The sequence below is a fragment of the Poecile atricapillus genome, chromosome 10, assembly GCF_030490865.1.
Source record: "Poecile atricapillus isolate bPoeAtr1 chromosome 10, bPoeAtr1.hap1, whole genome shotgun sequence".
NCBI classification, from domain to species: domain Eukaryota; kingdom Metazoa; phylum Chordata; class Aves; order Passeriformes; family Paridae; genus Poecile; species Poecile atricapillus.
This window is the reverse complement of record NC_081258.1, coordinates 9,750,111-9,894,289: the sequence shown is the minus strand read 5'-3', so window position 1 is coordinate 9,894,289 and position 144,179 is coordinate 9,750,111. Positions and strand designations below refer to the sequence as shown.

At 41.0% G+C, this 144,179-nt stretch overlaps 1 protein-coding gene across 1 annotated transcript; it reads right to left on the bottom strand.

Moving 5' to 3' along the window:
• Positions 1 to 30,756: 30,756 nt before the first annotated feature.
• Positions 30,757 to 142,356, bottom strand: NKD1 (NKD inhibitor of WNT signaling pathway 1). Its single transcript, XM_058846206.1, has 10 exons — positions 141,938 to 142,356; positions 141,765 to 141,797; positions 141,232 to 141,389; positions 73,266 to 73,323; positions 54,642 to 54,748; positions 52,000 to 52,095; positions 43,452 to 43,599; positions 42,354 to 42,438; positions 38,427 to 38,557; positions 30,757 to 37,689 (listed from the first exon to the last, which is right to left on the bottom strand). Exons 1-10 carry the CDS (start codon positions 141,960 to 141,962, stop codon positions 37,115 to 37,117), a joined length of 1,416 nt encoding a protein of 471 aa, XP_058702189.1. The 5' UTR covers positions 141,963 to 142,356; the 3' UTR covers positions 30,757 to 37,114.
• Between the last annotated feature and the right edge of the window lie 1,823 nt (positions 142,357 to 144,179).

The following is a 144,179-nucleotide window of genomic DNA, read 5'->3' as shown; positions in this document are numbered from 1 at the left end:
CAAGTATTTCAGCTTCAATTTCTTCAGTTTCTACAGCATTGTCATGAGTCACTATCACTGCAGTAGCAAGACCAAGGCACTTTTCTTTAGCCTTCCTTTTCAAACTGCATATTGACTTATACACAAGTACAGAAAAAGTGCTGCAGAAAGCACTTTCTGAAAGATGTGTTTTATCAGGGTTTCACTGCTGCTAGGCAGCTCACTGGAAGGCAACATCACAGCAATCATTGTGTCTGGCCTGTGTCATTGCTGAACTTGTGTCTGCTTCCCATGTTCTTCCAGGCATCTGCATTTAGATTATGTGTGCAATCCTGGCCATCTTGATGAAAGTAAAAATTCCTATTGACTTTAATTTGGCCTGGATTCCTCCCTGTTAATGTTTCCATCATAGAATCACAGAATGGTTTGGGTTAGAAGGGGCCTCAAAAGTTCCATCTAGTTCCAATCCTCATTGATAATCCTTTAATTTCACTCCAGGCTAAAAATGCATGGGACACAATAATTCTCTGTTAACTAAAATACACATCTCTGGAACAAGGCTCCTATAGCCTTCTGTTCCTATTTCTGTCTTTAATACATTGGTTAGTTGGTGCAGTATTTTAACCTTCAGTGCTTTCAGCTCAGATAACACAAGTTCCTCCAGTGGACAGCCTGTGGGACTACTCATGCCTAAGAGTTAAATGCAAGCTTAAGTGATGAAATGTCAGGCTAGCTTCTTCATTAGAGTGTATTTGATAGCCTTCTGTTGAATCAATCTAGAATGCCATTGCCATGAATAACTTCTGCTATGAATCGACATAAATCAATAAAAATAATGAGAGGAGCAACCTCTGTGAGATAATTTATCATTGAACTTCTACAAGTAAAAAATTTTTTTAAAAAACTTGAAAAGAAGAAGAGTGAATAGGTTTGAAGAGGCATTTGAAAAATAAACCAGCATGAAGGCAGGTACAAGGGGCAGGGAGGCAGCATCAACACAGGAAACCGCTCAGAGAGGGACCATGCCAGAAGACCCCCACCAGCTTTCAGTGCTCACATGCATGTCCAAGTCAAGATTACAAAAGGTGTCATGGAATTTTAGGAGATCAGTTCCTTTGTATACCAAAATCCATGGCCATAAAGATTCACATTTCTTTCACCAGCCTTTTGGAAGGTCTCTAAAGCACCTTGTTTGAGCCACCCAGCCAGAAAGCATTACCTGTGTCCACTACCACACTACATGGCAGAGTGACAGGTCATCAGTTACTGCCTCTCTGTAGGTATCATGAAGATCATTTTTAAAATCACAAAGTAAAGGTTAAAACAGTTATATGTAAGACATTATTCTTCTGCTCTGTGTTAGTCTATATAGATTATAAATTATTTCAAGGACACACCATTTATTTTTAATGGTCTGTCCAGAGTCTATAAAGCAAGAGCTCTGAGGCTTCTGCTCAAGTTAACCAAACAGATATACTGCAGCTGAATGTTGCAAGTATGATTTAAGCTGAAAATCTGAGCACACATACTAAAAAAGTAGAAATATTTCTTATTCTGCCTTTTCTTTTTGCCAGGTCAAAATATGAGTACATAGACTCTAAAAAGAGGACATTTTTTAAAGATTGCTCCTGTGCAGAGCTGAATTGTCCAAGTCATAATTAATACTGATTAATTTAAAACCCAGGCACAAATCAAAATGGGAAATTGCTATCCCCAAACATTGTCAGAACTGGGCTCTCCCAGGTGCTTGGATGATTCCTTCTCCCTCCCACAGCTCATGTTCACCAGGCACAGCCAGCACTGGGCATACCCATGTCCAAGCTAGGAGTTAGACACTTAGGACTGCTCTCCAAAAAACATCTTATCTGTTTTGAGGCTTTTAAATTCTTCTTTTGAAGTAAACATGCACTCTGAAATCAGGGAAAGAGACTGAACTACAGCAGGCACCCTAAGGGCTCCTCTGCACCTCTCTGACCATGGACTGTCAATAACCACGACACTGCAAAACAAGCAAAACCACTCGACACTCCTACAACATTGTTTGGTTTCCCTTTGTCGCTCTGACTACAGGAAAGAATGGAAATGATTTGATGGATCTTTCCCCACTATTCAGTATGGGTTTGGATGTGCAAAACACAATCTGGCCCTTATTTAAAAAAAAAAAAATAAAAAAAATAGGGAGATGTCTGTACAAAACAGTAGCAAGCTTGTTTGACTTAGTGCTGTCATGTCCACACAGTCCAGTACTTGTCCTATGACATTTTAGTTATTTAAAGCTTCAGTTTTTTGCTTATTTGTCTCAGCTTTCAATAAAAAGAAGAAAAAAAAAAAAGGAAAAAGGGAAAAGGTTCATTTAAATTCCTCCTCCTTGCTAGGCAGAACATAAACTCCAGAAAAAACTCATGGGGAGCCCAACAATACTCTTCTAGATCTCCTGATACAAAGCCTCATGACTTTTGTGGGCTACCCAGTTTTGATTCCTCAGGCTTACTGAAAATTTAAACTCAGAAATTTTCAATAACACATACAAGCTGTAAAGTGTTATGACTGATGACTCTGTGACATCTGTTCAAGCATCATGTGCAATATACTAATAGTGGTGCAAAATAAAACTAATATTAATGCACTTTATTTCACACAATAGGCAAGAAAGACAGACATTCAATTTTATAAGCAAGTTTTCAGGCTGGTTTTAACTTTGCATCTTAGCAGAAAACACTCATCCCATAATTGTATTTTTGTTTGCTAGGCTGCCAGGAAATGCCTTACAGACACTGTGATTAGCTCTACCTGTGTACACAGATTTTTATTCTCTTTTAAAGCTTAGTATCACCTGCAGCTAAAAAATTTGGATCCATGCATACAGATTTGCAGACATTCTCTTTATGTGTGTAATGTAGTGCTAGACTGTATCCAGAAATCAGGATAATCTGAATCACCAACAGTGTGATTACCTTGTTTACAATGGAGCTCACAGAAATAAAGACAATTTGTTAAACCTCCTGTTTCTGTATGTGAGTAGGCCAAGATATGTCAAGAAAAACACAGGGGGTTAAAACATTTGTGGATGTTTTGAAGGGTAGAGTAAGGACATATTTGTTCAGTAAGTTCTGAAATATTTCAAGACTGTCTCACATTGTACCCTCAGGATGGAAAAAAAAAATTGTTTAAAACTGAGAGTTATTTTTAGTGAAGAAAAACAGAATAGATATGTCTTTACTGCTCTTTTCCTACTGTTAGACTTGGAAAGACAATGAGGCAATAAATTCAGCATTAACCTCAAATGCACCTGTCTCTTGCAGCTGCAAAAGTCTTGTTAATGTCTGTGTAAGACTAATACAGAGGGTCAGATTATGACAGTCTGGTGAGCAATACCAGCAAGATTTTGCAGGACATTATGTGGAGTATTAATCAAAATGTTGTGTAAGAGAAAATATATTTCACTTTTTCAAAGGATTGAAGAAGGAGGAGTTTGTGAATAGTCCTTTAACCTCTCAGTGCCATTGTGCCAATCCAGCAAAGACTGAGTATGCATTGAATTTCATGTGCTGAAAATCCAAGGGCTGCACAGCCTTTTATTGCATCAGGAGCTCTGCCAATTTTCATGCCCTTTTCAAGAAAATAATCTCAGTTTGCAGTTCTAAACTTTCCCAGATCTGCTGATGATCAAAGATGATGATATTCAAACATTCCTTAACTTCATCTGCTTTAGTCACTTTACCTTTTCCTGAATGGAGAGGTCATAAACTGCTCTAGAATGTGCCTGTGTCATGTTGGCCATTACTGTGCAGTCCTCTGAGGAGTGTTCACTCATGGTTCTTGACAACTCCTGCTATTTTCACAGTCATGACTATTAGTGCCCCATTTCCTTTCATTTTCTAAATCCTACAGTAATTGGGGAAGAGTGCTGATCCAAGAGCAGGCACACAGAGAAGAATTTTGGACTCTGGGGCTCACTCTACAGCTAACACAGCAGCAAAGTACCTGCTTCAAAGAGCTGTCCCCATGATCACACATGCACGTGCTGTCAGTGCCAGGTTTTCCACCTTGTTCAAGAGTATACAAAATATATTCTATAATATACACCAAGTTAATAGAGAAATATTAGGAGGATTACTTAATTTCTGAGACTGCTGAGGACCTCAGAGAACAGGCACTAGTTGAGCCTAAAGTACTTGCAGGAATCTCTGTGGATTCCATTGCTAATAAAACATCAGACCAGACAGAGATAATCTTACTTTGCTTTCAGCATCCAGCCTTAAGAGGTGAATGGTGATAAAACTGTTCCAACTGAGCTTTTGTCTTGTAGAAAGGATATTTAACACCACACAGTGTATCAAGCCTCATATTAATAAATGATGCAATTCATTTCAATCAAAATTATTGCCACAAGCACCAAGAAGTGTAATTAATATTTTCTGGTGTGCCTTGCCTCATAATAGACTTTATTCAATGTGAAGGATCATTAGGAGTTGTATCATTCTGAACAGAATGCTGCATCACAAATTCCTTGTGTTAAGCTTTACTTTAAGGATTTTCCACCATAAGAAAATCAGGTGTAAAATACTTAGTGCTTTAAAATATGCTAAAATGAATGGTGGTATTTAACACAGTATGGCAAACACATCTAAAAAGGTTTTATGCTGCTGAGAGGCAGCTTTCTGAAACTGGTAAAAGAGCAGGTAGACACATTTCTTCACCTGCAACACCACTGCCACAGGCTGCCAAGTCATGTCCACCTCTGCAGGATGGAATTAAATTCTCTGTCATCACATCAATGCGCACACACAAATTCTCCAATCTCCTATGTATAACAATTTCCCCGGATATAGCGGTGGAAAAACACAGGTTTTTCTATGCAAGCTGTAACATTAATGTCTGAGGAAGTCAGTGCCAATTGAAATCAATGGAAATTGGATTTACTGTGGAGGATTTTTCCAGTGGGAAGGGTCGGAACTGCCGTGTGGGATTTTCTGGGTTCGGTGTGACACTAGGTGGCAGTAGGTGTTTTAGAAGCCTTTAGAAGCCTTTTAGACGTTTTCTTTCTTTTTTTTTTTTTTTAATTTTGATCCACAAATAGAACTGGAAAAGCACATATAATAAGATCAGTGCTGATTCCGCTGCCAGTTGACGAGGTTGGGAAATTCAGAGTCTCAGGACCAGGCAGCAGCACAGCACAGCTTGAGAGCCAAGAGCAAGGATGCATCACCCAAAAGTGAGGACCAGTCCCAAGACCGTGCTGTGCAAACTCTGGGAAGGGCCAGAGAAGCCCAAGGAGTCACAGTCTGTCGTGGGAAGGATTCTTCTAAGGCCTTCCCAGAGCTTGCCATTTCTTTCCCCTCTAGGGCCACTCACTACGTTGTCAAGAGCTTCTGGGCTTTTTTCTTAAATATGGCAAAAATACTGAAAAGTCACCTTTTTTTTTTTTTTCCTCTCCTCCTTTGGACATATGTTTGGACAAGAAGCATGTGCATTAATAAAAAATTAAATTATCCACTTTCTAAATTGCATGCAATCAGGTATTTCTTAACTAACTCTCAGAGAAGGAATATCTTATATTGCCGTCTCATAATTTATTTATCAAGCAATAAAACAATTTATCTTTTTGCAGTTCTGGCTCATCAAATTATTTAATTAAAGTGGATTCAAACAGAGCTATCTCCTGTAATAGTGTACAAAGAAATAATTTTCAGTTTCTGTACTTTCAGTATGCAAAACCAAGAATTAAATGCTGTTAGGTCATTTCAGGAGTGTTCTAAAAAATATAATAGATTTCAGTTTCTTCTGAGCCTGATACTTCCTGATCCCATAAAATTTTATATAGTCTTTTTTTTTTTCTCTATATCCATCTACATAAAATAAAGTGTTTATTTTAGGAAAGCTAAGATTTTCACCTGAGCATTTAGCTGAGGAACCAAAGCTTTAAAAATAAAATGCTGTGAGGCTTCTATATGACTTGCAAGAGTAGTAAATGCTGGATTTCAGGAACTATTGGAATGGTGCTGTTAGAGACCGTGTACATCAGCTCTTCAGTGGGACATGACATTGCTCTGTAGCTCTTTTGTAGCAAGAGAAGCAAGAAATGGCTGGGTCAGGGAGGGGGGGGGGTTAACAGCAACATTATCCATGCTCTAATCTGGTCAAAAAGTCCCTACTTGTAGGGAAAAAAAAATTGGTTTTAATAGGTCATCACTGGGAATTTGTTTTTTTCACCATACTCTGACACATACTGTCACCAGCTGAATTCCCCCTTGGGTTGTGTTGGGATGTTGATCATGGGCAAGAACTAGTTTAGTACTGGGGTTTTTCTTAAAGACTATTTGAACACTGCCTCTAAATAATGAAAGCAGTTCCAGTTATGGCACAAAATATCCTGGATAAAATGGGGCCAATCTCCCCACGAGATTTCACTTTTGAAACCCTGTCCTAAGAGAAATGGACAGTCAGGACAGCACTGAGGACCACAGAATCCCAGAAGAGAACAACAGCACTACGGGAGTTCTAGTAAATGTGGAATTTCTGATTAGAGTGCATACGGCATTTTCATTCTCTGATCCCAGTGTAATTTGCCATCAGACCAGATATTTGAACTCATCTATCCTAATCTGGTTCTTGCATTCTTCTCTTCTCAAAGAAAAAAGAAAACAGCACACTGATTTTTTTTTTGTCTTCAGACTGACAATGACACTGTGCAGACTAATAGTAATACAGTTATGAACTCCAGCTGTCTTTGGTAAGGAAAAGCCATTAACATTGGCTTTCCCTTTATCCTTTCCTTTTATATCTATTTGCTTGTTAGCTGAACTTTCTTTGTAAGTCTTGAAACCCACTGTAATAATTCATACTGATTGCAAAAGACATGCTAGAAGAAAAAGGCTGCAAAGCCACTTATTTGTAGTTATCTCAGTTGTTGATCTTAGCCAATAAACTGCTGACTGATCACTGCAAATGTTCCTGCTTATAGCAGATATGCAAGGGGCTGATGCTTCACTCGTTTTAGCGGCTGTGGTCGGCTGGCATGGCAGCTGCAGGCTGTGATGGGCCAGCTCTGTGCTGCTCTGGAAGCCACCACGCTGGGCTGGCCAGCACGGGCCACCAGTGTCCCCCAGCAGTGCTCTGAGACCTGCAGAGGGACACGGGCAGCCCATGGCCTGTCCATCCAGCCAGGGAATTCTAAAGGAGACAGGGCAAGGGAGGAAAGTCACAGGGCTGTGTATGCACAGAGTGGGCAGGAAATGCGTGTCTTTGGAACTATTCTGATTTCCAGTGGCAGCTCTCTACCATCTGCTGTAGTACCCTGGGCTTTCCCCCTCTCAGCTGTACTTTTATAATGCTCATGGTGATGTCCCCTCTCTGCCAGGATGACAAGGTTCCCCGTTCTTGTCCTCCAGGGGTTCAGCTGTCAGCCACAGCACAGAGCTCTTCCTGGCACTTCATGAGCAGCCCGTGGTGCATCACTGCTTCGGGATGTGCTCTGCATTCCTCTGGAGGATTCCAGCACACAACAATTTAAAAAGCTGAGAGGGTAGCACTCGGATGTTTAAAACTCCATCTGTGCTTCTCCCTCATCTCTAGACAGGCACTCCTAGCTACCCACAGGCACTTTTACCTCTGAAGCCCAAGTGGCAATTTTATCCTTCACATGCCTTCAGTTTTGAGCCAACTCTCCCAGTGTAAAATGAAGCCAGCCTGTGTGAAGGTTCCTCTCCACAGCCCTCACACACTGGGAAGGAGACAGCTAAACACAGCACGCAGTGGTGTGCACAGTTGCACAGATCAATACTGTCATTCCCCCTCTTTATTCCCTGCCTTTCCCCTTCCATCTGCTTTTTCTTGTCTTAAAAATGGCATCTTTGGGCAAATGAACTGGTTTCTGCTCTTACTTTGAAGTAGGTCTGGGGTTAGCAAGCCGCAGTTGGAGCTGCTGCACACTGCAGGAGCCCGGGTGATGGACAAGGGGGACACACCGAGCTCCTGCCTGCACAGGAGCCATGCAAGGCCTGTGTGGCACTGCAGCTTCAGTGCCCGAGATAAGGGTGCAAGTGATGCACATCCAGAGCAAAGGGATAAATTTCAGACACGTGGAGAATGCCTAATATAAATAAAATAATCTGTATAAATCAAATATTTAGCTTTTGAAATGCTAGCTGTTCCAGATGTAAAAATCTAAACAATTATCCCTGAGATAAGCATCACAAAGTATATTTATATTTCCCCCTAGGTTTTATTTTGTGTTCATTAATATATACAACATTTTCCTTTTTAAAAACACTTTATGAGCCACATGCTCTCTCTGTGTACTTTTATGGAATTGCTGTTGGAGTTGGATGAAACTGCATTTGCATTCAAGACAGAACTCAACTCACTGTAATCATGCCTAATTTGTTGGAGCACTGAGTATTTAAATCAGATTATTATAATGTTTACAGCTCCCACAACCCCCAAATTGCATGATAATTGTCAAGTCATGCAATTTATAGCTATGCAGGCTCTGCACTAAGACTGACAGGACCATTGTGTACATTATTAGTCAAACATTTATGAATCTGAAGAAATTATGAGAAATCCAAAAAAATGTGAGAAGCAGACATTACCACAGGCAAATGCAGTTTAAAGCAAAGCCCTTCCATTTCATTACTGAAAATGTGCAGTTTTTCTGCCCTTTTTGATCCTAGGGGCTTCAGCTGATACATTTAGAGGTTCAGGTGGTAAACAGCCCCCAAGGAAACCAACACTGGCCAAAGCTGAAGCTCTCTGCAAGCACTACTTCTACTATTAGGCATGTTTATTCCCTCAAGTTTATTCCTGATATCAGACAAATATTAAGACTGGAGTGAGAAGTATTTAGAAAGGAACAACGAAGTCCTTGGACAAAAGCGTGCATGAAGCTTGGGTTTCAGCTCTGCTCCCCCAGTAGAAGCAGCTCTGTGTGGAATTCAGCTGCTGAACTGCAGACGTGTAAGCAAATATATGACACTGGAAGAAACCCACCCTGCTCATTTGACAGCCCTTAGCACAGTGTGGTGATGCTTTGTACGTAAGTTTGTAGATGTCACTATAAAATCACTAAGAATAGTAGTTTCTCATTAAAAGGGGGGAGAGAAAGGAAATTACGAGACAATTATATTTTCTGTGCCCAAACTGTAATTTCCATCAGTACAAAATGCACACAGCTGCTAGAAACTCAGTGGTGGTGCCACTAAGGTTCTCTTGCAGAAAGCTGGGAGAAATGTGGTGCTGGTTTTCCATTTCTCAGACACAGATCCCCCTCCTCGGGGCAGTAGCTGCTGCTCACATCCTGAGAGGCACAGCCAGTGGCAACTCCTTCTTCTCCTCTTTTAACCCAGCAATGCCAAATTAGTGGGGAAGAAAAATGAAGGCAACTGCAGTGATCAAAGAGGAAATTTTGCAGAGGCATGTGTGGTTGGTTGCTAAGTGGAACACAATGTCAGTGGTTCTTTTAAAGCAGGAAGTCGATTCTCCTGTCACTTGTGGGAAGGCTGACGGAAATTTGCGCAGCCTTTGAGAGCGGTTGTTTTGGAACATCCTCGTGCCAGGGGGGATCTCAGGCCAGCTGCTGGCAGGGATGGAGCCGTGGCAGAAGGGGCTTCCTTGTGGCTTGTAAGGAAATGGATTACAACTGAGCCCCCGGCCAGGGGCAGGCTCTGCTCCCGCTCAGGGAGGGGGTGGCAGACGTGGGCAAAAGGGCTGAGGAACAGGTGGTCAGCAGCCACTGCCAAACCACCATCTTGACCTCATCAATAGCCAATAAAGAAATAGGACAGAAACAAGTTACAGATGGCAAATAACTAAATAAAAAGTCATAAAACCAAAAAAAAGGAGCTCTTTGGGGAGTAAACTAGCCCTCACATCACCAATTCTGACTTAGAAAAAGAGATTAAATTGTTTTCCTAATTTGCCTTACGTATTCAAGGCATGCTTCATATGCCCTAGCATTCTAAATAGTTTGAAGTATTTAGATGGTCAATGATTATCAACAAGGCAAATATTTATAAAGATGTAAAAATATTCTCATTCAAGAAAACACACTCAGGGATGTAAAAAAATAAATAAATCCTAAAGACCAGTTTCTAATAAAAGTTGATTGTAAAACAAAATGACTTTAGGAAAATGATACATTGAAAATCAGAGAGATTACTTCAAAAATCAAGAATGTAAGTAAGAAAATAACTCTATTTTAAATTTATTTATTTAGAATTGAAAAAACTCTACTTTGAACACAGCTGTCAAAGATTCAAAATTCAAATTAACCTGTGGAACAGAAGCAGCAGACAAGCATGGCCTTTGGAATGTGCTACCAGAAAAATGTGTAAGATAAATGGAACACAAGTCAAAACATCCAAGTCTCCTGTGAGTGATGATAGATAATAGTCAGGAACGTGGTGGATGGTGATAGCCAGAGAGCTTCAAAAGACACGGATAAAGCACTAGTTTAGTAAAGCAGGGACTATTTGTCCAGGCGTATAAGAAGTTGTTAGATTAACATCTTACCATGATGAGGAAAGAAAGATGGGAGCTTATGAAGGAGAAAGTGACAACAATGGAGTTATGATAGTATTGCCTTGCTAAAATTTATTTGTACAGAATAGAATTAAGCATTGCATGCTCGACTTTTCTAATACAGCAATCCACAAAAAAAGGGTGGAGGGCTGTAGGATTTTGTGCATCTACAATGCCCTGGGGTAGCTACATCAAAGAGCAAATGGAAGCAGTGTCCAACAGCATTCCCAGGTGCTAAAGCAGAAATACCAGCTCTGGGAAAGTGTTCATACGGGTAGGCTATTATCACTGAAATACACAAGACAGCAGCTCTTGAGAACTGCCTCATGCTTAGCAAAAGTGATGCTGGAGATCTGCCTGGCCTGTCAGCCTTACCAGGACATTCCTCCCTTGACAATCTCTGTACAATTACAGTTATTAAACCTTTTTTTTGCTAACAGCACTTTTATTGCTGTTTTGTGTTCATTTCTTTGGTTTGCCATCCAGCAGCAACGAAACAAGTTTGGAATCTACATGGGAGGACATGGTTAAATCTCAGTGGTACAGTGAGAACAAGCCTCCAGAGAAACCAGGAGCAATAAGCATGGCAGAGAGTGCACTGCTCTCCGGGCTGCACTCCTGCCTTACAGCCCAGCTGGGACCAGCACAGCCCCTGCCAAACTAGAACAAACCCTGTCCCCATCTCCACATGTTTCTGTGTTAGAGAAAACTGCCATCTCCCTCAAATCCCACAGCTGAGACTCTCTGTGCTCCCCCAGCCTGCTGTTGTAGGAGCAGGGGCTTCCAGAGGTGAGGAACCACACCAGGGTGGCCCTGTGAGCTACTGTGCTCCCCCAGCTCTGCCTGCAGCTCTCCCTTGGGATTTCCCTGATGAGATGACAAATCTACAGCCCAGTTTAGCCCTTGGGGTGGCCATTTCTGCATGGGCTGTGCCACAGCTGTCAGGGCAGCTTGTGAACATCACTGCTGGGCAGGGCTCAGCCCAGAGCAGCAGCCACACGCACAGGCTTTATGGTTTATAGAAGCCTAAAAACACACAAACCCTTTCCCTGCAGCATGTGATCCCTGGTTCCAAGATGTCTCTATGCAAAATGTTACCAGGCCCAAAAGTTCTCTGATTTTCTTTTAAAAACTGGTAACTACTTATTAAAGGTAATTATTAAACTTCAAGTTTCAGCAAATGCTTAAAATACTATGTGTTGTAGGAGCTCATATAAATTGCACCTGTAAGTGACATCTTTGCAATGCTCTTGTACATAGGAGGCTCAAAGCTATTTCTTGCCAGCAGCAGTGATCTGCAGACTTTAGATGTTGTTAAAAAGCTTACAATATCAGCAGGGCAACTGCTGCCTCCATTAGAAACATGATACTAAGATGCTGATTAATACCAGGAGGGGGCTTTAATCAGCCAAAGCCATATGCTATTTCACTTAAGATGAAAGTGCAAATGATAATCATTATTTCAGAAAGGATGTATTTAAAAGAAGAGCAGAACAGCAAGTGGCATCTTTTTATCATTAGAACTTCTTCATGCAGCCCCTTTTTTCTAAAGCTTTATAAGCTTTTATGAACATCTGGATCATTTCTTCATTATATAGGCTTCCAATATCATTATGTTTGATGTAGTGTTTTTAGTGGAGTTATGCTAAATGTCTAAATATACAATTAATTCCTATTAATTATAGTTTTCAAACTGGTGAAATTATCCATCATTAACTTAATCACTTGTATTTTATCTTAAAATTGTATTCACTCTTTTATAATCCCTACATCTAAAGCCATTTCTTCCCTGGGCTTTGTGTGATGTTTTGCATGCTGTTTGTCTAAAGGTTTGCCAGCCATTTTCAACTGCTTGTAGAACTGAGGCTGTCAGTGGCAGACCATTTTAAAATAGAACCTAATTCAGCTTAGTTGTTTTACCGAGAAGAGCTTCAGAGAGAAGGGAAAAAAGAGGTGAATTTGGATCTGTAAAGGGCAAGACTTCATTAGACCTGATGAATCTTTAGTTCTGTATTCCTTACACCAAGACGAGGGGGGTGAGGGAGGCTTAACAAGAGCAGAGTAAAGGAAGAGAGTTATTCACTGGTTTCCACTTCATGTGGCAGTAATTCAGCATGAAAAGAGCCAAATGATTTGGAAGTCTACATTGACTGTACTTGAAGAATTAGGAGCATCTTTAATGTCAAGTTTCAACACATCTAAAGAAAAAAACCCATCTCCAAAGCTTTTTTTGAACACTCTGGCCTCATTTTAGGCTTCTTCTGTGGCTTAAACTGGAACTTATATTATGACACATTAGTAGAATGCCTCCCCTAGTTTCGAAGCCTCAAGTTGAATGGATATTCCCTTTTCTTTCATAGGGCATTTGCAGAATGAAAAGAAGAAGAATCAAAGGATTAAAAACACCAGAACAGGCCTGCTTGGCTCTCACCAGTCTCCTTTCAGGCACTGAGAGGCAGAAGAAGTGCAGCAAACCAGAAGTGCTGTTAGCACAGATGAGACACTTGTCCAGTGTGGAAAAGCCCAGTTACTGTCATTGTCACTTATTTAGCTCCCAGCGCTCCTGCTTCCTGCAGAACACCTGCAGTGGGTGGTCAGGCTGTTTTCCACTCCAGTCTAGAGTTCCTAAGCCCCAAGTGTTCTGGGGCTCTGTCCATCCTCAGCCATGACCCTCCAGAGCACAGCCACGAGGAGTCCAGCACAGCACAGGGTCTGTGCAGCATGGCAGTCCCTCTGCCAGCCCAAACCCCCCTGACAGCACACTTCTGATTTGATCTCAGCCCCATAAATAGCTGCCCATCTTCTGGACTCTCATCAGGCCGTACCTCAGGTGCCTGGTTTGACACACCTCAGGGAATGAAGCTGCTGAAAAAGACAGTTCTTTTAGAGGTTCATCATCCAGAGCAGCTATTCTCTAATCCCAACACTCCTCTTCACTATTGGAGTTTTTTCTCTGCTGGACCTGAAGGAGCTTAAATGACACTCATGCATCTTTTACAAGGAATGTAGTATTATCCTGGTTTTGTACTAAGGGCTCACAGAATGCCTCCTCTGCTTGAATTTACATAAGAACTGTTAAATACATCAGGAACACAAAGACCTCTAATTCTCACAAATAAAGCTGTCTTCTTGTCTTTGCATTCACTGCCATTTTGTGGTAGCAAATACTTTCTTCAATTTCAAATCTTCAATTCAAATGTCTCCTATAATTTCAGAGAACTCTTGCCACAGCTCTGGATGCCCCATTCTTCTAGTCAGGTCATTTAGGATATTCTCTTCACTCATGATATGATGAGGTATCAAATGATCACTTGGGGCTAAAGGTTCCTTGGAGGAATACATTTCATTCACAATTCCAGCTGCCTTGGAGTCACAAAGCTGTGTGCTCTGCTTGTCTTCCAGGCTCCCATTTTAGGAGGATAACATACTCAAACTGCAATTCCCAGTACCTCAGATTACAAAGAAGCAGATTCTATATTGTTTCCCCTCTTCTATAACATGTTGGTAAATTCTTTCTTCTGTCAAAAAAAAGGAACCAACTTGACTGACACTGAAAATTTTTGTTCCAGGAGAGACACTGAGTAGGAGCTAAAGTTTGTTTTATTCCTTCTGTAGTGAGACAAAGTTGTTGCTGGTTTTGAAAACTTGTGGCAGCATATGAGACCCAGCAGCAAAGTTGTGCCGGCTGGGGATGGGATCCTTTGGTCTGCTTTAATCACTGTTCTATTTCCTTTCAGCTCCTGCCCCTCCCTTGGCTTTGCTCTCATTTTTACTCCCCTCCCCTAAATGGAAAATTTAAAATACTCAGGCATCCGACCCATGGTTCACCTCCAGGTGTGCCACAAGATGCCTGCTCATCATAGGGGCTGCTTTGGCTCCAGAGGGCAAAGCTTTTAGCTTTGATCACTCCAGATGTATTTTCTTCTCATAATAAACTGAAAATTACTATCATCCCTTTTGGGTCTCCAACAGCTCATTTGCCCTTTATTTCTTCAGTAAGGCATTCCATGAATATAGTGTTAAAAAAGCTACATGGGCTAATGCAGTTTTAAACCAAAATTCAGGAACAGTAAAAATGAATTGTCTCTCCACAAGTAAATTAGCTGCCAGGTGCTCTGAGATCAAGACAGCGGCATCCAGATCCTGCAGGAATTTAGGATTTACTTCTGGAGTTTCTGAGTTAGGCTAACAAGGATGGCCCAAAGTTGCCTCTTTGTAGTTTTGCACAATGTACATACCACTCCTTTCAAATCCCTCCTGACTAAACACAGAGAGAATACTCTCAGTTGTTTTGGGGTAGTGCAGACTTTCAGCCACTTTTCAAACTTATTCTGGAAAAGAGACCGTGACTGACCATGAAAATATAAGAAATACTGGACTAGGCCGGTGGTGCACCTAGACCAATATTCTCTTTCCATCAATGGAGAAGTGACTTCTAAGCTCAGCCCTTTATTTCCTGTATCTTAGCCAGTTGTCAGTAAAATAAACTGTCCACTAACATTTTTGCAACGCAGTTTCTTCAATAGCCTTTTGTGTGTAATGTTCAAAAAGGTCCTTTGAAAATCGAAACATTGATGTGCACATGTTTATTGACACCTCATTGAACTGTTACAGGTCAGGGGCAGAATTTCCTTTTCCAGAAACTCTTGCCCACTCTACCCTCACTGTTCTGTTTATCCCAGGATCCCCTCTAAAGCTCTTTGAATATTTCATTTAGTCACCATTTGAGTAACCTCAGATAGAAGCACTCAGGTGGAGTCTGAAATTTCTCGTGGTCTTCAGGCATAGTTCACTCCACGAATGTCTCAGCTACAGTGTGAATGGTCTCTGGGCATTAGCACAACCTGCAGCATCCCATGGGTTCAGTGCATTTGGTGGTGCAATGGGTGACAAAAAGCTTGTAGCTGCACCTAGATATATGATACAAATACAACATTTTGTACCTTCACTGCTGCAACAGTGATCAGCCCCTTCTGGAGACCTTCTTTTTAAATTCTTTTCCAATGGTAAGATTCTTTAGAATGACTACAGAGCCTTTAAGGTGCTTGGCTCCTAATGATCCCTTTGTTTACAGAAAGAGCTGGGGGTTGCAGCCTAAAGGATCTGCAGGATCCAGGGTGAATAAACAAACCAGTCAATTTAGACAACAGCAACAAGGAGTAATGACCAAGAGGCTCAGTTTGTATTAAGATGCCTTGAGCTGGAGTCCCAGCTCTGGCAGACTGCAGGACCTTTGAAAGTCTTCCTGTATCCACTGCAGTCTGCAATTACCTTGTCTGTCTAGATTGTGATCTCCTCGTGTCAGTGATTGACATGATACATTTGTACAGTGCCAGTAAAACAGGAGTCACAACACAGCCCAGGTTAGGACCCTGAGGTGCTGTTTCAGTAACAACATCCCTCTCCTCCTCTGGCATTGCAGTAATCCACAGCTACATCATAATATCCACCTGCTTTGGGCCATCTGCTATGCATAAATGTCCCTGTGTCTTTTTACATGTAAATATAACTCTTTGAAGACTCTTCTTATTGTTACCAGTCACTGCTTGTCAAGTGCTGTGGGAGTTTTCTGCCCTACAGGAGAGAGCTGGGTCCCTCCAGTCCAAGGAGAGCAGCAAATCAACAGGCAGTGGGTGAGCCAGGAGCTGGTTCCCCTTCAGAGAGTCCCCAGGAGGGGACTGCACTGGAGCTGCTGCAGGTTTCAGGGAGCTGGGAAAGGGGACAGGCTGTACTTTCTGTCAACAGCCATGCTTTTGTGCGTGGAGGGAAGTTGCAGGTTCAGGAAGCACAACATGTGGCACTGTGCTAAACGAGGAGGCAGATATAAATACAGAGGAGTGTGAAGCAGACTAGAAGAACAAGAGGAGGGACAGAACAAAACCGTGGCTGTTCTCTAGAGACAAAACAGATCAAAGCTCTTAAAGCTAAAAAATTCAAAAATTATATAAAGGGGATTAAAGGAATGGAAAGTTTCAAAATTGGGGGGGAGGCTTCAGTTGTCAGATACCTTCTAGTGTCAGAAAATGTAAGATCCCCACTTTTTTTGCTACTGCAATGATATCTGCCTTCCTGTGACAGCAACCCTGAACTGCAGAGCTCGAGTATGACAGAACTCAGATTCTGTAACAGATCTGCTCTACTAAGCAGGGATTATCTTTGCATAAGATTTGTATGAAGTGCCTCACACAACTGAAGCTGAATAGGGCTTTTAGACCCAACTACAGAACACACAATACAAAAAACATCATCATCATCATCATCACCCCCACTGTAGGCTGAAGCAGTGTGCACCCCCTTGAAGCATACTGCAGTCTGGGGGCAGCATACTTTGAACTAATTAATGGTTCCTCTACTTTTAAAAATTCAAATGCCAACATCACCCCCCCTTACTTTCCAGTCCTATTTCAACTCCCTTTGTCTGAAGAAATTGAACTGAGAGAGAATCATAACAAAATGAGGTGATTGAGCCTCCTAGAACAAATACAGTTCCTTCTGCACAAGTGCTGAGGGGTAAAACTTTCTTACTTCCAAAGTCTTTTGAGAGCCCTGAAATTCTTTTCTTCTGTGTTGCATTTTGAAGTTGCTCCCTATGAATATCATTGTCAGACAATAGTAACTCTCCACCTACTGACTGTCAGTAGTTTTCACAGAGATGACATTTAAAAGACTCAGAGCTTGAAAGCTAATCTCTCTTCTCAAAAGTTATATTTCCCAGCAAATATTTGGATATACACTAGATAAATAAAGTGAATGCGGGTGTTCCTCATAACTCTTCAACCAAAAAGATGAAGACTGTATAAGAATGGGGCTTAATTTGACAAAATAGTGTCAGTTTCAGACTGGAGTTCTATGTAACTGCAATTCTTTAGGAAAACAACAATAGTAATCTGAATTAAAATTTTCTCCTGCAAATGCAATACTAAGGTTGATGTTCTTGTCTGCTGAATCCAGAGTTTCTATGAATAGTGGATCAAATCCTTCAGCATAATAGCATGGCTGTCAGTGAAGAAAATATCCACAATGCCATGAGAGGCGTGATGGTTGCATTCAGAGCCTCAAATCGTTCTTAATTCAGTCTGGCTCCAGCTCAGTGTTTGTGTGAACAAGCAGAATTGAGTGTGCTCAGCAGCCCAGAGAGTTCTACTGGGCTGGGCTCAGTTTCACTCTGTGACACCTTCCCTGGCACCTGCTCCAGAGGCAGCCAAGGTGAACTGGAGGGTAAATGGAAACCCCTCACTGTACTAGGAACATGTCAGGAATATTTTTCCCATCTCTTTTCTTAGATATTGTTACTATTTTTTAGAACTATCCAATCCAATTGCACTTCAAATTAAGTCTAAGTTTTGAATGGCAGCAAGAGACCTCAGGCTTTCCTTTTAGACCTCAAGTTGGAAAGTCTCAGATGTTGCACACCATCTTGTGATCAGATAAATTATTTCAGCTGTTCCTCTTGCTGTGGGTCACCTCTTTGGCCTAATCAGTCAGATTAATGCAGAAACATTTTCTGTGGCAGTGCCCCTACACCTGAGAGCCTGAGATGTGATTACAGACCTTTGTGAGAGCTTGATGCAAGAATGAAGAACCCACCCTCTCTTCCACTGCTCCTATACAATGTTTGGTGTTCTGCTCCTGTAACCACTGCTGCACAAGGATCTTCTTTCAAGGATATTCTGTTCAAACTCTAAAAAGGTCCTGAAGCTTTGGCTCAGTGAGGCTCTCACTGTGTGCAATGACATTCAGTAGGAATTTTTCCAAGAGCTCTCCACAGGGTAGTGCAGTTGCACACCACCTGCAGGAAAGCTTTCCCATTCTTGAACTTTCCAAGGCATTTCTTTATTGGACATGAAATCCACAGGTTAAGGATAAAACTGAAAAAAATTCCAAGTTTAGAGGAATTATTTAGCAGTTGAGACTTAAAATTGGGCCAGATGTCCTTTGCTTATATTCATGATCTGTAGGTTTGCAGGTCCTATAGGCAGCTCATAGAACTCACAAACAGATCATCTCTTTTCATTTTTGTCCCACCTTAACTCAGAAAAAAACATATCTCAATGTTGATTTTGGACTTTCCCCGAGCCTCTTCCACACCTAATCCTCTTCAGTCAAAATAGTTTGAATCTGGCAAGGAGATCTGGAAGGAAGTAAACATCCCCTTTTATCCAGATTTTCTTTTTTTGTCTCTCCACATTATTTTGTTTAAGTAGAATAGGGAGGAGGAAAAATTCAAGAAATACAAGAGATTATTCTTTAGAGTGATAGATAGCTTTCCAGAGAAAAATGTAGGCATTCTCTTCTCACAAGATGTCCCTCATGTAAGAATGGAAACAGATAAGGTGTCAATGTTCCCATGCATTATACCCTCATTTCTCTTTTATAAGTTATTATCCCAAGGCTACAAATTTTCCAGGGAGTGTTAAGCAGCTCTGAATATGTGTTCTTAAACAGAAAAAGTCACTCAATGTTTATGACTGTCTCTCCCCCATATTCAAAGTGCAAGTACATACTGTTTTCTTGTGGTTACTCTCAACTGACAGAAGAAAAGCCTGATGAGAATATAAATGCCTTGAGACTGAAGCTATGCAGTTTTACCTCCTACTTCCCTGGGTTCCTGTGGATATCCATTCTTTAACTATCAAACTTGAAACATCTAGTCATTTCTATGTTCTGACAGGTATAGCTGATCTTAATGGGCTAGAAAGACTCAGTGTCATACCGGTCAATACACACAAAAGCAGCCTGGCTATGCCTGAACTCAGCTATACACATTCCTTATTCAGATACAGCCCACTGCAACAGGCATCACTGCAAGGTTTCTATGCCCTGTTCATCAACCTAAACTCTTTTGCTGTCTCAGTCCTGTTTGCAGCAGACAGATGGTAATATTAAGACATTGCTGTATTTCAGACTGGACCCCTGCAGAGCTGTCTCAGCACAGCAAAAGCCTGGCTGGCACAGAGCCCGGGCTCCCCTCGCAGCCCCCGTGGGTGCTCCCTTTTCCAGGGCAGCATGCCCAGTGCACTTGCTCTGTGAGTAAATCAAGCAAAGCACACGCAGTTCATCAAACCAACTTTTTACAGCTTCAGAAATAATGAAAAGGAAGCATAAATTTAATGCTAACAGCTGGAAGATAGAGTAGAAACACCCTCTTCTGCAGCTAAGTTTCTAGTAACATCACTGGATGTCGTGGTCCTGAAAATTATGGGGTTTGGGTCCAGAAAGTGCCTTCCCCTTCATCCGAGCTCTGCTCAGCCTCCCCAGGTGACTATCACTCTGTTAGAGTTTCTAGATCCTCAGAACAAACCCAGTTAAATAATTGACACTTTCCTTTGTTTGATTCAGCATACAGCTTTTGCCAGTGTTCAGACACTAGAGACCACAAAGCAGCCACTATAAATTTCCAAAATGCACTGTGCTGGTTTAGACTTTCCTCTCTGATGCTTTTCCCAGTATTAACTCTGTATCTTCTCAAAATTACACATTGTCAAATTAAGCACAGTTGGTGGCACATTTATTATTGTTAAGTAAAGCCAATGAAAGAACATTCATTTCTTATAGAACAACAAGGATTTTTACAGAATTCCGGTCTTGGTTCCACGCTTTTTTAAAAATCCACTTTTTCTTAATCTCTTAAACTTGGGCTAAGCAGAGTTTTGAGGTTTGCAGAGCTGTTCTCCAGCTGAGTGTTTCCTTTTAGATATGCACACCTCCTTGTTGGACATTCATTATCAAACCTTGTGTTTGCCTTTTATCTACAAGTCCTCTTCAGTGTTCAGCATAAACTACATGGACACCTTGCAGATTGACATTTCTTCATTCATGCTTTACCTTAAACAGCATGCGAAGACATCAAAGAAGAGGAGCCGACTTTGATGTTACAAAATGAAAAACGCCTCATGATTTGCCAAGACCAGGGGAACTTGTAGTTTGCTCTTTTTTTTCCCCTTAAAGAAATACTACTGCTTTCCCCATGAATATGTGAAAATCTTTGCCATTTCCACCAAACCTGTATAAATATTTTGTTCCCAGTAAAAAAACAAGCAAGATCTCATTGCAGCCTGTTAAAAACGGGCCCCAGGGCCTAAACTACAGTGCCTTGAACACACCCTTTATTTGAAGAGGTTATTTGTTTCTCACCTGTGACTTTGCACACTACGAGTGTCACGACCCCCAGCATCACCTCACTAATAATGATAATGATAGTGCACGCGCTGTGTTTTTCATTCACAGGTCACCGAGAGGGATTTAGAAAAACATGGCCATTCCTGTGCTGTAGATAAAGGAATTGCACAATGAGAGATGTTATTTGGTTTGGCCATGACAGCAAATAGCCAGCAATAAAACAGAGCTGTCCCAGTTCCTTGTGGATACTTGGCTCAGCAGCTCACTCCGATCATGAAATCAAAGGTGATTTCCTCAGCACCAAAACAGATACAAAAAGTGCCAATAACCCTGGGAGGAGGCCGGGCATGCCTTGTCAGAAGGTGCCACACAGCACTAGAGGAAAGAGCAGATTTGGTTCAGAACTCACATTCCTATTGTTTTGAGCACTGGGAAGGGAGGTTTGCTTTTCGTGTTTTCTTTCATTTGAAGTGAAGAGCTGCCCTGTCCTTATAAGGACAGAAGGAATGTGCATAATTAGTCCAAGGCTAGAGAACAGAGACATTCAAAATGAACATTTGTTATTGATTTCCCAGACTCCAGTGGAACTGAGAAGAATATCATGAGAGGAAAAGATATGTAATTAAATGTGATTTGCTCCAGCGCTGCCAAGCTAGGTCATTGCATATGTATCATTTGACTGCATTGCTTCAACATAAAGTGCACAGTCCCTCTCCCTGGCACAAAACCCTTTGATTAACCAGCCTCCCTTCACTGGTGGAAGGGGCCAGCCCTTTTGTTGTTTTGCTGCCGGCAGTGTTGCTTGTGCTATTTCTTTAAGACTCTTCATCAGATGTGGTTTGTCAGGAACATGCCCAGACTGTAAGTCAGAACAGAGCTCATTTGCTTTGATGTGCATTTGTAATGTGCCTGCTCCAAAAGGAGGGAAATGAAAACTTTGGTCACACTGTTAATCTGCAGGAACTACATTTTAAGCAACTAGATGTGAATGGACTATGCACAAACTGCAATGTTGGCTACTCCTTTCCAACAGAATTTTATCGATAACTGGTGCCAACACAAGAACATATGTCAAACACTTAACCACAACCAACTAGGAGGAATGTGTTTAGTCCAGACCTTTTGCTATAGAAAGACTTTTTATTTTCAGTTTAGAGCCTGAATTTTTCCAAAACAACACAAATAGCTGCTTTAGCCTCATTTACTGTTGTATTGTGCTCAAGACCAGCACAGATACGATCAGTTTGGCTATTTGGCTCTGGTGTTATAGGTTTTGTACTAGAGGCTTTTACCCTCTAGCAAGTGTTTTGCATACTAAAAAATCTGTAAGTGAAAGGGTTACACTTCCTTGAAGGTCCACTTGAATGGCTGTGAGAAGAGCGCCAAAATGGTAATCACATCCCTATGAGATCATATTGAAAGCAGCCATGCCTATTGCACAGAGTTTTCTGATGTTGCAGGGGTCTGTAAAACATTTAATCACTGGAGTTTCAATAAGTTGAGATTTGTTGTGAGTACTGTAGAGAGCACTCGTCTTAGATAAAATGCTGCCTGGTAATGCTCTTACAGCTACATGAGCCAGAATGCAATCGAATATCCATGGTGATTTAGCCTTGCACCGTCATCCCAGAGAAGGGGATGCAGGATTTTCACAGCTACATAGCAGTGGATTAATATAACTATTCATTACAATTCATGGGAGGCCTGATCCAGCTTCTGTCAGTGGAAGGAAAGATGCCATTTGATTTTACTGTGAGTTTGGATGGGGTTTTGTGTGTCTAATCCTGTAACTGCCCTCCACTAGCACAGAAGCTTCTCCAGGGCTCTCTATTACTCTGCTGCCCAGGTGGCACCTCTACAGCTGCAGGTCAGCTCTTATTACTCAGTGGAGCCCAGGTGATCCTGATTCTGCCAGGCAGCCAAGCATTGCCACAGAGAGGTTTAATAGCTAAATCTTGTCTACCTTGCTTTTATTTATTCAAGCTTGTGAAGCTCTGACTGACCTAAAATTTAAGTTTGGCATAAACCACGTCAATGCCTGTCTTGGAAAGAAATGAATAATGGAGTTTTAGAAGATGGCTCTGCAAGATGAGATGTGTGTGGATGAAAAACAAGTAGCTCCAGTCACAGTGTACCTTCTCCTCTGGCCCAAAGGGTGCAGGGAGCCAAGAGACAATCCTCGTTAGCCCATCTTCATTAAACTGACAGCAATCTCTATCCAGCTAAGCTTGCACTGAATAAACCTTTTATTAAGACTATATTTTGAGGAAGCCCTTCTCCACCAATGACACGGCTTGAAGCTCACTTTGAAAGATGCAGAGACCAAGCTAAAAGTGGACCCAGATTAAAGAGTGAATCACTCACACAGTGGGTCAATCCAAATGACCCCTTCTGGTTTCTTGCAAAGATCCAAACCCACTCTCAATGCAGCTTGAAATACTGCAGGAGAAATGGGAAATGTAGTTTATGCCTCTCAAGTGGTTAAAACAAAACAAACACCTGAGCCCATTTTATTGTAAAGGCTCTGTCTTTGCTGCCATTATTGAGCAGCAGAATGAGCAGGTTTGTAAGTACCAAGGGTGAAAGATGGTTCAGTACATGGTTATATTTTGTCCTTTGTGCCTATACAATCCAAATACACATTAGATGAAAAAATCTACCTGGGCTGCTGGAGCCAAACAAATGAAAAGGATGCTTCTGACCAAAGAGCACTGAGTTTTCAGAGACGGCTCCTGAAATATGCCAGGTTTGAGAATGGGAGCCTCAGAGCATCAGTCCTTTCCCCTTGGCTGACAGGCTCTTGCAAAAGAATAGAAGAGGTTTTCCAGCAGATATTTTGAATGTCAGGGGAAAAAAAACCCTCATGAATTAATGTGGATTTTGAGGAGAATGATACTGCCTAAAAATACCATTGTTAGTACAGGCTTTTTTTGACAGACTTGGCAGGTTTCTATAGCACCTTCTGACTATATGAAGTTGTGTGTGTGACTTAACCTTTTTATTTCTGCCTTTTGGAGTTTAGTCTCTGTCACTGTTGCCCTCTGCATTCAACTCCTCTGAACCCTCAGTGCTCCTGACACTCATTGTTATTCTGCTCTCTGCTTTCAACAATATTCCAGTGAGATTCCCTCCCTGTCAAGGCACTGACTCAGTCTACCTTAGAAAACCGTAAGGATCTGTTGATCTCTAAGACACAAGTGAGTATTTCTAGTTTCACCATCATTATTGATTGGTCAAAATGCCAGGATTAAAATGTTTAACAGAAAACAATGTGTTCTTAATGTTATTTATATCACTCCCAGCAAAAGAAATTTCACTTTTTAGTGTTTTTCTGTGTGAAAAGGTCGAACATTTTTAAGAGCTGTCTGTCAGCATCACATTCATTTCCCACCTGCTTTGCTGCTACTCCCCCAAGTCCCACACCATGGCCCCAACTTCAGGCTCCCTATCAGATGCTGTTGAAAAGAACTGTTTGGAGGCATAAGGATTAGCCAGGTGAAATCCTGTGTGATCCCTTTGTTTTGCAGGCCAAACACTGAAAAGCACACCATCTATAAGCCATACTTATGCCCCTTTCTTTGTGAGCCCAAAATAAGGTCTGGTCAAACCACCATAAATATTGTCATTAAGCATTAGCTCGTTCTTAAGGAAATAGTTGTCAGCATCAACTGGAAGAAGCCCTTTTTAGTTTTGTAAAAGCTGTGTAGCAGCAGACTAGAGATGGGAAGGTAAAGGAAGCAGATTCTCATGCAGGGTTGTGCCAGTTTAGATGCCCACATCCTGTCACAAACTACACCCTCGTCTCTAGCAGCAGCTGGCACTTCTCTACCACTTTTGATATGTTCAGACATCAGGAAAATTCCTCACCTGCCAGGGCCTTATTTCTGAGCATGGTTTCAGCCAGCCCCAGGACTTAGAGAGCTGCAGCCAACAGGGACTGCAGCTCCCCGAGGCCAGGCTGCAGCTTCTGCTGCTCCTGCGCTCCCTGCAGCACTGCCAGCACCCTCTGACTGCCCAGGATCTTGATTGAACACACTCAGGAGCTCCCCAAGAGAAAAAACAATGCCCTCCACCCTCTCTGAAATCCCACCCCATACCAGGAGACTAAACCAGCCACAAAAAACTAAAGTAGAGGCCTAAATACTCTGCAGTCAGTAAGAGTGAAATAATCACCAGCACCCAGCACAAAGGACTGAGAGCTTTGGAGAGGACAGGACCACCTGTTTTCTGCATGCCTCAAGGCAGTCAAGGCTGCTGAGAAACTTTGGGAAGAGACTTCTCAACACTCAGGAGTTCATCCCATCCCTTAAACACATGCAGCACTGGGCTGCTGTCAGAACTGTACTGCTATGCTGAAACACCTGCCAGTGTTGCCTGTTTTGGTAATATCTGGAAGAACAGATTTGGGATATTTATACTGCATCATGATCTCTGAAAATTTCATAAATAAACCCGTTCACTACCAGCATAATGAACCTCATGTAGCTGTAAACTCTGGTTGAGGAAGCTGGGCCATTCCTCCACGCAGACAAGGATTACACAGCAGTGACCCAAACACTTCTGTGAAATCTTCCAGAAAACAAGTGCTGTGTTGTATTTTTCACTTGGCACTACAGCTCTAGGACATAGTACCACTGTAATGTCTGATTCTCATTTATTAATGTCAAATATTAATTTATTAATGCCAGATTCTCTTATCCCAGTTGCTCTTCTGCAATTTTGGGAGAAAACCACTTCACCTGTCATTAAAGACCTATGAAATGCTACTGGACTTTGAATTATTACACACATCCATCTAAAAATATCATCTACACACTTGTCTCCTTACCTGAAAAGCTCAGAAGCATAGCTTAGACATCTGAACTCCATCAGCAGTAAGAAAACAAGGAAGAGGGGAAAAAGAAATCAATCTATTGTAAATGGCCAATACAGCAAACAAGAGCTGACACTTATTGCTAATTTAGGTACTAAAGTATCAAACAAAATTATTAAGGACTTATCTGGGTCTGCCAAAATACTTGATCAATTTAGGTTCTTACTGCAATAAAATAGCAATATCTTACTTGATTCGTCCACAGCACAGCAGCCTTAACAAAGTGTTTGTATGTTCCAGGGCCTGAGAGCTAATGGGACATCAGCCTCCTGTGCATGAAGATGTAGCTTTGTTCACCCACAGCTCCCTCATGGAGTCAGTTACTTGTGGTTTGAAGTTAAAAATGCTTGGGTTGAGCACTTAGATCTCAAAAACTGAAAAACAGGACTGTTAAAAGATTAAATCAGGAGCACCTTAGAAAAAAGGTCACAGTAAAGAAAGTGTGTTTATCTTGTCATAACTGGATTGCTGGTGATCAGGCATTCAGTAGCCAGTAATGATACACCCTTCTGAAAACTCAAGGTTTCAGCTGAGAGATCAAGTCTGGAATTATAATAGAGTTAAATTTAAATTCCAGAGTTCACTGGAGTAAAAGAAAGTCTGTCCTATGCTTTGAGTTGAAGCAGCTTAGCAAGGCACACTTAAAGCTGACTCTTATACTTAGAATAAAGAGCCTCTCTCCATACTGAGCATTTTCATCCTTCAGTCTCTAGCTGAGCATCATTACAAGCAAACAATTCAAACCTGTCACAGTCCCCCAAGCTTTACAATTTATAACCTGCTGCAAAGCCACACTTGAGCCAAGCCTTTCTTGGAACTTGCTAGAGCAGCTCACGGGATTACTGCCCCAAAGTGTGCCTTCTGCCTCCTGCTGGAGCATAGGAGATTTTGAAATATCACCAATTCATTTTCCACATGGAAGATGATTTTCAGATTAATTCTTCTTTTCATGTTTATCCTTAAGGTGGTTTTCCACTCAGAAGTCTGAGGAAAAAAAGAGGGGCAGAAGGGTGTGGGGGGTGTGGTGAATTCTGGCTCATATGCAGTCTACATCAAAAGTTACCAGGGCTACAAACCAGTTAGGAAGCAAGCTGACAGACCTACCCAAGGCTCTTCTGGGCCCCCTGAAGGAAAAAAGAAATGACTGAAAGACATCAGAGGAGGAAAAATAAAAAATTAAAGTCCATCCTGTTGTGCTAAGCTGGTCAGAGCATGCCCACTTCATCCTATTTAGGGTGAAAGTGTCTAATATCATATCTGGCTGGAAAAAAAAAAAAATAGAGCAAGAAACTGAATTCAAAAGTTCTGAGCATTTTTCACGCTTTTCCCCTGGCACTCGGTGCTGCTGAGGGCCCCCCTTGCAGACAGGGGCAGCCAGAGCCACTCCTGGGCTCGGGGATGGCAGCGAGGGATCCCTCGGCAGCCACTGCCAGCGACAAATCAAGCGGTTATTTTCATCAAAGTGATAGAAACAGAGCTGATCAAAACAAGCAGAAGGCACTGTTCTGTTTGGTCTGTACACTTTGTACGCTGCCACTTGGGAACTTAATTAGTCCACATGCTTCATGTTTCTATCTTGAGTCTGATGGCATACAGCTGTTCTTTCCAGCATCGCTGCCTACTGCCCTTCCCTGCTCTTGGGGTGTGCTTGGAAATAGAAAAGGTGGGGCTGCCTCCAGTTTAACCCTCAGCCAGCCCTTGCTGGTTGCCTAAAACAAAACATTTTGGCCCAGATTATGAGGTGAATTGTTTCATTACTTCATGGGAGTTTTCCCACATGGCCAGTGGTGGGGAGGATTCCCCCAGTCTCAGAGTGCTGATCCCATCACAGGGCTGCCCTTCAGAGGCAAAATGTTAAAAAAAAAAGAAAAAACCAACCTGTTTCAGGGCAATCTTACCTGCTAGGGTGAGGGGGGAGCATTCTTGAGTCACTGTCAGCATAAGGTGAGGGGACAGAGCTGGTTCTGCTTCCCACCTCAGCTGAGGTGGATGTGTGGCAGAAGAACAAGCTCTGGACATGAAGTTTGAAGTGAAACAGATTATTTCTAATTTTGATATTGAGACCTGGCATTTTCCCTATCACCTGCCATGGCAGACAGTGACCAATATTGTGCAAGGACTTAGCAATAAAAAAAAAAAAACAAACCAAAAACTCCAGGACCAAGGTTGTGGTGATCCATTCATACTAAAATGCAGGAAAAAAATATCTACTGAAGATGCCCAGCTGGGCAATGAAGCCAAAACTGGGGAAAGACTCAGGAGTGGGGAGTGAGCTCCCACTCCTGGTTGCCTCTGTGTTCAGCATCAGGTTGAGCCTCAGCACCCCTACTTACAGCACAGGAGGGAGAACAAAGCTGTCTTTATAGCCCGAGTCTGCCCAGGGAGGAAGGGAATGCCCCTGTGCACCACATGTAATAAATGAAGGTCTTCAAAATCCCTTGGCTGATGTCATTCCTTGCACAGGGTGTCACAGCCTTGGCCTTTCAGCTGAGACATTCATATCTCCCAGCTGGAATGCAGCTGGCATCCCCAAGCCTGGCTGTAACCTCCCAGCTCAGAGAGCAACTAATTTTTCTGAGCAGTTAAGAAGTTACACATCCATCTACTCCTGAGGTTTAACCATATCAGTATCCTCCACCTCCTGCCTCCCCCCATTAGTTTTTGTCTCTTGTAATCATTTTTTGCTCATATTTCAGAAATCCCTGCTTTGCTACCTAGACAGTGATGTTAACATCAGGTGCTGTACATCATGCCACACTCATGAGTTTTACATTCCTACTATATGCCAGACTTTGATATAATTACAGCTTGGCTACATATCTTAATTTATGTTACAATATTGCTGCAGTGATATCAGAGACAAATGTTTAATTCACAGAAACTCAGTTTCAAACTACAGTCCCTGAATGCAAACAGCAGACTTCAATATTTTTTCATCAATTTCTTAGTTCATAAAAATCAATTTTTGTAGAGTTTTTACACTGTACATAAAAGACTGTGGCATCAATTAGCCTTAATTCTTTTTTTTTTTCTTTTTTGGAAACCTCTTTGTAGGAAAATCTCATATTTCAGCAATTTGCATTATCCACACAATCTGCTTTGAAGTTCTAAGTTATGGTAAGAAAAGGATCCACTTATCTGCACATAAAAAATGTTCAAAGCTTATAAATTCCCTGAAACAGATGTACATTATCATTGGATTTGCCTTTCTCTCTTTGCTGTTGCATGGCTAATAGAGTTTCATGTGCCCCCTCACATCCTCCCCATTTAGCATCTTTTCTCTACAGAAGCATGCACCCTACTGTGCCAATCCACACTTCAAAGATTTCTGTCTATCTATTAGAAACAAAGCACAAAGTGAGAACATATGGCCCCTTTTAAATTTCCCACATTTAAGTCAATATCGTTTCTTTTCTCCTTTGGCAAAGAAACATAATAAGGTTTATCTTCTCCCTTCCTAAATCTGCTGGCTCTCTCAAACTGCTTGTGCCAATTCAGCAGTTACTTTGCAATATCAGACTTGGCAGCACATATGAAAACAAAATCTCTAATTTTTTAAATTGCTTTTATTTCTTCAGATCAAGAAGATGCATTTAAATGATGAAAAAGGACAAAATGTAACTGCACACTTTCAGATAAGTGGATTTTAAACCCATGAAAGGGCACAACAGAAAGTCAACAGCAAAAAAATTGTCTTGTGCAAGTTCTTTTCATGGTGACATCTTTCTAAGCTGACTAAAGGGATGGAAGAAGAGTATTCTGGAATCCGAGGCCTTACTGCACCTGCTTGTCACATGTGCCAGAGCCTCCCCAGAAACCCAGTGGGGCTGAGGGGGCGCTGAGACACCGAGACACTCACACCCCTCCTGAGGACAAGGAACTTGCCTCAATGACTTTGGCTCCTCAGTTTTCTCTGTTGGTGTCACAGATGCAGTGAACATACATACATACCTCTTGTGTGCCAGGAAGAAGAAATTTTGGACCATTCCTCTGGGGTGGCTCCATCCTGCACATCTTTGGGGAGCTGAGTAAGAGGCCATGCAGGATGCTCATGGTGAGAGCTGCTATTCAGTGGATTTCCTTTGCAGTTGTGGGCTACAGAAGCAATATCCAAAGGAACACAGGCTCCAAGTAAAACAAACTTCATTAACTATTGTTAGAAAGATCAGCAGACACATAATATCCTGTGAGTGCTGAACTCCTGATTCAATTATAGCAAAAGGGGTTGCAGAGATGATGTTTTTAGCAGAGAAAGGAATGAAAGTCTTGCCCTGCTCCTGAAAGCACAGTGTCTTGCACCTCTAATTCATAGTTACCAACAAAATTATTCCATATTTCAGGCTTGTAAGAGATCAAGATTGTAATCCTTAAATTAATTCATTTTAGCATCCATTTATTAGACCAGGAAAGTTCTAATAAAAACCTGTCCCTAACCAGTGCAAACTCTGAGTGTCCCAGGGCCCTGATTCCATGAGAGGATAAACTGAATACTTCTGTTGATCCAGTAAAAACGCACAATATTTCCAGTGAAACCTATGGAAGTCACATGCTCAGAGCCACTGAGGGCTGTGGCCCTAGCAGATGGCACACTCAAAGAGCAAGTTGTGATTATAGACATCAAAAGTAAAAAGTATTCCCTGAAAAGGCTGTAAAGAGACTGGAGGAATGTGAGGCCCACAGTGCTGCCTTATTGCTTCCCTTCATACTTTTGCACTTACTGGAAACTCCAAGTCTCTTTAATTGAGCTTTTCCTCCCCTCCACTCCTCGCAGTGTGAGAGGGTTAATTGCTTTGGACTGCAACATTTCTGTACTCCTGCTTCCTCCTGGAGCATCAGTGTGCAGAGATGATGTGTGCACACCATAGAGGAGCCCCCAGCACTTGGAGCAGGGATGAGAACAGCTCCAGACCTCCCAGCCCTGGGATGAGAACAGCTCCAGACCTCCCAGCCCTGGGTATCTGGGTATCTACAGAGCACGGTATCTATGGCTTTGAAAATCAGCACTGGCCAAGTGAGACCTTAATGCTAATTGCCACAGCATTTCACTGTTTATCTTAGCCCAACTAGCATTACCAGTCATGGTTGTTAACAACCTCAAGTGGCACTTTATTCATCTATCAACAGCCTTACCCTGTGAACAAGCAAGCAAAGAACTATAAACACCCACTCCAAAGTCACTGTGTAGGTTTAAGCTGAAGCCCACAAAAAAAAGGCTATTCACAGATCATCAGAGAGCAGACAAAACACAACCTCCAAACCAATGCTTTAATCTACAAAGTTTTATTTGTCTTTTAAAACTTGTAAACCATAAAAAGAGCTTATCAAATATCTGAAATTAGTACAAGAAAAAATGATGAATCATAGCAAACTGCATTTGTAAGGTCCAAATTCCATCACATGCATGGGGCTCTTCTGCTTCCATTTATGAAGCTGAAAACAAATTTGGCCCAGTTTGTTAGGTGTTTTATTAGAAAATTCACAAAGCCTCAGCATGCTATACTTTGTGAATAGAACAGAATGGGAAGGATTAAATGCAAGAATAAGCACTCAGCACCTGAAGGATCTGAACCCCGTATCTTCATCCACAAAATACAACACCAAAGCAGTACATACATCCCTTAGCTGGCAGTAAATAGAGGCAGCTTTGGACTTATGGACTAGGCACTCAAAGGAACACACACATCCCACCTCACAGACATGTCCCAAAAACCAGAAAGCACAACACCCATCACTACCAGTATGCCTGTTATTGTTAATGTTTGCCTATCCCCAAATTTATGAACATTAACATGATGTCTTCAACTTTCTTAAAAACACTTCTGGAACTTCAGACTCTCAGACCCCAGAACACCAGCCTGTTAAAGACAACCAACAGGCCCAGTCTGCCATTCCTTGTGGTATAAAGATTATCCTTTGTGTGAGTAGATTTCACAAAGATAGTGTTAAGAAAAATCAGGACAGATACTGAAACTTTGGGTAACAATTTGACCAACTTTTGTGTGTTTGTAATTGAAGAGAAAAAGAACTGATGGCACTATTCAAAATGTGTTCTAAGGAACATTCAAAACATCTGTAGAAACACATCTGCTTCCACAAACATTTCCCTCACCTTGGACAGGGACTCAGGAAAACAGGGATCCTTCCTTATTCTGCCATAGCTCCAGTGATTATCTGCAACTTTCCTGCCTCATGCCTCCCCCTGCACACTGGAGATTCACCTCTTAGAGAAACTCGTTCAAGTTTTCCCAGTCAAAAGCATTCTACAAACTACTGTTGCTGTTTTATGAGCAAAAACTGTACCATAAGAGATTCATAAAAGTAATATGAATAAAAACTTCTCCACAGAGCATTTTCCTGCCTCTGGTGTGTCTCCCCCAGCCCCTCTGTTGGACAGTTCTGTGCTATCCCTACACTTCTCAAATCTTTCCATCTTTCCCTTGCCAGTCTTTCTTCACAGCTCTAACTCTCTCAGTAATCTGCCTGAATAGTCCTGAAATCCTGCTAGTTTAAAACAAAGACATTAGAAGACTTCATCCGTGTGACTCCTACAATTTTAGTTAATTTAAGATTGAATTACCTAGAAATATGAAAGTAAAGCATCACTGAAAACCTCATCATTTAATAACTATAATCCAAGCTTCAAATAAGATGCATTTCAATGTATATTGATAAATTCAATATAGTTTTTCTCTATCTGTTCCTTTTAGACCATTTAAAGCACATTTTAAATGTGCACAGAATAACAAAAAAAAATAAAAATAAAGACCCTTCCAAATCAACTCAACATCTGTTCAAAAATGCAAACAAAATACATTATTACGTCATAAATAGAGGCTGGTTTTGCTGTTAAGTGCGTTAGGAAAGAAATCTTCTTCCAGAAGCTATATAGAAAACACATTAGGTTCAATTTTTAGTTCATGGATTTTCAAACATGTTTCTGCTGGTATATTAAAAAAAAAAAAAACCAAACAAAACCAAAACCAAAGAAGTCTGACAATTAATAGGATGCTGAATAAGACTTAGTTCCCAGCAAAGCCATGAATAAGTCATGTTTGAAAATGTATTTTCAGATCTTGATGAATTGCATCAAGGTAATTAAAGGTGCGACTTGATTAGCTGACATGTTTCCAAACATGAACATTCTTGCCTGTACTCCAGGCAAAAATTATGGTGGATGTTTTTGCAAATTTTCTAGCATGATGAATTTTTCTCAAGTATAATCTAGGCCCAAAGGGGCCCAACTTTCCTGTTAATTGGAATAGAAATGAAATCTGTCATTCAGTAATTGAGGTACGTGATGACACAGGGAGAACAGTATGCACTCATCAGAGCCGTGTGCTCATGGACCACAGAGCACACACAGCGCTCGTCCCTTTAGGAAAAACCACCTCTGTCAGAACCCATTCTGTTCCACACACTCACTTCTGCCAGAGGACACCCTCACACACACATAATATATACACACACATGTACACAACACACACACCTTTAAAGTACTTCCCCAGCTAAACACTGCTGTTCTATGCTCACGATGACTGGAGTAGAAAGACCGTAACAGAGGTCATACATTTGGTCATACACTTGGGGCTGGTCTGCCACTGTGCCAGGAGAATCTCATCATCCAAGGGCAGAACTGGGTCTCCATTCCTGACAATGACTAAGTGGCATGTGGCTGTTTCAAAGACATTTGGAAGCCCTCAGGTCCTCCAATGACAACAGTGTAAAGAGTATTTGCTGCTAATCTTAATTAATTTACCAGTTTGATCTCTTACAGCAAAACTTCCATTTACTATTAGCAAACCCATCAGCAGTAAAATGCAGAAAAAATAAATACTGAAGTTCCTGGCTGCACATCATGTAGACTTCAAACCCACCTTCCTGGAATGAATTTATAGGCACCCTGCAGCCAGCAGGAACCTGGCAGTCTTGCCAGAGATTTCACTGGGATAGAGATTTTACTTCACAGCCTTAGCTTAGGTTAATTTGCATTGTGGTCATGAAGTTGTGAGAAGAGCTTAGCAATCCTCTTCAAAACACTGTACTCCCCAGAACTGCAGCTGGTAGAGATGAGCAAAATTTTTCAATTGAATTTTTTCAGCAAATAGTGCAAACTTCAGGATTGATTTCATTTTGCTGAACTGCCTTCTGTAAAAACAGAAGAAGGAAGTGAAAAGTCTGGAGTTTTCATCTGAACTTCCTTAATGCCACTCCATTTTATTTTCAATATTAACAATATACTCAACTCTGATATTTTTTCTCTGGAAATAAATGTTTTGTTTAACCAGGAACTAAACTATTTCAAATTTTGATTCAGCTATGATTTTGAAAAACTTAAAACAATATTTTTTTTTTTAAGGAAAAGCTTTCAGAATTAATAGCAAGATGAAATACCAGTTACTCAACACAGGTCCAACAGCAGGGGACAAGAAATTTAACTTTGAAACTTGATATTTTAAATATTAGACCAAAGCATACCCAGTCCATACGTAATTTCCTGATCCTGTTCCCAAAAATGTTAATGCAAGCTCTTTCATCAGTGGGATCTGCAAGCACTGACAGCAATTGCAATAGGCCCCTGAAACCCACAACAAGAAGAAAGAAATATACTTTCTGAACTAGTAAAACTTTAATTAACAGGGGGTTCTCTTGGCACAGTTTTTGCTGTTAAATAAATAAAGCATTTAGTCAAAACCATCTATATTTACTATACAAAATACTGAAAAGCAAACATATTTAAAAGATAGGGAAATTTAAGGTTCTGTGAAAAGAAACTGTGCTACATGTTATTCACACTTATAATGCACATAACACAACTGCAACACAGTATTTAGATACTGTATATTCATACATGGCTGGTGTAAAGTTTTCGTAAGGGGATGCCATGTTATTAAAATGCGTTTGTGCTTCACAGACTCTGAGCAAGGCAGAATTTGTCTTTTGAATGTCCAAATATAATAAACCAAACCAAATCAATGCCAGGCTGTAACAAATGGCCACTCGTGTTCCATGTCAGAGCTCACTTGGCACAGCCACCACTGCACACTTCTCACTCAGATGGGATTTTGGTAGTGCTGCTCTTTTCTTTTCCAGCAAAATATCTTTGGGTGAAGGAGCAGTTTTACCCCTTTGCTGCCCCTTTTTAGAAAGCCCCACAGTTCTGAAAGCACTCGAGTTTTCCAGAATGTTTTCTGGTTGTCAGCAACAATCTGCACTTAAAAAAAATTGACTAAGAACAATTTCCACCTGTCAGTCTTTCTGGCATGCTCTACTGAAAAGAGAACAGCTTTAATTACTTCTTCAAAACAAATAGCATGGCATCCCTTCTTAGATGGAATGTACACTGTGTGTTTGCATGCGGTATAATGTAAGTCACTTGAATACATCAGACTTCTTTTAACACTATAATATAAATAAGCTTATTCCTTCTACTAGACATATAAATGCCTTTTTTTTTTGCAGTCCATAATTATATATACATTGAAAAAGAATGATACACAAGCAGCAAAAAAGGCTTAGACTAGAACAACTCAGTGGTAACTAACCAAATTCGTGGCCTTTTCATATTTTCAACACAGAAAATTCTGCATATAAATATTTTTGGACTTTAGGAATTTTAAAATAAACAGAACAGTATAGTTGTCACACAGATCAAACACATTTTAAAAACATTTTGTTAGATTTTACAGAACACACTGTTGACAGCTAAAAAAAGTAAAATAAAATAAACCAGATTTTTTAAAGGGGACAATAAGTCTAAACATCTGCTGATCCAGGGAGACAAGAGACGGACCTAATTACCATGAAACAGTGATTCTATTCCAATTCCACAAGAAGGAAAGGCTTCCCACTGTTCTTTACAAGGTGATGTCTCTGTGTTCTTAGAAAGGACAACATCCCTCTAAAACTGGTCAGCAGTAATATCCCACTTTGGACTGATCAAAACTCTAGTCAGAAAACAAAAAATACCCTAATCATAAAGGGCTTATAACAATGTTGGATAGTTACATTTTACAATATATACTATTGACAAAATACCACAACATTAAAAATAATTAAAACCAAAAGCAAATACATTTATAGAACAATTATGTCTTTATGTAGGAGTTCTCTACTTTAATGATCCAAAAGAAATGAAGATGTTTTCCAGTCACTTTCTACCTGCACAAATGATGATCTGTACAAAACCCAAGTGAATCTATTTTAAATCTGGGCTCCACAGAAAGCAAAACATCAATGTACTGACCCTTTTCCTTCTTTTTTTTTTTTTTTTTAACTTTTCCAATTGTCTTTTGACCTTCAAATTTCTCAGCAGCCATTAAGGTCTGAATTGAGTGTGGTCTTATTCTCCCTCATGGAATGGAAGCCCTTTGATATGGAAAAAGTAGAAGAATCCAGAAAGATTGTGAATGATATTTTTTATACACGTCTCTATAATGGGAGAAGCACAAATTGACAGGTGCTTGGGAAATTCAAATTGGAGGCACCAAGAAAATGCCATGGCATATGTTTCTAAAAAGTCACTGTTGTGGAAAAAACAAATATAATGTTAATATTCAAACCACAGATTTCTAAAACACAACAAAATGTACCTGAGAGTGTGCATATTTATATATATATATTTATATTTATATTTTATATATATTTGCCAACATTTAAAGTGAGAAAGTATATTTTCCTCAATTCTTTCTCAAAACAAAGAACTGTGGATTTAAACAAAACAACCCCCCCCCAATCAACCCCACTCCTTCTCAAACCCCCATGAATGATACTTATGGCCCAAGCATTAAAGTCTAGTGATGCTTTGGAAAACCCCATTTCACATCCTCCTCTTTTCAAATGGTACCCCAGAGTGGAGAATAAGCAAGAGAAAAACCAAAAATAAAAGAAGTATATTTAAATATTACCCAGTATATAACAGACTGTACTTGTATCAATGAAGAATCTCCAAGAAAATAAAGTGTAAGCCATACAAATGTAGCCCTGTTGACAAGTTTAGCTAATATTTCCTTGTAATTAAGATGATTTGAAAGGATGTGAACACAAACAGGCTACATGAACACAGTATATTAGAATTCCCCCCTGTAGCACATTACAATCAATAAAAAGAAAATAAAATCTGAATAATACTAGAGGTAGCAGCTGTTTGTATTTTCCATTATCTGAGTATCTCTGGAGTCCAACCCTTCGAACATTGCTCCCCTGATGAAAGGCTTGTGTGCGATCAGCCGACATACAGCAGAGTGGAAAGCTAGATGTCTGCAAGAGTGTTTGAAGTATCTTTCCGAGTACAGTGGAAGTAGTACTTGTACAGAAGTGCGTTGACGACCTGTATTAAATCACAGCTCAAAAAGCTATGGCTGTTTGCTGTTTTACAAGCCACTTAAAAAAAAAAAAAAAATCCACAAAAAAAAAAATCCACAAGGTGTTTGAGTAAGCTATGCTGTTCCACAACATATAAATAGGGTGAGTTTCAAGAGTCCCATATAACCTCTAAAATATATGCTAGCTGAATATTAATGGAGTAATGATAATATTGATCATAGTAATGCCTTAGTTCTGGTATCACAAGAACGCATTTCCTTCATTTGGGATGATTCTTGGAGGATGTTGGTGGGATCTCTTCTATGTCTGGTAGAAGTGGTGGTAGTGGTGGTGGTGCTCGTGATGGTGGTGGTGCTCATGTCTTTGTATCATTTGTCCCACTTGCCCTTCATACAAAATGACTGTGGGTAGGTCTCTCACATGTTCCTTTTCCACAACTGTCCCTGGAGACTGGAAGGTTTTGCACATTTGGTGATTCTCCTTTGCCCTCTGCTTATGCTTCTTGTGGATCTGTTGGGACTGCAAGGGAAGGTACGGGAGGTTCTGGCCCACGCGTGCACTTGGGGAAGCCATGGGCAAGGGCACCCCTTGAAAAGGTTTATTTCTAACTGCCCTTCCAGGATGCACAGGGGCCACATTTTTGCTCTGGGCTTTGGGAGACCTCACAAAGTGCTTGTTTGAGTCCTGGTTCCGGAGCCTCTGCTGGATTTCTGCAATTTTGGCATATGAACTTTCAGCCAGATTGATGTGGTTTGGATCCACCACTTGAGATTTCCTATGGTGAGCATGGAAGGTCTCAGGCTCATGAGAACGGGATCTAGTTTGATTCACAATTCTGCCTGGTGGGTCATGTTTTTGAGCTGCTGGAGGAGATCCTAGGAAATAACAAGCTGAGTTAGTCATCTAGTATTTCAAAGTTTTAATTAGTAGCATGCAGTTGGCAGGGATAGTATTATCGGCAGAACAAATTTTTCCTAAGGAAGTGAATGCAATTATAGCTGTCTAGTTTAATTACATTTAATAATTCTGGCCAGTAAATAATACACAAATATGAATACCTATCTAGAGAAGACTGAATGTATGTGTGTGTGTGCGTGTATGTGTATAAAAATCTTTATGTTACCAACTCTAGGTCATCAAATTAACTGTGAGGGGAATAGTAAAACCCTGGCAGAGGGCAGGGAAATGAAGGAAATCCAAATCTCTTTGATTTGGGGACTAGAGCCAAAATTCCAGGTATGAACACATATTCTTCTATTTTTGGGTCAGTAGTGAGTATAAAATATGTGCTGGTCTCACCTTGGGAACAAGCTCCAACATCCAAAACTCAATCCTTGCCTCACCCGTAGCCTAAACTTAATAAATTAGATGTAAAGATTGTTCTCCCAGGCTCAGCTACAAGTTTAGCTATGCAAACAAGCACATCAAAGCAGCCTCACAGCACATTAACCACTCTGCTGTGATACCAGCTTCACCAGTAATTATCTTGCAGTATTCACAGTCCTATTCCTGAGTCACTACAGACAAATCACACAGCTTCACAATTCACTGTCCCTGATATGGAACATGCAACTGAAGAAAGAAGAGATTATGAGGTTACAACATAAATTACCTGGCCCAAACTTTGATGTGTAGTTTTCTATTCCTGCAAGATCCAAATAGTGGTTTCTCCTTTCAATGTTCTCATCTACACAATGACGATAGCACCCACTTTGCTCTGGATTGTTCTCACTCTGGTGGTATCTGTTAGCAGGAAGCAAAATTACAATTCAGCAGAACTTCTTTAAAGTTCTTATCACCATCTGCAAACCAACAACTAACGGACCCTTTGAAGTGACAGGAGCTGCTCACAAAGAAACAACAAACACTTGAAATTCTGGGTGACCAGATTTGCTATGATGATAGGCCTAAACTGACTCTTCCTTCCCCTTGTATAAATCAACCCTGATGTTGCAAAGCAAAGGAGACCTTCAAATTGCATCACACATGCAAAAGCAAACAAAATAACTCCTAGCATTTATTACTTTCTGTCTTAGGGCCAAATAATTCAACTTGTTCTTCAATTTGGACATGCCAAAGAAAATCTGCTGTTTGATCCATGACCATTCCCACCACTGTGAGGAAGTGCTGGGGTAATCCAGATAAATATTCATGTGTTCAGAAAGACAGGCATCAGCACAGGTGTAGTAACTAGAGAGAACCTGGGAAGAGAAGGTGTTGGTAGGACACTCAGAGGTAACTGCTGCTTTCCAAAATACAATTTATAAGGTCAGATCAGATGCTGGCTTTAGAATCTCAACTCCTTTTCCTGCTCAGCTTTGCAATTTTATTTATAGCAAAACTATTTCCTGAGAATGAATATCTGAAATACCATTCATTTATGAGGCTGAAAAAAATCAGACAGAAGTTTACAGTATTGTAGCCCATAATGCCAAACAATTTAATTCAGCAATTTAAATGGGAAGTCTGCAAATATGAACAATATTTTCAACATAACAAACAGAAAGGATAAGCAGAAAACTCTTGATTAAGTTGCTGCTTGTCATTCAGACAGCTCAGTTTCCAAGACCACGAGATTGGCTCTGCTATTTCTCTGTGCAAGTGCACTGATGTCAACCTAACATCAGAATTTGGCCTGGTATCCTACAGCAGCTGCTAAATGTGGGCTCTGTAGTGTATGGTGCCCAGTACTCTGCTTTTAGTCTATTAACACATTTCCAGGTTTGCAGAGGCTGCTGATCCCCCTGAGCTCTGGCACAAATGGCTCTCCTGGTCTAGCTTCTACTGCTCAGGGACATCACAGAACGGAGGCCCCTCGTGTCTCTGTCAGACACGGGTCTGCAGCTTCTTTGACTAAAGTCACAAGACTTGACCTACCTGGAAGATCATTTTTGGTCAACTGTGATAGAGGTAGAGTCTCCTGAATGGAGGAGAGTCTGCCTAAAAAGCAGGTAAGGTTTAAAGATTCTGAGTCAGCTTTGAACTCCACGAGTGACATGGGGTACCCCCCCAAAAAAGGGGAATGTCCAGATACATTTTTGTATATAATATAAAATATACATCTGTATATTTTACTTTTTGGATACCTAACCAACTCAGTACCTTTCCCACCTCAGACACAACTTTGCCAGTTGTTACACTTTGGCAAGTCAACATGCAAGATCTCTGGGGCTAGAACTTGCCTAACTTAAGCTGCCAGGCATGAATCACCTACAGAAACCATTGGGACTTGCACACATGTGCTGAAGGCAATGCACAGCTAACCCAGAAAAAACATCATTGAGTTTGATCCAACACAATTAAGCAACACTGCATACAGCACTGTCAGTTGGAAATGAAGCTAACAGGGAACCTGTTGTTTTGATACTGTAATAAACTCAATCTCTCATCAAGACAGAGAAGAAAAATGATGCCAGTACTGCCACAGCCCTATAATCTAATAACTTGTTTACATGCAAGATGATGTTCCACAATATTCAGGCAAATACACGGTGAAGCAATTATACACTGGTGAGAGATGTGCTCCACTCTCAAAGGGAACTTCAAGCACTCTGGGAACTGAAGTGTCTGGCATCCAGGCCCACACTGCTGTCCTGCAAACACATGGGGAGACTTGGGCAGGCATCAACCATGCATTGAGGACTGTGTAAAAGCACAGTGTTGTTACTGGGGGTGTGCTTGGTTTGGTTTTGGTTTTAATAAAAATGGCATCTGCTGAAGAGTTTGTGGTGTGTATGGAAGTCCTTTCTAAAATTCCCACGCTGATGTGTCATCCTGATGGCACGAAGCACACAACATTATGGCAGGAAAGAGAAATAGAGCAGTGACAGAGCGTAGGGCAGAAGATGCAGGGACATCCCCTGAAAGCCTCACTCACTGAGAACACGAAGTTCAAGTCAGCCAGGGAGAACCAGGCTATCTAGCCAAGAATCTAGCTACTTATCTTGATAGCCATATTAGCCCTACAGGTGAAAATTCCTGCCTGTACCTTACAGCAAATGAAAAATCCAGCCTGTTTCTCTCCCAGCCTTCAGGATAAAAACATTTCTATCCACTTTATCTTGAATATTAATCATATCTTGCCTAGAATTCCTAAGTGAATGAACATGTGAAATGTGTGTACTTCTCACAAGTTCTCATTGCTGCTTCCAAAGGGGAAGAAATTGCATTAATATTGTGAGATTCTGATCTGAACCTCAGCAGCTTTCCTGAGGGTTGTCAACCTGGCCAGAGTGCACAAACATCCCTGAAACACACACAGTGTGCACAGCACACTTCATCCTGCCTGCATTTAGTGGGATGTAACAAAAACTGTCAGGTGCTGACCATTGTCTGATGTTGATCTACTCAGCTCAAGACACAGATTTGTTCTGTTGACGAAGCCTCTCGCCAAAGGCATGAGAAGGACAAACATTTTGTCCCAACATCTGATGCTTCCATGACTCTGGATTTAATTGGAAGTGCCTGCTGTACATAAAAACACTGCAATTGCAGAGCCAGGAATTTAAGGTGGATTAGAGGGGGAGTTCAAACTGAAAGGGGATTTTTGCACTAGATTATCAAACAAAACCAGTCTATCGAATTCACATAGGGCAAAACTTTGCTAATGGGCAGAGGGAATCTGCACACCACATCTAGGCCAGCAAGTAAAACCATGGAGTATTCTTCAGTTCATAGCAGATTTTGTGCAGAGTTGCTGACACAAGATTAATAGTAATTTTATTCTTCTTTTAATCTGAAATTTGATTGTACTGGGATTTGCTGACTGGGATAACTCACTAGCATTTTTTCTCCTTCCAAAAAAGGGAGGTACTGTTCTCTTGTCAGTTTTAATAAGACTGAATGCTCCTTCTCCTGATAAATTTGTTATGTATCCAGACAAATATCCCTAAATCTAAAGAAAGCCAAAAGCTTGTTGTTTTTTTCTTTTCTTTTTTAAATTTGCAGCTGAAGAAACAAACATAACTAATGAGTCAAAGTCATTACTATAACAGTTCAGCAAACACTTCCCTCTGCCTTATGAGCAGTTTCTGTTATGAAACATAAAATCCTAAAATATACCAAATATGAAGCAAGATGATCTGTTAGCACTCTGGTTGGGTTATGAGCTGGTAACCAAGTTAGCCCATGTAAAGCTCAGCACTATTTGAGTTGATGAGTGAAAAAATGGGCTGGAAGGAGGGCAGACAAAGGCAGGAGACAGCCACTAAGGAGAGGAAAAGGTTTTAGGACACTTTTAGCCAAAAAGCTGTGCTATTAACCTCACTTATTTGCAGATGGCATCTAAAAAGACAATTCAGATCCTCCACAGAGCTCATAGAGGAAGAAAATATCAAGATTTTTTTTTTCTTTTTGTTTGTTTTGTTTTAATATAAGTATCCAGCTATGGAATCTGCTCTTAAATCCACAATGAAATCTCCTGTAATTCTTCTATTTTAAAATAATTTTTAAAAATAAAATAATCAAGCAAGAAATCAATGGTTGAGGTTTCCTCAGAGGTACCCAGTGCCTGTCAGGAGTCAGGGTTCATTCCCCTTACCTGAGGGAAGCCCTCTGCTTCTTCTCAGAGCTTCTTGCTTCTTCATTAGCTTTGTTTTCAGCCCTGTGCCTGGCACTCTGCAGATCTGCCAAAAGAAAGTACATTATTGTCACATTGCTGTCCTTGCTGATCAGCACAACCAACACTCTACATCGCAAACACGGCAGATCAGCATCTGATCACTTCATGGAACCTTCTCAGTCTTGCTTTTGCCCACAGGACAGATCTTCCTCAGCTGTAACCTCGACTGCAGGGTATCAGCCAGGGTTAGATTTACCCTGCACTCCATGTGGAAGCCCAGGTGGGGCCACATTCACACTGAAGGCTCAGTGCTGGCAATTCAGTACTATGGCAATGCTGTACTAATGCATCACATAGCTCCCCAGCAATGAGAATTGACTTGTGTTTGCTCTTGAGGGAGTGATTGCTTTATTAAAATTGAGGTGGCCAGGCTCTCCTTTTAGATCTGATACCTACATTTTCTAATGAAGTATTATTTAAAATACTTTTAAGTATTTCCATTTAGTACTACTCTACCTACTGAAGTAATTATGCTAATACAATCATTATTACAGTGAGGGTAAGTTGGATGACCCATCATGGTATGAACCTTTTTATAATGGCAGACGCTGCCAGCACAGAAAACGTGCAATTTTTATGCACAGATTCTTTACTTATGCTTAATTGTTTATTTTTATCCAGCAGCACTGGTAGCTATGCACTGGCAAGAAACATTTTATACCCCTACACCTGCTTCCAGACAGACCAAGTGCTGCAATACCAGCAGAGATAAAGTGGTGCACGCCAAGAAGGCCTTAGATCTGCCTTGCAGAGCACAAGACAATTACAGCTCCTAGAAGTTACTGCTGCTTCCTAAAGAAGCAATCCATCAGAACTCTCATTTGCTAATGAGACTGAAAGGAGGGCAGGTAATTTTCTATTCAAGATCATAAAGCAGGTTAATGGGGTTTAAAAAAACCACGTAATTATTTGCCTTTAAGTATACATACATTTGTATTAACAAAATACAGAGATGGATTTTCAAGAGGCTCAGGAAGTTTTCTGTATTTTTTCCAATGGCTGATTGCACATCCTTACCAGTATGGTTCAACAAGATACTCTTTTTTTTCTGGCTGCCATCTGGTGCCACAGTGAGTTTCACTCGCAGAGTTTTGCTGGAACTAGGAGAATGGTTTACTGATGCATCAACTACCTCATAGATGGTATGAAGCAAGCTGGTAATGTCCTGGGTTGGATTGAAACACAAAAGAACACAGCACTGTGAAAATGGCATGAAACCTACAGCTTTGATGCTTACAATTGTTTTGGATTTGGCACTATTAAAAGCTGAAGTATCCTCAGAAGTCACTGAATTTAGAAGACTTTAACTTGCCCAGAGTGTTATAATCTTCACCAAATGGGTTTATGAATTGGGGCAAAGCAGATAAAAACAATAACAAAAGCACAAGATATGCAGGTTTCCCAAGCTCTGAATCAGCAAAATGCTGTTCTGCCTTTTCTTTTCTTTGATTTACACAGAACCCAGGGATAATAATTTATATAATTTACTCCACTAAAAATTGAGTTAATGTGGCCAAAACAAATACATCAGTTGAAGAAAATCTCGGACATTACAGTCATTACAGTCTTCCTATTTGTTTAGTTTTGGTTTGTTGTTGTTTTTTGTGGATTTGTTTGTTTGTTCTTGTTTTTTTTTTCCTTGGCATAGTTAAATGGTTGATTATCTAGAGGAAAATAAGCAAGAAAAGTGGCAGAACTTTAAACCTCAGGTTTGAAAATAAATTATGTGTGTCTGAATGTCATCCTACCATCTGTGTTTTGGGGTCTAGCTTATTTTGCAATATTCAACCAGTTTCAAACACACATTTTGAACTGCAAATATGATCCAGTCAGGCCTATTAAAGAACCTTCTTCACAGATCTCTTTGAAGGCAATGGGACGTGAACAGAGGCTTACATGTCTGGCTATATTGGAAAGAACACCAGCCAATTTTAACAAGCCAATGGTTTCAAACAGGAGAAACACTGTTTAGTAGCTGGTGATGCTCAAAGGTCTCTCAGGTTGATTTAATCCAGCCAGGCTCAAACAGGGTACTACCTTAAATTGCCAGGATGGAAAGGGGATCTCTTGGCTCACTGCTTTTCCTCAAAGGGATTTTACCCAAACTGGTCTTGGGCACCAACCTAAGGCCAAAGGATTCTGATAAAGCATTCTGATCAATGCAGCCTATAAAGAGCCCATCAAATGCATATCTGAGAACTCCTCCATGCTGGTCTTCCTTTTCCTTGATCTATCCTACTACCTAAGCTCTTTCCAGATGCCTGCAAGCACAAAGGAAATACCTAAATCATCTTTTGTCAAGCATAACTGGTTCTGAGGATGAAGAGTCAGGTCTATAAAAATTCAAAACCTTTACAACTTTTCCTTTGCTCAGAAGTCACACCTGTAACATGGGCAGCTCAAAGTTTAGTATGCCCTAATGGAGTTCCCTGCCACTTTAGTAGTCAATATACCACACAGCCCTCATTATGGAACCAGCTTTTAAGATGACACAAATATTAAAATACTAAATTCTACTCACACAGAATTTAAGGAAATAATGGCCAGGACCAATGATATTACAGTAGATTTTCCAGCTCAATAGGAAGAATGAATAACTAAATCCTAGGGGCTCCTTTGTCTTAACATGTAACCTTTCTAACTTTACAGCACTCAGGGGAATTTCTCCAGACTTGTAAGTTCAAGACAATATATTCACAAAAAGTGAGCAGAATTTGCAGTGTCTCATTTATCTTTCTGATAATATTAATTCTCTCATTGATGCAAAGGTCTATGTGGGCTGTTACTACATGTCAGTAGCTGCTTTCCATGCGCTTGACAATCCCTGTCTGAAGTTTGAGGGTGGGCCAGAGTGCTCTGTGTCAATCTGGTGGACACCTCATAGCTCTTTAACACATCTCCCTTCTCACACTTCCACTCTAATTTGAAACCTAGCCAGACCTCTAAATGTGGCCAGACAGAGCCACATCTGACAGCCAGCTTGAAGGGCTGGATTTTCATTTCATCTAAGAGGAAAAACCCAGGCAAGCACATAAACAGACAAACAAGCCATATCTGTGGTTTCATACATGCTCCTTAAGTCATGTTTTGTGCTAGAATTGTCCTAGAATTGTGCTAGAATTGTGCTAGAATCCTGCCCTTTGATAAACCTTCTCCTTCAGCAAAATACTTCAGCACAGTATTTATTCTTAACTGGGCTCCATACACTCAGCATGAGGGTGAATGGGGCTTTTCCCATACATTCCTGGACAAGTGTTGGTTAGCCAACATGTCATCTTTCCACACAAGGCTGCTATCAAGAGGTTATTATCAACTCTTTCATTCACAATAATCTGCTCTTCTTCCTTTTTTCAGCTATGCCAGATATTTGTAAAACCAGATGTTGGTACATCTAATCTGTATTAGCTTCAATAACCAAAGCCAAAAAATTGCCCACTGTCCTTTTACATGATTTTTTTCAGGGTTGAGGTCTAACTTGCTAACTGGCTGACAATCTGCCCCTTTGTGTTCTGTGAGGGTCTTTCTCAACAAGCTGCTTGACTCAGCAGTTTAAAAAGTACTCCCAAAGGCTGTCAGGGAAGGCCAAATGTGGCATTTGTGTGACACATACTTGGCAAATCACAAAAACTTGCCCACACATATCACATCAGGACAAGTTACATGTCTCAGCCAAACAGGCCCAAATTAACCCAAATTAATGTCCAGGCTGTGAAATGACTGCACAGAGGACTCAGCACCCTTGTGGGCTTACACACTGCTGCCTTTGCATTTTGTGCTGTGTTTGACATGCAGCCTCCTCCACGGAGCTCGGAGCTGCTCTGCATTCTGGCCCCGCAGGAGCGTGGATGCGTCCCAAGATCGAGGTTAGGGACAGCCATGAGCAACCACTTAGTGCTTATGCTGATCTTTTAAATACTGACAGCAACGTTTTTATTACAGGGTTCATTTACTTGTGGTCCTAATTTGGGGCAGGGAATTTCAGCAAACTGACAGTTCTGATTTGGTCAAACAAGGCTGCTTGGGTCCCTCTGTCTCATGTACCACAGTCCTGGCTGAGCAAGTACCAGCTACAAGGGAGCTTGAGCCTCCTGTTGCCTAACAATTATTGCTTCACAATTATAACATGAATTTCTGAGGCACTGATCTACTGGGAATGGTCTTTGTCAATAAAATGTGAACTGTGACTAAAATTCCTTTCTCACAGAGCTGTTTTGGCAGGTAATATGGTAATGGTTTTGTGTCAAATTGGTAGCAATAGACCGTTAAGATATATGTTACATGCTCTGTATTTTATAGTTACATGTATATTTACCCCCAAAAGTACTTTCATCTTACAGCAGCCTGCCAGACAACTTGTTTCCCTTGAAAACTGTCCCACTGAACATCATCTGTATTTAAATTTGTTAAAAAACCACCTAAATCCATTGAGGCAGCTTTACCTTCTACACACCAGCTTGTGCATTTCACCATCCTCAAGAAATTTAGCATCAAAGATCAAGAATAAAATGTTCCTCTTGTCTCATACATATAAACCAGCCTGACCCAGAGCCCACCTAAAGAATCGAACTTTTACGCACAATGAATTATGAGTTTTACAAATCATGGGATTTTGCAACTGTTTTGCTTTAGACTGCTTGGCCCTTTCCCCCCAAAAAAGTGTATTTTTAGACTACAATATTAAATGGATAAAGAGAAACAAGAATGAACAAAAATATTTCTCTCCTTTATAGCAAATGGATTATATTTCAACAGAAAGTATGCTCCATGACTAACTTCTGAGGGGTTTCTGGTATGCAGAATTTCTGCTGGGATCTCTAGGTTAATCAAGTACAAAAATTGAAACAATGAAATTTTTCCACAGAGAAGAAAACAAATGCTCGTTGAGTAGTATCCAAACAGCCAGCACATGCCATACCCAGATTTGTCTTTTGCTTATTGAACATCACATTTGGTTTTTCCAGGGTGAAAACCTCATCCCTTTTAACAAGCAGCCAATGCAAACAAGTATATTAAGAAAAGAAAATTCAATAGATTGCCCAAGATATTTCTATTCAAAATTTTAAAAATATTAAAATATTAAATATTCAAATTTCCATCCAAAATATTAAAAAGCAAACACTTAAGCCCACACATGTATGCTGCACTCACACATCTATCTGCAGAATATTTGATGGATCTCCAGTAGGAGATTAATAGTAATTTATAACATTCAGAGAAACCAATGGGTCTGAAAAAAGAGAGAGAGCACTGAAGTATTCCTCATTCCTTACAGAACATGTGAGCCTGAGAAAGTCCCTGTTTCAGGTATTATTTTCTATTTTTAAGGAATATTAGTGGTATAGGGATAACCTTATCTTTCCCATATTAGTATAGGTTATCATCACAAGACTAGTTAGCAAATTTGAGATTTTTGTAGAAGACACTACTAGGTTAGAATTAGACATTAGAATTAATTTGACAGAGTGAGATATTTGTACCCAGAAAAACCCAACCAACAAACAACCCCCAAAAACCCCTAAACTACCAGCCTCCCCTCAGAAAAAAACCAATCATAAAACCACAAAAAAACCCCACAGAACACCCCCCAAATCCAAAGAGTTTAATAGAATGGAAAAATTCAGTTTGAGTCTTTGTACCTTGCCTGAGAGAGAATTCTTTGACTTCCCTTAAAACCAAGCGAGAAACTTATATTTTCTCTTAATATTTCTATCATGAAACCACCATTCCCAATGACTGAAATAATGGCCACAGATACAGACAGGCACTGCTCCTCTATCCATTGGTTTCATTCTTCTTTATGTATCCTGAGTTAGTATAAACACATGAAAACCAACAGATTTCAAGGTAAGGGTCAGGCTAATAAATGGTTGCCCCAAAAAAGCCAATATCCTTCCCCAAGTCAATGACTTGGTGCCGAGTTCTGAATGCAGATATAACCTCAAACCTTTTTTATTCATCAGAGCATAGGAGTAAAAAAATCTGAAAAGGGAAAGAACAAGTCACAAAGGAAATATAAGAGGAAAAATTGGGTATTTAATGTAAGATACAAAGAACATTTTTAGCATTAAAAATGCATGAAGAGAAACATCAATACCAGCTCATTACCTTTCCCTTGGAAAAAGATAAATACAAATGTCTCATTTGTACTTTGTTTGTAGTCTGATTTCTACATACAGCAGGATGTTTTTACTGCAACATCAGCTCTGTTTGATCACATACATTTTTGAATCATTCTTATTTGGAACGCAAAAGGAACTTCACTTGCTATCTGCTCAAAAGCTGCTCTAGAAGAAATTTCTTTTTTTTTTTTTTCCTGACAAGAAACTTTCTTGTGTGCTAATTCCTGTGCAGCCGCTCACCGAAGAAACTCAATTTTACAAGGAAGAACTGATTACAAAAAAAATCAAAAAAAATGCTAGTGTTTATGAAGTATAATTACATTCAGAGAGCTCAATATAAAACCTCATGGATCAAAACACATTAGCTCAATTATCCAAGTTTCAAGTCCGATTACAAATATTCGTGTGAAGATAATTACAGCGCAGCTGTCAGTTCTACAAAGGCCTGCTGTACATAATGAATTGTCCTCTTATGGCTTATGGAACGAAGGGAAGTGTTATGAGCCAAGTTTTGTAATACACATATTAGAGCAGGAAAAGTTATCTCTCACTAAACCAAAAAGGACTGAGAACCGGTCATCTTTTTGACAGAAAAAGCAGAAGTTTAATAACATGCAATAATGTTAATTTATAATTTGCTGTCCCAATAATTATGCTTTCATAATGAGTGTATCTCTTCAAGAAGCATGACTAGATGTGAATTTCTAATTATAAGGACTACAGAATAAGTCATAGAGACTCTAGGAGGAAATCAAAGCAGCATTAAGTTCTGAAGACATTGTTAGATCCAGAAGAAATTTCACTAAAATGGAATTTGAATGTTCCAGCAGTGATCTGTCATTCTGTAGAACCCAAGGGAAGTTGTATCAACTAAATTTGCACCTTATTTACAATTTTTAAACATTTGAATGAAAAAACCCCATTTAGTCCATCAGTAAAATTGCTCCCTACCTATGTGTATCTTACAAACTTAATTTAACACGGCAGATTCCTTTGGAAACTCTCTAGATATGAGGTACAATATTTTAAACACAATGATTTAGAATCAAATGAAATAGATGTGGGTGGGCAAGCCACTTCTTTTCCGCTGTCTCACTTTTACAACGTGGTGAAAAGCAAGAATAATGCTACTGCCTTCTTTTTGTAAAGCACCTCCAGGTCTACAGGTAAAAAACTAACTGAAAAAGTTTAATCTCTCTGTTAAATCCAGATATAAATCCAGGAGACAATAAAGGGAAATTTTCCAAGAAGGAGAAAAGGGCCATATTAAGCCTTTCTCACCAGAACACTGGACCTTTGTTAAGAAAAGCCGACTGGTTCTGAATGCATTTTCATCAGCTCACTAAAGGGCACTGGTACAGCCCTGCCTCTTCCTCAGACTGCCCATTTTGTCCCTGCTCCAGCAATGTACTTCACATACTTTTAAATGAAAACATGTCTCTTACTCATTTTAATTGAAACTATTCAAATGTTTAATGTTCCCCCTCGTTATGTCATTTGCTGGAACAGGAGCAGGGTTGCTTAGCAAAGGACAGTATCAGGCATACTACCCATCTCCCCAGGGGCCAAGAGAACAAGAAATTCCATGTCATATTAAGAGACTAAAATTCCTCTTTTGTGGCCAGGATTATCTATGAGCTGCTATTGTTGGTCATTCTGGCTCAAAAAAAACCCCTCATAAATTGTACCTGGATTCAACAGAAGATAACCAAGAAGACGGCTTATACAAATGGTCCTGGAAGAGTTTGCAAAAGAAGTGTGTGACATAAAGGGAAAGATTTGGAATGGTGCATACTACTTGTTTCTATCTTTGGTCACATGTAAAGAGCTGAAAATTATCAACCTATTTGGTCCCTTGGTTGAAAGAATTTTTTTTGGCACAGGTTCAAGCCTGAATGTAGCAACCTCCAGACCTCAGAGCAATATAATATTCAATCCCTGCACATATTTGGTTTCAGTTAAGCTGTAGTCTGCTCTTGTAGCAGGGAGAGGTAGAATTTGGCTGTAACATATTCTCAAAGTACAGTTAAATTAAGCTCTTTGGTGTACCACATAATCACAAGTAATTATTGTGTACATACTTGAAAGCATATTCTCATTATGTTCAGCACATGGAACCCCCACTGACATTAATGGGAATTCCATGCCTGAATGTAAAAGACACCCTTGTGTGTGGGTTTGGGTTTTGTGTGTTTTTCCCCTATTTTTGAGAGTCACAATAATCTTGTAATGAAGACTTAGCCTTGGGTCTTGAAGGACCTGGATTCAATCTGACACTAGGTTCTTGTGAGACTTCAAGCAAGTGATTTCATTTTTCTAGTCTCTGTTCCACAAACATTAACAAATGCAATAGTACTTCCTCACCTCACCCCTCCTCCTTGCCCTCTCTATCGCATCTTCCTGTCTGAAACTCTGGACTCTGCCTGCAACTTTCATCTGCTTGTTCTTGTGCATGAGGGGCACAGATTTCACTTCACTATTCAAACCACTTTCAGAGCAGAGACAATAAAAATAGCCTTGTAATGATGTTCAAATACATGTTAAAAAGCCTGAACAACGTTTGGCAATGTCAAAAGAAATTTGCTTCAGACTTACAGAAAAAAATTCTGCCCTCAGTTGGTGTCTAAGGCCACTACACTTTCATTATTTGCCCTATTGCTTTCAAACAGTTTTTAGCAATTGTCACAGGCACCAGCATTAGATCTAAGTGAGAAAAAGCCTTTGATTTTCAGTTGATTATCTAAAGGCATGGGAGCCAGTAAACACACATCACAAAAATCAATGACAGCACATGGCATAAATCCCAAATAAAAGACATTTGTCTAGAAGTACTATTCAGTTTGGGCAGAAATAGCTCTCAAAAAGGACTATATCCCAATTTATACACTCTCTTATTTGGCTTGCAGACATCCTGATAATAAAAAATACACAAAGGTATGCTTTGACAGCCATTCTTTATGGTACTCCAGAGAACATCATCAGTGTAATTTATACTTGGAGGCAAAAGGCAGAGATCAGCCCAATATTCATGAAAACAATAGAAGAGTATAGTTGGAAAGAATGTCAGCAAGCAACCTTGCTATTTGGTTAGCTTAACTCTGAAAAGCAGGAGAGAAGCCAGAACAATATACATTTGCAGGGGTTTATTTTGACAATGTGTTTAGCTCTTCAGTTGTTTCAGATATTTTTCCTCCTCAAATGCCAGTACTATTTTTTAAAGGCTAATCTCAGGTATTAAACAACAACCAGCTTAAAAAAAAAGGGTACAGTAGATCTGAAAACAGTAAACTACTGGTGGGATTGTTTCTAGGAGGGAAGGGTCCATGGAAACTGCTGTTTAAGTTGGCAGGACACCTCTACTTCATAGCAGAAAAAATGTTCCTGTTATAAAACACTTCTCTTGTTAGCAAGTGCTGCACATAAAGGGGCAGCTGTACTTTGCTTACCTCACGTGTGACTCTTCCGTTGTTATCAAAGTCATACAGTGTGAAGGTCCATTCTTGCCTGTTATCTTCCTCTACAGACACATCACATTGCAATTCCTAAGAAACATGCAAAGAGCAGCTGATTACCTAAAGCAAAAGGCCTGTTTGCAGGGGATACTCTCTCTAGGAGGCTGCTTGCTTTCTTCCTTCCTCCCTCCCTTGTGGGAGAAGCTCTGAGGATATGTCCCGGAGAGGCTCTGTCCACCACAATGAAGAGGTCCCATCACAATCACAAAACACTCCTACTCCAAAACTCTCTGGGCTACACCTCAGGGAATTCACAACTTGCTTTCTACTAACACTGTAGAAAACAGAAAAAGGTACAAGAAGACTATTCCCTGAAGCTCTTGAAACGCAGTAAGAGTCCCCAGTAAAACGTGAGAAGGAAAGCTGTGTTTAACTCAGGAGGAGGAAGACAACAGAAGCAGACTCACAGAAGGAGGTGGCACATCACAGGGCCAGGAGTTTAATCCTTGTTAATGCAGTACGGACACAGATCCCCATCAGAGAGACCTGGCCTCGACAGATATTGACAGGAAAAGGTTGTCAGAGTTAGTGCAGTACATCATGCCACTGAAGCTCCTGAAACAGAGCCTGCCTCAGAACTGGCAAGAACAACCTGGGAGTAGTGCCTGCTCCTTGCTTTAACTATGCTTCTGGTAGTGAGAGTGTGATCTGTGGAAAGCCTGAAAGAACCAATTTGTTAAAGGGGGAAAAAAATCCCCAAACCAAAACCAAGAACAAAGGATGCACTTTGACTGACTCCAGTCACCTGGGTGCAAATCATTTGCTGTCTCTCAAGGCCTGTGCAATCAGAATTATCCAGAGCCACAAAAAGGCAAAACAGAGAAGTTACAGTGCAATTAAAATGAAAAGTCACTGTATGCAAGTAAAATAAACAGCCCCAAATAGCTTCAGCATGATCGACCTCAAAATACCTGGTTGATCTTCTGACTTGAAACCAACTCCCCAGAGCAGTAATGGGCACCCCGTCCCCTGCCGAGTTCAAAGGCAGCCTCCTCTGGGTTGTTACAAGCCCGGCTGAGAGCTGCCAAGTGCCCCACACTCCACTGTGGAAACACAGTTTCGGATTACATAAACATTCCCGGCACCTTTAAAAGCAAAATCACTTTCACCTCAGATTTAGACCTCTTGTCGCAACACTTGCATTTCTGATTCTTTTATACCTTTGAAGCATTTACCAGTCTCTTAGCTCCCAGCTTACATTGCTGGAAAACTTTCATTTGTAGAACAAGGGAAAAAAATATCAATACTTGGTTTCTTGCCACATATTAATACTTCCCTGTCCCACATTGCCTAACATAACATCTTTATGTGAGGATGTGCTCTGCTTAGTTAAGAGCCATGGAAACCTTCCCTGTATTAGTCACGGTGCCTAGAACCAAGTGCTAACCTTTATGGCATGCCAAGAACTACTTGGGAACAAACACAGACTTTGCTGGTGCAGTGGAGTTCCAGCTACTCTGGCACCAACCATGTTGACAGGTGTCCTCCAACGTTCAAATGTCAAGGCACTGTTAACTGCAATTTATCATGCCTTTCCTGTCTGCAAATGTCTGCTACTCGAGGTAGAATATAAAATGGGCCTAGAAAAAGAGTTATTACTATTGCCCTATTGCTGGGCAAAAAGAAAAGGAAGAAAAAAAAGTTCACCTCCCCAGAAGGCACACAAGCAACACCTGAACTACCCATGGAAAACCTACCTCTCCCTAATCTGCTTTAAAACAATAAAAAAGAAAATTGTACCAAACTGAGAAGGAAAAGAACAGTCCAGCCATGCTGAAAGGTGGCTGCATTGATTTTAAACATCCACTGAAGAAACACAAAGCTCGTTACCTAGAGGCTGACAGCACCAAAAGGCAGAGGTTTGCCCTATCTGCTGGAGTGCAGAGATGAATATTTGTGCTGGTTTTTGCTGGTGCCACAATATCTTCCTCCTCACCAAGACAGACAACTCAATAGCTGGGTGACTGCATGTTGCCATACTCATATTTATGAAAATGCTCCCTACAGAAATAAAATCTGCCAACTACACACAAGGTCTGACAATCATATGACGTTTGCAAGTATACAAGGAAATAGCCCATGGAACTCATCTCCCTCCGTCTCCTCCTGCCATATGATCAGATGGATTTCCTGTGTAGCAGGTCAGGGTTATCTCACTTTGGAGACCTGGGTACTGAAGATCAATCACTGCAGAAGCTTTCATAGGCATCTTTTACATTAGGCAGATTTAACCAAGTGCAGTAGTCCATGAAAGTCAATCTAAAAATTTGATAATATGGTAGCTGGCTTGATAGATAAAGGGTTAAACTGAAAGCCTCTCCTTACTATGCATTTCAGATCCTGCAGAGAAATACTCATCATCTGATTCTCTCCAAACCTGGAAATAAGTGTCACTAAACACCTCGTAAGGAGCACCGATGTTGAGGCACTGATTTGTGCCTGTTCTGCTGCCTCCTGCACCCACTACAAACACTGGGAGCAACAAACATCCATCAGATGACACTATTTGGTCCACAGGTTATTTTTCTACCATAATTATGTCAGTACAGTGAAACTTAAAAATACAAAGGACTTACTTCAAATTTCAGTTGCTTCTTGGAACTTGTGCGTGTGTCACTTTCTTTTTCTGCTTTCTTTTCATCTCCACTGCAAACTCCATCTGTCTTCTCTGGAGGCAAAGCCACTGTGAAAAGCATATTTAAGAAAAAATGCTTATAAGGAAATGTCAAAGCAGTCTCATATTTGCAAATCTGTCTTTATATTTAGGGTGAAATTGATATCAGCAAACTTGTATGAGAAGATCATTATACTTGATTTGCTTTTGTGTTCACTACACATCTGGGATAATTTCAGCAGACAATCTACCAACAGCTTTTGGTACACAGCCTTTCCTACAAACATCACTAGAGTCACAGGAAGTTCAAACACAGTATTATAAGAATATAAAATAGCAGAACTGTTACTGCAAATAAGCTGAATAATTTGCAAAATATTGAAAGTTTCTGACATATTGCAAAGAAAACCCATCACGTTCACCAGCAGTGAGTGAAGTAATGAAGCTGAAATAAAGCCCTCATTCTGTTCCAGTTTCACTCTTCAAACACACACAAAGCTTAATACCCTCCAAGATGGTAACACTACCTGCCAAAAAGGTTAAGCTGCATTTTTTCAATGCATGAAATAGCATATTTCACTCAAGTTTCTAGTAAAAACATCAGGCACTTGCATAAATCAATAACACTCATAAAGAGCATCAATATTAATATCTATCACAACATATCATAACATATATCAGCTATATAACAGATATATGCTTCTCATGTGGATTAAAAGACAAATGCCTAGAACTTAATAGCTGTTCCTTTGGCTCCTGCAGGGGCATTCAGCCTTGCACAGGATGAATTCTGTATCAGAAGAAAATTAATTCTTCATTAGCATTATGAAAATATACAAAGACTTTTTAACCCCACTCTCAGACTTTTAGATGTGATTTTTTACATATCCACACACCTCTGCCAACGTTACGCTCATACTCCATTGCATATAGCAGTAATCCTTCTAACTCCCCAAAACCCAGCAAAATTGCAAAAACACAGCTCCTAAAGTCAGCATTTTCCTCTCTTGCACTGCAGCATTCGCATCTACCCAAAGCCTTTATCCCAATGCTGTGTTAGGAACTGTTTCTGGGGGATGCCTTTGGCAGCAGCATCTCATTAAGTGCCAGTTCAATCAAGTCAGATTCCTTACAAAAAAGGTGACATGATCCCCTCCAGTTCAGGGTGACCCATTTCAAACTGGTTTTACTGGCTCTCCTGGTGTTCCACACTGCTGAGCTGCCTCCCAACCATTCTTTCAGGAAAGCAAGTTACCAACATGCTAGAAGTTAAGATAATCTATTAGCCATTTTCCAGGACTTATTTTCATGTTTAAAATAGGAAAATTAGCTTCAAGAAACCAACCAATCAACAACAAAAACAAAACAAAAAAAAACAAAGCACAAAATAAAACCCTACAAAAACGCACAAAAAACCCCCAAACACCACAAAAAACTTCCCATTACCATAGCTTCATACTCTCAGAAATTCCAGATTTCTGCCCCAACATTCACACTGTCACACTGCAATATGTATCACAGTCTCATTTGTTTAAATTTAACATTATTGTATTACATTTGTTTGTTTTCAAAACTGTGGTATGTTACATAAGATGAATGTACAGTAAAGAAAAGGGAATAAAGTAGAAATGTTGACCTTGGGAATTTCCTGTCTTTGATATTGACTGGTGGTTTTGATGTTATACTAACACCAGCTTCCCAACACACACACATGTAATTTGCATTATATCAATGTGATGGTGTTTATAGTACACATACTGACATGCTGATACACTTTGATTTCTACTCCAAGTCATGTTATGATTCCTTACTAAACGTAAGCTAAATAGGAAGGTCAAACAAAGGAAGACAAAGCTGCTTCACATCAGTTTCTTCCCCGATTCTTTTAACTGGTGTTATTGGATGAGAAGGGACTATTTCTGAGGAGGCTTTTGTACAGTGTTTATCACAGGTAAGACAGGTATTAAAGTAAATATTATTTCCAATACATAACTTTGAAGTATATCTAACAAAGAGCTGTTTGTTCTATACTGACTTTGCCCATAAATACAACTCCACATTCCTAGAAGTTCAAAGCTAAAGTCACAGGAAGACCCCCACACAACAAAAGACAATATTTGTTTGTCTACTTCAGTCCAGCTTTGTTGAGAAGGTAACCTGGGCCTTCATAACAAGGACAGCTACACTGATATTAGACACACCCCTAGATCTTCAGTGCCTCATCTGTACCAGTGGTTGGTTGTTCACATATTATAACAGTTATAACGTGATAAAAACTTCTGTAAAAGAGGCTTTTGCAATACCTCCCAACTTGCCTCTACAGAATGTGAAATAAATGAAAGCTGGGCTGGTATGACCAGCTTCTTTGGGACAGTAAACAGCCATTTAGAAAAAAAATATCCACTCCTGTTATCACACATTTTTTAAAATGTTTAAAAGTCCATGATGGCGAAAAGACTCCTACAGTTGTCTTTTATCTCCTGAGGGTCAACATCCCAAACAAGAATGGCTTGGCAGACTGCATTAGGCATAGCACTGCGAGGCAGATGCTGCACGAGGTGCCTGCTCCCTGCACAGTGCTCTTTGTTGGGTTTTCTGTCTGAACAAAGTGTCTTACAGAGAATTCCCACCTTTCCACCACCATGCTCCTGCACTGTGCTGAAAGCCACTGGCATAAGCATGGAGCACCAGAGCTCCCCAGTCCACCAGGTGCTTCAGAGAGGAACAGCACAGAGTTACCTTCTGCTGCAGGAGCAGCCCTTCCCCTGGCAGGGTTAACAACCTTTCTGGATGTACAGTTTGCGTGTTCAGATAGGAAGCTTTCACTTTAATGTATAATTTATGCAACAGAGGAAAAAAATGTGCACTGACAAATTAGTCTTCTAAAAAAACAAGGGTTCAACTATTGGGGAAGGAGGGGATACATCTTGCAGTACACTCCTTGGGAGAGTTTAAATACTGTATGCCAGAAATTATCCTCTTTGAGCTTTGCTGACCTTTGATCTGAAGAACTTATTGGCCTTGCTGCTCCAGGGAATAATCCTTTGAAATCAGTTACTCATTTTGGAGCTCAAATGAAATAGGGAAATCTGGTGATCTCATCCTGATGTCAAGTTTCATTCAGCAAAGAAAAATGAAATCTAACTGAGGAAACTTTAAAGGGCAATATGGAGAATCTAAAATATTATTTACAAGTGATCAAATAATGTGTCTGTGCACATATCCCCACATGCCTTATCCAAACACAATGAACATTTAAAAATACATACTGTTTTGTCTGAGAAGAAAAGGAGAAGTGTTGGGTATCTTGCTGCTATACTTAGTTTTGACTATTGACATGTGCTCAATTTCATGAGGGATACAAACACATGCAGAGCCTACTTATAAATAAAATGAGAATGTCTGCTTGGGACAGTTAAAACTGGCAGCCTGTAAACAGAGATCCACCAGTGAGCCACATGCCAAGGTTCAGATATATTCACAATGCGAACTTCCTTTCAGCTCTGCCAATGATATTAAACCAGACCAGACAAGATAGCTATCTCAAAGGAGTGTGGAGAATTAATAGACTTGTGTTTCCAAACTCTAGGCCATCAGAAATAGGTCTGCATACCTCATCATCTGTGCAAAAATACTTACTTACCTCCCTGCTCAGATAACAAGTCCTGACAAAAAGAACGTGCTACATAGACAAATACATGGAGAAACATACCCTTGTTGTGGGAATCCACAACTGGAGGGGAAAAAAAGTGTATGAATTGCTTCTCATGGGAATAACCATATGCTCTCAAAAACAATGATCCCTAACAGAATGTTTCATGAATTGAAATATTGCATATGTTTTCTTTATTATGTTCTTTTCTTGTTCATTATTAATGGTCTTGTATTCACTTCTATAACCTTAAGACACTATAAAAATGCGTCTGGACAATATTTGAAATTGGAAAGACAATAAAGGAAAAATATTAACTTGGAAAAATTGTGAAATACCATTCTTTCACGAAAAACAAACTGACTGGCTTAAGTGTACTAGCAGATGTTTCTCTCTACAATTGTTAATTACTACCACCCAATTGCTCATAATTGAAGTGGGGGAGGAAAAGAGCGAGAGAATGAACACCAGTTTAAAGATATTAAGACTCATCCCAGAAGAATTAAGCCTTTTTTTCAGTTTTTTTTTTCATTCCTAAGGAAAGGGGGTAATAATTCAATATGCTCCTTAGGAATCACCAAAATATCCCAGAAATGAGGTAAACCGATTGCTGTGCTCTGTGTATTGAATGAGGTTAGAATAGTACGCTTCAGGCAGAAAAAAACATTTTTCTCTTGCCTCCATCCTGCATCTGACAATAAGGGAGAAAAAAGAAAACACCAAAATAGAGCTGTACTCAGGTGTAAAAGTGACTGTTTAAACTTTCACCCTCACTCATGTGGCGTGTCATTCCATGTTTCCCAAAGGCTCATGCCAGCAAAGGACCATGTGCTCTGTTAAATGATCTGCCCTCTCAAAATAAGGGCAGCTTCACTCTAGTTTTCAACCATACTTTGCCTTTTAGTCAGATGGATTAACAGGATCCTGAGGCCAGAATCAAAGGGTGCGACTCTGAGGAATGTCCAAGTCCAGGCTACCAACTCCAAATTTTGCACAGCAGTTAGGAGAACTCAGGCTAAATAGACAAACAACTTCAGAACCTCTTTGGAAGGACAGCCATTCCAAAAGGCATGTGATTGATGCATCACCTTCATTCAAAAGGCAGAACTGTGGGAGAAGCTTTGCAATTCCACAGTGGTGAATTTTGAGTGGACAATACCAGTGATGTCTTAAGTCTATCTTAACATCAGGGTCATTGCTGAGAGAAACCAAAGGTAAAATTGGAGAATTGACAAAAATGTCACCTATGAAAGTCAGAACCTGCCATATATGAAACCAAATGTTTGAACTGAAATATTATTGCCTTTCTCTCATTTTGGATAGACTGGATTCCACAACAATTCTTCAAAACTACTACCAGAAGCAAAGGGATAGAATTATCTGTATGTGGGGAAAAGGACAACAAATCACACACTAGAACCTGAGACATGTGGGGGAGTAGGATAAAAGCAAAATTTAAAAATTACCTATTAAAACAAGGAGTGGAAGTCATAAGCACTTCTATAACAGGTAAATTGAACTTTGGCAGCAGTATTTGACCAGTAGAATTGAGCATCAAAGAGCCAGCCAAGCTTGGTAAAATTCCTATGGACATCAACAGGGTCAGGGTTTCCCTTTCAATTTACAGACCTAGCAGATGCAGCAGGACTTAGAGACTATGACAACCAAAGGGACAGAAAGATAATTAATTTAATTGTTTTACCTGAGGTCTCTGATGTCTAAATTATCTGGTGCTGCCAACATTTTTCTCATTGCAAATCAGGTTTCACAAACATAACTGACATTCCTCACTCACTGTGCAACAACCAGAGCAGTAACAACCATGTTTGAAAGTCTAAATTGAGGAGAAGTCCTTTAATTAACAATTACATTCACATTCAGATTTCACTTTTAAGTTCTCCTGGAGGCCATGGATTAAGAAACATCACCCCCATTAAGCACACTTTATTTTATTCCACTGATTTGATTGAAATATATCCCTGATGGAGATAACTTTGCTTGAGCAAAGGCCCTCTTCTCCAGTGGCAAATGAACGTAGGGAGAATGGGATCAAGGAGGAACATTCCTGTTCCACAGCCACCAGAACAAGCACACAGAAAAACAGGCTCGTCCTGGGTCAGTGCCAGAAACACGTATTTAGCTTTCCCTGAATGAAAGCTGAAGCTGATGAATTAGACACACCCTTCAAAACAACAAAGATCAAGCAGCCTTCTCTGAAACTTACTGTAAGGAGATTAATTGTCCATTTGATGTCCAGTGGGACAAGCCAAAACCAATTTAGAAGAAGCTATACTAGAAGTGCCTCCTACCAATCTGGGATGGGTATTTCAACCTGAAAACATGGAGAGAACCCATGTTCTTCTATTTCATAGTTTCTTGTTGACAATCTCAAGACAAATGAAAGGCTCAATCACACACCATAGGGGAAAAAAAGAATCACAATGTCACAAGACTTAGAGGAGCACCTGACCAGGAGGAGACAGAGCAGAGGAGTAGTGACTCAGATCTTGAGACAGCTTGGAAAAAAAGAACAACAAACTAAATCCCAACAAAAACAGACAACCAAAATATGTTTTAAATATTTAGGCATGGTTCTCAGTGACAAGACACTACTGGGACAGTGAGGAATGGCTAAACTGAAATTCACTCAAAAATTCAGAGAACAGTTTCTCTCCTGAATGAAAATTAGCCAAACAAGTCTGTGCAACACCTCCCTTAAAGGTTCAATTCCTTTTTCCAATCCAAATAATTTGACATTTCTAAGTAGATGTATTTCCAGACTTTGATGCAGATTCACAGGTTTCTGTCTAGGTCTGGCTTTTCTGGTTTGGTGGTTTTGGGGGGATCTTTTTATCTATTATGTTGGGGAGAGAGGGGTGGATTTTTCTACTATTTCCTTACAAAAAAAGTTTTGTACTAAAGATGCAGATATGTTGTCTCTGATAGCCAGGGTGTAACTCAAACATGCATAAACACTAGACCTAGATTTCTCACACTCTCTCTGGAGTGAGTTTGCTAAAGGGAGGGAGTTTGCTGAATTTTGCCAGATTCCCTTTTCCAATTAGTTCCCCAACTGGCTGTATTTCATCAACAGAAACTGCCAGATTAAGTGCCTTACTTGACCATCTTCACCCAAAACACTTTGATGTTCAGTTCTCAAGCTTCTACCTTTTGGATGAAGATCAGACAGCACTAAACAGAATTACTAATTAATTAAGCAAAGTTAAATTTTAAACACTGTTTGTTGTGCTAGCCAAAAGCCTGAACAGAACAGTCTTTTTTTTTTTTCCCTTCCTCATTGGAGATCAAAGAAGATAATTTCTCATTCCCCACCCCTAGCTTAAAAAAAGAGAGGAAAAAAAAAAAGAAGAGGGAGAAAGGAGTGGAACATGAGAAGAGGGACGAATCTCCCTAAGCTTTGTCAGAATAGTTCAGGATGATACCTGTAGAAGCAAGATTTTTGTTTGATCAGTGGATGTATCAGAACCCACATGAACAGAATGCAATCTATTGTGTCATTTAACATGGGCAAGTGCTCCTTGAGTGAAAACTGTCAGTGTGTCAGTGTCATATGGACCACTCACCACTTTCTTACAGCACTGTACATCCCTGGGGCTCTGAAGGGGCCTGTGAAGTGTTGAATTCTGTTACTGAACAGGCACAGATGGGGACATCAACTGATCACTTGTGACTTAAAACAAAAGAAAAAAGACCTCTCTAAAGCTCTTCCTACACTGATTTTGGTTACAACTTTGCTTTTTAAAAATCCGTTCTCAGTGTAAGTTGCAGGCATGCATGTTCACAAAGGATTTTCTATCTTAAATTTCTTTTGCCTTTGTCTCTTTGGACTTTTTTCCCCCTGAGATTCACAAGGGAAGAAAAAGAAGAAAAAAAACCAGCCCCTGCATAACCCTTTATTCAAATGAAGACTGAGTAGATAATGTTATTAATAATGTAGGCTTTGATATTAACTCTCTCCCATCTAATTTAGATGTTCAATAAGAAAAACATGTTTCTACCACCTTTGCTCTGATAACAGGGCCTCTAAAGGTATCTAAACTGTAATTTTCAATTCATCAGAATTGCTTCCCACGAGGATGAATGTCACTCTGACCCTCACAGAACTAACCTTTAATAGAGAGCAATGTTGTCGATCTATGCTGTAACACTATTTTGTCTGTGATGAACTGTTACAGATCTGATTAACATAATAATATTCAGTAGCAGTTCAGTGTTCCCATCCTCACAGCCATACATGTTACTCTGAGGGGGGAAGGAGTATTACTAGTCCAGCACATACATGTGCACATATGTCTCTTTCCCTTTTCATATTTATGCATGGGTGAAGAATGGTACTGAGATGATACATCACACACTGCTAAACATGCAGAGAAATAAACTTCATCAAGGCTTGACCCAACCATCTGAAGTCTGAAGACTACACAGGATCTCCTCAGAGAAACAATTCCCACAGAGCAAAGCAGGTATCTGTTCGCTGTAATTAGCCTAAGGACCTCAGCTGGAGATGGAAGCCCACATACCACTCAAACACAGAAAAGCAGATGGTTTGGAGCACGATTTGGAGCACCCTTTCAGGAGGAGCCAGCCCTTCCTGTTGCTCCAGAGAGTCCATGTCTTTGCAACTCAAGGTTCAGCTTCCCGCTTTGAGCTACCCCTTTGGTCGAAGATCCTGTAATATTCTCCTAGACACTGCCACTGTGAATTTACCTTCAGATGGAGCATTTTGGAATCTGGGCAGCAGTAAGTATGTGCTAGAGGGGCTGGGCAGCTGTCCCTGCAGGGCACAGGTGGCCTGGAGCAGGGCAGGGCAGCTCCCAGGGGTCCTGCAGGAGCACAGGGAGGGGATTAATCCCAATCCCACTCTGCCAACAATGTCCTGCCACACCCGGATGGCTCCACTCCCTTTAAAGGCTCCTTGAAATAGCAAAACAGGGTCTGCAGCCCCACACTTCAGCTTTATGCCTCCACATCCTTAGGCTGAACTATAACTCCCTCCTAAAAATATCTTTCATGCACAGAGTCCAGGGCTGCCTTGGCTTCCCTCGGCAGCTCCCGTGCCAGCACCAAGCCCTGAGTGCAGCCCTGGCTGCCAGGCACAGAAATGCTCTCCACTCCTCCAGAGCCCGCTGAAAATTCCTTGGGTAGCAGTTCTTTTACTTCTGGATATTTTGGTTTACAACTACTATTCCTTTCCTCTCTTTCTGTTACCTTTACAGTTTTAAATCCTTTTTGGTACAAAGTTGAGAACTCTGGATGACGTATTTTATTGGTGAAAGGACCTGGATTGCTGGATCAGATTTATAAAGCAAGAAAAAGCTGATTCCTGGTAGTTTTTTTGGGGATTTTTTTTTGTAGACTGGGGGGTGGGACTTTCCATCTAACAAGAGCAGCTGGACTCCAAGCTCTTTCAAGAGCAGAAATGTTGCTTCAGGTTCATTTCCACAACCCCACAGTGCTGCATTTATTATTTGCTTTTACTCACAAACTAGTTGTGGTTACAAAAAAAAAAAAAAAAAAGCTTGTCTTCCAAACAAATGACATTTTATCTCTTTCTCCACAGGAGAATAAGGTTGACTGCTACTCGTGCTTTGAGGTTTGGATATGATTGAGATGAAACATCTGTTAAGAAAAAAGGTGTGGGGGGACTTTTTTCTGCTAAAAATATCATGCCTTTTTTTTTTTTCCACCAAACTTGAAACATGTGATGAAATTCAACTTTTAAAATATAACCCTGGAGCTACTTGAAACTATAAAAGTCTCCTCAGTATCTGAGGCAAGTCAGAATTTCCACTGTTCAAGCTGGGCTTTTATGAAGAGCAGACTTTAGAAAAACCTGTAATCTGTCTAGGTAACAAAGGGCACTTGTTCTGCCTGGTGAGGTAAAACTTTGGGTTTCTGTAGCTACTGCAGCAGAAGTGGAGTTGAAACACACAAAAGCACCCTGACTGATACACACTTTGAATTTGGAACAGCAACGGGCAAAGCAACATGCTTGTCATGGAAATTGCCTGCACAGCCCTGCATCCACACACACCAGGGTTTGCAAAGTTCACAGTGGTGGTGTGGCTAAACTCAGCCAGCACAAGGCTCAGGCTTCTGTCTAACTCTGCACCTCTCAGGCAGGCCAGCTGTGTAACACAGATCCTAAACTCAGCCCCAGAAATACAAACTATTCAATCCTGTCATGATGTGTGTCCACACATGAGACACCCCAAGATATGAAATCCCTACGGGCAGGAGAGAAGGGCTTCAACAGAATCATGCTCGTGGCATCTAAGCAAAAACCTTTGCAGAAAGCTACCAAAACCCAGCACTCAAGCTCAGTTGCCTGGCTCTGTCACAGGTCAGTGAAACACAAGGAAACTTTCAACATCAGGAATATTTGGGAGTTGCAGCAGGACATATGGCCTACTAAATGCAGTATTCAAGGTTTCTAAAAATGAGAGCGGTGTTTCATGCAAAGGCAAGGGATGTGAAGCATACATGTTGTCTTCTGAAATATCAAAGGCCAAAATTTCTCTCAATTATGAAAGAAAAAAAATGGAATAATTCTAGGAATATCAGCATGAGAATGTTATCTAGTCCAAAATCTTTGACTGGAAATATGCATTAGCTTCACATGGATTAAAAAAAATAGAAAATAAAATAAAAGAGACAGTCACAAGAGAATCAGAGAAGAATGGCATTTTGAATCACTTTTCAAAAACATATTTAATAAAACCTCCATGAACTGTGGTCAAAGCTACAAGAAAAATAACTGGTAATAATCGTTGCTGGGAAATTAAAAGTAGAAAAGGACCTTTGTTCAAGTAGAATAAATGAAACCACTGGTATTCATCATGTTTCCAGAGAGATTGTTTTCAAACTCCTGACTTGTTCCCATATTTCATTCTTTGTTCTTGGTGGTGGATGTCCTGGGGCAAAGCATTATTGCACTGCTGCCCACGTACAGTAAAGCAGTTTTATCTCTGACCACAGACAGGGGATCCCCTCTCACAGGTACAGCCGGGTCTGTCACTCTGCCAAGGCCCAGCTGAGCCCAGGGGGGCCAGGCTGTGCCAGCTGTGCCCAGGGTGGGCAGGGGTGCCCAGGGGTGCCCAGGCTGTGCCAGCTGTGCCCAGGGTGGGCAGGGGTGCCCAGGGGTGCCCAGGCTGTGCCAGCTGTGCCCAGGCTGGGCAGGGGTGCCCAGGGGGGCCAGGCTGTGCCAGCTGTGCCCAGGGTGGGCAGGGGTGCCCAGGGGTGCCCAGGCTGTGCCAGCTGTGCCCAGGGTGCCCAGGGGTGCCCAGGGGTGCCCAGGCTGTGCCAGCTGTGCCCAGGGTGGGCAGGGGTGCCCAGGGGTGCCCAGGCTGTGCCAGCTGTGCCCAGGGTGGGCAGGGGTGCCCAGGGGTGCCCAGGCTGTGCCAGCTGTGCCCAGGGTGGGCAGCTGGAGCAGAGCTGTGCACAGCCTGCCTCGCTCAGCACGGCTGTGACCCAGCCCAGCCCCGAGAGCAGTGAGCCCACTCAGTGAGCCCACCTCACCGAGCCAGCCCTGTCGAGCTGCATGGACAAAGCATAAGCCTCAAATCCCTGGCACCCATTTCTCAATCCTGCTACAGGGGACCTTTCCTCAAGCCTCACTCACTGATGTGAGCAACCCGCTGGGTGCCGACTGTCTGCTGCCCAACACCTGCCTCGATGCCCCGCTCCCCTCTGGGGTGCCAAAGGCAAATCCAAGAGCCCTCCTGTCTTTGATGAGATCTCCCTGAGCTTTTGATGACCCTTTTGGCCATCAACTCTTCTGCTTCCCACATGCACCCTGATGGTCTGGCTCTCACATGATATGAGAAAAGCAGCTTGAGAGATCTGTAGACATAGATTTTCCTACAGGTGACTTTTTGTCTCCTAGAAAACTAGCTCATGACTACCCCAGAGCTGAGAATAAAAGAATATTCTTATTGTTAATTGATTATTTTTAAATGAGCACTCAGAAAGAGCATTAGCTTCTCTGTGGTATAAGGAAAAGTTGCCAGTCTTAGGTAGATGGAAAGAACATGGAAAATCAACATTATTATAAATACCATGCATATAATATAATTTTAAATCTTTCCATATTTAGGATATTCATTAAGGATCAATTCTTTGCTTTTTTTTGAGGCACTTGTTCACCTCCCTATTAACATTTCAATTTCTTCAGGTATCATAAAGAATATAGACCACTTGTAAGTTTGGAAGGCTTTCTTGTGTACTGTACTTCGTCACTCTCTATCATATTCTAATGGACAGACATGATTGCAGAAAATCCCAAGCTTCATTCTCAGCCTTGCTATGCAGCTCCTAAACCAAATGTGCAACATGTCCAATGTAACAACTTTCCAGCTGTGTAGAATGATCTGAACACAGAGATCAATGTGAAACTACTACTCCCAGCAGGTATGATCTTCCCAGTCTAATGCAGAGGATTATAACCCAGAACACTCTCAAATATAGACAAAACACATCATCTATCACAGCCTGTGAGGCAGCAACAGTAGGAGCTAAAGAGAGCGACACGCTCTGTGCAGGGAACACGCAGGACACGGCAGGGAGAGCGCTTGCTCTGCACACAGCAGCAGCTCAGTGTGAGGAGCAGAGCTCACCCTCTGAGGTGTCCTAACAGCCCACTTTTCACTGCCTTTCTGTGCTCTGCTTGCCAACATGGGTGGGAGCTGTTAGACACACTGTAAAGGTTCATTTGGAAACACCTGGAGACCACTAACTCATTACACACAGGCCATGGGCAACCGTTGGATGGCAACAGTCTTTCATCACTACTGACCTGGCTGCACTTGAAACAGCAGCTCCAGAAGGAAAAGCTTCTGATCCAAATACCAACCCCCCTCAACTGGAACAGCTAATGTTAAGAAACACTTGTACAATTTTATATTTTTTTAAATTTTTTTTAAAGGGCCTCATGCCGTAAGATTTTCCTCCCACTCATGGCAAGCAGCCTACCTGCTTCTTATAATTTCCTGGATCTGTGCACAACCACAGGAAAACTTCTGCTAATCCTACCAGTCTCATGTTCTTTGGTGACTTTTATTCTAACTGCCAAACTAAGCAGTTTTCTCTTGGCACTCTCCCCTGCTCCTTCCTCCCCACACCCCCAGGTCCTTACTCCAGCCCACAGTAACCAGCTTATCAGCTGCCAGCCTCGGCTGCTTGTCACACACTGGTGCCTGCTGCCACTGGGGCACCCTGTGGCCAAAGACATTTTTCAGAGTTGTTCCATGTCATATAGAGTAGTAGGAAAGGATACAGCAGAAACCTCTTGGGAGATGGAAAAAAAATCCAGCCAGTGAGCAAGCGATCAACAGTCTGAGGTGGTCACATAGCGTATACCCAAGCATAGAAAATCCATGGTAAGTGCACAGGATTAGCAACAAGTCATTAAAATGCAGCTCCCACATGACATCCCAGAAGGCTGACCACAAGAGCACTTGTAGAATTATTAACACTCTATTTGCAGTGTCAGGGATAAATAGGTATTCTGTTTAAGAACCTGAGAGCAAAGGGACCATCATTTTCTGCAAAGCATCATGCCTGCATCAATAGTACCATACAGGTAGCAACAGTGGTGCCAACACAGAGAAAATTTGCCTGTGTGCAATATGCAATCTATGCCTTTTCTATAAATACACTGAAATTTCTTGTATATGAAACACAAAAAAATTTAAGCTTTAGAAAATGAATATTATAACTGAAAGCTTTAACTAGGGAGAGGAATGCACTTTGAAATAACTGCCTTTTATTACCTATTCACAGCTCAGCCTAGAACAATACATTAATTTATTAGAGTTAAGAGATTAATGAAGTATGGTAAAAAGTGTCTCCCAGGCAAGTAGAAGGTTAGCTAAAACTAGCTAAAAGGCTTGTTCCAGTTTTCTTTTGCTGTCAAGTTCATAAACAATTTGGGCCAAAGTATCATACCTTATCACCCCTCTTCTAAGCTGACAACCCGACAAATATTCCTCCAATTACTGATTTTAGAGAAAACTCCATAAACTAAAGCCTTCCCCTGAATTTTTCCTGAATGGAGAGAGGGAAGAAATCTAACACAGGAGCAGCCCCACTGCAGGGTGCAGTGGGGAAGGATGGTCCCCCATGCCTCCCCTGCAGCCCCAGCAAAGGGAAGCATCCCCCTGGAAGCCAACGTGCTCCTGTCACTGGGATGTCTGGCATCAGTGTGGAGGGGGAAGCACGTGCAGCTGGGGGGTCCAGGCAGAGCTGGGCCTAAGATCAGCAGCCTTAAACCACCAGTTCATTCTTTGTTATTGGTTCCTTGTTTGCTTATGGGTTCTTATTAAAGTCAAAAATAACAACACAGCTTTTCATGCTGGAGCACTGCTAACCACACCTCAGCTCCTACTTGACCACTGATTCCCTGGCTGCTGGGGAGGAAGACATGAAGGATGGACTGCACACACCAGTAAAAAGTTGAAAGACATACTACAATGTTAAGAATATAATGAATTACTTTTCTGCTTTGCTGAATACAGAATGCTTTAATTGCAGGTTTAAAAATTCCATACTGGCTTGTAAATATGTGAAAAGTGCAACAAGCTCTTTTACAGATCTGCTATATTTTTTTTTCAGCAACAACATGTGCTTTGAACTCTGCTGGAGGGCTTTCTAATATTAATGGGCAAGAAGATGACCTGAATAATTTGTCCTTTCTGGTACCAGAACAGGGAACATCTTACATCTAGGGATTTATATACATCTGTCTTGGGAAACATTAAAAATTTGGTTTCTTGATTCAGGACAAGCTCTGTCACTGCTTTCAGTCGGGCTTTGGATATCATGTTCAGATAAGGCACCAGGAAGGTTTGGATCTTCTCCAGTCTTCTATTGAGAGAGTAAGAACCAAGACATCACCCTCCGCTGACAAATGTAACGGGGTACAGATTGCTATCAGTGTAAGAGGCAGCTCCTCTGACAGCTAGAGGACTAGATCGATCTCAAGACATGTAAGATTTCTGATTAATAGAAATACTTAGGCCGCACTTTTCAAGAGAACAATGACATGAGAAATCACATTGCTGCATAAATAACTGGGACAATAGGTTAGGTATCAAGGTCAAGACTTCATTGTGAACTCCGAAAGGCAGCTGTATCCCACAGGGCTCCAAAGAGCTTGTACTGGGACAAGGAGGAAATCACCCCTTTATACAATCAGTCTTCATCAGAGGACTGCATCAGGAGTTCCTTCCTCAGCTGAACTTTCTGGAAAGTTTTTAAATGTTCAAGCGATAAGACGGAGAAACCCCAGGTCCTTTCAGAAAGACATGGAGTGGTCAAAATAAGAAAGCTCTCCTGGTCTACAAGTTTTAGGTGCAAAAATTTCTAAAAGGGTCCAGGGAAAGGAGGTGAAAAAAGCTCTGAAAAACAAGAGCATGACTCTTGAAGAATTCATTAGAAGCTTACTTATGCCTAGAAGATTTTAGGGAGAATTGGGATGTCATTATTGAGCACACAAACAGCGGATGTCTTCCTGAACCACCTGCTTGTCTCCATGGCAGAAGAGTGACTTGCTGTTTGATCCCGCACTCAATTCCTGCCTGCCATTTTAGCATCTCTGCTGGCACGAAATGGAAAGCACATCTCCTAATGTCTGTGCTAGTTTTTGTGACTTCTTCCAGAGCCACCCCCAGTCATTCAGTTCTGGTAAGCCATTACTCTAGCCAGGGACAAGGAAGAGAAAATGGGAGCTCTTTAACCCTTTGTGTGAAGGGTGATGCAGCACGTCCTTCCTGTGCAGAAACTGGGGGACAAGGAAATTCCAGTGTGAGACATTCCTACACAGCAACAGCAGATTGCTCAAGTACTCCAAATTTGGCAAGTGGAAGGCTCTGAAATGCACATGGAATGCAAGATGCAAACAAATCCACTACAGAACCTATATCCAGAATGGCCAATTGTTGTGTTACTAATGAAGAGGAAGAAGGAAAACAGAGTAACAGTAATATGAGACTGAGGTTTCCATTGGTGTCTCTTATCTCAGGAATCAGTCTCTCAACTGACCACGTAAGAGAAAATCCAAAAATTTCAATTTAGTGACTTGCCCAGCAGCAAAATCAAAGGCAGGTGGTGGATATACTAGACAATGCTGGTCAAACCATTTCTTTCTACATAGCACTCAATAAACAGAGTTGCCGCTATTGAGTTCTAACCTCTTGTCATGCAGCAACATTGAGTCAACAATCCGCTCTCATGGCTTAATGCTTTTGATGTTTACTTTGTTCTTTGTATAGTTCAAAAGAAAGCACTAATGCAGCAGTCCTCTTACCAAATACAATCTTAATCCCAGAATCCCGAGCCTTTTGCTGTTGGCCAGTTAAGTCTGTTAAGACGAAAGGATTTGATCAAGCTTTACATAACAACACAGAAGTTAAATCCAGCAAAGAGAGTTCTTTTTATCTGTACTGCTCAGACAGCTAAGAGGGGGAAAAAAAAGAGAGGGAAGGGAAAAAAAAAGGTAATGAACTTGGCTATGTAAAACAAAATAAGGAATTCAATTATTTCTCTTATTGCCACTTTGTCTTTTCAGTGAGAGTCTTCTAAAGAACTCAGATTTATTCTCCAATAAAGTTCCTCAGAGAGAAGGCTCTAAAATTCCTCTAAACCAAAACTGTGGCAATTGCTGAACTTTTTTCTTGCAAATCTGAGAAATATTTCTTTTTCATCCCCACCATGTATTCACAAAGACAGAATACAGTTCACTGATGCATGGTATTTGGTAGAGCATGGTATTTGCCATTTGTCCTCTCTGAGCTTAGCCTGACCAACCATTTTCTGGTTACAGATCCCTGTCTCTGAAGCTGCTAGTGATTTGGATGTTATCTTATGACACATGAATCACAGCACATGTGTTACACCAGCAAACATGTGAAGATCATAAGGCAGCAAAATAGAGGCAGAACAACTATTTTAGATGGAAAGTTCCATCTATGTTCTAGGATATTAATTACATTTTCCCACAGAAACGTTTCTATGCGAAGAAGAGGATGACAGTTGCCATCCTGCACCTAAGAATTCAGGCTGTGCCCTATCAGAGATCTCAAATCATGTTTCAGCTTCACTTTATCTAATATCACAATTTTGTGCTAGTACTAGCACAATCATTGAAGTATGATGCAAGTAAAAAGTTACACAAAAAGGATGCTTTAACGCAATGATTGTTGTATTGTCTGATAATTATAAGATTTTCAGTATCTGAATGAAATAGGAAGTGGTTAACTCTGTCCCAGCATGGAAAACACAGCCTGGAGATCTGAGAGCAGAAGGGATGAGGAGCAAGCTTTGACAACCTGCATGCATCTGCCTGAGCATGGGGAGGGAACAGTCATCTTCCTCCCAGCTGGAAAGATGCCACAGAACAGCTCCTCCCTGGTGACAGCACACAAAGGATGGACCACTGCTGGTACCTAAATCTGGTCTTCACTACTCAGCTACTTCATAACAAACGAGACTCATCAGAAGCAATAATGTGAAATTGCTGAAAGACTGAAATTACAGTTACCTAAAAGGCTTTACACTCTAATAAAAAAAATCTTGCTGCTGACTAGTTTGAAAATATTATATATTGAATATTGTGTTTGCTAAGCAAGATAATGCTACACAACAAAGAAAGAAATAATTAGAGGCAAGGAAAGATGGAATGAGACAAAGAAAATGAAATTATTCACCTTGCTGACACTTAATATCCCGTCTGAAGCAGTTTCTCCTATAATTCTAAAATTAAAATCCTACTCTATATGTCCTACTTAGGGGATTGGAAAACTGTGGTGAAGTTAAATACAAAACCACTCAACAAACACTGACTCCATCATGGCAGGTATTTGTGATTAACAGTAGCCTAAAAGCACCAGCCAAAATTGAGTTCCTATGTTATGGCACATACAAGACATGAAGTCTTTGTAAACTACAGAGATGAGAGAAACTTGGAATCCAAGAATCACAATATATTAACACATGGCACAGGTAAGTAACTGGAAGGCAGACATTCTTGAGAATCTTTCACATTCTGTTTATACAAAAGCTTCTAATACCAGAAACAAATTATTTGATTATGAAAGTACAGAAATTTCCAGATTAAGCTTGACATGGTGCACTGCTCTGAATAAACTGGGCATATTGTTTCCACTCGTGTATAATAGAAATCCAGCACACAGCCCATGCAACCCCTCGTTATACCAGAGTTTCTGAAGTCTCACTGCCTTGAAAGAAATGAGAAACAAATTCATCTCCTCCATTCATGAACCCCAACTTGTCCCTGAAGCTCAAGGTACCTCAGACGTGTTCTTTGGCAGAATACAGCAGATAATACTCACAGGTACCATACTCACAGGTACCAAAGGTCCTTCCCACCACAATGATTCCATCTCAACTGCCTGATCGCAGAGGAGGAGATGAGATGGAAAGAGAAACTGTCTGAGGCAATAATGAACCCACCCATATTCAAGAAAAATGTGTTGAGGAAGAGTCTCTAGCCCTTACTAGAGATTAACATGGGAGTTTCTAAGGCTGCTTTGTGTAACCCAGAATGGATTTCAGTGTCCCACACAACCCAGTGCTAACAGTTCCACCCATTTGCCAGCTCTGCCAGGGGCAGTGACATTCACCATTCCTACCAATGTCAGGAGAAGAACCCAGAGAAAATGGTGAGACCCTGAATTAAAACACTTGGTCCCTGTGATTCAGCTGGGTGACTCTTTCCAATACAAGTAGTAGCAGATACAGAAATAAAACCCTATTTCCATCTTAGTTTTTTCAGGCAAATGACACATCAGTAGACCAAGAACTGCACTCTAAATATATGCATTATCACACTAACTTATTCACTAAATTACTCCAATACCCCTTTATATTAACCAAAAAACTTTGTTCTTTAAATACCTTCTAGATGAAAGTGTTCATCACCAATAGTGTCTCTGTAGCCTTCCCCAGATAAATCCTGTTTAAAACAAAACAAAACAAATTAACTACAAATATACTACATATAAAGTGTTGAGGTGTTAATAATGTGTATTTATTATTGCCAGAATTAATTTATAACATGAATGAGAACATAGAAACTGTTTTCCAGGAAAGGAGTCAATCACTGGTAGTGGTAGTCAATGCATTTGATGCTATTTTACAATGCTCTGGATATATTCTGGACAAAAATTTAGTGAAAATGAATTGACTATGTAGTGGAAAGAAAAAAAAAAATCACATTTAAATAATCTTATAAAGTAATATTTTGCATTTCAATGTTCTTTCAATCAAGCAAGATTTAAAAACTCCAAATGGAAATGATAAAGGAGAAATAAGCCTTCACTACCCACAGAGGAATGTTATCACTTGGTTCCACCAACAAACAGAAAGCTTCCATATGCCAGAGGTCACCCAAGAAAAGCAGATACCAGATTCTGACAAACTGCCTGAGCCTTCAGTTCTGAAATTAATGAAATTCTGTCAGCCCCAGAATGTCTAGAACACAGATGTAGGTGCCATAGATAATGCAGATGAATTTATCTGAGACGCAAAAACCATTTCTCCAGTAGTGCTGAAGCAGTTATAAAGGGCATCAGTGGGATTTGGAGCTAATCCCAGTTACAAAGATTCTAGAGAGCATTCTTACTCTCTTATGAACAAACCCTTCCAGCTCCATCACCCCACCCCAGCCAGGCCAAAAGCAATGGAGCTATCCTCATGTCCTGCCTGCTCTCAGCCACTCCAAAGCTTGGGCAGCACCACAGTGTCACTGACCTTACACTGGAGTCCAGCTCCCTGGATGCCACCCAAACACTCTCTGCCTCTGATAAAGATATGGTGACAAAGAAGGATATGGGCCTAAAAAACTGGTGTGCTGCACTCACAGCCATTCCAGCTGCATCTGCAAAAACAGACCTGCAGCACAGAGCCAGAATTCACAGCATCAACCTGTGGGCTGGAAGCTGACCTTGGAGAGCTTTTAGTATAAGATAAGGGAGTAACCTGTGAAAATTCATGTCTGGTTGTATTCATTAGCTTTATTGTTAAGGAATTTGATCATGATAAAGGCAGTTCACATCTTTTTCTTTAAAAAGCTGGCAGAGGTTCTTCAAATTCCACATGCCCAAATGTTATTCTTTGAGATTAGTTATAACAAAGTAACTAAGCCACAAAAGTATATCTTAGGAATTCTTCGGTATCAATTTCTGCAACAGCATGTTAAAAATTAGATTTCACAACAACACTGGATACCTAGCCCAGAAACCCTGAAAATACTGCCTCTTCCCAATCACATCCCCTGCAGTAAAGTTAGACTTTGCGGGACAAATGTCTCTGAGAAATGCTGGCAAACTGGCCTGGAATGCCGGGATACCCTACAGCACAATGCTGCTATAAAAGCTGACATTCTGGATTTCTCTTTCCAGGTAGAAAATCACAAAAAACTACTTTTGTTCCAGTAAAAAAACTCTCTTATTCTGGGCATGTGCTGACTAATATCAATCATTACTTTAAAAATTATGGAAGAAGCAAACAGAGAATGAAAAGAAGACAGAAAATTTTGGAATGATGCCGCATATCACTGCAAGGTGATGATCTTTTCATGACCATCTGGAAGTTAGTTACTTTTGTTTGATCAAACTCCCCCATGTCACAATTTTCCATGAAGCTGTGACAGCATACCTCTGCCTGCTCCCATAGATAATGATATATAGAAGTGACTCTGCTCTCCCACAAATATTGAATAACTGTTTCATTTGTGGTTTTCTTGTGTTGGAATTCCCACTCTCCTTGGAAAAATAAATATTTTCTGTTAACCTGATCCGCAAATACGCAATGGGTAGGTACTTGTGGTGTATCTCTGAGAATACTATCTAGATGGTAGCATTCACCTCCTAAAATTTTAGCTACACAAGCATTGCACCTGGCTATCAAACATTGCCTGTTAAAATTATGTCATTAATCTCATGCTCTACAAAACTCGCAAGTTATTAATTGTTGTGATTTTTCATATGTCAAAAGATATCATTTAAAAATAAGCATACATTTGTGGATGAAAAATGCACTATCAAGTAACTCAAAGGAAAACAGTGGAAGACAGGGAGTGTAAAACAGCAGAGTGAAGCATTAATATTCATTACACTAGCTTCCTTATTTCCTCACTTTTAATCATTACATGGGTCTTAAGCAAATATGTTTTATATTCCAGTCTAGTTTCACTCCTTCTCTAGCTCCTAGTTATTTAAGTTAAAATAGTAACTTAATGTAAGCAAATTTCCAGTAAGTGTTTCTGCCTTAAACCAAATTATTATAAATTAACACATTCTAAAAAGTGTTTTTCATGCTGTTGAACCATAATATAACTGTTAGCACATAAATTGACAATCCATCCTGAAACTGATGAGAGTTTCGTTTGAACATTTAGTGACACATTTAAGCAGACTTCCTCAGCTCCCATTCAAAGGTATTCCTCTGCAGAAGATTCTGACATGTATTATCTTTGATAGACAGACATGTAGCTGAGCAGGGTGTGGGCAACTCTTAAGATTTTACAGGGGAAAAAATACAGGAGAAAAAATATATACTGTCTCATTCATCTTATCATCATTAACTTTTCTGTCAAAAAAACTGCAAGAGATTTACCTGAATATTTTTAGCACCACAGAGATAGATGTTGCAATCTGGATAAACACCAGAATCCCTGAGAAAAGGTTTCTGGGCAGTGTATGTGAACTCACACCGCAAAAAAGTGTAAGAGTTGAGCAAGCATCAGAGAAAACAATTCTGACTGCAGCTCATCCTGCATAATACTCTCCCAGTAACCCACACAACCTCAGACTGGATAACACAGTTATCTACCCCCAGCAACCCAAATTCAAGTGGGCTAGAATAAAACAAAAGGGTCAATGGGTAAAACAGAACTCAAGCTCAAGAAATTCTCGTGGGAAGCAAACCCTACAGCCAGGCAGGAATATCTGACACTGGGGACGAGTGTGTTCAAGCACAAAGAGGACACAGGCTCGAGGGGATGGAAAAGCCAGGAACAGCTCTGCATTCAGGCAGGCTCTGCCACGGGGCCCAGTTCAGCAGCCGCCACAGCAGGCCCAGCGCCCAAGAGCAGCAACAACATTTGGGTCATAGGCAGTTGTATATCACTGTCCTGACACCATGCTTTAAATCACAGCACTGCCTTTTCAGACTGCAACACTGAGTCATGAAACAACCAAAACCAGATGTACCCTGTGAAACACTATATAAATGAGGTCAGCGAGCACTTGAAAGAATAAAGAAAAGAAACATTTACACAGAAGGATTATTCCAGCATACCACTGCTATGGGCTGCTGAACAGGAACCCATCTAGAGTAAGTGTCTCTACCTCACCAGGAGTTTCCCAGATAAATAATTGGTCTCCATTAGCTACCAACACAACTCACAGTGAATGACTAAGATTCAGGCTCAAACATGTGCTTCAAAACCCAGAACAGCTGCCTGGCTAGAGAGGACCTCGTGCCCCATATATCCCACTCTGATAGGTGCCACTCCACTCTGCTCAGATTTAAGAGGGCGGGGGTGGAGAGAAGAGTTAATTAGTGCAACTCCCTCAGAAACGTTGCTGAGTATATACAAACATGAGGAGAAAAACAACCTTTAAAAGCTCCCACACCCCAGGGCTTCAACTGAGTTGGGTACAGAAGTTCAGCAATCGTCACTCGCTTCCCACCTTCACTGTGCAATCAGACATCAATGAATTCTAATTCAAGGGAAATTTGAATTTTTGTAACATCAACTTCAGCCCTAACTGCCCTGGGCAGTCTTCTTCCTGATCCAAGTCTCTGGAGACAAAGGCCAGGCACTCACTCTGGGGCTTCCAGCTAATGACTTCCTTCTCGTGAGCCATCTGAAAATGCTGCAATCCAAATACTCTCCATTTGTTCTGCCTACATCACTTTGCTGGCTCTTTCTGCTTCTACCTTGAGGTTAAGCCCCTTGACTTCACTTTCTAGGCTCTGCACAGGTGTGTTTGTGGTCACATCCTCTAGTCCTGCCTCCTAGTCCCTCTATCCACCAGTTGCTCCAGCCTTGCTCTGCAGTATTACCTTCTCCCTGTCCTGGCTCTGCCTTTCCACATCACCCCCACAACACCAGCACATTTATGGCACACAAGAGCCAAAGCTCCTGCTTGCAGCCAGTGTGTATTTCAGCAGCCTGAGCCTGACCAAACACAGTGCTCAATAGTTTTGCTCCACTGTTAAGTACAGACAGATACATCCATACATGTATTAGATATTTCAAAGGATAACCTTTGATTTAAGTGGGTTATCATGATAACAAGCACATTTCGAAAGCCTGGGCCCCCCTACTCCTTCTATTACATCTCAAGTCAATATTGTGTTAATTAACATTTTTCTAAAATGTGCTCTTCTCAAGTAGAAACAAGTTGCTTTACCTCTCTCCTTCAAACACCTCATTAAAATACTTTGATTTAGCCTTAAGATACTGAATTTTACACATTTTTGGGAGAAAATATGCACATATTTCCTGTTTAATGAAGTTTTTGTCAAGGAATCATATATACTTTTTTTTTTTTTTTTGCATAACACTTGCAGAATGACAAATAATCAACCAAAAACTTTTCCTCCCTATTTTTAACCATCTGACTGAAACACGGGGTTTTCTCTCTTTATTCTCATATTGATGCAATAAAGTTTTGGAATGAGCAAAGTTGAAGAAATGCATTTCATAACAGGACTGCAAGGGACGAGATATGTGGTAATTCTAACGTCTTATGTGTAGATTTTAAATGATTTTATAGTTATTGCCAACAAGAATGCTGCATCACCTATGCACAAACTTCAATTCTTGATGTAGAAAAAACAATCCCAAGAAATAGAGGTTCAAGAGAATGAGGATGCTCTTTGGCCTTTCAACCAAACCACTGAGGGCCTGTCAGGTGCCAAGTGGCCATTCTGAATGTTTCAGTCTCCCTTGCAGGAAGCAAGTTTCCAAAATACATCTGATTTTCATACAGCAAGTCCTTAGCAGACTGTGAAAATGTGGAAACCTCATCTAGTGAAGATGCTTTAGGAATCCCATCCAAATCCCAAAGCAGTCATTATTGTTTTACTTTATTTTTAGTCTTGTCCAGACTTGAAGAGAAAGAGGAAAAATACTTTTGAAAAAGAGTTGATGGAAGGGACCCCTTTGGGTATCTGAAATTTCCCATGGACTAGAAACAGAGTCATGTGTAACTATGACCAGCTCGAGCCTAGGGTTCAGCAGTAGGAAGCCTACAGACACCTCAAATAATGGTGTAAGGTCTTTTAGGTTAACATAAGTGGAAGCAGATACTGAGTTATCCTGAGGTGGTCACCATTCTTTAAATACAGGTTTATAGCCAGGCTTAAAACTTGAACTAAATATGGAAATAAAGGAATAAACTGCTCATAGTCAGACATAGATGGAGAGGACATTGAGCCAGGCCAGCCACTTCCACACAGTCAAACATACATGAAAGTAGGTATTTATACACACAATTTTGTGTAATCACTACTTACAAGCAAAAGAGAAGAATGTGCTTTGGGCATGCATCTGGCTCTCTCAGCATTTGGAAATGAAGACTTCATTGTAATATTCTCTTTCAAAAATGCTTGAAGATCCCCCTCACAAGCTTCTTCAAATAAACCACACAGTCCTGTATTACAGTATTCTATTTAGGACAAGAACTTCCTTTCCTTCTCTGTTCATAAGTAATCTATAAACCCAGGGCCTTACACAGATAAAAGTATATATGCCAAGCCTCACTACAATGAAAATTGAAACCAGGTGAATACATGTATGAATTAAACATGCCATATAGAAAAACACTGTAGAGCAATACACATTTATGCCTTGTATTAAGCCAAATATTATTTTCTACAGCATATTTCCCTTTTTCTTCTGCAATCATGAGGTCTTACTTTTTTGAAGTTTGCCATTTTGGATAATTTAATTATAAAGATAATTCACTATGGTGAAATATTCTGTAGAGAACACATAAACCAGCTCACACTTGAAAAGTCAAGGTGACTCTAATTTTTAGACCCACATTGAAATATACACTACAACTGCAATAATGTAGATTGTTCAGCAGATGAAACAAGCTCAACTTATATAATGTTTTCTTTCTCTGAAATAAGAACCTGTGCTCTGTCATTACAGAAGGGCTTTTCTTCCTCTGCCATGCACTGAAGCTTCTCTCAGATAAAATTTCTTCATCATATGATCACAGCAGGTAGAGTTCTTAAGAAAACAGACTTTTCCTCTAAGACCTGTGACAGATGACCTTGGATGGGTTTAACTGCTGTAGCTTAGGATTTTACTGCCTTTATCTGCCTCGTTGGCCTCTATGCTCAGAGTTATGGTCTTCCTAACACAGAGCAGGACACAATGGGTCTCATACCACAGGCACCAAAATTCATCCCTTGGCACCTCAGCATAAAGATCATACTAATCTACCAGCTCCAAAAATAAAATGGTGAAACATAAATGTCTTCAGTTTAGCTGCCTCTGTTCTCTGGGAGCAATAACTCCCAGCCATAATAACATGGCAACACTTTGAAATCACACATCTGTATCCACCAATCTGACAGAACTGGCACTCCTGCAGTCCCATCTCACAGAATTTACCTGTAGAGCAATTCCAGCTGCTGGTAAAATACTGTGATGATAAAGACAGGATGGCAAAAAAAACCCCACTCTTAAGCTCCAGTCACAAAGGATCATGGACAACTAGAGGCTTATGAGGCAGAAAACATCCCCAATACCTTTGTATCCTGTTACAGGCCCTCAAATGTGTACCAGGAGCAGTTGTTGCATGATACACTTCCAAGGACAGCACATTCATAGGAATACGAACATGAGCCTTTTGAGGAAGTGAACATGGACAGCAGGTGGACACTTGCACAAATGCCTTCATGGTGGACACCTGAATAAGAAAGGAAACATGGCACTTTTTGTTCCAGGCTGCTTGCAACATGCAGCTGAACGTCTTTTGCCAAAAACAAACATGTGGACCAAACATGCTTTCCAACAGGATGAAACAAAAATCCTTTCTCCACATTTCTAAACCTATTTCTTTTCACCAGCCTGTGGAAATCAAGTAGTGACAACAATGAAACATGCTCTTTGTAAGGATCCTAGTCACCTCTACTGCAGTGGGCAAATGAGCATCCTCTTTCAGTGGTCAGTCACTGCAACCTGCACTGAACAAAGGCCACCTGCCTGCTCCTTTAACTCATTAAGCTCATTAACTCATTTAACTATATATAAATATATAGAGAAAAAAAAATACAAGAAATAGCTTAAAATACTAGTTAAAATACTAGGAACTTTTATCCAATGTATGTTAAGACCTGTAGATACACAGAAGATCAAATTAGGGTACTCTTTTATTTAGATTATTCCAGTTTCAAGACAGAACATTTCTATTTTTATGATGTTTTAATCCTGGATTTCATGGATATTTAGAAACTCTTGCTAGGTGTTTGCAAAGTGACATCTTCCATTAACACTATTATTGGAATTCTGTTATTATTAAGGCCTCTAATTTTTAAGGTGATAGGATAAAACGCCGTTTTTCAAGGACTGTTGCCAGATAAGAGATCATATAATTGAAAGCAACTGTTAGAACAGATGTACAGAATCAGCAGTTACTTTCCTACTGAAGGGTCCAGCCATCTTCAACTAAAAAAGACCATCAGTCTTTGAGATTAAATAGAGCTGAAACAAGAAATGACTGCTTTTTGCTATATTTAAATTCACTTTGAAGCTACTTCAGAAGAATAAATGAACTCACTCTACAGATTCAGCTATTTACCTTACTTTGTTCTAACTATCCTCTAATCTCCTTGCTGATTGGAAAATCAATTGTCCCATGTTCCCCAAGATCTTATCTTCAACATAGATTATACTGAGGAACATGTCTAAAGACACGAATAAAAGAGGACAAATCTTCATCTTCCAGCCTGGAGAAGCTCAGTAACTTCTCTGAATTGTTTATTTTGGGCTTCTTCACCACAGCAGACAGATGGGCATAGCTATGTAATAAACCTGATTTTCTGTTCAACTTCCTTTCATGATAGATTTGGTTACCAAGAAACTCTAACAGACACATTTAAGTGCACTGAGGTGATTGTATCCAGGCATGCACTGGGAAGCAAGCTTGTAGAAAATGGCTACAGAGCTTGAGGACAGGGTAACTTGCTCGTTTAAGATGTGATCACCAACTTCAGTGGTCATTATGGCTTTAACAATGTTCTGAACCTTTCTTGTGAGAATAGTCTGTGTCTTCCTATATGGCTCAGGTTTTCATACAGCACAAGGGCTTAAAGCTCCCCTAGAATGATAATCAATGCTCCTCTATTATGTTTATAGCTCTAAGGCTTTTCCTGCTAATGGATGACGTGTATTTATGCAGCTGGAGGAAACCTGGATTCAATAACTGCTCCACCACAGACTCACTGTGTGGTGTAGGGTAAATCACTTAAATCTCTCTGTGCCTTCATTTTTCAACTGTAAAGAGGAATTCTTGATGCCCACCTTTGCAAAAAGCTCTGAATCCTCAGGATGAAAACACTCCCTGCTAAATAATATTACCTTGTTAGGAAGCACAGGTGTGTGACCCTGGACACATATGCTAATGTTGAGCCATAAATCTGTCAACAGGAGGTGCTGGCAAAACAGATGGTTCACATTCCTTTTTAAACCACCTCTTTGTCCCCCGAGCCCAGGTATGTCAACTAATCATTTTATAACTGGTCAGGGTTTTAATGGGCCAGGAAGTCCCAGCAAAGCACAGTGCCATCAACATTAAGGCTAAAAACAGAGCCAAGAGGAGGAAAAGACAGACATGGAGGTTTCTTTTCTCCTGTGTGGCCTGGCATGTAGGACAAGCACTGTGATGCTCTGCAGAAAAAGATAAAATAAAAAGCAGAACCTACCTCCACACATTCCTGTAAGCAGTCCAGCATGAGTTACCATGCCTGAATGGTGACTGATGCTGAATACATGAAAACAGACACATGCTTTTTAATTACAGGCAATAAAAACCACAGATGCACACCATTTAAAAACCTGATTTAGATGAACAATTGCATGCTGATTCACAAGGATGTCAGGAGGATTAGAAACAGATAAGAAGTTCCCTTCTAAACTTTTTTTCTTTTTAACTTAAGAGTTGCCTCTACTATTAGAAATTCCAATTCCCTATCTCAATAGCCGAAATATGGCATTTTCCTTGAAAATGTTAATGTAGCAACAAGGGCTTGGGCAGGATGTGGGCTGCAGGCTGGGCAGGTAGGTGACAGTGCTTGGGCTGGCAGTGCAGGGCAGGGCAGGACATCAGGCAAGGAAGGGCAGGAGGCAGAGCAGGCAGAGCAGGCAGGGCAGAACAGGACATTAGGCAGGGCAGGCAGGACAGGCAGGACAGACAGCCGTGCAGGCAGGACAGACAGGACAGGCAGCTGTGCAGGCAGGACAGACAGGACAGACAGCCGTGCAGGCAGGACAGACAGCCGTGCAGGCAGGACTGACAGCCGTGCAGGCAGGACAGACAGGACAGCCAGGACAGACAGCCGTGCAGGCAGGACAGACAGGACAGACAGCCGTGCAGGCAGGACAGACAGCCGTGCAGGCAGGACAGACAGGACAGGCAGCCGTGCAGGCAGGACAGACAGGACAGACAGCCGTGCAGGCAGGACAGACAGCCGTGCAGGCAGGACAGACAGGACAGACAGCCGTGCAGGCAGGACAGACAGCCGTGCAGGCAGGACAGACAGGACAGACAGCCGTGCAGGCAGGACAGACAGGACAGACAGCCGTGCAGGCAGGACAGACAGCCGTGCAGGAAGGACAGACAGGACAGACAGCCGTGCAGGCAGGACAGACAGGACAGACAGCCGTGCAGGCAGGACAGACAGCCGTGCAGGCAGGACAGACAGGACAGACAGCCGTGCAGGCAGGACAGACAGGACAGCCAGGACAGACAGCCGTGCAGGCAGGACAGACAGCCGTGCAGGCAGGACAGACAGCCGTGCAGGCAGGACAGCCAGGACAGACAGCCGTGCAGGCAGGACAGACAGGACAGACAGCCGTGCAGGCAGGACAGACAGGACAGACAGCCGTGCAGGCAGGACAGACAGCCGTGCAGGCAGGACAGACAGCCGTGCAGGCCCGTCTGCCACGCACATTCCCATAAATGGAATGGCAGGGCCAGCCGCCCACATCAAAGCATGGAGTTTAGCAGATTTCCCCTTCCCCTCCCCCTGAGCCTTTGAGACGGAGACTTCATACTCCAGAATTTAATATCTTTTTCCTCCCTCCCCCCATCAGCCCCTTTGTCTGTGTCTCTGTTCTCTAAGAGCTAACAGATGTTGATGCCATATAGTTTCAAAGAAAACTTTTGATGCCCACATAACTCATTACAACTAATATATTCCAAGAATGCTTGTAGCTCAGGAAACACTGGGGTGAAAAAACAGAGGAGAAGGGGCAAATGGCTACACTGAGTAAGCCTTGAGAGAAAATAAATAGTTCACTTCAAAGTCATCAGGGAATTCTTTAACAAGCTCTTTCTTCCGCAAAACACAGAACAAATTCAGCTGAGCCTGGAATTCCCAAAGGAAAAAAATAAACCCAAACCCCACACAAATGGCAGAGCAGGGGGAAGCATCTGAGAGGTCGCCGGGCTCGCCCAGCAACAAAGTGCAGCATTCTCAAGGTTCACTATTCCCAAGCAACCTGCACTGTGCCAGGGCACAAAAGCACCACTGAAAAGCAGAGACTGTCAACAATAACAACACAGAGAGCCCTAGAAAGAGCCAACCCTGTCCCTCTGCACAGAATGAATGCAGATGGCAACGAGATTGCTCAGTTCATGGAGCGCTGTAAATCAGCCTTAAACACATGAGGAGGATGTGTCATGAATGTCACAACTAAATACAAGAAACATCCCCTCATTTAACAAAAGCAGGTGATTGCATTTTTCAGGGCAGGCAGGTCCGTGTTCTTAGCTGTTTTCTAGGATTACATCTAGGATACAGCCCTCCATAAATTTTGCCAGCAGGTCTCCTCCTCTCCTCTGCTGCTTCAGCACACAGCTGCATCCTCCCCTCCGTTTGGTGAGAAGCCCCCCAGGAGTCACCAGGGGTTGGTAGGGAGAAGGGTTGAGAAAAGGGGGGAGGGCGAGAATGCGATTACATCAATTTCCACAGCAGGGGGATCAGATTGCATCATTGTACACAACTTGGGGCCCACTCTTTTATCCCTGATGCAGGCAAATTTCCCATTGAAACCAGTGGGAGACTCGTCTGTGCGAGGACTGCAGAATCGCGTGTTCTGTGATCACAGAATTAAAAAGCAGTAGGAAGCCACACCTGGCAGCACCTCTCTCGGTGGTTCTCTGCCCTCCATCGGGATGGATAGCAAATCACAACAAACAAAAATATAACACCGATGTTAAATCCCTTCTCCCCTCATATATGAACTCCTAAAAATCCACCACTGCAGTTACTGTACAAAAGTCTGTATAAAGTTCTCACAGGTGTCCTACAGATTTCACACAAAGCAAGTAACAATGAGAAAGAAAATATCATGGGGAGGCACACATTGACATTGCTCATTAACAACTAGAAAGCAAAGAGTTTAAAAGGTTTGAGACGAGCAGGTGCATTCTACTGCTTGGGGTTTTTTTCCAGGATTTTAGTTGGAAGAGGAGAAACAAAGACAGCCCTATTGCAGCAGCAACAACCCATGGTCTCTGTCTGAACCGTTCAAATATAAAAGCACAATATGTGAAACTACTTTTTCACTGCTGCTCACTTGCAAGCACCACACTTTGCATCCACTCACATCTGCATGGAAATTTTCCTTGTAGCAGCTCAACAGTCTCCCCAGTTTAGCTGCTGCTACTCGCGTTCACACCTTCTCTGCAAAATAATTATTCCTCAAACACACTGGTAAACAGCTTAGGAAAACCAAAACTGAAGTCCTTTATCAGATTTGTTGAGGATAGAATGTGGTTCCTCTAAAATGACTCCTTATTACCTCTTCTGCCTCACTGTTTGGGGACAGGTCATTTTCTCTAGAGAATCACAAGGAAGGCATCCTCAAGCCTTGTGGCTCTGTAAGTTAAATACCGTACTCCTGAGGTCATCCACCACATTTCAGAGCATTAGGAAGCTCCTGCAGGAGAGCAGGGAGCAGAGCTGCTTGCTCAGGTAACTCAAATCTAGTGTGTGGCTCAGTGGGACAAAGGTGAAAAACATCAGGAGAAGGCAGGGGATGGCACAGAAGTACAAACACTGCTGAGCCCTTAGGGAATCAGAAGATTTGAAATTCTATTCCATAAATTCAAAGCCTTACCAAACTCTCAAGACAATGCACCTTTAGGATCTGGGTGCTAAGTTTGTTGCAAGCCCCCCACCCTCTCTGACTGAGGGGGTGCTGAGCAGGAGGGGAGGCTGGGCAGGGCTCTCAGCTGTGGGGCTGCCTGGTGGCTCATCCATCAAACCATGGGCTCTGAGCTGCCAGGGCAGCACCGGGCCAGGAACTCCTTTGGACTCCACCCTGTGCACTGCCCGTGTTTTTCACCTGTCAAACAGCGTATTCCAGTGGGGAATAAATACATGCTCCTGTCCCGGAACACAGTGAAGAAAAAAATGAAACCCAAAGAATCCTGAAATATACAATATAACATAAATGTTATGTTTTCATTTTCCTGGTTAGGCCTGGTTTTAGATTCAGCTCAGCCCTATCACGACTATTTTGTGCAAAATAATCTGGCCTTTAGGACGAAAAAAAATAGCAAATAATTAGAAAGAAAAAACCTCACCCAGACCAAAAACTTAGTAGCCATTACTTTTAGTGGCTGTTGGCAGCAAGAGCTGGAGTTTCCCCATGTAAGATAAAGCACAACAGGAGCAGCACAGTGGCTGAGATTTTACACTAAAGAGAGACTGAACTCCAGTCTGGAGGTTCCTCCTAAAGCTGGTGATTCTTTGCCTTACAAATCTGCACCTATAGCAATAGTCCTGACTTCATACCATGGTTCTGTTTTCTGTACTCAAAACATTAACCACAGAGCAACCAATACATCCAGCTTATCAGCAATCCTCCTGGACTCTCTCAGCTGTTTCTATACATTGAAAATTTACATTCAATAGGTTATGTTACCTCTGTTAGAATTTGTCAAAACCCTCCCCCAATTTATAGACAATCTAGAGCACAGAACCTGTCAAGTGCATCTCCTTCAAATGGTCTCAGTAGCAGGAGACCAACCATATGCTACAATTGTAATTCCTTTCTACTCTCAAGCAGACAAATTAAACAGAAATAAAATTATTTAATTTTCAAAAATTCTTTTTGAACTGCCAAGGATACCTTCAGTAGATTTTCAATTGTGTTGCCCTGAACAGTAAAGGTGTAGATGTGCATATCTTCCTTAACCAGAACTTCTGGTGACACATGGGAATTGTGCTACAGGTAGGAGGAAAAGCACCCTACTTCAGCCAGCCAGGATAGAGCAGATGCTCATTTTGCTGCAGCTCTGACACTCTGGACATGCAAAACCCTAAACTTTGGGCCAATGCTATGGTTTTGTCTCCTGAGCTGAGCAGAATGATGCCCAGAGACATACAAAGACCTTGGAAGGGCATTTGAGGCAGTTTTTCACCATTTCAGGGAAAATGTTTGGTGTTCTGATTGTGTGTGTTGGAGTGTCTAGGTTTTGTTTGTTACATTGCAACAACAGAAAGGCTAAGGAAAAAAGATTAATTTGCCAAATACTAAATTTCCTTTCAAGAAACACTGATAGAAAAAACATAATTGAGCCTCACAAATATGGACAGTTCTTGTCCTCAAACAAAGGAACTGAACTTGCAGTGACCCAGCCAAGCCTGGGCTGCTGAAGCACCGAGGGAGGTGGTATTTATAGGACCTCTTTCAAAGGCTTTTTTTGCCTTGTTCTCCTATTTCCATTAAAAAGAATTACTGTATTACTTAGCAGTACTGTATTGCTTAGCCATTACCTTCTGCAGTACACCCTGGCACGGAGCACTGTCTGTTCCTCACAGTGCTATGCAGACACCCAAAGCCTCCCCAGCCCAGGGGAACACACCTGAAAAAGTTACATGGGGGTTTATTTTTTGCCACCTGCAGGTGCTTTCAATAGAGCAGATCCCACTGAGCTTCTTGCAGTGGCCAGGCCCAGAGAAAGGTGTGTGCACAGGTCCTGGGCAACGAAACTGTCCCATTCAGCCCAGGGCTCATGGGTGCACAGGTACTTCCAGATCAACCCCCAGTGCCAGGGCTGTGTCCCCAGGCACAATGTTATATATGATTTCAGATACAATGAGGGTACCTGACAAAAGCTGGCCTTGGCATCAGACTCCACACAAAATGGGAGAGGCCAAAAGCAGCACTGTGAGAAGCCAACCAAACCAAAGCTATGGGATGTTGTCAAGAGCCACGAGAGCACCATTTCCACGTTCTGAGCACATCAGCAGGGTAGCAGGTCCTCAGTGTGCTCCCCTTGGAAAGGTACAGCCCTCCCTCTACACAGGTGCCATAGGAAACACTGCTCCATGACTAGCACAAAACACCTGGACAAAGTGGAGTCACTTGGGATCACAACAGATATTTTCTCTTCCCATAGAGGGTGGGAGAAAGCTGAAAGAGAAACAGGGTACTTCACTTTCATCACCGATCCACAAAGCCCTCAGCATGTGATTGCGACAGAAACTGGAGTTTGAACAGTCTCATCAAGTTACCATCCCACTTTTCTTTCTGAAACCAATTTAACTCCATCTTTGTGGCAAGGTTTTGTACTCGTTTGCTATGATTTATAACATCTTATTTAAACATAAAGCCCCATGGAAATCCTTTACAATTTTTGTACAATTTTTAATGTTTTCCATGAGGACCAGACACATTTGGGAGGGGAGGGAGGAAGGGTGATAACCCAATGCAGATTATATGGAGAGCAGCAGGCTTGACTGGCCCCATGCACCTATTAAAGGGACAGGAACATTTTAATATTCACATTTGCTCAGAAAAGCTTTACCTAGTCTTGTGTAAACAACAGAAAGGCATTAAAGGAAGAAGAAAGTCTCAGCATTTCCAGACAGCTCACTTTGACTTTAGAAAGATTGTTTCAATTCAAGCCTGGTGGTTCTTTTTATATGCTCCAGTAAGAATGGCACAAAAAGAGGAGTGATGCAAATAATCATGAAAATAAAGGAAAACAACAAGGAGACTTTACTATCCCAAACTACCTCCATTTAAACTTTTAAATATTAATTAGGGGAAATATTCCATCAGAGTCATTACTGGCATCTTGGTTGATATTAGTTTCATGTCAAATGCTGTTTAATGCTGCAAATTTTTAAGAGCTTGTATTTAAATAATTAAATAAGATTAACACAAGCAGATCTTTCTCACTAGGTACATCTCTTAATTTCAGTCAGAAAAGTCTGTCAGGCAGCCCAGAGTGCATCAACAGCTTCATGAGCTCATGACACACCAGCAGCATAGCACAAACTGTTGCCCAAGCTGTCCTGGCAGGACATGTAAACCTCGATTTTGATCCCAGCTTTGCCCTAGTTTCACATTTCTGTAACTGCAGCAGAACAAAATCAGAGTGGCTGGAAATAAAATTGTGCCTTCACTGGACATTCAAGACCAACTCGGCTCCTAGTCAGTTATAGCATCAATATTGATATAAAAGTAAATATTTTAACTTAAATTGAAAACCCTTTGTATTTCTTCCACAAGTAAATATTAAGAATTCTGGCCTAGAGAAAGATAAAAGGAACCAATCTCCCCTTTAAATTACCAAGCAAGCCTGGGCTTTGACTCCTTTTTCAATGGGAAGTCAAAACGTCTGACTCCAATCAGTTTGTATAAACCAGCTTTTGTTTTTCCTTTTACCCAAATGACTCCACTCTTAAGGATTTATTGTAACTGGATTGCTTTTCTACCCAGCAGGGAGCTGTAGCACTAGCAAAGCTGTTCCACACAGTAGGTTTTCCGCTGATTGAATTTCTAGACTTTCAGCTCTTCGGAAATGTTTGCTCTTGTACAAGCTGTCAGAGGGAAATTGTGTGCAGTCGATTTTGTCTCAGCTAAAGCCAGGCGGGGTTCCATATGCAGCCAGCCAATGTGAAATTGAAAGAAGGAGGATCAATCAAATTGCAAAGGAAAAAAGGTCTCAGCACAAACAAATATAAAAACCCCAGAGAAACAAACCATACAACAAAAAAAGGGCAGAGGGAAGCAGATGACAATGAAAACCATTCCTGCAAATAGGTGCATTAAAAGAACCAGCAACATTTCCTATTTTAAAAGGAAAGCTTTTATTTAAAAATCACTAAAATAAGGGCTAGGAGCCATATGAAGAAGTTGTTCCATTAACCATGCACAAAGCCAACACCATTACATTGCTCCCCCTCCAAGCTGCTGTATAATCTCTCATCCCTGGAGCAGCCCACCCTACCAGCAGTGCCCCAGCTGTCAGTACCACAGGCACAGCCCAGATACAGATACCCTGCTCCACGGGCTGCTGGCTCTGTGTAATCAGGAACACACACTGGGCAGATGTAGGAAAAACACCTCAGCTGCCATGTGTGTCACAGACCATGGTGATTTAACAAGAAGGATTTTTCAGGCATCACGTTCTCAGACCTTACAGAGACCCCAAAGCCACCTCCACCCCAAGTGGATCGTTGCCATTCTCTTGTCTAACGTGGGGTCTAATGTGCCAATTGTTGTCTGCACCTGAGGTTCTGTTCTTTGGAAATACAACAACTAACAGGGCCAGAATTGCACATGGGGGCCAACACAACTAAGTCAGTCAGAAGCAACAAGCAGAGATTAAGACATCTGTATTGAAGGTCTCAAAATCTGAGTATAGGCAACACTTCCCTGTGGTCTGGTCTGCAATAGCTCATATTTCTAACCCTACTGCAAGGAAATTTTTGGTTTTAACTGCATTGCAGGGAACAGAAATGCTTTTAGGCATAAGCCAATACTTCCAAATGACATAGCAACCCATGATTGGACTGGGAGCCTCTGCCCTGCCAGCAATGGGCAGATAAGCCTCACAATATTTAAGTACACCATAACAGAACCAGGAGTGGTTGCACTGACACCAGGCACACCATCTTGCCTCTCTGCTGAGGTTTGTACTGTGACAAACCTGTGTCAGAAAAGTTGTGTCACCTGCTTTATCTTTTAAGAAATATTTACATCTAGTGGGTCACTCTCTTTTGACATACAGTGGAAATCAAAAAGCCATACAACAGGGGTTCGGTTTTAAATTACTGACTTGACCTTAAAATACTTTTAAGTCCTACTCCCTCTACTGCTCTGGACTTAATCTCATGTATTCAGTAAGTAGTCAGGGAGTGCAGCAGTATCCCTACTGTCTGCAAGGACAGTCATTCTACCTCTTAAATATATAATGGGGAAAAGCACCTTGCAAAAGATCTTTGTTAGAGCATCCCAAGTGTCTGCAACAGTGACTGGTGAAGAGCCTCAGTGATGGTGCAAAAAGGAATCTTCAGTTTACTGTGCACTGTCTTTCCTCAGAAGATTCTCTACAGTGAGAGAGGATGACATCTATCATAAAACAAATAATAATAATGAGGATTTTTGCAACAACTCTTCCCCAGTCAGCTGCCTTCCATTAACAGTGGTTTTCTCTCTCAGTTCCTCCCTTATTTCACCTGTTAAGTGTAGCTCAGTGATTTTCCTGCTGGGAGTCTGTTCAGACATGCTTTCCCAACTCAGCACACTGACAACCTGACATTTGTGCTCCTAATCAACGGTGCACCTCGGCAAAGCCCTGATGATGAAAGGAAATATCCTGGCTCCAAAGTCTCCTAAAGGGCCACATGCCTGACGAAGGCATTTGCACCACTATTTACACCATATTTAATGAACCTCATTACCAAATCAGTTGTCTGCTCATGTTAAGTCACTGAAGAGTTTCCTCATTTTTTCTTTACCTCTTGGGAGGCTACGGTTCCTCTTCGACCATAAAGAAAAATATTGCAAGCAGAAAAGAAAGAGGGCAGTGAGCAAGAAATTCCTGATACACAAGAAGGAAGCACAAGGCTGCAAATGACCTGAAACTTTGATCAGTCTGTCCTCCTGATACTATTAAGATTTACTCCAGATGTCCCAGGCACTGCTGCTAACAGTGCCCTAGCCTAGAGCTGTTACCATGTACAATAGCTGAACAAAGTATTGCCTTAAGATAAAAATTCACTCATAAATCCCAACAACAGTTATAGAAAGGTTATTGTTCTCCAGTTAGGATATACTGCCATTTTCAACTAAATGTAGATTTGATTCAGAGTGACACAGAATTTAAGACTCAATATTGCAAATGCACAACCTTCAGTGTGAACAGAACAAGGACTGGTTAATTCTTCCCTTCATCTGAGGATGCTCTGATTGCATGACAGTCATTACCTCATTACCTCATTATCAGTTTCTACCAAGTTTTCTATTGCTTAATTTGGTTTGAGGGCATGTGGCTGCACAAAGTGTGAATTATTCTGGAGCTCACAGACATAACTGAAGCAAGGTAGGTCAACAAGTGTCCCTAACCAAATGCTTAATTCCTGAGATGTATTCCACTTTCAGGTCCTAAAAACCAGAGAACAATATCTGAACTTTCTATCAAAGCTACTGTTATTCACTACAACCTGCCTTAAGCATTCTACAGACTTTGCTCTATTTACCTGCTTTGTATAAAAGCCTGCCTTGCTCTTTTGCTTCTAAAAGAAAAAGTTATGAGAAAGAGAAATGACTGAGTGGAGCAAGAGGGCATTTGGGAACTTTGGAAAAGGAGCACAGCTTGGAACTTCTCACAGCTCACCACCACATTCTCCCAGGTGAGACACCAACAATCTTACCACACTAACTCACATAGGCATTGCACTGGAAAATAGAAAATTCCTTAAAAGTTTAGAACAGAAGTTTGAATGTATGACACACACTCTGATGTGTGCAATTATACAAAATGCACCTTGTGGATTTGCAACATCTCCCATTCAAGTAAATGGAAGCTTTGTCACTGATTTTCATGGAGGGAAACCTTCTTTCCAATGCTTAGCATAGGCCAGCTGAAGATTAATGCCCTAGACCATATGTCATGCCTTGCAGATCTCACTTTAGACTACAACTGTCTTTCATCCCAAACAAATCTGCCTTTGTTTGCTTCAATTATCACCTTACAGTGAAGAAACTACCAAATGACTGCTTTTGAAGGAGCAAGGCAGTTTCACACAGAACCAGGATAATGACAATAAAAGAAGATAGATAAAGAAATCTAGAAGTTAAATGTTTGTGAGTTTTTATTATTGCTATTTTAAAAAACACAAAAGACATTGGGGATGGAAGAAGCTAAGAGACGAGGCTTAAAGACACATGAAAACTGAAAAATAGATGCAGAGAAGACATTGAAGGCAGCCAGCAATGGAAACCTTTGCACAGGCACTAAAGCTTACTCAAATGAATAGTTCTTCTGAAACCAACTTGACTCCTTAAACAAGTAAATTTAAATTTTCAGGATCAATTATCTAAAATGAATGTTTAAAGTAAATGAAAGAAAGATACAAGATATCAGAATACCAGCACATGAAATACTGTATCACACTAATACTAATGTTAATCATACCTCATTAAAAACAAACTTCAAAGTGGTTCAAGAAACCTAAATGGTAATATAGGCAAGATTTAAAAGTGATGATAGAAACAAGGCTAAGGTATAGAAAAGCAAATGCAGTGAAAAGGGAATAATCAGAAAGACTAAAGCAGAAAGGGAAACCAGCAAGGACTACAGCAGGAAGGAAGATGGGATGCATGTGCACAAAGAACACACCCAGATGTTTTATTTCCTATTTATTCAGGGCCCAACCTGGAATTATTTGTAATCTGATGAAAAGACTAAAGCCACAGCCATAACTGTGAATTTCAATGACCTGGGTCCAACCCTTAAGGATATTCCTAGATGTGGAGTTGCAGGGGCTTCCCTTCTAAATGAGCACACACATGAGCATCTGCGGGGTTTGATCATTAGCCCACAGCCATTTCTGAGTCCCAAATTTTTTTTACAATAGGGTTCCAACAGCCACAGCCTTATCCAAGTGAGAATGAACTGCTGGGAGTGTGACAAAATGTGGTGCAATGCAGAGACAGATATCCAGTGGAGACTAATACTTCCAAGAAATTATGAACAAATTCTACCGATCATCTGACAGAAATGAGATGGGCTGCTGGCTGACACCAGAAAGCACTGAGAACACTGCCCTAGTGAGTAAAGTTCCTATGACATATAAATGATATTTCCTCAGATCAGGTATATCTAAAATATAGGTTAGGTATCAACACCTACTACATACATGGAACTGCTTTAAACAAAAACAAAGCCAAATCAAATTAGCGAGAATTCAAAAGGAAAAAATGGATATGAAGAAAATAATTCCATAGATAATGTCTTTCAGTAAAGCTCTTCTACAATCTTATATGATGGAAGAAGAGGCAGACGAATTCTCTGTCACATTTCTCTGAACAAATTTCTGCCATTGGTGTAATCCTGCTGAAGCAGCGTGGGCAGCTGACAGTGCAGGTCCTCACCCAGCTCCCCCTGTGCTGCCCTGCACTGTCAGCAGGACCTGAGCAACCATCTCAAAGCAAGCCCCAGAGATCCTCAATGAGCCATTCTTACATCAGGGTTTCTATTACAGAGCTCACCCTCAAAGGTGCTGGATGGGGCAGTAAGCAGTGTCTGTCTCCAGGGACAATGCTCAAAGGTAGTAATCCATAACAGGGATGCCAGAACGCAATAAAGACCTGAGAGGTGGGAAAAGCACATAGAGATAGGCTAGAAAAATACATATCATGGAAGTAAAGGCCCTGAAAGTTACATCAAATTGATGGAAAAATGAAATACTCAGCTGTTCCTTGTAAACCCACAGCCTTTCCAGGCTCTCCAGGGCCAAAGGAGAGATGCCAGCAGCTTGAGTTAGAGGAGTGTCCCTAACAATTCACCTGTTGCAGGCTCTGCAAACAGGATACAGAGGGTTTGCAGTGCACAGGAACAGAACTTTACACAATTTTCTGGTCCATGTAAATTTATGGATACTGGAGACAAATACTGCTGGGAAGCCCTGGGGCAGAGTGTCTGTTAACATGTGACTGGCTTTTAACTTTGGGAAACCTGAACAAAATCCATCTTAGATCACAAAACACAGTGTGTGGGATAGTTTTGACACACCAGTTTAAAAATTCTGTGCCCTAGGTTGGGCTGAGGTGTTTCACACAGGCTGGCAGTATATGGATTTCACACTGAAGTCTGAGGTATTCTCCATTTCCTCACACATTTTAGCTCAAGTTCATCTGCTTTTATGGCAAATAACTCTGCAAACCCAGTATTTATCCATTGTAATATGGCACCAGAATCCCTGTTAACAGCTTTATTTTGTGAATCTCTTACACAGCACCTGCAAAGAAAACTTTGCAGCTGCTGAGCTTGTTATGGGTTGGGTAGTCCTTTGCATCCTGACTGAATCCTAAATAAAGCTCCATTTATTTTAGCTAGGGATATTTCCATGGGCCTGTTTTGATGGGCAGAGCTCCTTCCCCTCTGCTTTAGTGTCTTTTCCATTTAAGAGTAATTTAAAAAGCAAAATTTAAAGAGTAGATGTAAAAGTTCAAAAATAAATAAATAAATGGAACCAGAAACCATCACAGCTTCAAAATCTCACTTTCTGGATAGAACTTAGGACAAGGGACAACACTAACAAATACAACTCGTACCAGACTTTAAAGCCCATGCTCAGGCCAATGATCACACACATACACAAATCCATGCTGTGAATTCTCTTACAGGTTTGCTGGAGATAACACACAAAAGCTTGTTTAGACACCTCTGTTCTTTTTTTTTTTTTTTTTTTTTATCACTGTGTTTATTTTTGCTATCCCCTTGCACACAGAGCCTTAGCTCTCCCCTTGCAGCGTGCATTCTGCTCATCTCCCAGAAGCAGGAGGGGATTTGAGAACAAGTTTCCTGACTGCACACAGAGCAGGTGGCCACAGCAGGACACTCGGAGTCAGGCGTGCAGCCCTCTACAGCAGGGCTGCATTTAAACCCTCTGCTACCAGCTCAGCCCAGCCTCTCACTCTGGCCATGTGAAACTGTGCTGCCAGCAAACTGCAGCTCCTTTCAACACACCGTGGGCAGGGTAACCAAGCTCTGTGCTTCAGCACAGGCAGCTGGCACAGCCCTCCTTGCCTGCTCCACCTAGGGAAGAGCGAAACACAGCCAAGGAAAGAATATGGTTCAAAGGCCTGAGCCTGAGAGCAAATGCTAAAAAAAAAAAAAAAAAAAAAGGAAAAGGAAAAATAAGAACAAAGAAATCTTAAGCTGGTTTGTCTGTTTCAATTTACACAACTGTAAACAAATTCAGAGGTTTATTAGTTTATAATGCTTTTTGTGGTCATGTAATTCAAATGTGAGCTTTGATTTAAGAAATGGAATTTGGCAAGAAAGGAGTTTCAAGGCAGCCTACTCACTTTCCCATTAAGAAGATTAAAAAAGAATTCAAAATATTTAATGTTGGTTAATAAGGTCTATACTTGTGTAGGAACTAATCTGGTGCTCATGCACATCCCAATTTGGTACTGCACTTGCTTAACTTTTAGCAAGTAAGTAATCTCACTGACTTCCCGCATACTTCAGGAAACACTAAGTGCTTTGCTGAAATGGGGCCATGATCAGATTTAAACAGTGTCCTTTAATGAGGATTTACTGATTAGAATAAAAGGTCTCCAGAAAAGCCACTCAGCCTGTTAAAAGCCAGCTATTCACCTTAACCAGCAACTTTTTATCTAATTTTGCTTTTAAATAAAGCTATCCTACATTCAAGGGTGGAATCCACAAAGAGTTATTTTAAACAGAACATTTAAAGTTCAGCTTAATCTGGGGAAAATCACAGCCTGGACAGTTAACTGTATCCGGACTCGCTGTGCCTCTGTGTAGAAGGCAGCAGCACATAATCCCTTGGTGAACCACAGCCACTTGGGCATTCAGCCTTAACTCTGAATGTGCTGCCTTGCTTTTGTAATCCAACAGGCAACATCCCTATTTTCTGGCCAAGTTCTTTTCAGTTATGATTTTTTCCAGATTTCAGTTGTTACTTGCATGCAGAAGGAATTGAATTCAAACCTTAATGCTACAATGGGCTCTAATTGTATATACCACATACTTTTAAACACTGATCATCCACAAGAGTAGCAACTGAGAAATAGCCTTGCTTGGCCTTGAAAATATAGGATGTCATTAGGAATAAGGGAAAAATTTCCTGAAGAAATACCATGTACTTCCCCATCTCCAACTCAAAGATAAGGCCAGTGTTTCACACTTGTGAACACTCATGATTTCATTTAAAAGCAGGTTTAGGTCTCTATCACAATTACTATTATTGTGCTATCGCTTTAGCAGTACCCTCTTGCAGGTGTTACTGCAGAAAAAAAAATAAATCTTTATTTCACAGAAAGTTACACTAAAGAAAAAATTACATTATCCCACACCCAAACATAGCAATGACCATTCATTTAGCTGTTTAGAAAAACATTACCAAAGCCACAGAAGCTACAACTTTTATAGCCAGTATGGATTTAATTTTCCCACTGGGAAGAGGGGGAAGTTTTTCCTGAGCAGGTACATCTGCACCCTCCAGAGAGGCTGCCTGGTCTTACTCTCACAGCAGTACTGATGGATGGGCTTGTCTGCAAAAGGAAGCTCTGCTGGATTTAAACAGGAGGCTTAGTTTTAAACAGAGTTCAAGTGCAAAAAGCCACATGGACATTTATTTCATGTGGTTTATTTTCATTTGGCTTAATTGATTCTGAATAATTTAAAGCCAAATAAAAAAGATAGCCAGAATCCTTAAAGCTCACAATAGAATCTTCACCATTCAATCCAAATTAAAGTAACAGTTTATTTAAACTAAAGTCGTTGTGTATGGACAAGGCCAAAGCTAATCAAGTGTTGTCTAATCTCAATCCCAGCAAGCAGTCTGAGCAGAGATAATGGCAACTTCTGCTTCCTGCCACAGCAACTAGCAATGCAGGCTCTTCAGTCCAGAGAAATACCAGCTTGGACTGTACAGGGAAGAGGGAGAGGGGTTCCTGCTAGATGGGGCTGGCAAATCTATTTCTGTGCCAAAGAAACAATCCCTCCAACGTCCTTCCAGTGTGTTGTCAAACCTGACCTGTGTGAAATTTGAGAATGGATATAAATCAAAGGGAGAAAAAGTAATAAAAAGCTCCCGGCAGACTCGATGACATGTTGATAATGTTCTCGTCCCGGAGTCAGGGTGACACCAGCCCAAAGAAGATATATAGAACTAAGCCCACATACCGACGATTTACTGGCCTAACGACAGTTTTCATTGATCAGAGGCCAACAATTACTGGATTCCTTCCCACTGCCTATTTCAGTATCAGGCTCTGGCGTACAATCAAAACACTAGCCCTGCTTCTCCACAGTTCGTGTGCCAACTTTGCAGTGGATGCTCAAGCCAAGCAAGAATGATATGCAAATCTGGCAGGTGTTTGGGGCATACCAGTGCTGCTCAAAAACCCAGCCATAAAAAAGGAAACGGCACACAGGCCAGGGGAGTCCCGATCTGCTGCAGAAAGGCTGCAGGCTCTGTACAGTACACAGCAAACAGGTCCAGAAACTGGAGACATGGCTTTCAGGCAGCAACAGAAAAGCTCAATTATTTTATCTCAGAATAAACAAAGCACATTCTTTATATCCCCTCCAGATTGTCTAAAGGCCTCTCTTGCTACTGCAGCTTATTTAAAAAAGAACAAGAACTTACAAACAAATAGAGCATCCGGTGCTGGTACCAATCACATAACATTCCTTTGTATTTTGTTTTGCTTTATGTCTTGAAGTAGGGAACCAGTAGAAAGAGATTTCCTTCCCAAGTGTATGGAAAATGGATGTGTCAAACTGAATTAATATCTGCAATAGCACATTTAAATGGCCATGATTAAGCTGCTGGAACGAGATGAATCAGTGCAGGAAAGGTGCTGGCAAAGAAATATTTTTCCAGTATATTACTGTCTCTTACAGACAGGCAAGTGCATGTAATTTGTCTTGGTCTATCAGGATTTACCTATCTGTCCCACAGTTAGCATAGGGGAATGCTGCAAATTTCCAAAAGCTTCTATACACCTTCTTTGGGACCCAAAGAAAAGTTGGGAAAGGCTCCAAAGAAACAACTCCTGCTAAAAGATGCAATTTCCTTACTGTAAAACTCATGAAACACACACATTTAGACACTACACAGGAGTTCAGACTGATACTACGGTATCACTTTGTACAACACTTTTTTTCTAAAAACATGCCACTAAATACTTTCCATCTCTCTTGACCTTCTCTCCTCTTTCTCTTTTCCTTTAATCTGATTTGGCCAAGTTTTTCAACAGAAGAAAAGAAGCTCAAGAGTTCAGAAAGGGAATTACTGTTTTAGGAACACAGACAATAGAAAATATCTTCTTAAGAAAAAATGTCCTTTGAAAAAAGTTGCTCTCAGCAATTTCATGAGACATCAGAGTTGACTACTTTTAGGGGAAATACAGGCAAAAAGACAAAGTGGATTTGAAGAAACTCAGAAGATTTAGGATTTTCTATATTTCAGTATTATCTGTATAAAATGAAGCTACATCAGAAATACTGTCAACATCTCAGGAGAATAACAACCACCCCCCAAGTTAACCTGAAATTTGTGTAGTTTCAACCATATGCTTTTTTTAAAGAAAAAGTTGATATAATACACTTAAAATATTTAACCCTCTTCTGCAAAAGGGAAAGGGAGTAACTACAAGGAAAAAAATTAAGCAGCTGAGTATTCAGAAGATGCTATCAGCACGTATTCTGAAAGAAAGGGAGTTTTCCTCTACTCAATCTTCCCAAAATAAAACTTTTAAGAGTCCAGGAAGTTTCAACACTAGTAGACTTTAATAGACAGAATTAACTTCTCTATGAGTATTTTGCACAAAGGAAGACCCCCCCTGAAAATAGATGAGCCTGACAGCCTTTATGTGCTGCCCTCTTCAATAGTAAAGCTGTTCCTTGCTGCCTCCATCCTAGTTCAGTTAATATGGCATTTTGGCCTCCATGTCTATTTACTGCAGAGATGTGACAGGCCAGTAACCACAGCTGTTGGCACTGCAGCCACACCTGCACAGCCCTGGCGAGGAGCTGCAGCCCTCTCACACCGAGCACTAAACCACCACTGAGCTGAGCCTGTGGGTGCTGCCCAGGAGACTCCTTGTGATGCCACAGGAAAAGCATTCCCTGAGGAATCAGCACCACCCTGCCTCAACTGCACTAGATTATCACACAGGAGTGCATGAGGCTCTCTAAAGACAAGCCACAGCCAGAGCAGCTCAAGTACTAAAAATACATTTCTTTTTTGCCCAATGCAGCCAGGTTGTTGGAAAGAGCATCTCTATCTTTTCCCTTCCAGAAGATTAAATATAGAATGGACAAAATGGAAGGAGAGCTGAGGAACATGCTTTTGCCTTCCTTCCTATGAAAGGGGCAAGAATTTACTTCAGGGTCCCCATGGAATACATCTTTGGAATACATCTTTCAGCCTCTTTTCCATTCAGTTGCAGTACTCATCTGGATCCTAACTTTCTCCTGCAACTGCTGAAACCAACCATCTTTAGTAGTTCCATATCTCTATTGTCTCTTTTATTTTTTCATTCCTGGACAGGGATTATTTCAACAGCATATTTCAGTGTGGAATGAAAAGTGGAATTGGTAAACACTTTCTATCAGAAACTGATATTCATTAATCTGAACCCAAAAGTTAAAGGAAAGCCCCACCTGAAATGCTGGATCTGCCTGCTTGCATCACACATCTCTTGGGAGGAAATACAGGGCACAGCTCACTGAGGGGAGTGCCCCCACTGTGTTATGGGTGTTTGAATTAATTCTCAGCGTATTCTGACCATGCTCCCAGAGGACACAGTAAGTTTGCTGAAGGATGTTTTCCCCCACCCTCTCATATCACTGTTCTTTCTTTCTTTCACTAGTATTTAGATAGTCTGGTGTTCATCAGCATGCCCTCCTGGTCAGCCAGGCATCTGTTTCAGCTTCAAGAGGTCTGTAGGGAAAATCAAAGCTTTTAAGTTCAAAGAGGCCAAATTATCACCTGAAGAGGGTCCCCAGTTCAGAATATCTGTACAGAGCAAGTAGGTCTGTTTCTAAATATCAGATTTTTGGAGATGAAATAATCTACAAATGCAAAGGTGAAAGATTTATTCACATAACTTCAAATAGTAACCCTAAAAATCAAGGTTAACATTTTATTTTCAGGTAAAGCTCTTTCCCAAGGGACTTGCTTTATGTACATGGTACCCCTGTGCTGTTCACTGTACACCAAATGCAATGGGGTAAGGCCAAATGTCATTATATAACTTATTTTTATATCTGTACAGAGATGCTATTATGGTAAATAATCAACCTTCTCTTTCTCAGTTTCTGAAGGTGCCATACTTGCAGAAGTGCAGTCCCTGACAGTTTTTCAGGGCCTCCTATGTCAGATTTATTTGCTGCATTTGATTGATCTTGATTAATCTGGGTTATGACAGTGAACTATTGTAATGCATTGTGTGTTGAAATCAGGTCAACACTGAGTTTATTTTACACCATTCATGACATATGAATTATTTACAATTTTTTCCTAAGCAGCAGGAGATCGTTTGATGCTATTCCAAACTGTCCTGGACAGTAACTACTCACACTTCTGAAATGTAAGAGTGCTGTAGAAGCTTCCAGAAGCTCTGGCATTGCCTACAGACAAAGGCAGGTGTGAGGACATCCCACCCAGCAGCACTCTGTCCAGGAGTGGAAGGTTAGGTTAAGTGTGCAGTCAGGCAAAGGAAGTTTACACTGATCATAGAAATCAAACCTTTCTCAGCAGCAATCTCCCAGCTCTTCACTCAGGGCTTCCTTTTTGGCTGGTGCAAGGTAAATTTTTTCCAGCTTGAATTCAAAGGATGGGTTACCTAGTGAAAACTCCAAAAAGTATTTGTCAGCCTTCAGAACTTGTTCCTGCATCTTTGTTATGACTGGTCTTTCCCATTTCTGCTCTTCCCCACTGTTTCTCCGTTTCATTTCAAATCTCAGCCTTTGCACCACATTAGCTTTTCTTTTTCCAGACATTTGGAGGTTTATGTACAAGAGTCAACATACATCAAAACATTCCGACATGCCAAACCTCACAGACTTAAATGTGTGCCTAAACTGAGAAACACAAGAACTAAATTTGCAGATTAAATTTCAATCAGAAATTGAATTGAATTACCAGACCAGTTGCTCTAACTTCATCTTCATCATCCCTCCCTTCCAGCTGATAGAAATAATTTGCAATAATACAAGTGAAATGAAAAATAGGTCTGTATGAAATGGTAGCAAAAATAAAAATAAAACTCAAATGAAAGAAAGATGAAACATGGAGTCATGGTGCACTGTGAAATTAGGATCATTTAATTTTCTATTTCACTAAGTGAAGGTTGCAGAGAGGGCTGATCTCTGCAAATGGCTGTGAAGTAAAAAAGCAATTTTCAAGTATTTCTGCTCTGTCCAAGTAATAACTAACTAAAAGGGATATAAACTCCTTTTTGTTCGCAATTTCACAACATCCAACAAAACAAGCTTCTCTACACTGCTATACTGAAAAAATAAAAATCAAAGCAATTCTCCTCTCAACGAAGAGCCCACGCCACCAGACAGCACAGCTGGGAGATCTGGATCTGCTGCACCCTACCTGCCCAAGTGCAATTTCTTCCCTTTATTAATCTCTCTGGTAAGTGGTGGGGCTGCCACTATATTTAGCCAGCTCATGCAGGACTGGCTCCTGCTGTCTTCAAAAGGCATATCAGGTGCTGATGCCTATTTTTAAACAGGACATCTAAACTTCCCAAGTGTGGTGACCCATGAGTTTGGACATTCTGCTTTTAATCAAGTGAGTTAATTAACTACAGGGCTCTAAAGGAGAAAAAGGCATCAAAGAGGAAGAGCAGGCTACAATAAAGCAACTCAAGATCTGAGCGATAGGAGCTCCTCCTACTTCAAGCACAACTATTCAGGGAAGGAATTTTTTTCCCCTCCCCTTATCTATGCCACTGAAATACAGGCAAGGCTTCTTCCTTCCTGCAAGAGGCTGACATCATCTGTTATTCAAGACCACTCTCAAATGAAAAATTATTCAACTGACAAAATTTTGTCCCTAAATACCATGCCATCAGGAAGATACTAAGGAAGTATTGAGATCCATGACTGAAATTAACTACAAATTGCTTTACAGACATTAAGAGAACCTTGTAAAACAAGCATGAGAACTAGCTATGGTATGAGCAGTGATGGCAAGTGCTAGGTTGGTACAGGATGCAATGGGGGTTGAAAAAACTTTAAGTTATTTTCAAGATAGATAATGTATGTCATGCAGAAGTTAAAGAATTTGAGAGAATCAGTCACAGAACTCAGGATTTCTTATAACCTCACCTACTTCGTAACCTTCAGCCAATAATCCTTCCACAGCAAGGTGACACGGTTATTACTTCTTCCTTATGCTATTTATACATATGGGGAAAAAGACATACAATATTTTCAAACATTCTGAGAATTAAACAAGGAAAAAAAAAAACCAAAAAAACCCAAAACAAAACAGAAAACACAAACCAAAGCAGTTTATCATTGTTCAGGTTATTTACACAAACGTCTCACCTCTAACACAGTGGAGCTGCTGTTTTGAGCTGCACTGCTGGGGAAAACGCAAGGATTTTCTGTCTGTTCAATGTAAAAGACAAATACAAAGATATGGGATAAGCCATAGTTTAGCACAAGGTTGGGAAGTACTGCAAGTGCTTATCCAGTTCTGTGACACACAAGCAAACACTGAAAACATAGAGAACATGATGATCAATGGACAAAACCCCTCTATCTGCAGAAGAGATGCACCCACTGTTGATAGTGGGTGTCATGTTCTGCTTCTGCAAAGATAAGTCCTTGGTCCTCTGTTTTCTCTCTCTCTGACACGTGTACACACAAACACACTGTCCCTTAAACACCCACACTTAACAAAGTGCAACAGAGGCCAAGCTTCACAGGCAGAGGTTCCTAAATCTACCCCTTTTCAGATAGATGAGATTAATGTTCTCGTGTCAGCCTGCTGACATTCCAATTTGCTCTCCAGCTTAAAGGCTTCCTTAAAGCAATGAATAAAGAAAGGATAGTCAGCAGCTTTCCTTTTTCCATCATCTGCTCTTCTCCATTCATACATATACATGTCCTCTCCCAGACTTTCACCACAGCATTTCTTTTGTTAAGTTTCTCCCTCCTCAGGCATTGGACATGGCCAGGTTTTCTTTTTCCCTGGAGAGACGGTGACAGTTTTGGACACAGTGACTCGCAGCACACAGAGTGAACAAGAGTCTATCCATGGAAACCTGATACATCTCCTCTGGTTAAAATAGCACAACTAACTGTAAAATTTCAAAGCAGCTAGACACTGAGCAGCTAATCCTACCTTACTTACCTCCTGTTATTTTTTCAAAAATAACAGCGTTCTCCGTGCTGTAAGAAAATTCTCACCCCTGGTCTATATATATCACCAGCACCTGGAGGGGTCAGCCAGAGCTGGGGTCTCGCTCTGCCCCAGAGCACCGAGGGCAGATCACACATCCCTGCTCACGTGGCTTACCAGAAACAGGCCCAGTGTTTAAACTGACCTCACTGAAGTTTCTGTTTCTTTCCACTGATGAAAGGAGACAGCATGACTGGCTCAGATGTCAACATTTACCTTGTAGACATCTAAAGTTAGCTGAGCTGAACTGAGCTCCAGACATGACAAGGAGTACAGGGCACTGCACAGCGCCTCAGCAGCTGAGGAGTGCTGGTATAGACAAAGGGTAACCAGAAATTGAACGCAGATTCTGCATGGGAGTAGTACAAAATCTGCACATTTTCCTCTGTCCGTTTCATTTAAATAAGATAAAAAAACTGTTGTCAAATTACAAATGAAGACCCTATTTGTAGAAGCTGAAAGTCTTTGAATAAAGAAAACTACGTCAATTTTTCTGAGTAGGTACTGCAGATTTTGACTGCAGCTTCACAGAGTTGAGATTTGAAATTTTTCCAGCTTAGTTATAATTCACAAAATTCTTCATCGCTCAAGTCATTAACAAATCCAGAATAATTTTCTGTATTGTGTCACATGCAGCACATTTGTTTTCCTCAACTGTTGTAACATTCAAGCCTTCGAAATATGTACCATATTTCTTGGTGCTCACTTATTTTCATTCCTAACCTTTATGGCAATTTTACAGGCAAATCACAGCATTACTTTCATTACTGCTTGATTCAATATGCTTATTTGCTTAAAAAATGCTCATAACATCCCCATTGCAATGAGGGCTGATTCCCCCAGACAGCTTTTGCTGATATTATTGTATGCTTAGTTTGTTTAATAACCTTGTCCTCAGACACAAGGCATCAAGTCATTTCGGTCAGCCTCATTTCTGAGCAATCAAGCCAGCTGTTTAAACAATGTGCTTCCACTTCTCATCTTCAAGGTAAATTACTTCACTGGGAAACAGAGCATTCTTAGCAGCATCTGCTGCAGTTAAATTAAAGGCAAGAATAAAATTCTCTCATTGTTTTACAAACATTGAGCAATTTTTTTAACTAACTAGATTATTGAAAATTTCTTATATCATTTAGGAAGAAAAAAAACTTAATTGAAGTAAAATAAAATAAAATAATTCTCACCCCTATCTGGTAAGAGATATGTTCAGACACTACATGTTTTCTGCCACATGCTGGGCTTGCTGTTAGGATCAGAGAGTTCAGAGGCTTCCCCACCATTCACCATATCCTATAAAAACTAAAACTAAACAGGCTTTTCCATCCATCCCTCAAACTGATTTAAGCTGTCATTTTCACCAGTCCCAGGGAAAGGATTATCAAACTGTGAACTTTCAATTGAGGGTGAACTCACACACATCTGGTAACCTGTAGAACGCTTTCAACCCAATTTTCTTCTGGGTGACAGCTCTCCTTAACATTCATGATACTCATTCATGGATCTGATTTAAAAGAGAAGAGTTTCCTCTGACAAATTTGGTCCTGGGAGAAGGCTGTAACAGCCAAATCTACACCTCTGTTTGGTAAAAGTTCTTCCTAACTGGAATTCATAAAAAAGCAAATTTTTATCAACTTGTGTGTGCTTTTGAAGTTGTGAGTTTTCCTTTCTTTGAGTCAATCATTCAAGCCATCAGGTGTCCTCTTTAAAAATTAATAAAGAGCAACATATATGTTAAAAGCAAATTCTGGAGAACACCGAAGAAAATATTTTTCTTACATATTTATAAAATTTTGGGCAACTTTGTATACAAGTATCAAATTTAAGGGAAACTGAAGTTGCAAAGCAATGTCTCCAAGTAGGTACAATCCTGAGCTCTCAGCTCGGGTGTCATTTAGGAGATGGACTCCAGGAAAACTTTGCCCTTTGGATAAATGTGTGGCCTCTTGCACTGCTAGTTATGATTCTTTCATGTGATATCGAATGGTACACGAGCAGCTTTGGACAGTCAGCCCCAGTTAGACCTTAGGAAAGTGAGAATGGGTTTTTAAGTGAGGGCCAGCTTGTATTTGGTTAGCAGGTTTTTAAAAGCATGTGTGTAAAAGGATACTGCTGCAAAGGAAGTAGCCCAGCTTCAACTCCCATTAACCCTTGACAGGTATGACTTAAAGCTGAAATCTCACACCTTCCCTGGTTTAGCTCTAAGTGCTCAGATATGTACATAGATAATTCTCAAATTCCCAGGGTTTATAGTTCCCAGCTCCATCTAATGAAGAAACATCCTCAGAGTGTTTATTTTTTCAATGCACTAGCAAGCCTCCCTGCTCTCAAGTCTCTGAATGCCCATTTCAGCCAGCTACCAATTCGTGTCACACTGTAATGAGCATGAAATTGAACTATAAACCACACTTGGACAAATTAGTATTAACAGAGGCAGGGAAAGTAAAACAGGAATAAGGGAAACCCAGTTCACAGCTGTGCAGATCATAACTAAAGTGTCACATGCAAGAAAAGAGATTACATTTTCTAACAAATTCCATAGAGATTAAGTCATCAAAATAATTCTGGTAGGGAGGATGGTTAATTCCACTAAACAAATCTGATATATTCTAAAGGAAGTCTACTTCCTCTCAAATGGAACCTATGATAGATTTGAGAATAGCTGTCATGGTGAAAACAAGATAATTTTATGACCATAGTAATCCAGTTGATTACAGAATTAGGCAAACTTTGAAGTTATCAGTTGCATTTTGGAAGTGTCTAAAAATCCAAATATTTCTACTCTTAAACACAAGTCGAAGATATATTCTGCCATATACAGTCTTAGGAGGTGAGGGACATCAGTAAACATAGTACTGGAGAAAAAATCCAAAGGAAATTAAACTACTTATTTCCAGTCACAGAAGGATTCAATAGAGAATTGAAAATAGTGTGGAAGTCCCTCCATCCCATCTCCTGAATGATGACCCTGAGGCTGTACATAATTACAGAAGTATAATAAAATGTTCCATGTAATACTTGCTTTGTCATCCTTCTTCAATAGACACAATGCCAGGCAGTTTTAGCAGTATTCAAAGAAAAGTTAAATTTTCATTCTTTCCCACATCTCTGTATTGGATATTTCATGCCTCTGAGGAAGAGGGAAAAAAGGCAGACTCAGGTGCAGCTTTGGTGTGCTGGAGCAAAAATCTCTTATGGTATAATTCTGCCCTAGGACACAGAAGAAATTTTGCTGTTTTTCAGAGACCAAGACATGGACAGAAAGAGAAACAGGAATGTCCAAGACAGGTTGAGGTTAGAGGCTGAGTTGGAAAACAGGAGAATTAGTGACGAGAGACAGTAAACTAAAATATTAGTTAAAATACCTAATATGGCTAAACAAAGTATTAGTCCATGGCTTTTCGAGACTCTTCTTAATACTGGGCTCCCAAGACAACTCCAGGGAAGCTCTCCCTTTCTCTGGCACATTTATCAGTGACATGCCAACACAGCAGGGCGCTGTAAGGAGCAGCTCTGCATTGAGCAGTCAGGCGTGAGGAATGGGCAGTGTCTTGCTGCAGTCGAGGGAAGGAACAAGAGCATGAAAAGTCTGGGGAAGCAGGCCTCACTCCAGTTCACTCTCTCTCCACAGAAGTGGCAGCTCCCCTTACTCTGGATGGTGTACACATGTACACTGGCCTCTTCTGAGCACAATTCTAACCATTCAAAGAATATGTTCTTTGCCAGACAGTGCCTTCTAATCATCCACACCACTCAGCTTCAGGCTATCATGTCAAATAACACTTAGACACAATTAGTAGAAGTAGTAGTAATAATCTCACCAACAAATTAATGTTTTTGCCTCAATGTGAACATCACACCCCTTAGGATCAACAATTAGAGAAAGTAAAGCATTCAATATCCAGATTTTACACAAAGCATAGGTCTGCTGATGCATTTGCTTTTCCTATCCATCAGGTGCTAGTCTTTGACAGGAAATGAGGAATGGTTTATTGCCTCCAATAGCTGCATTCTCATCCCAAGGAAACATCCAATAAATATACCAATACCTCTGTTATGAAAACATCTCCTTTGTGGGAGGACAAGTGCCCTCCTTGTGTCACATTAACCAACTTCTATTCATCCTCAAAACTTGTTTGCCCCCAAAAAACTTGTTCGCCCCTTTGACAGCAAAGATATAAATTAAGATCAGACTTACTACACAACAACTAAACCCACAAGACATTATCTTCTTTTTAATGTTTAACTTGGGGTATGTGAAGAGAAAAAATAATGCAAGGTGAGATAGATGAACCTTATATCCAATATTGTTTCTCAATACTGCCACTTCAGACGAAGCAAACATGCAAAACCAGACAATCAGCTCGCAGGATGAGAGTTGAGCTATCTTTCTGCAGTCTCAGAAGCAACAACTCCTCCCTGACACATAATAAATAAAAGAGTTCAAAATTTGGGCAGTAACAGAAGCCTCAAAGAGCTTCAGACTGCTAATTCCCTGTGGTAGTCTGCCAAGCCAGCTGAGGGAATGGTGTGGTTCCTCCTTGGTAAAAAAGAAAACCAAAATTTGAGTAAAACATGCCACAGTCCCGACGAGTGCTGTCAGAGACACAACACGAAGAAAGAGCTGGAATCTGAAACGCTGCTGGTGCTTGGGCCGAGTTCTTGTCTCAGGAAGAGCTGGTAGGACTGTGACTCACACAGAGGGAAGTTAACAGGACAGGTCCATAAGGCAGGTGTAAGGGCAAATATCATCACTGGACCTGACCAAAAGGTTCTCCAAGAGCTGAGTAGCCTGAGTTGTCAGTGTTTAAGTAAAACAAGGCTATGGCTGTGGTTTCCTAGGAGAGCAGCTTCTAAAGTTCATTTCCCACCAATCCAGGGACCCAAAGCCCAAAGCTCAACAATCAAGAGAAACTTTCACCATACACACAGAAACACAGGTGAACACCCCAGTAAATACCCAGGACAGGGCAATGGCCTGTTAGCATCTCCCAGGGTAAGATCACCACGCAGAGCTGCTGGGCACCATTTGCTGCTAAGTGTTCATGTGTGCCAAACCAAGCGTGGTTCTGGTCTTCCTCGTCCACTTCCCATCTGCTGGCCCACCTCCAGCTCCCTCCATGTGGTGAAGCACTGCATGACCAGTAGCTGCAGCCCTGGCAGAGCCACCCCATCCCTACACTGCCACTCCAGCAGCCTCTTGCTCCACACACAGAGAGGTGATAAAAACAAAAAATGAGAAGTAAAAGGGAAAAGGATGATCTGGGGAAAGGCAGATGCAGAGGGAACAAAAATAATAATCGGGAAGAAGACATACAACACAACAGCAAGGAAAGAAAACAAGTTCAGAAAGCACAGAGTGGGATGAAAATCTTGGAGTACACAAGAGCTGAAAAGATGAACAGCAACAAGTATCTTTTGCTACACAAGGCTTTCCATAGAGAAAAAAAAGGGGGAAAGTTTGCCTCTAATTAGAATTAACAACTTCACCTCCACAGTGCATCAGCCTCCAAGTTTCCATGTCAGTTTTTTCTTTCCCTGTGTGTGCTAGGCAGCAAAACTCGTGTGGAGGTTCAGGCACCTGCAGGCCCTGGGTGCTGCGGGGACTGGCTACGAACCAGTGGGAATGGCCAGGGGCTGGCCCTTTGCAAAGGGAATTTTCACCTGGTATCACAGCAGGAACTGTCACAGTCCATTACACAGACCTCAGATACAACAAAACAGTGTATTCATTTCTATTCTAAAGAAATTGCCATGTTCATTTGGACATGCCTATTAAGGCTTAGAAAAAAATAAATTTGAGCTACTGCCAAATTTAAAGCCTCGTGTTTGATTTTTTTTTTCCCCCCCCCAAGTAGCATAATGGGCCTAATCCATATTGTGGGCAAGTATCCTGTAAAATTTAATTAAAAGCCCAAAGCTGGTAAACAAAGTGATATTATGACACAGAAATATAACAGTTTTGTGAGGTTTCAATGTAAGTCAAGTCACAGGTGGTTCACAGTCCATGAACCCCTTTGCAGTAACAACCTACTGTATGTTTTTTGTACATGTTACACACTGGGGTTTAGTGCCCCTAAATGTTTCCTGGAGGAGGAGATGAAATAATTATCTTGGTATACTTAGCCTTCACTAAACAAAAAAATATTTCCATTTCCACCCTTTGGGATTTCGTACGCCCTGAAGTTTGATGGTTAAAAGTGCTGTACTTAGTACTAAGACAGATCATAAAAAAGGTTCAGGCTTTTCTCCAGGGAAATGTTATGCTGTGATCTCACTGTTTTCCCAGATAAATTTCATTGCATTGTTTCTTTTGCAGCAGTTTTAGACCCATGTGAATGCCATAGCCAATACCAGATGTGCCTCCATGCACTTGTAAGGGAGCTCTGAACAAAGAAAATCCAGGAGAGCTGGAGTTCTGCTTAATGAGAACAGCCCTGGGACAAAGCTTTAATAGTTTAACTAAAATTACATTCAAAACTTAATTAGCAGAAGCTCTGAACTCACAAGCCGTGGCCCATGAGTTCTAATACACTAATTAGCTAAGACACCCTTTAAAGCCAAGTACAGCTAAACCTTCTTGAAGAGCTGTCACGTGAGCCCTTGGATCTGAGGCAACATTTGTGCTGCACATGGGAAGTTCAGCATTATTTCACTACAGTGCTGCTGCACATACAATTATTGCAGGTCCCAATTACCCTGGGTAACAAACTAACTATAAAAATGTTCATAGCACATAGTCCTATACACAGAGAAAGATCAAAGCAAACTTTAAACATGAGCTTTGAGCATCCTGGTCTAGTGGAAGGTGTCCCTGCCTGAGGCAGAGGGGCTGGAACTGGACAGTCATTAAAGACCCTCCAAGCCCAACCCATTCTGTGATGATCCTGCAACTTACCTACAGTAATGTGAGCCAAAAAACTTAGCTGGAGAAGAATTTTCAAAACTTCAGAAAAATTACATCTTAAAAAAGGATAAAAACATTAGAAGTAAGGATTCATTTCAAACATGTAAAATTCTGACGTTTCAGCAATTTTGAATAAAATCTCACATTTTTTGAAAACAAATTTGGTGACAGAGTCTGTCTATTTTGACAGATTATATTGTCTGGGAAATAAAATTCACCGTAGGATCCCAAATCAGTTCTGGGTTGTCCAGCTGTCTTTAGTGACATTATTTAAGCAAGACTTCTGATTTCAGTAGGAAAGTTGGTTAAGTCCAGATTTTGGAATATGAAGAAGTACTGCAGGTATTGCACAACCTCACAAGGAATACATACATGTTTTTTTCCTGTAAAATTTTCTCTTTGAAACTAACCCTGAAAAAGGTTAAAATACCTTTTTGTTATGATGTATTTCACACAAACATCTGTATTTCAGCTGTTACCATTTCCACAGCATTTTACCATGGAAGTTTTCAACATGCCTTACAACAGTGGAGAATGGGAAAGAGCAAAATTTAATTCAGGGGCACTGGAGAAATTTGTATTTATTAAGGAGACTATCCTACAGTCTTAAAGAAAAAGAACAAAAGGAAATTTTACACTCCTGTGATAGACTTCCAGCCAGTGAAATCCATAGTGCTTAATTTATTTACCTTTGAAGGACAAACAGAGACATTGCCAGGACTTGGATCTCTTGTGCCAGGGCATTTCAATGGTTGAAACCCGATGCTTCTATTAACCAGTCATTAGTTTTCTTTCTCTGAGGCCTTATTTTCCTGCTAAAAAGGTGTGCTTCTACCTTTCAAGATAACTTAGGCTAAAATTAGACAGTTTACTACCCAATGGTTAGGAAAAGAGGAACCTTTCCAACAGGAAAACTGGGAAATCTTCTCTTTCCCTGCTCCCCCCTCAAAGCAATCAAAACCCCTGCAGCATTATTGGGTTATTTTATTTTAATGGATCTTTGTCAGTTTATAAATGCGCTCTTATGGCTGTCTGTAACCACAGGGGATAACCTTGAGAACCCAGAGGATTACTCCAGCCCTTTGCCTCACTTTTTCTAATGCACATGTAACACTCAAGATAGAGATAGAAGGCTTTTAAGTATATGGCAAACTAGATAGAGCCATCCCCTGGCTGGTGCAGACCTTGTGTGGCCAGCTCTCAGGCACAGCTGAAGCACCTCGTACCTCACCTGAGCCGTGTGCTGCCTTTGCTGTGCTCCTGCCTTCAGACAGCACACAACTCAGAACTCTGAGCCTTAAAAACACACTTCTGCTGGAGTGATGTCCACTATTAACACCCAGGTTTGACAGGAAATACAAACTAGCAAACTTTGACTGGGGACAAAGTAGAGCGTGCTGCAGGTACCTCACATACATGTCTGAAAACGGGGCCCTGGTACTGAATCTGCTCAGAGACCCCTTGAGTCTACTCAACACATGGAACAACATCTCACCTACCCCAGGGGACTGGACACTGGGCATTCACTCTGCTTTCACCAAGCACTGCTGAGAGTGGCAGGCAAACATCAAATATTACACATTGCAGCAGTCCCGTCACGTGCTGACTGCTGTTTTACATATGAACTGTGTAAAACTCACACTGACACAAATCCACAGCTAATAGCTGTTAGGGTGCTTACTATCTACATGAAGTGTCCTTCTTTTCAGCTTTATATAATGTACACGAGATGCACAAAACATCAAGGGAAATCTTAACCAGGAGTGCAGAAAAACTTACTCCCAACAGGTTGAAACTAATAACAAAATAAAAAAAGAGAGAGGAGTACATCAAAGTACAGTATTTAGTTCTGCTTGTATGTGTAAAGCACTAAGTCTTCCCTTGAGGATACAGAGTTGTGATGTTTGCTCCTGCACTGTGCTGCCTCCATTAAACCCATAGAAAGAGTTCAGGCCTCATGATAACTTTGCAACTGCTGATCCAGTAAGCTGCTTAAAAAGACTCTTGATCTCTCAAAGCAAATTTTTTACTTCCAGTTTCAAGTTACATTCCCTATTTCAAGTGACTAAAAAAAGAAGAATTGAGGGGACAAATTTTTTTTAAATGAAGAAAAATTAAAATGAGACACGCAAGCTTTCCATAGAAATCAGCCAGCAAGAATTCAGCCACAGCCACTGCTCAGATTTCAGTCCAGATTTTTCAAGGTAATAGGTTGGCAGCAAAAAGAGGTTAATCTTCCCTCTTTCTCCTGTAAATAAATGCAGAAAGGAGTCTAGCTGGATCTGCAACACAAAAATGAGTTTCCATTGCAGCCACAGCAGCGACTGCTGCTCTGCAGCTGTAAGGAAATGTTTCATGTCACATGGCCAGGAAGAGAAACCCATGGAGAAAGAAAACTCATGAGGTTCATCATCCCTTCCAAATCTTCTTTAGTCCCAAAGGAGAGATAATGCAATCTAGAATTGGGTTAGATTTTCCATCCACTCTCAAGACAGACTGTCCCAGCCAAGAGGGCACTTTGCAGAGGAGCTGGTGAGCTCTCGGGAGCCCAAGCTGGGACAGCATCCAAGCACCTCTCTGGCTGCAAATGTATCCTGGCTTCCTTCTGTTTCAGAAAATAATTCACAGAAATGAAGAAGTTCACCAGAAAGACACCTAAGATAGTTTTCCTCTTTCCATGTTAAGTTTCCAATTAATTTCACACAGATGGAGAAAAACTGATCTTGTGCCCTGAATTTCCAGCTTGTAGAACTGTTTCCTCTGTAGACTGTCATGAACAAATTAAATGAAAAGTAAATTTATCAGGGGTTTTTATTTCCAGTAAGCATCTGGGGGAAAAAACCAACAAAACAAGCAAACAAAAGCAAACCAAGAAACTATTAGAGGATCATTAAGACACTAGAAATGCATATCTAAAATGCAGAGCAGTCACTGTGCTTGATTTCTGCTCATGAAGCAAGACAGGTTGAATTACAGAATCCATGTGTCATCTCAAATTCAAGTATTCCTGTTCATCCCAGGTAAACAATGAATGAGCTGCTCTGTAACAATGCCCTCAAAGGCCCTGTAGCAATTTTATTTATTCAATTCAGACTTCACTTTAGTTATTTTCAATGAGACAGAGTTCAAACAATACCAGTTCTTATTGCCAACTATCTCATGCCTGCACATTATTTGACTAACAGCACTGCTTCCTAATAACCATATTTGTTTTGTAATTAATGCAGCTAGAGCTTGCAAAAATTGCACAAGTTGTATGAACAGGGATGAGGCATTAAGGCCTCAGGCACACGGAAACAAATCTCTCCTTTTCACACATTCACTCTCAAAGTGTAAACATGAAAAAAAAATAAAAAATACTTGGCTCATTTTCACTTTATTTAGGCCACACAAGACCAGAAGGTGGCAATACCTGGATACTACCCTCATACTGAAATCTTGAGCATCTGGGAGAAAAAAAAAATACTATAAATAAAATATATAGATAATTGAAGTAAATGGGGACTACATATATGAATCCAAGAACTTTATTTGGCCTACAAAATGGAAAAACAGCATCAGCTAAAACCACAACAGAAATGGATATAATTTGTCAGGTCCAAATGCAAGAATACAAATGGAAATGACAGAGACAGAATACTAAAACCTCAAAGAGGATCTGCAATAGACATCAAAATACTTACAGAAATTACAGGGAAACACACTTGAAAATAAATAACTGAGGACAAGCCTGTTAATATAATTAGTTCCCCCAGTGCAGGAAAGGCAAAATAGAGTACAGAAGTTGGGATGTGGAAAAAAGAGATTTATCTCAAATAGCATGTTTCTGTTTAAAAAATAAAAAAAAAATAAAAAAAAAAATTCCATTTAATGGTAACTTTCTACTGCCACCTCTTTCTTCCCTGAGCAGCACATGCCCTCACCAGGAGTAATTTATTTACGCTGTGCACAAATCCAGGAGGTTATTGTGCCAGGTAGTTTAGCTACTGATGTCCCTGTGATTGTGACAGCCAAGTGCTTTTATGCAAAGTATGACTTAAAAATCACACAGCATGTGAAATGAATCAATAATTGACCAAATCTGCTCTCTCATGAACAGTTTTCAAACTCCTGTGTGAGGCAAAGCACAAGCAGAGTCCTTGGGCAATCAGACAATACACCACTGAACTTTATGCAGCAAGGCTTGCTCTTGGATTACATTTTTGAAAGCAGTGGTTGGCAGAAACAAACAGATCTGTCTTCTTGCCAGAGCTTGTTGGAGAAAAGGATGCTCCTGCAAAAAACCAGGCAGAATTAGGCTTTTCTGGCAAATGGAGGTATAGGGATCGACCACTTCAGAGTCTGGGTTATCAAGTGCCTTGCCAATGCTAAAGTCTCAAGGCAAGTACTATTTCACTTCAGCAATGTCTAGCAATTATTCTCTTCCATTTGGATCTCAGAATATCTCAGGATATAAGATGACAGTGTCTGCCCACCACTCTGCCAGTCTATCAAAGAGATATTTCTACTAGCCTTTTTATGACATGACTCTCAACTCTGATGCACATGATACATCGGCCCTCTTTCAAGAAGACATTCTTACAGGTATCAGGGCTCTCCTTTTTCTTCTGTAAGGGCCTCTGATCTAGAAAGAAAGAAATTTGCTGGGATTTATATTCCCTTTCTTTTTCTCTGAAGCTTTTGGTATTTTGTCTTTATCCTTCATGTCTGATGATTTGAATATCACTGTTCTGACAGACATATCATTTTCCTCCTTGCAAGTGTTTCTATTACTCTTTCGACTTCGAACCGATCATCGTTCTGATTTAAATGCAACAGTTCGGTTAACAAGTTGTCTAAAAAGATAATCAAGACTCCTTTTCCTACATTTTCTTGTCACTTGCTAGCCTATAATACTCAAGGGCTTCTATTCCAAAATCTCTTTGAATTACAGTTCCTCATCACTTCTGGAAGACTCAAGGTTGGATTAAACTTCTTATATTGCTTCCTGTTACAATCTTAAAAGGACTCTTTTTGTGTCTTGCATTACTTTCTTTCCATTCCTCATATACTTCTTTATCATTTGCACTTCAGTAGCACTTGGAGGTCCCAACGAAACTGTCGAAACAGGTTTGCACATTACAGCACTGGAAGAGAGGGGCTCTGCCCCAGGAGTTAGAAATGGAAAGAAACAGAGAAAGGTTCATAATCTTTGTGAGCAGGATGAACAAACAAAATACAGAAACAAGACTTGCCCAAGTTTATAAGGAAGACTCTGAAAGATACAGAAAGAGAGGCCAGATCTCCTAGAGCTGAAGGGCTTCCCATCCCCTGTCTCTGATATTCTCTTTCCCAGGGCACTTGTGCTCATCTGGTCTATTCAATTATGTGATACCAACATATAAATGGCTGCCACTTGATTTTTGCAGCCTCCAAAATCTGTTTTTCCAACTTCCACAGATGGAGTTGCAGTAGACCAAACACAATTGATTTGAAAAATGAGTGAAAGGAGTAAACTGGAATGGATGATCCCCATTTCTATTCAGCAGCACCTCAAGGTACTGAGTGGACTAAAATGACAGTCCAAGAAATTTGATATTAAATATTAAATGAAGCAAACACATACTTTGAAGAACAGAAAATAACATCACTTCTAAGCAAAGATGAGATATTAATTTTTCACAAAAATACACTGCTGATTGTCTTATATTAAAAAAATACTTTTTTTAAAAAATAAAATTCTACAAGAACCCCAGCCTAGAGCATATAATGGTTTATGCAACAAATACTTGTGAAATGCCTACTTAAAAAGTTAAACCCCCTGGAGGGCTTGTGAATCTTTTAGTTGTAATGTACCCCTGGAGGATTTTATTTTGTATCCACCTAGCCTAAAGTTAAAGAGCACTTTTTGAACATGTTTGCTTTACTTGAAGCTAAAATCTGGGTTACTTGGGGGAGGGCAATGGAGAGTCTAATAAATCTTAGAATATACTTCTTGGCAAGAAAACTACTTACTGGTGTCATGAAGAAACAACTTTACTGCTCTCTAAAGAAATATTGGTTTCAGAAGTTACTATTGTATTTGAGACACATGGAAGCTACATTAAATCAAGCATACTTTGAAATATGTGTTTTTAAAAAAAAAGTTAAATCTTGAAACAGATTCTGTCATATTAAAAACAGGAGGGAAAAAAAGGGAAAAAAAAAAAAAAAAAAAAGGAAAGTTCCTAAGGCTTCCATAAATTTTGAAGGAGGAAGTTTAAAACTTGGGTGTTCCTCTCCATAAGTCACATTCCACAAAGAAACAGCTTGATTTTATGTATATAGTTTTACCATTCAAACTTCAGTGTTTCGTTTTTTTTTGCTTAAGCTTCTATTTTCACCATTAAAAATTGTGTATTTCTAAGCACAGGAAACATGCAGAGGGAGCCCACTTGCTCTGAGAATATCAGCTAGAATATGTTTTCTTATTCATATTTGAGAAAGTGCCCTAACTCTTGGCTCACAATGCTCCCATTTACTTTCTTCCCCAAACACTGCATCCAGAAATGGATCAGCTAATTAATCTAGACATAATTAATTAAGGCCACCAGCAGCAGAACAAAATTGCTTTGCCAGTTGCCCATGCATCTGGATGTCCTCCCATATGCTGCCCAGAGGAAAAAACCGAGAAGCCTAATCTTTTCAGAAAATCGACTGTAAAAACAATAACTTGAATTTAGACCCTTTGAAAGAAAGCAGATTGAGTAGTCAATTTATCCTCTGAACAGGCTCAGACTCAGAGCAAGGTGCCATGTTCAGTTCTGTACTTGAGGGACCATTACTACAAAGGAAACAAGTTGAATTCAAAGTCCCTCAGTTTCTGTGCTTTCTGTTTGAAGATGACTACAGGAATTTGAAATGAGAGCAGGTGCCACAACTGTCCTCCTGTGACATATTTGGTAGACTGCTAACAAAAGATGTTTTCATGGAAGTATTTGCAGCCATATAACTAGCTTCTAGTTCTCCTTCCTCACATGATTTCTTCTGGGCTAAAGAAGTTAACTCAGTAAAATCAAGACAATAATTTAAATAAATTAAATCTGCATATGATTTAGACTCTGATGCTTGCAGTCTGTATTTCTTAATTCCAGAATGCACTTCCTTTCCCAAGCCTGGATATAGCAGATACAGCCCAAGCCACATCATAGAACTTTTGTCTTGTTAATCCTCTGTTGAATGCAGTGTATTTGTGAAATTATGGTCAGTTGGACCAAGTTTGTTGGATTTTGTTTGGTTTTTCTTAAGAATATGATGCTAATAACACAGATAATTACTTCTCCAGCTGTTAAAATAAATCCACTTGTAAGCCATAACTGGAACCAACAGCTCCTAGAAGGTGCAGAACAATACTGCAAGTAAGCATCCTTTTCCTAAATGTGACTGGATTCAAAATTCTGTAGGACATTTTCAACCTATACGTTTCCCACAGCAAAGATTCTTTAAGGTGGAAGCTTGTTTCACATTTTAGCCTTATCTTTTGCTTCCTCCCTCACCATTCCCATGGCACTGGGGGCAACAAAAAGAAGAGGGTTAAAAGGAAAAAAAAAACCAACCCAGAAAAAAACAAACCCTCAACACCTCAATGTTGAGGTGTTTTGTCTTTCAAAACATCTCAATTCTGATGGATCTGAAAATTAAACTCCACTACTGGCTACTGATAATTGAAATTAGGCAAGCAGCATGTTTTCAAAGCTTCAAATTCCAAAGTAAACTTTATTAGGAACCTCAGAATAATTGTCTCAACTCTGCAAATTAGAATGAATATTTAATGTTACACTGCTACCAGCACAAAAGGCCTACTTCTTTTGATAAAGACACTGATTTATCTCAAAGTGTCCTGGGAGGTTGAGGCTGAAATATTGCAAGAGAAGCTGGCTTGGATCTAGGTTTCAAAAATGACAAAAAAATTATCAACCCTCAGTTCTTAACTGCCTTACATTAGTCTTCAAAGTTAAAAGGGGGATTAAAAACATCACTAACTAAAGCAAGAAAATACCAGACATGCTGGATTTCCAGTTCAGTCCAATTTTATCTCCTAATTATTTCAAACTCAAGCTGCCAAGTGCACCAACCATTATGACAACAAAAATCTGATCCAACTTTGAAACAACAACAAAAAAATGTTTATCAGAGAGGACTAAACCACAGAGTCATTTTGTAAACTTGGAAGCAATTCCAGAGCTAGTACCATACATCTCAAAGGAAAAGATAAACCTTCACTCACATTTTTATATAACAACAAATGGATCAGCGGTCTCCATGCAAAAAAAACCCTAAAATCCTTCACAGCTGAAGCCACAAGACTTCAACAACAACTCCTTCTTATCAGGGATATTTCCACTAACATAAGTGCAAGTAGAACTCTTGGCAGAAGTGTCCTGAGTCGTGCGTGTCAAGAGCAGGGAGCAAGGAACAAAGCTGGCTCTCAAGGGCTCGGAACGCGCACTTGCTCCTCACAAGAAAGGAAACATTTTGCCTCCTTCAGGAAGGGTCTTACAGGGTTTTGTCCCCTTCCATATTATCTCTGATTTCCAAAAACTTTACACAGAAATTGAAGCCAAGTGGCACCTGAGAACTATGGTGTGAACAGTGAACTGAAGACCTAAACAGCTTGTGTGAGAACGAGTCGCAGGCAAACTCATTTGAAGCGGGCAGAAAATTTCATGTTCTTACCCGCCCCTCAGATTTTTTCAAATGCTTCAGGAGGATGAGCTGGCTCAGCAGATCAGAAAGGAAAACAGTGTATTTCAACAGCAGGCTGCTGTTCCAAATTCAGCCCAGTCCAAAGGTGGCTGAAAGCTATTATCCAACAGGTGGCCAATGTTAAATGAAATAGGGATTTCACTTCCAGTTTCTGTTGAGTGCCTGCAACACACAACTGACAGTTTGAGCAGAAAGGCCAAGCCCTGACTCTCCAAGCTGTGACCAAGGTGTGCTGCCAGGGCAGGACAGTGGCTTACACCTGTTTTGTGGCAAAGGACTGCATTTAACCAGTGCTCTTAAATAGGAACCAGGAGTGAGCTTGTGTTTTTAAGAGAAAGATGAAGAGGATAATTTTACTTACAAGACTTTTGCCTGATTAATTTCTGCAACAGGAGATACATCTAATATGTTTACACTATATAAATTATTGTTGCATCAAATTAAACTTGAAACAACTCTTAAATTTTGTTTGAAGCTAGAAGCTGTAGGACCTTGCCATCTGATACAGCTCTGCTATCATGGTTTAAGGAGCAAATGACTAAGCTATGAAATTTTACTGGATGAACCTCAGCAAAGTGCTTCAGGCTAGTTTCTCAACATCAGGACATCTGAGAGTATGGCTACATGGCAGGCATTCCACAGTAATAGCTCATGTCAACACTTCTACTGGGGTAAATAAAGGCATAAGCTGCCTAAAATTACCTTGTATTTACTGTGGAGTATAAGGGAATGCAGACAGAATTCCAAGGAGCACCCAGCCATTGGTGCATCCAGCACCCCACTTATGCCGAGACCATCTGCCCCAAGACTGCAACCAAACTCCCATCTCAGCCTCCAAAGCACTTGATCCTGAGATCTCTGCCCCAGCCAGGCAACATTGGCTACATGGATAAGGGGAGATGAGGGGGTTTAACTCTCCCAGCGCTGCCATTCCATTCTTTGCCTGGTTGCCAAACATCTTTAGTGCAGACAACCTGTTTTAAGCTCCCTCTGACACTGGCTGTCCCTATAGGCTAAAAGGGCATGGCAAACCACCACCCAAAAGAACAGCCCCGAGGAGAAACCAAATAATTAGCAGCATGTGTTTTGATACAGAAAGGTGCAGAGAACATGGCTTTCCCTTTCAAGGCACATGGAGGAAAAACTTTGGAAAAGCAGGGAACTAGATATTGTTTTCTCAGCAATATTTAGTCTAACTCAGTCTCCACCTACATTCAACTTCTGCACTGAAAGAAACACACTGTGTAAACTTTTTAACATTTTCTTTCCTTTATATCCTATCCAGTGTCTTCTCTCAAGAGTATTCAAAAAAAGCTGGAAAAGGGCAGCATCTCCTCAGGTGACTCTACAGTAGGAAGTGTCTTCTGCACCACAAGAGTAAAAATCTTTTAATTTCCAAAGTTGTGTTTTCACCTGTGGGCTATGGGTGATAATGTTATTGAGGACCCAGCAACAAACACAGTAAACCCCACATTGTCAAGACTGTGACTACATATATATGCATACATTCAGGGAAAAGAAGAAAAATGTAAAGCAAGTATTTCAATAATAAGTGAGGTATACAAATACAAAATGGTATTTTTCCTCCTAAATCCATGGATAAAAGACCTTTTGCTAGTCTCTGAATTTGCCTTTCACAGCTACATCATCAAGCAATGTCTTACCCAATAAAAATATTTCTGCAGAATTTAATAACTACATCTATAGCACCTTGTCTGAGATTCAAAAGCCTTGAAAATTAAAATATGGCAAGAGCAGAATTTATGACAACTCTGTGAAGTAATGTCTATGCATACACTCCCTCTTAATGTCATGATTAATTTACTGTTAGGACTATATTGTAGCAAATTTATTTTTAAGTTACTGGTTCTCCCCCGAAACAATGCCCACCCACAAAAGCCAAGCTGTTGGTCCCTGTGCCTGCTGAGCTGTTTTCTGCCTGCTGAATGATGGCAACCAGAATAAAAGTCAACAATTCTCAGATGTGTTAAAAGCTTCAAGCTCTTTGCAGCACTCCCCATAAGCCATAAGCAAATGTGATATTGCAAAATGGCTTGTCATCACCCTCTTCCTGCCCTTCCCAACACATATATTCCTCATGAAGGGATCTTTTCTCTCCAATAGCACCTTTGAGATACTGAAACCTTACGGCTCTATTATAGGAAATAGCAGGCGAAGATGTCTGTTCTTACACAAACAATTCTATTTATGAACTGAAAACAACTTCCAGAGTTGGCATTTCCAATATATTTATTATTTCAAGGATCATTAATCTTTATAAAGGACAGAGCTCTGAGTTATAACTAACTGCTGTCAGCATAAACTGCTACAGCCATGCCTAAAGTAACAACACTTCTATGTCAAATGGTATCATGTAAAAGATAGTCATTGAAAGGGAGAAAAATCCCATACATCTAAATTTTGCTGGCATAGATATACACAACTATTCTATCTTTTCAGTAGAAGAAAGAGAAATGGACAGAGTTCAATGAACTCAAATTTGAAGACTCTTTTCCATTACATACTTGAGAAAGTTAAGAGATGTAAGCTGCAGCTTTAACAATTCTGAGTGGAACTAAAACCTGCACCACTTTCCAATAACTATTACACATTCAAACAGACTGCTACTGCCATGTCTTTACACCCAGTTTTTCCCAAGTCGCCCTGTAATTCCTCATCATTCTTCACAGATCTGAGTAAACTTTTTTTTAGGTGTCAAACAATATAGACTAAATTCTCATTCAGTCTTTACTGCAGTATTTACTGGCATATTTACATAGCCCCCACTCACTGAAATTTCCTACTGATTTTCAATGATTTAAAATGAGGGATGCAAAAAGTCAGCAAAAGAAAAATTATTTCTCTAAAGGTCACATTCAAATGCTTCCAAATGAGTGATTACTTTCAATTCTGACCTCTTTGGTATCAACTGGAACTTGGCCCGAGAAAATGGTTTCAGGACTCTGCCCACTGGTTTGTTTGTACAGTGGCACAGGAAATATGTAAATAGATTAAATTTACAACAAAGTGCCAAGCATTTGAGATCACTGGTTCTGTAATATTCTCTGCTACACGATTACAACAGCCAGAGCCTGACCCTATGGAAGTCAGCACTAACCCCCTCTGAAAGCAGACACCCTGCAGTGCCCCATGGACTCTCTTCCCACCATCCCAGACCATCACACGTGTTCACACATTATCAGCCTCTGCTCTGAGCGAGGCCAGCCTGCAATCACATTAAGTGTCACACATCAGGCCACAGATACAATGGGTGATAGCCCAGGGGAAAGCATGTTCTGTGCCCAGTTAATTTGTCCTATTCACTTTTGGGTAAGTGATTCTCACTGCCATTCATAAATCATGTCTTCTGACAAGAACTCGGATTTAGAGCCCTAACCTCTCACTCTGCAAACACACTGCTGGGTCAGACCCAGCTTAACAGATCTGAGCAGGCAGCTTCTACCCAGTGTGAGTGTGTCTTAGTGTTCCACTTCCCTGCTTAAAGTTCTCCAAAATCGAGGATATTCATGCTTATTCATATGTTTAGTTTAACCCTTTACCATGTAACAATTAATTACAATTACTTGAGTAATGAAATGTATCCGGCTATCAAACTGAAACAAAGAAATAAAAGCTTTCCTAAAAAGATAGCATGACAGGACATTTAGTTTCTTCTTTTTAAGAACATACAAGTTTTTACTTCAAGAGAATATATGAAAGAAGCATTATTGTTAATAGAAAATTAATAGTAGATTTTCAGTTCTACCAGACCTAGTCAAGCTGTCCTTCTTTGCCTGAATATTCAGAATTTGCTTAGTAAAAGAAAGGATCTGACTCCAGCAGAAAGAAATCTTCTAAAACAAAAACATGCTGAAAAAGTGAGACTTGCACTACTAGCAGAGAACATCTCTCAAGCCACATGGGTGAATTTTAACATTTAGATCCCTGCTAACTAGGCACAGGCTCAAACCAAAAACCACAAAAATGGTGAAAGTCTGAACACAGATCTGAATTTTGTAGCTCACACACCAACTCCTCTCTTAACAATGGCTCCAAAATGTTTTTCGAAACTCCTACAATATTTGTTCCATACACAGGAAATGAATTTAATAGTACATCTTTGGGGATTAGCTTTGTTTAGCTGTCCAAGCCTTTGATTCAAAGCCTGTAGATAGTATTGCTTTAGTTGCTACACAGACATATTTCCTGATGGGATGCCTCCCTTGCTCACATGGTCATTCACCTTAATCCCTGTTAACTTTATAGGATGCTACAGTGCACGTATCACTGGCTGCAAAGGAAGTCCTTTATACAAGTTTCTTGGCCTTCCTCTATTCCTAGCATGAAAATGGAGAAGATAAATACACTACTGAAGCACGGGAATTCGGAAGTTGGATAAAAAGTATTACATTCTTACAGAGGAATTCCTCATTTCTAGACAGCATAAAGGAGCTCCTGAGGATGAATTTACTGCTTTTCTGCTTCAGCATAGTGGGCTGTATTATGACCCTATAATCCACTGCGAGCAAGGCAGCAGCTGAGAGCTGCACTGCCCTGGAGCTGTCTGAGAGATGACTGTGATGCACTGAATCACAGTTTCCTTTCCAATTTCCACTCTGCCTCAAGTAAGGCAGCAAGCACTGCCTCTGCACTGTCCTCTTCCCAAAATGATTCTGCTCATGAGCTGGGCTATGCTCCACTGTCTTTCTACTCACAACCAGGCAAGTAAGGAAGTAGGAGATTTGAGGAGAAATTCTTTAAGCTCCAAAAATATGTATACGTTACACGTGTTTTTTGTTAGCCAGCTGCACAGTGGTTATGGTATAGCAAGGTGCAGATATTCAATAGATACGGAGTGTACTTGCCTCAAATCTTAGTTTGGTGTGCTAGACAACACATGATTGCAAAGGATTCTTGGTGTTCCACACCAAATGTACACCCTGCTAGTTAGACCACCACGTGGTTTTGTTTCTCCCCCAAGACTTAGTCTCTGAAGAATGTAGCATTTAAATCAAGCATTTAAATCAAAGGCAACAGCTGTTAAAATAGAAGTATCTAATGCATTTTGAGGCCTGAGGAACTGGTGGGGAAAGGAAGAAGCACTGCAAGTACTGAGAAAGTGTGATCTGTGGGCAATAGGTGGGAATAAAAGCTTCCAGCATGCAAAGGGAGAGGGAAAAATCCCCAAAAACAACAATAAATGCCCATATCCAACACACAGACTAAAGTACCCTGATTCCAGCCAGACTGACCAAATTCTCCAAAACCACAGAGCTGCTAGATTAAAACCATCCTTATGATTCAATATTCAGAGAAGTAATCCTTAAATACATAATAATAGGGTTTGAGATGCCATAAAATCCTCTTTAGACGGGCAGAATATTCCTGAATTCTCTTCATATTTCCAAGGAGTGGGGAGCAGGGAAGCTAGAAACTGGGATGTGCCTGGCTGCAACATGCAGCTCTGGGGGTGTGCTCACTGCTGCCAGGCTGCCAGGACAATAAGTGCCTCCTCAGCACCATACATTTAGCTGTGTTCTCCATTGTTTAAAACTACAAAATACACTCACAGCAGAGAATTTAGCAGCACCAACTGAAAAGCTTGGGAGTACCCATCACTAACCATCAGTCACCATTTCTAAACATGACCTTGGGTGATGCATGGCAGACAGCACCAAAGGAGGAGGGAGAGGTGTTGATTCACCTGTAAACCTGCTCCACTTTGTGCTCCAGATAGCTCAAAGGTCTGGAACCAGAGGCATGGCTCACTCTCATTTTAAGGCTCTCCATTACACAGCCAGTGTAAAGAAAAGCTTACTGCTTTGACTCACCACCCCACTTCAGTTCTTTGTAAACATTCTGACATGCATTTCACTCATGTACAAACTCTGCTACTCCAGAGAATAACCTTCAACAGATGGTAATTTCATTATTCAAGCAAACAACAGAAAAACTTCATCTCCTTGCAAAGCTTTTCCTTCTCAATTTAGTTACATCTGTGCAGTCCACTCCACTTAGTAAGAGTGGTGAAAGCCTGTCTCAATTCTCCTCATGCTGTATTGTACACCAGTTATGATTTACACACGTGCAGCTGTACGCTCTGTCCCCACACTTCTATTAATCCTGCCTTGACTCTGTATGCACCACCAAGAGCAAGGTACAGCAAAAAGCAGGAAGCCCCCATCACTTGAATGCACATATCCTTGGACAGGCCTCCACAAGAGTGGAGATTCAGCTCATGCATGAAAGACACGTCCCTCACACCACCTTCTACAACCTTGTCCAAAGTCTTCAGGATGAGTGAGAAGTAAAATGCCTTTTCTCTCTATATGGCAGAACAGCTTTGATTAATACAAACTTTTTAGAATTAGACTTCTTGAGCTGCTGGATTGTAACAAGAGCTGGACAGTTCAGAGAGGCCCCTTTCTGAAACATTTTAGGAAGATTACTGTAGATCAAAAGAAACAATGTAAGAGGTTGGGCTATTTTTCAAGGGGAGATTATATAAACTTCAAGGAGAATTCAAACATTCTTTTTCATTCTTACTTTGCTCAGGAAAGTAGGTGATAAATACCTGGCTTGTTCATAAAAACATAGCAATGAATTAAGAGTACAGCTGACATTGAAGTTCTTCATGAATTATAAATATTTCTCTGATGGGGAAGTGGGAAAAAGTGGATAAACCCAGTAGGCTCTAAGAGAAGACAAATGAGACTAAATGAGTGGGAAGTGTTCAGCTATTTGGGGTCTCTGTGAAGACATGAACAACTTCAAAAATTATATACACCTGAAGCTAGGATCTTGACTAGAATGGCTGGCTCCAGGATCTCACTCTTAAACCATAATTTCAGAGACCAGGCAGCACCACAGCAGTGGCTATCCATCCCTGGCCACCCACATCACAAACACCTCTCAGCTCCACATCTCAGCTGCCAGACCAGCCTGCTAATCTCAGATGACTTCAAAGCCTACCTACCTTGCGACCCAGAGACCTTAAGAAAGCTGTGTTTAACCTATTACCCCATCTCCTTAAGTACAACAGGGCTGACATCCAACCCATGAAAATCCCAACCACTAAGCAGAGCCCCAAGGGGCAACACCAGCAGCCCAGCTAGCAGGGGCACATCCTGTTATCAGAGCCTGTGTCTGAACCACGGACAGCTTTAACCTCAGGGGGATCCTTCGTACACCTGAATATAAAATATGGTCCAGTACCACGTGCAAATGGATAAATCTGAAGAGTGCTGCACTAGAACATGCATGTCTCAACAGACTTAGCTCCTAGAAATTTCTGTCATAAGATGGAAATACAAACAAAAATTATTTTATGATTGAAGCAAAAAGGATTAAGCCCAGATAACTCATCTGTACTGGCTGTGCTTCTGATGTACCCATTCTCACCTCTTCCCCTTAACAACCAAGTCAATGATTTTGTTATATTGTATGCATGTAAATTGGACTAATTTCTTTCACTGTGTCCCCAATACTCTAATTTTGCCCTTTCCATCCTTTACCAAGCCTGTCTACATAAGTTGAAGATGCACTCCCTCCTCTGTCCACTTGCTTTTTTCAGACCTCCTTTCAGAGGAGAGGTCAAGCCTTTCCTCTCACCAGCCCTCTCTCATCTTCTTTCTTAGGAGAACATTTTCACCCAGTCTGAGGGGATTACATTTTGCTCATTCCTGTTTGATGCATTTCTTGTGAGACAGGATCAAATGAGATTGAAGGCCCAGAAAACCCCATGCTGTGTACCTTGCATAAAATGTACTTTCTCTTACACTAGAAAAAGGCTTACATGACATATATTTTTTATAAATATATATCTATGAAATTTTGAAAGTAGGCAAAAAACATTATAATATCATAAGGTGGCAAGGAATACAAAAGAAGGAAAAAAAACCACAGTGAATAGAATCCTTTTTTATAAAAAAGAAAACTATGCTTAACACAAACTCCTTCATGAATTCTCTTTATACTTCCAGTGACACAAATTCACCATTCTGCTGACACTGTTGCTGACACTACTGAAAAAGTCACCCAAGATGGCTCATTTTAAAATAAAATTTTACAAGGAGACAAAATGAGGATTTGTAATGGAACATTTCCTTCAACTTAATCACAGCATCATTACTGTAATGGGATAAAGTCCATTTGTTCTTTTAATTTATTTAATGATAAACATATAATATTTTGGGGATAACTCCCACAAAGACATCCAGTTAAAGGAGAAAAATCTTAAATTATAGTTGTCCAAAACAGTCCTCCCCTAATTTACTTGATGCCAACAAACAAGAGATCTCTTCAGTAATTCTGTGTTTCTAACACTGCTATCAGTTTTAATACTACCTCCAGATTCCACTCATTTCAAGTCACTGAGAAATTCTTGAGTATTTACAATCATCAGTCAAACAAGGAACCATTTCAGCTCTTTGACCTTAGAATCATGAGGTATAAGCTTTCAACTTCCATAGGGAAGATATTTTTAAAACCAAGAGTGCATTTCCCAGAATAATGATGCTCTAATACTAAACAGCAGCTCAGTTATTTTGTGTTAAGAAACCAAAGCCCTACTTACACAATTTCAAAGCAGCAGCTGTGACTTTGAAACTAGGAACGCATTCTGGCCACCTGCTTTAAAACCAGCCAAAATAAACGTGGTGGGATGGTTCCTGTTGATAACCATGGGATGGCAGGGCAGCACAGGTTATTTGCTGCTAGGGCTTAGGTCCTAGACATCACTAACTTCTCCAGGATTTCATCTGGATGAGGACCTTGGGATCAAGCTGATCTGAAAGCTGGATTAATTACTAAGTGCTAGTTTGCAGTACTGTTACTCAAGAGGAGCAAAACTTCATTGCACAGCTGAGACACATTGTCCACGGCATGCCATTCACAGTGTGATGTTTTACTCCCACAGCAGATGATACTTCTTAATCCCTTGCCAAACAGAAAGTATTATGGTCTGGCTTACAAGGTATTGGTTTCTTTGAAGAAAGGGTTTGTTTTGCTGCTGTGTTTTTTTGGTTATTTTTTTAATCAACTCAAACCCATCCATAGTAGCAATAACAGTAAACTAAGAATTATTACTTTAAAACTTCAAACTATCCTACTTCTTCTAGTTTTACTAAATGCAAAAAACATTGCATAAAATAGTGTCCACCAGTGAAACTAAACCTTCCCATTATGCTAATGTAGCAGAGTGTACCTCAGAAGATATTTCAGGGCCAAATCCTGCTCTCAGCAGAATTAACAGAGAGTTACTGAACTTCAACAGTAAAAGAATTTAGTTCACAAAATCTCAGCCATTTCTAATTCTCACTATTAAAAAGCAAAAGCAGTCCCCCACAAAAAACTCCAAAGTACTACAGAAGAAAAAGAAACCTTAAATATTTAAAAACATACAAACATGTTCCTAAAATTTTAATTTAATCTAACATTGTTAAAGAAGGAGAGAGGAGAAAAAAAAATCAGGTCACTCACAAGCGCCCTAAGTTCTTTCTGCTTTCTACTCCTCTTTGCCTTACTTTCCCCCCTTGCATTCTCCTTGTGCAGAGGCACATTTTGGACAAAGCACCCACTGTAACACTCACAGTGCCAGGGTGGGAACGCGCTCTTCTCCTTATGGAGAAAGGACACACACTTTGATCTTCAAGGAGAGGACCCTGGATGGTGCAACTCAAAAGGTTGCTACAAGTTTATTTCTTTCTTTTTTTTTTTTTTCCTATAAATTATCCCTCCTTTTGATATCTATTCTTGCTCCTAAAAAAAATACGCACATCAAGTTAAGATGAAAACTGCCCACACGACAAGTTTGTGTTTACAAGCTTAAGAGCAAGCTTCACTTGAACACAGGTCAATGCCTCTTTAAGAAACATCACATACCAAAAAAATCACACATGGTTAGAACACATCATGAGCAGAGAGGAATTGTGGACTCAGTCTGTGAGGCACCGAGCCAGCCTGAGAAGCCCTTTGAAGTTAGAAAAACATCCTCTGGTCAGAGCACATTTGTGAAACCGTGGGACAGGCGCTTTAAACAACATTCACTCCGAGATCACCTGCGGTGTGCCAGTGGATTGGCGCCTGGGTAACTTCAACAACGTAACCCTTTATATTCCACCAACATCACTCACTCCAAAATCTCTCCCATCACCAGCACAGTCACAAAACTGCGTGGCAAAGCATGTACCATTTCCCTCTCTGCACAACACAGGCAGGCAGCTCCAGCAGATGTGTGAAGGCTGGGGAAAGCCAGCTGCCAGCCCCTGGTCGGCAGGAGAGGCTGCTCTCCCTGGCTGACACACAGGGAAGGCATCACCCTGCAAGAAGGGCTCCTGCAAAGCAGTGCTGCACAAGGCACAGCAGAGTCTGGAATGCAGCCAGCCATGACACAGAATACTGCTCCTCACCCTTGTCAGGAGAAGGAAGATCCTTGGCTGTGGATGGCCAAGCCCAGGTAACACAAGGGGTTTTTCCCTCTCCCACTTACACACAGGTAAGACTGAACATCAGAAGACTCTTCTAAGCAAAGTTAGCTCCCTCCACCCAGCTCTGCCATCAGCTATTAGCACCCAGCCCGCTAGCATCACTGTGCTGTGCCAGCCCAATTTAAAGCACATCCACCCCCAGATCTGGCAGCTCTCTCAGGCTGGAATGCCTCTCAGGAGAGTCTCTAACTGAAGGCAGCAGTGGCTACCCAATCCTCGTACTGCTGGATATTGGAACTGATGTGCAATAGCAGACAATCTTGACTAGAGCCCGTGTCAGTTGAGACTGTGGAAGGAACAAGCCTCACCCTGCCTTTGGATAGGGTTCCTGCTGGTGTTAGGAGACACTCAGACTGTACACTAGGCCAGGACTCTCCCTTCTTAAAACATACCCCTAAAGGCACATCATTAGCATTTTTCTCATCCAACCATTCTGCTCTTCTATGTTTGACAAGCTTTCCTACTTTCCCCAGTGGTGGTGAAATTCCCCTCATTTTTGAGGAGACAGGACTGCCAGTGTTGCCATCAGAAACATATGAGGAGGGTCAGATTACTCGTGCAGAGCTAATATGGGACCTCACAGCCTTCTTGCTTCTCCCACAGGACATTACCCATTGTCTGTTATTCAATTACTGACAAATCTAGGGGGTTCCCACTGCAGTGCCCTTGGCTTGTCTTTCCAAATGGGGAAAATCAGAGGTGGCCATAGGCTAAGGACAGATTGTTTTAGCAGAGGTTTGTTCTGTATTTGAACAGCACATGTATGTTTCATGAATAAGCACAAGCAACACCTGCATGCTGCAGCCTAGCTAGTCCCTCCTGGATAGCAGCAAATGTCCAAGGACACAGAGCTACTTCAATGTGCCTTACCTTTGAATTTCAGCAGAGTTCTCACAATCTTTTTTTTTTTTTTCCCCTAAATGGCACATAAAAAAAGAAATCAAACACCCATCTGGAAAAGAGTGCCATGGTAAGGTTGATGACCAAATTCTAGTGAAGTCTATATAGCATCAATGAATACAATACTTCCTTTCCAAATGCTGGGGATTTTTTCTTTCTCTTCTGTCACACATCACCATGTTGCAGTCTGAGAGCAGCTGTCTTTCAAAGTACAGCCCTGTACAATAGCTTACACAGGAAGAGATCTCATTTACTTCTTTATGCTGTGCATTAGTCCAGAGTTAAAGATTTTGTGTGCTTCCTATTAGTCATAAATAAATGATTGAAAACACCCTTAGAGTAGAAGAAAAAAAAATAATGAGATTGTGGTTCAATACTTTAACAAACCAACCTAATTAGATAAAAAAACACCTTCATACAATAAAAATGTGGCATTTTAATGGGTATTAAGCAGTGCTGTGGGAATAGCCTCTTTCAAAACATGCTTTTAAACCTATCTGGAAAATTACACTGCTAATTACAAATGGGAATTTAAGTGGCAGTACAGCTGGGAAAAACTTTTGTGAACCTGTCATAAAATGATCAGATAAACTGCATCTGCAGGGGAAAATACACTGCCATTACACCAGCAATGTAGCTGCCAGATTAAAAGAATATTAGTCTCTTCAACCTTCCCTCATCTTCCACTGATGTGGCAGAGAACCCAATACAAAGCCACTAAAACCAATGAGCAGCTTCCCTTCTATTACAGCAGGACTTTTGCATAAAAGCAAAACAGAAATAATGCAGAATTTTTAGAAATTATAGAAACAGTCTTACCGAACTGCACTGAGTCAGTTAAAAATATACATTTAAATGTAATTTATTTATGGTATTTGAAAAAACTCCTTATACCTATATATCCACATCAGGAACAAGACCTTGCACATAAGCTTTGCATAAATAAAAGTGGCTTTAACTGAGATAACCTATGAAGTTTATCCTCAAAATAAAATTAAATATTCGGGATGGCTAAATGAGGCACAGTTTTTCCATGGGAAAAAAAATAGCCAAGTATTATTTATTTTCCTGTAGGTACTTGTTTTGAAAAGCCTTTCCTCCCCACCTGGCCTTCTGCTAAAAGCCACAATCTACATTTAAACAGTGTGTATGCTTTAGAAAATTATCAACCATCTTTTTTTACAGCAGGAGCTTATGAAATTATTTGATCCACTTTTCATATAGAAAGTCTATGGCTGACCATAAATAGGCAGGCTCCCAGTATAAACTTACCAGGATTACATCAAAGCCCTTCCTCTAGGATCAGACGATTGATTTCTTCAATGCTTTTTAGAATTTCTTCCAGGATATTTTGGGTTATTGCCTTAGACCTTTGCTCAGCTGGAATGACAGATATTCTGTTTGCTAGACTGTGATGTTCTCTCTTTACAGGGGAATGAGTGTCTGTAGTGTACACACACGTACGTTACATGAACAGAGAGAGACTTGGAAAGTTCACAGGCAAAATTATTATTTATTGTTTCAAAAAGAGTAGTTTATTACAGAAACACTGATACAGGCTTAACCACAGCATCTTACGCAATACAGAGAGTGCTTGTTATTCTGTGAGCTCAGGACTGGGACACTCTATGCTCAGAGAAAATCCCCACTCCCCCAAACAGGCATTTGTTCTTTCTACGCACTTAACGCACAAGGCTTAGCCTTACAGCTACTACCCTCTTTACCTAACTCTCTTGAAACCAACTGTCCTGGAAGTATGAAAGAAAGATTTTTAAGATAGGACAAGCAGCAGCTTAGTCCTTACCTACCACTATCAAATCTTTGGGGAATCAGACAGCAAACTATCTCCGAGGGCAATGTGACACACTACCCACCGTTCTCCTTCCTCCCCCAAGACAAATCTGTCACCTCAGTACCACTCATCATTCGCATCAGAGTATGGATCAAAAGATCCGAGCCTGCTCCCAAATCCCATTTCTCCTGCAAGACGGTACTTTGTTCTGTCACTTCCCTACTGAGTCTATCTCCTTATTTTATGCCTCACAGCATGTGTGGCTGCACCCCAAGATCAAACACCCATGCATGATTTTCTTTCACAGATCTTGAATCACAATGTTATACTTTAATAGGAACCTCAATATACTTAATCCCTTTAAAGCTGCCACAGTAATGCCCCCAAATGCATTAAATTTCACCCTAATCGCAAAATACAAAGTATTTCTCTGGATGGACAGTGCAGACTGTTCCGACCACATGCCAATCCACCTCTGAGCTAAAGCAACATGCACTGCCTGCATTTGTTTGTCAGAAGTTCAAGGACACATGGCTGAAAATTCCAGGCGCCTTAAATGTTCTCTGCTGCAAATTTTGCTCAAAACCTAACTGAACATTTAAGGGAGGATCTCACATTCTCAAGGCATTCTCATTGCAAATGACAAAGGAACGAGAGCCACTGAGCCTGAATTTAAATCCAAACCTACTAACACTGAAACCAAAGCTGGTAGATGTCCCCTTTCAAGGTGCAATCAAAACACCCACACCCCACCACAGTCAACTCAATGAGTTTCAGAGTCCACTGAACTCTGAGACTAAGGATTATTACACAAAATTACCAAACTATTGGAGCTTTGGTAAAAAGCAGAAAAACTGCTTGCCTGATAAATCTTGTTCACAAGTGTTAAACTTTATTAAAAATGGCTCTAGGTTTAAGGAACAGCTACTTTTCATGTATGTTTGGCAGAGACCTGGTTTGAACCAAGGAACCACAGGGTCTTCTGCTCCCTCTTCTGCTGCAGGGTTGGTGTCTGGTGGAACCCTTTAGGTGTATTTTTACAGGGCTCTTCTTGGCCATTGAGAACCTTCTCAGGCACTGATAGCATTTCAATTTCCTGTGGCCACTGCCTGGTCATCTGAGGAGCGAAAAGATTCATACCACCAGAAATTTTACAGACCAAAACAATAGGATCATTTATTGCCCTATAATATACAGTAGGCCAAACCACAGAATCGCAAAATGGTTCAGGTTGGAAGGGACCACATCATATGGGTCATCCGGTCCAAGCTCCCTGCTTCAGCTGGGCCATCCCAGAGCACAGGCCACAGGATTGTGTCCAGAAGGTTCTTGAATCTCTCCAGTGAAGGGAGACTCCACAGCCTCTTGGACAATCTGTTCCAGTGCTTGGTCACTGCACAGCAAGGAAGTTCTTCCTCATGTTCAGGTGGAAATTTCAGTGCATCAGTTTCTTCCAATTGTCTCTTCTCCTATTACTTAGCCCTACCAAGCAGAGTCTGGCTCCAGCCTCTCGACACTCTCCCTTCAGATACTGACAGACATTGATGAGGTCTCCTCTCAGCCACCTTTCCTGAAAGCACTACAGAACCTCCCCAAAAGACACTCCCTTCCTTAAACAACTAGATTCTGTATGACTAAACCACAAGTATTCCTGATGTACAATAGGCACCTATCAGGTGATGTGAGACACAAACACAGAGATTAGAGAATCCAGTTGAATGCTTGCTTACAGACAAAAACCTGCTGGAAAGCAAAGTCCCATGGCAAGCCAATGGGTCACCTTATTAAACATTGGATATTAGGTTACATGGCAGCAGTATGTTTGGAATACGACTATACAAGCCTTTCCAACCCAAAAAGGGATGTCTCACATGTTCAGAAGTGCCACTGTAATTCCTCAACTTAAAAAACAAAATACATGCCATATTGCTCTGATGACAACAAACCCAGAAGCCTACAAAAAGCAAATGCCCTGCACAACAGTTCCCCTTGCAGAGACACCAGGGGAGCAGTGGTTGGAGATGCACAAATCATTTCCCCTTTCCCTTAGCTCACGCTAAAAGCCAGCGCAGACCTTCCACCACAGCTAACACCATTGGCCTTCTACCACTGGAAGAGAAATGTCATGAGATATTGCAATACAAACATGCTTTCCTGGCTCAAAAATCAGACACAATGAAGATTTTGCATTTGGAACTTGGTTAATAATTCTTGAATGGAATACAGTCCAACTTAGGCTCCCATAGCTGTAGTTACTCTGTAGGAGTAAATACAGGCTTAGTTTTGCTGCCAATGTTGGCAGATATGACTAAATAAATTCACAGAGAAAGTATATTTGACCATTCCTTCACATTCATTTTTTTAAACTAAAACCTTACCTCACTTTCCATGAAAAGATATCTATAAATATCACATAGTTTGAAAACTCACAAGTATTCAAATTGGTATATGAAGAAGAAAAGTAGTTCCATTACAAAAAAAAAAAAAAACAAAACAAAATCCTTCATGTATTTTTTACCTCTGAACATCTACCATTTGCTTTCCAACCAGGGTTTGATGCTGACATTCACGAAGCAAAATCCGTCTGCAAGGATTTCTATAAATGCCAACATCTGCAGCACTGGGAGCAATGTTCCATTCTGATTTAAATATCATCACCGAACAATTATTTCCCCAACTTTGGAAAAACTAACTCCTACAAAGTTTCAGTACTCAAGAGGCTTCTCTTTCCTCTGTTCATAACTCAACACAAAAGAAACCATAAAAGTCAACTAAGATCTTCTTCTGAAGGGTGCATACAAACAGCCACTTACTGAGCTCCTCCTGGGTCATATTACAGATCTCAAAACCTACGGAAAACCCTTCTGTTAATGAATGTTGCTGTAAAGAACACTCCCATATGTCGACAATCATGCTACAAATGTGCCATTTTTGTTATAACTAAAGTTTTAGTGTGAAGTTCTGGACTGCATTATTTACATTTAAGACATTAAAGAATATAATGTATTGTTGTTACTTTTCATCCTGGATTACAGAAGAAAACATACACCATAACCAAGGCTTTCTCATTCAGAAGAATTAAGGCTTCACTAAGCCAACAGGGACTATCAGGAGCCCAAGAGACACAGATGAGGACTTGACCCAGCTACTACAGAGAACATGTTTTCTTCTTACAAATACCAGCCTAAGTAACTCCACTTTAGAGGGAGTGGGAGAAAGAGGGTTGTTAAGAGATCAAAAAAAAGTTCCTTTAATGAGATTGTTTGCAGAAACTTCACGGGCCATTCGGCTTTCCAATCAACATGCCAAATTAAATGTGCACCACATTAAATCTGAAACACCTATAAAACAAGCCCTGATGAAATACAGACAGTCTTCCATCTACCTCCTCCATATGGCTCAAGCAAAGTCAACTTTTAATTTCATAACACAAAATATTTAATTTATGCTTTTCTTCATATGTCAATTTAACCTCTGGCACATAGCTTTGAAACCATATAAGGATGCCTAACACTTTCCATATGGCAACTGAATTGTGGCTTTTAATTGCACCAACTGGTATCATTCAAGGATAATTCCCTTGGAATCCAGCTTTCTGCTACAGTATTGGCCAATTCACTAATCTCATCACCATGGCACTAATACTTTCAGAGACTCTTTGATTGTTAATATTCATATTATAATTTTCCCAAACCAGAGCTGTCAAGATATACTATGTACATCACTAATTAAATTATCTTGGTTTGTTGGCACCAAATTTCAACACTAAGTAAGACTCTGCTTCTCTCTCTCTCAATACAAAGTTTGGTAAATTTATTTTAAATGCCATAGACAATATTTTTGTGTACTAAAATACTTTCTAGTCATACCAATGCTGAGTCTGCTGTTTATTTTAATCTTCAGAGTCAATAAAAATAATTATTTATATAGTACTGACATTAATGGACTTGAAAACATTTCAGTTAAAAAGATCTCTTCAAGCAGTCACACAAGATAACAACCAAGTAAACTTTCATTGCTCTTGTCACCATACCAGTAAGAAGGCAGCCTTTCAAGTGTCACTAGCCATGAAATGACCCAAGATAGTGCTACAGTTAAATCTTGCATTTCAACAGCCTTTCAACCATAGTATGTACATAACACAAAAAAAGTCTCATTTCTGTTTATTATTTTCATTTTGGATGAATGACCTACCCAGCTGTGTCTTCCGTAAGGCGATGTATTTTTAATATGCACACACACACACACAATTCAACAGTGGGGGACTGGGAAGGCCTTCTTTTTTAATTTAAGATTGATCATACTAGAGGAGCAGTGAAGTTGACACTGGTGTTGTCTCCTCTCAGCCATGCAAGGAATGCCCATTAATGTCACTGGCAGTTACAGGCACAGAACAAATGGAGAACAAGCCCCACCTCTGAAGTACTGATGCGCCTCAGAATTTCATACTGCGCTAGTCCCAAACCAGATACTCAACTCTAATTAATGTCAATTAGGGTTGAACATGAGGATCACTAGCACCACTGAGCCCAGAAGAAGTGGTAAGTTAAAGTCATTTCTATTTTACCTAAAATGATTACCTACAATGTGGCTCACTGAGAGTTGGTTTGAAATTTAATTAAAAATTTGGGACTTTTTCCATTCCCAAGCACAGATCTCAATGAGACGCACAAGAACCTCATAAAACTTCTTATGGCTTTGAAGATAAAAGTAAATGGAACTAAGCAAATGTCATATTTAATATTCCCCCCTCTAGCATAGAGCCATTTCTCAGTTAAATAAACAAATACATGAATATTTGCAAACAATGTTGATTTCCAAAAATAGTTTGTAAAAGTAAACACACTGAATAAATTTAAACTTAAGAATTATACAGAATAATCCACAGTATCAGAAAACCTTTCTGGATACAAGTTAACTCATTCATAAAGCAGCAAAAGAAGTGTATCCAGTTGCTAGCAGATTTACAGCCTCAGTGGTTTCAATTAGCTTTGAAACCAGAAGATGACTCTGGACCTCATACTTTTCATGGATGCAACAGAATTCCTTTTCTCTTTAATCCTGCATGATGTGGAAGCTGCAGGCCAGCCCTCGGCCAGCAGAGCCATTAAACCCCTTAGAGCAGAGCAGCCCCTGCTGGGCGGGTGGCAATGGTTTAATGAGATCAGAGCTCTGGCCCAGCACAGCCAGCTGCACACACACCACGGGCACTCACTGCGGACACACTCCCCTCCCCTGCCTCATCCCCTTCACCCAACCATCCTCCACGACACCCTTCTCAGAAGACTGGTGCTTCTGGCAACAGCTGGACATTAATTTCTGTTCTTTCAGTGAATTGGAGGGGAGAGACAGATGGACAGGACACAACACGGACAACACATCAGCTGAGGGAAGTCTTCTCTAATCGAGAAACCCTCAAAACTTCTGCTCAGGAGAAGGAAAGGTGACATACAATTGAACTCTTCTTGAGTGAAGTGATGTAAAGGCCTCCCCTCCACGACAATTGTAAATTCAATCATTCTAGAGTACTACAAATGAAACTTTACAGATTTCCTGCATTAGTCACTCATTCCTCTTGTAAAACACTGCATGAATCCCCTGAACTTCAGTGTCATCTCCCCTGGATGACTAACTTCAGCAGAACAATTCACTGTCTGTTCTTGATAGAAATAGCCTTCCAACTACAACCAGGACAGAATTTTTGGCTTATAGACAGTAAAATAAATCAAATTGCACTATCATGTCCAAGTTCTCATAAAAATTATTCAAATTTTGGATTCTCAGTCTTAGAAGCTCTTCAGGCCAGGCTAGGCTCTTCTCTCCCATCAACAGGTCTTTGGAAGTAAACTGAATTTCACCAAATAGGCCCTACATACTAACAAAACCATCAACAAAGCTCTGGTAAAGGATTCCTACTCGAAAAATTATTTCTAGGACCACTATTTTTTTAACACAGCTGTATGTTTCTATGAATGCAGATATTTTCATCAGCATTTGATCTAGTTCTTTCTGACATAACTCAAAAACGCATCAACTTGGGATCTATTTTGGGGGAAAAAATCCATGTTTTACTGAAAAGTCACAGTTTCAGCTGTGACACAATAAAACTGTACCATTCCTCAGAGCCTTGTAAGCTTATTGAACATTTTAGGATTAATTTTGAAGCAGTAAAGAGAAGAGCCCTTGGTCAATTCAAGAGCTACACTATTGGGGACTATATTACACTATTGTCCCATACAACCCTGTTACTAACCATTAGCAGAAGAAACTACTATTTCTACATCTTGAGGAGACCAAAGAACCAAGAGGTTAGGCTACAATTCCTTTTGTATCTTGGTATAATTATACTAGAGATCAAAGAGATCTCAGAAGAGAAGCAGTCATGCAATCTCAGTTATGGAGTCAATAGCTGTGACTCCGTAATCCTTGTCAAAATGACTGTACATATGGCACATATGGTTCCAATGTAGGATTAGAAATGCATCCTTCCATATTCCAAAAGTTCATATTTTAAAGGAACTTTAATGTTGCTGTCACAGTGTGCCTGTGACAGGATGACAATTAAACTAAGTCAATAAGCAGGCTATACATGCACACAGATACTACCAAATATATTAGGCAATAAATGGCAAATATTTCTGAACATTCAGAAACATCTCTATAAGGATGGCAGTAAAAAGCCTCATGGGAGCAGTGCTTTTAAACACACTTAAACCTATTTACAGTTTTATAATCTACTAAAACTGTAGACTAATATTTAATTAATGGCTTGCTAATTGCTGAGCCATCATGAGGAGGACTTCCTCTTGAGTAAGTGGAGAAATACTGTTCTACTGTCATTCCAGCTGAGCAGACCTGAGGAAACTGCCAACTGAAGTGTTGTGAATAGAAAGTATCCATGACAAAATATACTTTCTCCTCCTTTTCAGAAACCAAATCATCTTTGTGGAAGAAAACACATTTCACAAACTAAAATCAGTTTTTACCTTTACCTCTTGCATATTAAATTATGTTTAGTTTGGTGAGATGAGCTTCTTTTCTAGAAAATATACATGTGAAAGGTAGAACATATGTAAAAACCGCATCTTACAAAAATTGGGATAATTAGAAAATAATTAAAAACACGTGTTTTTACTCTTTGCATCTACATCATAGTATATACTATTGTTAATGAGAACTTCTTTGAATATATTGTTTCCAAGTAAAGCACAATAAATATCATTTCAGCCAATCATACCTGCAAGTCGAAGGTGATTATGCTCATCAGCACCAAACAAATCAATATCTTACCCCTTTGTCTCTACTTCTACCGACTCTCACACACTTTATGCTACTCAAAATACAATACTGGTGGAATCTAAAATGTCATCATTAGCTTTTCCCATACTACACATCTTCTGCTCACTTCAACATCCCATCTAAAATGAAGTATTCTCGACTTGTAAGTTAATTTTTCCTGAGACACAAGAAGTCCAGGCTTCTGACAATACAACTGGTAGCTAACAAAGCAAAGAGCCTGCAGGAGGTTTGGTGGCCCTGGCTCTGCTTGTGCTTTCAAAGCCACACTGCTTGCTGGGAAGCAGAGATTCCAATCTCTCCATCTCTCAGGTTACCTTTCCAGTGATGAAGCTTTCAGGACTTGATCCAAAGTCAATGGGATTCTTTCAGTAAACATCAATAAGCTCTGGATCACACCCTGAAACACTATGAGGACCATATCTAAGTAATGTTAAGTCTGTTTACCTCCCATGATGCCTTTTTGTTTAAAGAGACAACATTAAAAATAAATAAAAGAAAACGGCAACTGAAACATTTCCTCCCGCCTGCTTTACATGGAGAACTGAAGGAAGGAGAAGGGGTGAAAAGTGACCAGTGAAACAGCCAGGACAAGTGACTGGCACAGTAACTCTCGTGGAGAAAGTCAGCCTCACGTTATTCGCAAAGAGCAAATAAATAACAATAACTCTTCGGGGACTTCTTGCCTGCCAAAATGTCACAGGCAAACTTGTGCACTAATCAGGGTTCACAAGCTATCGCACGCCGGCTGGGTGCTGGGCTTTCCCCAGAGATTGTTTGTTCCTGTTTGTGAAAGGTTTTGTTCTAATCGTACTGCCCAGACACCAGCAGTCAGGTTCCCTTACTCCTCTGGCTTTTGCACCCTCACCAAGTTTGCTCTGCAGCTTCTAACTTCATCAAAGGACTGAAGGAAACCACCCACGGGGCAGCGCCTCGGAGCAACATTAGGGCAAAGAAAACCTTCCTTTGCACAACCGCCCCTTGGGAGGGAAAGAGGGATGTAGAAAGAGCTTTTGCTTTTCACTATTTCAAAGGGAAGGGGCGGGGGGGCAGCGAGGACTGACATACCCTGGCGCTGGAGAGCCTGCACACGGCGCGGTGCTGGCAGCCGTGCTGGAGTCCCGAGCTGCTGCCGCCGCTGCTGCTGCCCCCGGAGTATTTCTGCTTCACCATCCAGTCCTCCAGCCCTCTGCGAGCCAGAGAGGCGTTCACCGCAAAACTATCACCTAGAAAAAAGGAGACAATGCCTCCGCTGAGCCGCCCGCAGAGCCCGCCCGAACCCCGCGGCCGTCCCTGCGCCCCGCCGGGGCTGGAGCTGGGACTGGAGCTGGGACTGGAGCCGGGACTGGAGCTGGGACTGGCACCGGGGCCGGAGCCAGGACTGGCACTGGGACCGGCCCCGGGACTGGCACCGCGGCCGGAGCCGGGGCTGGAGCCGGGACTGGCCCCGGGGCTGGAGCCGGGACTGGCTCCGGGAGCGGGGCAGCCGCGCAGAGCGCGAAGCGCGGCGGAAAGTTGAGGGGAGAGGGCAAGGGCCGGGGGCAGGCAGCCGGACCGGGGAAAGGCGTTCGAAGTTACTAACAGTGAGGAGCCATCCCTACCTTCTGGACTTTCTCTGGGTTTACAAACGGCAGCTAGGCAGATCCGGAGGAAAGTGTGTGAGGGAAATAATAAAGGAAGATCGTTAGACACCAGAATAAAATCACAGCAACAAACCGAGTAAAATCCGAATAAAGGGAAGGGGCTAAGGAAGTAGCAAGTGAAAGGAACTAACCATGTTTCGAGTGAAGTTTCCCCATCTCTCTGCATTGATCTGCAATTACGATTCATTTGACTGTTTTCAGTAGGGTCAGGTTCGCTTGTTGTTATTTTTTGTAGATATATAAAATCCCAGCGTGTTTAGAAATCCATGTGCTCCGCTTCTCCCTGCTAACACACAAGCGAGCTCAAATCTCAGCTCCTCTCCTGCAGCACGGTCCGGCGTCCCCCTCTCCGCTCCAGCCTTCCTCCTCTCTGCTCTCTTTCCCAAAGACAGAGGCGGTTACAAAAGACCTTACTTCACCCACCGGGGAACATGATTGACACCTCATTGAGATTAGACCACTTGCAGGCAGCCTCCGCCTTCCCATTGGGCCGCGGCGGCAGATGAAAGGGGCGAGTGAGCCTTTTGGAGGCTCAAAAAGGAAAAAGGGAAGGGAAAAAAAAAAAAAAAAAAAAAAAAAAAAAAGAAGGAGAAGAAGAAGAAAAAAAAAAAAAAAGAAAGAAAGAAAAAGGAGCAGCCGGGGCGCGTTTCACTTCCAGCCAGGCACGGGCGGCGGGGCCGGCCCCGCTCGGCGCAGCCCCGCGGGCGCCGGGCGGACAATGCGCCCGCTGCCCCCCGGCGCGGCCCGGCCCCGCCAGCGCCGCCCTCCGCAGCCCGCGGAGCCCCCGGGCCCGGCCCCGCCCGCTCCCCCGCTCGGGCCGCGGGGCCGGAACCGGCCGGGCTCCGCAGCCGCCGCCCCTCGGGGCCGGCCCCGCTCGGCGCAGCCCGCACGCCCGGCGGGCTCCCCGCACCAATGCCTCCCGGCTCCCCTGGAGCCGGCCGCGCTGCTGAGACCCTCCTGTCCCTGCTTCCCCGTATCTGGATCGCGCAGGAACACGGCATGTCTGGAAAAGCAGTTGTTCTGCTGACTTAGTCGTGCAAATTGTTTTTCATGGGCATCCCTTCGCACACAAGTGATCCTAATGAAGCCGCTGCTAATGCCAAAATGTAGTTCTCAGGGTCAGGTCCGGAACCCTTTCTCAGTGATTCAAAATGTTGGCGGCAGGAGGACAAAGTCTCTCCCAGCTTTTTTTCATTATTAGTTAAGTAGATGAGATTTACAAAGAATCTCCCCTACTTCTCCAAATCATGAATGGTGTATTTTTTTACACATAGCATAAACTAAAAGGAAACTTGCTGTTTCGTAACAATAATTCTCACAGTCATTAAAAATTTGCTTTCTTACTCTGGCTGGTCATTATATTTCTGTTTATGAAAATCACTTCTCCCTTGAGATCCTTGTAGTTCAACTAGGAGAGATAAAAGGGAGTGTGTAGTAGATTCAGAACAAGAAGAAATGAAGACTTCTGAGAATTTAACTCAAGAAACTGCTAGTCAAACTATGTAGGGTTTGACCCAGATGGGCCTGGTCCAAAAACTTCAAGGCCACATCTGTGCTTTCAAATCCATACGTTTCAAGCACAGGGAGGAAGGAGTTAGACTTGGGAGCTCATCTGAAAAAAAGATTCAAAGCATATGTAGTAACACTTCTGCAGGGAATTGGGACCGGGAGAGGAGGGTCAGGCTTGGAGCTCATTTTTAGAAGGAATTCCAAAGCACATGGATGTGGTGAAGGTCTGGTATGAAACAACTGCACAGCACAGCCAATGCAATGCCATTAAATGGACCGTTTCAACCCAAATTGTTCTTTGGATGATTGCAAAGTCATTTCTCACATTATTCCAACTATTTATCTGTCTAGCGGAGAAAGCCCTTGCGTTGTGAAATGCAGACATTGCAACAGCATCAATTGCTTGTCAAATAGCTAATAACATGCATCTTTTGTGAATTTCTTTTTTCATGTATTTAAATAATTTATTTGGCCCATTTTTTATGCATTTTATTTTTATTTGGCCCATTATTTTTATGCATTATTATTTTGTGCATTTAAAGTGACAAATTTGTTCATTTGAAGACTTGTTTTGGATGGAGAGGTGAAAGAAGGGAAGAAAGTGATTTAGATGAAGCAGGCTCATTGGGGCATGAGCCTCACCTTGACTGTGAAAACTTGTAAAAATTTTCTGATCCATATTAAGAAATTCAATAGGTTGGCATATACACAAGTACCCTTTAAAACTTCACCAGCAAATATTTTATTTGGAATATCACTTATCTTCACTGTTTATGAGAAATAGAGAACAGATTAGCATAAGTGACCCCAAATGGGAGGGGTCTAGCCGTTCATCTTGTGAGATGGTGCTCACATTCAGCTCTT

What these genes read in the sequence shown, in the direction of transcription:
- NKD1 (XM_058846206.1), bottom strand. Translation starts at nt 141,962, where the DNA reads ATGGGGAAACTTCACTCGAAACATG. An exon ending in TGAACACTTTCATCTAGAAG is followed by an intron (nt 54,749 to 73,265) that starts GTATTTAAAGAA and finishes TGCTTTTCACAG; the next exon opens with TGGCTTTGCCTCCAGAGAAG. An exon ending in AGAAGCAACTGAAATTTGAA is followed by an intron (nt 52,096 to 54,641) that starts GTAAGTCCTTTG and finishes CATGTTTCTTAG; the next exon opens with GAATTGCAATGTGATGTGTC.